At 40.6% G+C, this 144,179-nt stretch overlaps 2 protein-coding genes and 2 non-coding genes across 4 annotated transcripts; 1 reads left to right on the top strand and 3 right to left on the bottom strand.

Annotated features, from left to right (window-relative positions):
• Positions 1-39,701: 39,701 nt before the first annotated feature.
• LOC124545424 (40S ribosomal protein S4) lies at positions 39,702-72,640 on the bottom strand. Its single transcript, XM_047124339.1, has 6 exons — positions 72,502-72,640; positions 71,835-72,093; positions 51,850-51,947; positions 50,386-50,557; positions 45,559-45,688; positions 39,702-39,874 (listed from the first exon to the last, which is right to left on the bottom strand). The coding sequence occupies exons 1-6, from the start codon at positions 72,502-72,504 to the stop codon at positions 39,745-39,747; spliced, it is 792 nt and encodes a 263-aa protein (XP_046980295.1). The 5' UTR covers positions 72,505-72,640; the 3' UTR covers positions 39,702-39,744.
• LOC124546278 lies at positions 56,425-56,560 on the bottom strand. The gene has a single exon (XR_006967683.1). It is a non-coding gene; the product is annotated as a small nucleolar RNA SNORA16B/SNORA16A family (small nucleolar RNA).
• On the bottom strand, positions 65,068-65,202 carry LOC124546279. Its single transcript, XR_006967684.1, has one exon. It is a non-coding gene; the product is annotated as a small nucleolar RNA SNORA16B/SNORA16A family (small nucleolar RNA).
• Positions 72,641-72,793: 153 nt separating the features above from the next.
• LOC124545267 lies at positions 72,794-134,029 on the top strand. Its single transcript, XM_047124148.1, has 10 exons — positions 72,794-73,032; positions 73,346-73,569; positions 73,652-73,802; positions 73,883-74,014; positions 78,877-79,102; positions 80,259-80,361; positions 92,453-93,880; positions 97,920-98,063; positions 113,681-113,850; positions 133,541-134,029. The coding sequence occupies exons 1-10, from the start codon at positions 72,794-72,796 to the stop codon at positions 133,682-133,684; spliced, it is 2,961 nt and encodes a 986-aa protein (XP_046980104.1). The 3' UTR covers positions 133,685-134,029.
• The last annotated feature ends 10,150 nt before the right edge of the window (positions 134,030-144,179 follow it).

The following is a 144,179-nucleotide window of genomic DNA, read 5'->3' as shown; positions in this document are numbered from 1 at the left end:
TGCAGGAATACTGTGTATTACTATCTGTATATATTGTCTCCAGACCTACTGGTCAATTCTGAGACAAAAAATCTCCACATCTCACCGTCTTAAAGTTGAAAATACATACCTTGTAATCTTGAACACAGCATTCAATAGCACTGTGTCCAAGAAACGTTTGCTTGGACGACACATACAGCCGAGGTTACCATATGACTGCCATATTCATAACGAGGTTTAATTCAACATGATAAATTCAAAGTATTGTTTCCTACGACAAAGGTATTGTGGCTAGATGCTACTTATATTTCAGGTTCTCATAATTAATAGCAGGCTAATTTCATACCTATTACATTTGGTAATGGTGACTGAGCACCAGAACCAGTCATGTAAACTTTCTGTAATTTACTGCGACTATTGCTTGACTACTGTACTGAAGTCAAATAAATTTGAAAATAGAATAAGTTACAATTACATTATTACTCTGTAATCAGCCACCAGAGACCACGGGTTCCTTATACCAGAATACTCAGAATGTATACTCGAGCAAAGCAAAGCAATTGATGGCATTTCCAGCAGGATAATAAAAGCTTGTTCCCAAGAAATAAGTGGGATTCTCAGCCACATATGTAACAGCTCTCTGAAGCAGGGCATTTTCCCAGATAGACTGAAGTATGCCATTGTTAAACCACTGCATAAAAAAGGGGATACGACTGATGTCAACAACTACCGCCCAATCTCTCTTCTGACTGCCTCATCCAAAATCCTTGAAAAAGTAATGTATTGTAGAGTAGCTTCACACCTTCGTAAAAATAAAGTATTAACAAAATGTCAGTTTGGTTTCCAGAAGGGTTTATCAACGAAAAATGCTATATATACTTTCACTAATGAAATATTAAATGCTCTGAGTAACCGGAAGTCACCCGTTGGGTTTTTTTGTGATCTACCAAAGGCTTTTGATTGTGTAAATCATGGAATACTTCTAGATAAGCTCAAGTACTGTGGTATGAATGGGACAGTGCTTAAATGGTTTAAATCATACCTAACTGGAAGAGTGCAGAAAGTTGAAATAAACAGTTTACATAATATGCAAAAAACTGGTGATTTCTCAAACTGGGGAACAATCAAGAATGGGGTGCCGCAAGGTTCGCTCTTGGGTCCTCTGCTGTTCTTAATATATATTAATGACTTGCCATTCTATATTCATGAAGATGCAAAGCTGGTACTTTTTGCTGATGATACAAGTATAGCTATCACACCCGACAGACAAGAATTAACTGGTGAAATTGTAAATGATGTTTTTCACCAAATCGTTAGGTGGTTCTCTACAAATGGGCTCTCACTAAACTTTGACAAAACACAGTATATACAGTTCCACACAGTAAATGGAATGACCCCATTAATAAATATAGACTTCGATCAGAAATCGGTAGCTAAGGTAGAATATTCAAAATTTCTAGGTGTTGCATTGATGAAGGGTTGAACTGGAAAAAACACACTGAGGATCTGCTGAAACGTTTGAGTTCACCTACTTATGCTATTAGGGTCATTGCAAATTTTGGCGATATACATCTGAGTAAATTAGCTCACCACGCCTATTTTCATTCTCTACTTTCGTATGGCATCATATTCTGGGGTAACTCATCATTGAGTAAAAGAGTGTTCATTTTGCACAAAAGCGTGTAATCAGAATAATTGCTGGAGCTCATCCAAGATCATCCTGCAGACATTTATTTAAAGAGCTAGAAATCTTCACTGTAGCCTCACAATATATATATATTCAATTATGAAATTTGTTATTAACAATCCGAACGAATTCAAAAGCAATAGCAGTGTACATGGCTACAACACTAGGAGAAAGGATGATCTTCACTACTCAAGGTTAAATCTAACTTTGGCTCAGAAGGGGGTAAATTATGCTGCCACAAAAGTCTTTGGTCACTTACCCAATAGCATCAAAAGTCTGACAGATAGCCATATAGCATTTAAAAGTAAATTAAAAGAATTTCTTAATGGCAAACTCCTTCTACTCATTAGATGCATTTTTGGATATAGTAAGTGGGTAATTTCCCAAACCCACCAAAAAAAATTAAAATATTGAGTATCATGTAATATTTTGTCTTATGTAATACCTTGTGTAGACACCTTTTATTAACCTGACACGTTCCACATCATTACGAAGTGCCATATTCATGATCTATGGAACAAGCACTAATCTAATCTAATGTTTTTAACATCATATTCCAGCAACGTTGTTCCAAAACGCCTCTATCCGTCTCATATTCCAGCACGCCACTCCTCTTGCTTCACTTGCCTGCTCGCCACATCAGGTACATAACTTGACTTTCCACAGCGAACGCGCGCTACCAGTGCGTGGAATGCGGTCTCCACTTCGAGAGCCCCAACCCCCTCAAGCTGCACCTGGCGCTGTCTTGCGGCAGCCTGCCCGCGCATGCGCTCTGGGACAGGCTGGTGGCATCTCCAGAGAAGCACATGGGTGGGGGTAAGTCGTCACATAGTCTTACGTTAAGGCACAGTCCATTGTAGGACACAACGCAAAGTTAATGAAGGAAAGCGGGTTGGTTCATAATACTGTTATATTTTCATGAAATAGTGGAATAATCCTGTAAAACAGCGTCGAATGTTGGCAAGAGTGATTCGGTTTAGTTCCAACTATCAAAGAAGATGCAACATGTAGTTGTTTCTCGTCAAGTATTGTAATATACTGGTGTCACACTTTTGCTAAAGAAACGTACTGTACAATGATAAACCATATCTATCATAAAAAAGATAGTCTGAGTTAAAGGAAGATCAAACTGTACTTTTCAGCTCTGTTCAACACCGAACTTTTCCGCTGCTATGGCCAGTTAGAGAATACGTTGTAGTTTCAATTCCTTCTCACCTGTTTTCACCTTTTCCCCTTTTCCCATCTTTTCTCTTAGTGCTCCTACCTTGGAATCAGCCTGATTTCAATACTTTCCTTCAGAAAACAGTTCTTTCTGGTAGTTTTCTCGTGTATGTTGTGTATTTCAAATTATTTTTCAACTTCTAAGATCCGGTTGGATGTTAACTTCTTGTTCCAGAGAAACCTGAAGATAGGTTCTGTTACTTATTTACACTATTTCTCTGTGAATGCCCAAAAAATATAATTATTTTCTTTATCGTTTCACAAGGGGAGGACGCCAATTGTGAAATTCAAATTCGATTCATACTGCGCATAATAAAAGCTCATGCCCAGAGGTGTAATGTGGCAAAGCACCAAGATGCTCTTCTCAGCCGTTGTCGAGAAAATCGACAGTTAAAAGAAACCGTTGCGGTGAAATACTCTCTACGGTTAATAATTTTCCACAGCGTCGTGGCGCAGCGATAAGCGCTCGGGTTCGTAATCCGAAGCTCGGCGGATCGAATCTCGCGCCATGCAACTTTTTCTTTTTTTTAGTATTTGTTTTTTGTAATTTATATATATATATATATATATATATATATATATAATTGCCGGCAATCAATTGCAACAATTATGCATATAATAAGTCGTTTGTCGTGGAAAAACTGACGACTTCGAACATCATTATGTTTTCCGCAAACAAAGTTGTATTTCACAAATGTTATTAATGTCTTCATAATGTTAACCACGTATAGTTAACGGAAGACGTAGAAACGGTATCCCGAAACGAATACGTATAGCTTAAGTCAAACGTTCGAATTAGAATAGAGACCCCACGAACACAAATTTGCTGCGGCAGGTATGAAATACACTCCTGGAAATTGAAATAAGAACACCGTGAATTCATTGTCCCAGGAAGGGGAAACTTTATTGACACATTCCTGGGGTCAGATACATCACATGATCACACTGACAGAACCACAGGCACATAGACACAGGCAACAGAGCATGCACAATGTCGGCACTAGTACAGTGTATATCCACCTTTCGCAGCAATGCAGGCTGCTATTCTCCCATGGAGACGATCGTAGAGATGCAGGATGTAGTCCTGTGGAACGGCTTGCCATGCCATTTCCACCTGGCGCCTCAGTTGGACCAGCGTTCGTGCTGGACGTGCAGACCGCGTGAGACGACGCTTCATCCAGTCCCAAACATGCTCAATGGGGGACAGATCCGGAGATCTTGCTGCCCAGGGTAGTTGATTTACACCTTCTAGAGCACGTTGGGTGGCACGGGATACATGCGGACGTGCATTGTCCTGTTGGAACAGCAAGTTCGCTTGCCGGTCTAGGAATGGTAGAACGATGGGTTCGATGACGGTTTGGAAGTACCGTGCACTATTCAGTGTCCCCTCGACGATCACCAGTGGTGTACGGCCAGTGTAGGAGATCGCTCCCCACACCATGATGCCGGGTGTTGGCCCTGTGTGCCTCGGTCGTATGCAGTCCTGATTGTGGCGCTCACCTGCACGGCGCCAAACACGCATACGACCATCATTGGCACCAAGGCAGAAGCGACTCTCATCGCTGAAGACGACACGTCTCCATTCGTCCCTCCATTCACGCCTGTCGCGACACCACTGGAGGCGGGCTGCACGATGTTGGGGCGTGAGCGGAAGACGGACTAACGGTGTGCGGGACCGTAGCCCAGCTTCATGGAGACGGTTGCGAATGGTCCTCGCCGATACCCCAGGAGCAACAGTGTCCCTAATTTGCTGGGAAGTGGCGGTGCGGTCCCCTACGGCACTGCGTAGGATCCTACGGTCTTGGCGTGCATCCGTGCGTCGCTGCGGTCCGGTCCCAGGTCGATGGGCACGTGCACCTTCCGCCGACCACTGGCGACAACATCGATGTACTGTGGAGACCTCACGCCCCACGTGTTGAGCAATTCGGCGGTACGTCCACCCGGCCTCCCGCATGCCCACTATACGCCCTCGCTCAAAGTCCGTCAACTGCACATACGGTTCACGTCCACGCTGTCGCGGCATGCTACCAGTGTTAAAGACTGCGATGGAGCTCCGTATGCCACGGCAAACTGGCTGACACTGACGGCGGCGGTGCACAAATGCTGCGCAGCTAGCGCCATTCGACGGCCAACACCGCGGTTCCTGGTGTGTCCGCTGTGCCGTGCGTGTGATCATTGCTTGTACAGCCCTCTCGCAGTGTCAGGAGCAAGTATGGTGGGTCTGACACACCGGTGTCAATGTGTTCTTTTTTCCATTTCCAGGAGTGTATAAACTCCGTTACTCGCTCGTTACACTTGAAGGACAGATGTTGAATGGGCCGAAACGAGCCGCCGCATAACAGCGTAGTTGCCTGCTAACTCCGAAAGAAGGTAGATGCGGTCCCTAGCGCAACTTATAACATCGTCGAAAATCAGTGCGGGCGGGAGAGCTTTGGTACACCCTGTTAAACAAAGGGAAAAATGGAGGCGGTACAATTGGAGAGCGATCCGCCTTCACCAACATGCATAAACAATTCATTAATAGTTTATATATATCCCGTTTCTACGTCTTCCGTTGAGTGAAAATAACTTACAGAAATGTTTGATAAATCACTGAAAGCAGTAACAGTCATCTTGGAATCGTATAACGGTGCGGAGCGTGCATAGTGTTGTTCATGGTCTCATGAATCGAAATCCGATACTACAGTTCACAGACAATTCAGGACTAAATATCGCAAGCCACCACATCAAAGACAAACTGTTTTTAATTGGTACTACCATCTCACCGAATCTGGCTGTGTGTATCACATAGGACGGTGGGTTAGGGTCAGCCAGCAGTAAGTGATGCAGCAATTGAACCAGTTCGTCAATCTCACATTAGCAGTCCAGTTAATCAACGAGACGTGCCAGCTTAGAACTGAATGTGCCTAGTGTTAAAAGTGCGGGAGGTATTACGGAAATACCTGCCACTCAAAACCTACAAATTGGAGCGGTTGTAAACTTTGAGAAAAAGTGACAATGAAAACTCGCTGATTTTTGTGTAGAAATGTTTAACAAAATGCAGACTGAAGACGAATTTCTTAATAAAACGTGTCCAGTGACGAAGTTACCATCCGCACATGTGGTCAAGTGAATCGGCATAATGTTCTGATATGGTGCGATCAGAAACTATGTCACTTAATCCAACATGTTCGGGACTTGCTTAAGGTAAATGTGTTTTGCACTGCAAACTTTAACAAGATTTGCGGAACTTTCTTTGCTTTCCGAGGCAACTGTTACTAGCATATCGTACTGGGTTATGCTTGAATATTATCTAATGTCTCAGTTACAACAGGATATGAGCACGGAATTTATTTTGCAGCAAGATGAGTAGCCACCACATCATCGTCGTGAAGTTGCCACGTGCCTCTGTAGCAATGTTCCGCCTTGGATTGGGCGTGGTGGAACAATATCCTGGCGACCACGATGCCGGCCGCGGTGGTCTCGCGGTTCTAGGCGCGCAGTCCGGAACCGCGCGGCTGCTACGGTCGCAGATTCGAATCCTACCTCGGGCATGGATGTGTGTGATCTCCTTAGGTTAGTTAGGTTTAAGTAGTTCTAAGTTCTAGGGGACTGATGACCACAGCTGTTAAGTCCCATAGTGCTCAGAGCCATTTGAACCATTTGAGCGACCACGATCAGCTGATTCCCCAATGAACTTCCTTGTTAGGGGTTACATTAAAAATATGTTTGTTCCTCCACATCCAGGAAGTGTCGACGATCTGTGACAATGGATAACACAAGCAGTTGCCACCATACATCAAGACTTGCTACATAGGATTTGGCACGAAACTGATTACAAATGGGACGTTTATAGTGTTAAAAAATGGTAGTCACAGTGAACATTTGTAGATAAAACTTGAAGATACACTGCATTCAGTGCTTGATCAAACATTTCTGTAACCTATGTATCCTTACATAATTAAGGGTTACTTTTGTATAATTAATTTATAAACACTCTGTAATTTCCAGATGATAATTACAACTTTACGATACCCCTCCCCCCCCCCCCCCCATAAGTGCCGGGTGATCAAAAAGTCAGTATAAATTTGAAACCTTAATAAACCACTGAATAATGTGGATAGAGAGATAAAAATTGACACACATGCTTGGAATGACATGGGGTTTTATTAGAACAAAAAAAAGTTCACAAAATGTCCGACAGATGGCGCTGGACAGCAAAACGTCAGTTACTCCGCATGACAATCGTGTATAAAAGGAGCTGTAATGAGAGAGAGAATCTCCTCTTCAAGCTCCAAACCTTTGCCCTTCCCATTAACTACGTCCGTCTGATCGGTTCCTTTCTCTCCCGCCGTCCTTCCTATGTCACCATCCATAACACCGATTCCTACACCTTTTTCCCCTCCGCCGGTGTGCCCCAAGGCTCCGTCCTCTCCCCCCTTCTGTACCTTTTGTACACGGCGGACATGCCGCCGCCGTCGCCCCCCAGCCACCTCCTCCAGTTTGCCGATGACACCGCGTTCCTCGCCCTTGCCCCCACCCTGCAACGCTCCCAACGCCTTCTCCAATCCCATCTTGACCGGTTCACCGCTTGATGCAACCAGTGGTTGCTCAAGGTCAATCCCTCCAAAACCCAGGCGATCATTGTAGGCAAAACCACCCCTTCCTTCCGCCTCCTTGATTTCTATCTCACCATCTATGGCCGTCCTATCGCCCTCACTCCCACCCTTAAGTACCTTGGCGTCACCCTCGACCGTCGCCTCTCCTGGACTCCCCATCTCCAGACGATCCAAGCCAAGGCACGTTCCCGACTCCGTCTCCTCAAGCTCCTTACCGGCCGCACGTGGGGGTCTGGACCCCTCCACAATCCTCCACACCTATAAATCCCTCATCCGCCCTATCCTTTGTTACGCCCATCCAGCCTGGATCTCCGCCCCCCCTACCTTCTATAAATCCCTCCAAATCCTTGAACGCCATGCTCTCCGCCTAGCCTATCGCATCCGTCTCCCCTCCCCCACGCGGATCCTGTATGATCTCATCCCCTTCCCCCACCTCCTCCTTTTCCTTGAAAGGATACGGATCCTGTACACCTCCCGTAAACTTGATCCTCCTCACCCGCTCGTGTCCCCGATCCTCTCCCACCCCCGCCCGCTGCCGCGCCTGTATTCCCACGTCCCACCCGGTCTCCATCTCTCCACCCTCCTTACCCTCTCCCAAGGTGGCTTCCGCCAGCTCCCCCTCCCTGATGATGTCCTCGTCCCCTCCATCTACCCCTCTTATCAACTTTGATCCTCCCCCCACCTCCTGTGTCCTCTCCTTTAGGCACCCTCCCTCCCTCCCTTCCCTTCCCTCCTCTTTCCTTTCCCCCCTCCCTCCTCCCCTCTCCACCGGGCTTCCCCTCCCCCTTCCTCCCTCCCCCTCTCTCCTTTGCCCATGGCATCTCTGCTCCCCCCTCTCCCATTCCCCTTCCCATTCCTCCTCCTCCACCTCCTCTCTTGGCAGGTCCCCGGACTCGTACACGCTCAGTGAACATTCGCGCGCCGGAGATCATCGCCGTCAGTGTTTCGTGTGTGTGCCTTCGTTTGTGTGTAGTGTTGTTCGCCGTCACGCCCCCACCGTTCACGTGCCGTCGCCATCATCCATGTTCTGTGCATCGTGTCGTCCAGTGCTAGTGATGTTTCTCGTCCAGCGTGAACGGCTCCATGTTTTTTTCGGTTTTTAGTGTCTACATTTTTTTTGCCCACCGTTTTTACTGTCTACTCTGTGCCACCTTTATGTACTCCTTGTTGTCACACTCAAGGCTGAAGAGCGGCGTATTGTGCTGCTGCCAGCCCGCCTTTGTATAAGGTGTTAAAATCACAATAAAGAAAAAAAAAAGAGAGAGAGAATCAGATGCGCCAGCAGTCGCAGCATGTTGACGTTACCTGAAAAGGCGTGTTTAGTGAAGCTGTATTATCAGAATGGGGAATGTGCTAGCTCAGCGTTGCGATCCTATCGCCATAGGAAGGGGATTCGAACGGGCAAAGGTCCGTAGACAAATGCAGCTGTGGCAACAATGATTTCGAAGTTCGAAGCCACGGGCCGACCGAGCACAAGGCGTAATGCTGCTGAGACAGTTCAGGAAGAAATGGAGACTGTAGCGGGTTCGTCTATCCACGGGGAAGTCAGTGCTCGTGCAGTCGCTCGTCGCACCGGCATTCCATACACTACTGTTTGGTTGGCACTTAAGCGTACTCTCCGATGGTATCCGTACAAAATCCATCGGCATCATGAACTGTTACCCGGTGATTTAGTGAAGCGGAAGGCATTTGCGATGTGGCGTGTCAAAAGATGGCGGCAGATGACGATTGGTTGAGTAACGTATTGTGGACCGGCGAAGCTCATTTCACACTCCGAGGGTCTGTCAACGCCCACAACTGCAGAATTTGGGCTACCAAAATCCTAGAACTGACGTGCAATCTCCATTGCACGACGAGAAAGTCACGGTATGGGTTGGATTTACCACACCTACCGTTATCGGGCCTTTTTTCTTCGAGGAAATGCGTGATTCTGGTTTTGTAACTGCTACCGTGACGGGTGAGAGGTACGCCGATATGTTGCAGAATCGCATCATCCCCAGCCTGGCTGATAAACACCTGCTGGAACGTACGATGTTTATGCAGGATGGAGTTCCACCACATACTGCTAGACGCGTGAAAGTTCTCTTGCGCGCGTCGTTTGGTGATGATCGTGTGCTCAGCCGCCACTTTCATGCTTGGCCTCCCAGGTCCCCAGACCTCAGTCCCTGCGATTATTGGCTTTGGGGTTACCTGAAGTCGCAAGTGTATCGTGATCGACCGACATCTCTAGGGATGCTGAAAGACAACATCCGACGCCAATGGCTCACCATAACTCCGGACATGCTTTACAGTGCTGTTCACAACATTATTCCTCGACTACAGCTATTGTTGAGAAATGATGGTGGACATATTGAGCATTTCCTGTAAAGAACATCATCTTTTCTTTGTCTTACTTTGCTATGCTAATTATTACTATTCTGATCAGATGAAGCGCCATCTGTCGGACATTTTTTGTTTTGTATTTTTTGGTTCTAATAAAACTCCATGTCATTACAAGCATGTGTGTCAATTTGTACCTCTCTATCTACATTATTCCGTGATTTATTCAGTTTTCAAATTTATACTGACTTTTTGATCACCCGGTATTATTGCCTCTTTATCACACATCTAGCCCTATTGTGACGAAACAAATATTCGTACCTCGCAAAGACTGTCTTGTAAAACTGAATGAATGTTCTCGAAACACCCTGTACTAAAGCCAAAGGATGCTACCAAAGAACTTGGCCCCGTAAATACGGTACGCTTGCAGGAAGTCTATTGGTAGCTTCAGAGGCAGCAGCCTCTGCTGGCGGCCGGACCTCGGCGTTCCGGCCGTACGAAAGGAGACCGTCGGCGTCTGAGTGCGGAGGCAGCGGCTCGTCGCCCGGCGGCGGTGGCGGCGAAGTCGCGGAGCTGCCGGTGATCGGCGGGTTGCTCTCCTCGCAGGGGCGCCCGTCCCTGGCCGACGCAGCGGAGGAGCGACTGCAGCAACACGTGGAGGCGGTCGCCACCAGCCTGGGACGCGCGACGGCCGCGCCGGGACACCTCTGCGTCTACTGCGGGAAGCTCTACTCGCGCAAGTACGGCCTCAAGATACACATCAGGTGAGGCGGGCGTCCCAAATGGTATCTGTAGCTTCCTGAAGTCGTCGACACACGGGGAAAGTTAGCTAGCGCTGACGTGGCGCTCTACGAATTTTCTGGCGTCACTTCTTGCTACTTCTCGTTAAGGAGCCATTTCGTCACGTGAAACACAACGTAGGTTCTGCGATATTTCGGCGACTTGCCACGTAAGATAGAAACTATAGGAAGCAAGAGTGCTCTATGTTGTTGTAACTGCGACCGGAACGGTCGCGGGGTGGCCAAGAGAGTTCGGCGGGAGCAAACGGAGAGCGGCCCGCGAACAAACAAACGAACGGAGAAGACGGACGCGAAACAACGACAACGATCGAGAGAGACCTTACGACGACAACGGGGTGACAGAGACAACCAAACGAATCCAAGCCGTCCACTGGTAATGAAAACAATGAACGGTAAACAAGCTGTCTGTTGTCGAGGCGATATGTCAAGACGCACGCAACGATTAGACTCACTGGCTGAGCTTCCTTTTCTTTCCCCCCCCCCCCCCCCCCGAAAGGGTCGGGCTGGCAGCAGCGTAGTATGCCGGTCTTCAGCCTACAGACTTTGTTTTAAAAAGGCGAAGATAATATACAATAAAAAACAGGCGATAAAATCGAATACTTAAAGGGTAACATGGCGAAAAAAATCGTGGAACTTAAAACATAGAACAAAGGGATGATGATGCTAACAAAAATACATACGAAGCAGACAGGTAAAATAATAGACAGACAATTAAAAAAACACGGCGACAGTCTGTTCGCAAATGACATAAAATTCACACCCAGCAACAGCATGGTTTCTGTTCACAACACAGGAAAAGATGAAACAACACTGAACATTCACAGGACATACCACAGCCGAGAGCACGTGGGGGGAAACTGGACAGATGAGGGGAAGATAAAAAAGGGGGGACAGTGAGGAAAAGCGAAAGGGGGAGGGGGGAAAGGAGCCAATGGAGGATGAGGACCCATAAGAGGGGTGGGGGGTGCTGGGCAGACGCGACAGGGAGTGGGGAAGGCAGAGGACGGGAATACAAAGGGACTCGGGGGGGGGGGGGGGAGGGGGAGAAGGAAGGTAGGGAGAGGTTAGGCAGGGAGAAATACAGGATGGAAGGGGGGAAGAGGGAGCCCAGGAAAAGGATGGAGGAAAGGAGAGGGGGTGAGGATCAGAGTTGATAGGAGGGATAAATAGAAGGAGAGAGAGCATCATCTGGGAGGGGAGTTGATGGAAGCCACCTTGGGAAAGGAGATGAAGGGTGTAGAGATGGAGGGTAGGGGGGACACAACAGTGAAGACGTGTCAGGGGGTGGGGATGGGAGAGGAGAGGAGCAACCAGGGGGTGAGGGGGATCATGACGGCGGGAGGTGTAGAGTATGCGGATATGTTCAAGGAACAGGAGCAGATGGGGGAAACGAATGAGATCATAGAGGACTCGCGTGAGGGACCGGAGGCGTATATGGAAGGTGAGGCGGAGTGCATGACGCTCAAGGATCTGGAGGGACTTATAGAATTTGGGGGGGGGGAGGGGCAGATATCCAGGCGGGACTGGCATAACAGAGGATGGGATGGATTAAGGATTTGTAGGTGTGGAGGATGGTAGAGGGGTGCAACCCCCACTGGCTGAGCGAGAAACAGGGGCTTAAATACATGATCGGGGGTGCCGCTATTGGTCGCTGGGACCACGTGTTCCACTGTGGCGCCCTCACACTTAATGTGGGCCAGGAGGCACGCGCCGCCACGGCTTACGGCGCGATGGTGCAGAGACCTCTTGGGGTCTTCCGACGTCCATGCCGTCTGGCGCGTATTCCAAATCCGCGTCGCGCGGTACCAAATATGTCACAAACAGAAACTTAAGGCCAGCAGCAAGCAAGATCCATTTCGTATTTTTCGTGCAGTAACAGACGATATGTGGTAGTTTTAATGTCATACCTTACACTCCATGGATATGTGCTCTTTCTAAGCACCATTACATTGAATGTCTCGAGAAAGAAACATTAATGGTACGATTTGCCGCAATCGAACGACGGGAAACGTCATATTTGGTGGTTACAGAATTTTCTTATTAGTTATTATAGTGTTATAACTTCTTGTTATGAGATTCACGAAAAACGCCTCGTTTTGGTTAGGATTTGTTATAATTAGATACACTGAAGAGCCAAACAAACGAGCCAAACAAGCTGGTACACCTGCCTAATATCGGTAGGACCCGAGCGAGCACGCAGCAGTGCCGCAACACGACGTGGCATAGCCTCGACTAATGTCTGAAGTAGTGCTGGAGGGAACTGACACCATGAATTCTGCTGTTCTGTCCATAAATCCGTAAGATTACGAGGGGGTGGAGATCTCATCTGAACAGCTCGTTGCAAGGCATCACAGATATGGTCAATAATGTTCATGTCTGGCGAGTTTGGTGGCCAGCAGAAGTGTCTAACTTCAGAAGACTGTTTAAATTCAAAGTAGTGTTCCTGGAGCCACTCTGTAGCAATTCTGGACATGTGGGATGTCGCATTGTCCTGCTGGAATTGTCCAAGTCAATCGCAATGCACAATGGACACGAATGAATGCAGGTGATCAGACAGGATGCTTACGTACGTGTCACCTGTCAGAGTTGTATCTAGACGTATCAGGGGTCCCATATCACTCCAACTTCACCTGCCCCACACCATTACAGATCCTCCACTAGCTTGAACAGTCCCCTGCTGACATGCAGGATCATTGGAATCATGAAGTTGTCTCCATACCCGTACACGTCCATCCGCTCGATGGAATTTGAAACGAGACTCGTCCAACCAGGCAACATGTTTCCAGTCATCAACCGCCCAATGTCGTTGTTAACGGGCCCAGCCGAGGAGTAAAGCTTTGTGTCGTACAGTCATCAAGGGTAAACGAGTGGACCTTCCACTCTGAAAGCCCATATCGATTATGTTTCGTTGAATGGTTCACACGCTGTTACTTGTTGATGGCCCAGCATTGAACTCTGCAGCAGTTGCGGAAGGGATGCACTTCTGTCATGTTGAACGTTTATCTGCAGTCTTCGTTGGTCTCGTTCTTACAGGATCTTTTCCCGGCCGCAGCGATGCCGGAGATTTGATGTTTTACCCGATTCCTGATATTCATGGTACACTCGTGAAATGGAAAATCCCCACGTCATCCCTTCCTCGGAGGTGCTGTGTCGCATCGCTCGCGCGCCGACTGTAGCACCACGTCCGAACTCACTTAAATCTTGATAACCTGCCATTATAGCAGCAGTTACCGATCTAATAACTGCGCCGGACACTTTTTGTCTTAATTAGGCCATGCCGACCGCAGCGCCTTATTCTGCCTGTTTACATACACTCCTGGAAATTGAAATAAGAACACCGTGAATTCATTGTCCCAGGAAGGGGAAACTTTATTGACACATTCCTGGGGTCAGATACATCACATGATCACACTGACAGAACCACAGGCACATAGACACAGGCAACAGAGCATGCACAATGTCGGCACTAGTACAGTGTATATCCACCTTTCACAGCAATGCAGGCTGCTATTCTCCCATGGAGACGATCGTAGAGATGCTGGATGTAGTCCTGTGGAACGGCTTGCCATGCCATTTCCACCTGGCGCCTCAGTTGGACCAGCGTTCGTGCTGGACGTGCAGACCGCGTGAGACGACGCTTCATCCAGTCCCAAACATGCTCAATGGGGGACAGATCCGGAGATCTTGCTGGCCAGGGTAGTTGACTTACACCTTCTAGAGCACGTTGGGTGGCACGGGATACATGCGGACGTGCATTGTCCTGTTGGAACAGCAAGTTCGCTTGCCGGTCTAGGAATGGTAGAACGATGGGTTCGATGACGGTTTGGATGTACCGTGCACTATTCAGTGTCCCCTCGACGATCACCAGTGGTGTACGGCCAGTGTAGGAGATCGCTCCCCACACCATGATGCCGGGTGTTGGCCCTGTGTGCCTCGGTCGTATGCAGTCCTGATTGTGGCGCTCACCTGCACGGCGCCAAACACGCATACGACCATCATTGGCACCAAGGCAGAAGCGACTCTCATCGCTGAAGACGACACGTCTCCATTCGTCCCTCCATTCACGCCTGTCGCGACACCACTGGAGGCGGGCTGCACGATGTTGGGGCGTGAGCGGAAGACGGCCTAACGGTGTGCGGGACCGTAGCCCAGCTTCATGGAGACGGTTGCGAATGGTCCTCGCCGATACCCCAGGAGCAACAGTGTCCCTAATTTGCTGGGAAGTGGCGGTACGGTCCCCTACGGCACTGCGTAGGATCCTACGGTCTTGGCGTGCATCCGTGCGTCGCTGCGGTCCGGTCCCAGGTCGACGGGCACGTGCACCTTCCGCCGACCACTGGCGACAACATCGATGTACTGTGGAGACCTCACGCCCCACGTGTTGAGCAATTCGGCGGTACGTCCACCCGGCCTCCCGCATGCCCACTATACGCCCTCGCTCAAAGTCCGTCAACTGCACATACGGTTCACGTCCACGCTGTCGCGGCATGCTACCAGTGTTAAAGACTGCGATGGAGCTCCGTATGCCACGGCAAACTGGCTGACACTGACGGCGGCGGTGCACAAATGCTGCGCAGCTAGCGCCATTCGACGGCCAACACCGCGGTTCCTGGTGTATCCGCTGTGCCGTGCGTGTGATCATTGCTTGTACAGCCCTCTCGCAGTGTGCGGAGCAAGTATGGTGGGTCTGACACACCGGTGTCAATGTGTTCTTTTTTCCATTTCCAGGAGTGTATCTCTGTATCTGAATCCGTATACCTATACCAGTTTCTTTCGCGCTTCAGTGTATAAACTTATAACATTTCGGGGATTAAGCCTTTTAGAAGACTATAGCATAAAACATACAGTCGCTCATGGGGAATGTTTTGTAAACCCTCGTCGCCAGTTTTGTAAAGGCCTCGTAGCTACTGCTGTGGAGGCCGAGTCTGTGCGTGAAACTGCTTCTGGTGCAGTACACCGCTAAGACAATTTCTCCCACCCACTATTACACAGCTATGCTCAAGGGTCAGGATAGGAGAAGGAAGGTTCTACAACACTCCAACAAATTAGTAACAAAGTCACATGAGTGAGTTAAGAGGTTTACTCATCTTTGTGACTTGTTGAATAATGAAGTGTGCAAGATGGCCCTGAATGGCAAAGTGCTAATAGTCGTAGGTAAACTTCACATACACAGCAGATGAAATTTACAACAACTGTCTTTTTCACTTGTAAGAGTTTATGAAACGACGTTCCCTGTCTAAGTCAGCCCTGGACGATGATCTATAACCAAGAGGGCTGGAGGTGCTGTTGTAACTTCCGAGTAGGCTTCTATCCGTTTTCGTCCGGTCATTGACGCTTTGTACTCGGCCGGCAATTGGCCGAGGCGAAGTCGATATCTTCATCCTCAGCGTCGCCCGTGGGGCTGGTGGAACTCGCGCAATTGGCGATTCTCTATGGCACTAGCACCTGCTCGCATTTTTACGCCTTAGTGCTTTTGCACTGGCTGTGTCTTGTTCGGACGACAAAGCAGAAGTTACGGCGAAAAATCAATAAATGAATAAGACGAAGTGAGCAGAGGCACCATGTTACAGAACAGAGCGTAAGACCGTAGCAGGATTTAGCCCTGCTGCGGATGATTTTTTTTTCACCTTCACATTTTATAAAAGTTTTTGTGACTTTCTTACGAAATTAATAGGAATAATTTAGGTAATTCTTGATGTAATGTAAATAAAAGTGTATTCTGTGTCAGAAGTGTGTTTATTCAAATTGGTGAATTTGTTTAAGCTCATGTCCTTACTGACTGGAGATGTATGTTTCCTTTTTGTTTTATTACATGCTCACAGATATTGAAGTTTTTATGTATGTATCCCACAGATACAACATTATAAGTAGCGCATGAACAAGGAAGGAAATGCGCGTCTTAACGGAGCTAACACAGGAATTTTTCGTGTGCCCATTTCCATGAACAATCTGTATTGTCTGCAATCCATATAAAGCCGACAACTCCCGCTGATGAGCACGAAATCACTTTAACCCTCTGCTGAAAGCGCTCTCTCTCGTAAGGTCAGATGTCCTATTCGTGTGCACCTCAAATATAGCTGCCTCGTCCCGTGTGACGACTGCTTTACGCCCTGTAACTCACAACCAAAAGAAATTCAGATCGTCTGTTACAACTGCCAACAGCACCCAAGGAATTTTTAACCTGAAATTCAACTTAACTGCAACAGGTATGGATGTATTACCTAAAGCGACATACGAAAATTTGTTCCTAACTGGGACTCGAACCCCCATTTCCCGCTAAATCGTGAGCGGTCGGCTTGCCACTTAGGCTACCCAAGCACGCTCGTCGGACCGACCCAAGTTTCGTATGTCACACACTTATCAATTTTTTCTCCTATATTATTAATTCAGTTACCTACACTCGCACATCTCATGATTCCTGCGCAGGTTTTAGAAACAGGACAACGAGAAGACATAGACTATCGTTATCACTTTCGTCACAGGCCTGTCTTCGCCTTATACAGGGTGGTCCATTGATAGTGACCGGGCCAAATGTCTCACGAAATAAGCATCAAACGAAAAAACTACAAATAACGAAACTCGTCTAGCTTGAAGTGGGAAACCAGATGGCGCTATGGCTGGCCCGCTAGATGGCGCTGCCATAGGTCAAACGGATATCAACTGCGTTTTTTAAAATAGGAACCCCCATTTTTTATTACATATTCGTGTATTACGTAAAGAAACATAAATGTTTTAGTTGGACCACTTTTTTCGCTTTGTCATAGATTGCGCTGTAATAGTCACAAACATATGACTCACAATTTTAGACGAACAGTTGGTAACAGGTAGCTTTTTTAAATTAAAATACAGAACGTAGGTACGTTTGAACATTTTATTTCGGTTGTTCCAATGTGATACATGTACCTTTGTGAACTTACCATTTCTGAGAACGCATGCTGTTACAGCGTGATTACCTGTAAATACCACATTAATGCAATAAATGCTCAAAATGATGTCCGTCAACCTCAATGCATTTGGCAATACGTGTAACGACATTCCTCTCAACAGCGAGGAGTTCGCCTTCCGTAATGTTCGCACATGCATTAACAATGCACTGACGCATGTTGTCAGGCATTGTCGGTGGATCACGGTAGCAAATATCATTCAACATTCCCCACAGAAAGAAATCCGGGGACGTCAGATCCGGTGAACGTGCGGGCCACTGTATAGTGCTTCGACGACCAATCCACCTGTCATGAAACATGCTATTCAATACCGCTTCAACCGCACGCAAGCTATGTGCCGGACATCCATCATGTTGGAAGTACATCGACATTCTGTCATGCAGTGAAACATCTTGTAGTAACATCGGTAGAACATTACGTAGGAAATCTGCATACATTGCACCATTTAGATTAACATCGATAAAATGGGGGCCAATTATCATTCCTCCCATAATGCCGCACCATACATTAACCCGCCAAGGTCGCTGATGTTCCACTTGTCGCAGCCATTGTGGATTTTCCGTTGCCCAATTGTGCATATTATGCCAGTTTACGTTACCACTATTGGTGAATGACGCTTCGTCGCTAAACAGAACACGTGCAAAAAATGTCATCGTCCAGTAATTTCTCTTGTGCCCAGTGGCAGAACTGTACACGACGTTCAAAGTCGTCGCCATGCAATTCGTGGTGCGTAGAAATATGGTACGGTGCAATCGATGTTGATGTAGCATTCTCAACACCGACGTTTTTGGGATTCCCGATTCTCACGCAATTTGTCTGTTACTGATGTACGGATTAGCCACCACAGCAGCTAAAACACCTACCTGGGCATCCTCATTTGTTGCAGGTCGTGGTTGACGTTTCACATGTGGCTGAACACTCCCTGTTTCCTTAAATAACGTAGCTATCCGGCGAACGGTTCGGACACTTGGATAATGTCGTCCAGGATACCGAGCAGCATACATAGCACACGCCCGTTGGACATTTTGATCACAATAGCCATACATCAACTCGATATAGACCTTTTCCGCAATTGGTAAACGGTCCATTTTAATACGGGTAATGTATCACGAAGCAAATACCGTCCGCACTGGCGGAATGTTACGTGATACCACGCACTTGTACGTTTGTGACTATTACAGCGCCATCTATCACAAAGCGAAAAAAGTAGCAGCATGTACACAACGACAAATTTCATCATTGACACGCCATACTCACTCATCTGAAATGATGCTAATCATGAGGTGCACGCCAGTGAACGCTTGCCTCAAAATGGCAGAGGTGGATAAGCATACAGTCTGCCTCGGGCATGGATGTGTGTGGTGTCCTTAGCTTAGTTAGGTTTAATTAGTTCTAAGTCTAGGGGACTCATGACCTTAGATGTTACGTCCCATAGTGCTTAGAGCCATTTGCACCATTTTGAACGCATACAGTAAACAGACAAGTAACCTCAGTGAATTTGTCAGCATGGTTTCTGTAAGAACACAAAGTATTTCCTGCCCCATCCCCATCGTCTCCTAACCTACAGTCTTTCTATTGTTCCAGGACTCACACAGGGTACAAGCCACTCAAATGCAAGGTATGCCTGCGAGCATTCGGTGATCCGAGCAACCTCAATAAGCATGTCAGACTCCACGCCGAAGGCCAGACACCATACAGGTGAGTTGTATTTGTAACTACTTTAGTACACTTATTTCGCTTAATCACTCAGACAATCTCTTAATTACATATGAAAGCGATTTCATCAACATAATCATCGTTCCTTTTCCGGTAAATATTAGGCAAAAGATATATGCATGCGCCGAAGTGTCTTTTTTCATGGAGCATAACAATTGTGTTTTGTGTTTTGATTGGTTGGTTGCTGGGAAGGGACCAAACAGCGACATCATTGATCCCATCTTATTAGGGGAGGTTGGTGAAGGAAGTCGGCCGTGCCCTTTCAAAGGAACCATCTCAGCATTTGGCTGAAGCGATTTAGGGAAACCACAGAAAACCTAAATCAGGATGGCCGGACGCGGGTTTGAACCGTTGACCTCGCGAATGCGAGTCCAGTGTGCTAACCACTGCGCCACCCCGCTCGGTGTGTTGATTGTTTTTAGCGTTTGCTCAAAATGGATCAAAAGCACTATGGGACTCCTGAGGTCATTAGTCCCCTAGAACTTACAACTAGTTAAACATAACTAACCTAAGGACATCACACACATCCATGCCCGAGGCAGGATTCGAACCTGCGACCGTAGCGGTCTCGTGGTTCCAGACTGCAGCGCCTAGAACCGCACGGCCACTTCGGCCGGCTTAGCGTTTGTCACCCAATGCTTTGTCATAACAAAGTTCAAGAAGAGACTGCCTGAATAGTAATAAAACAAACAATGATTTACCACTATTTAATATTATAAAAAAAACTAAGATCTGGTGACCTGGACAAAATTACAAAAGTTAGTTTTGACTGGTCCCCAGTCACTGTATTAAAGTTTCTTGTAGCCGCGCGGCTTGACGCGTCTTGTCACGGTCCGCGTGGCCCCCATCGCCCCCCCCCCCCCCCCCCGCCCCCCTCCCCCCGGTGGTTTGAGTCCTGCCTCGGGCATGGGAGTGTGTGTCGTCCTTAGCGTAAGTTAGGTTAAACCAAAAAAAATGGCTCTGAGAACTATGGGACTTAACATCTTAGGTCATCAGTCCCCTAGAACTTTGAACTACTTAAACCTACGGACACCACACACATCCATGCCCGAGGCAGGATTCGAACCTGCGACCGTGGCAGTCGCGCGGTTCCGGACTGAAGCGCCTAGAACCGCTCGTCCACCGCGGCCTGCTAGGTTAAATAGTGTGTAAGCTTAGGGACCGATGACCTCAGCAGTTTGATCCCATAAGACCTTACCACAAATTTCCAAAAAGTGCCTTGTACGAGGGGCGTTGAGCAAGTAATGCAACACATTTTTTTCCTTAGCCAATTACGATTGAAAAATGCGGAATTTTTTGCGGGACATCGTGCAATATTCCTACTCAGCCCCTACAATTTCATTAAGTTCCAAAAGGGGCAGCGCAACGGAGGTGCGTTCCAAGCAGAGACATGCAATTAAGTTTCTTCTGGTGGAAAACCAGAGCATCGCAAATATTCATAGGCGCTTGCAGAATGTCTACGAAGACATGGCAGTAAACAAAAGCACGGTGAGGCGAGGCGTCTGTTATCCTCGCAACAAGGTCGCGCAAACCCGTCTGATCTCACGCCTACCGGCTGGCCGCACACAGCTGTCACTCCTGCAATGCTGGAGCGGGAGGACACACTCATTCGAGGTTTATTTTATTTTAATCGTATCGTGATTTTATACAATATACATATGATATAAGACAAGATTAATCCTTAAAGTCAGTGTTTTTCAACCAATTAATTAATTAAGCTGGGTGTGAGAGTCAACAAGCCGTCGGGAATTCCAGGGTATGAAGGAAGTGGACAGCGTTGGACAAGATGTTCAATTGTCTGCTCTTCTTGATTACATTCACACATAGGTGAACTGATCCATCCCCATTTGTACCTGAAGTAGCTACAACAACCAGGTCCAGTCCTTAAACTGTTGAGGCGGCACCAGAGGTTCCTCGGTAGGTTAAAACCTTTTGGCTTCTTTGTGGGTCAAGGTGATGGGCTCTTATTCTCATTGTTATTGTTGACCATTCATGCTTCCAGCTTTCATTTAGGTCAAAACCATCCGCCAGGAGTTGCCCTGCAGTAACACCTGCTGGTCTTCTTGATCGCAATCGTTGCTGTGGCGGATAACAGAATTCCTGGTGCGATGGTAGAGAGGGTGATGCAGAGATTTTCTTGGCCTCCCTCAGTAGAGCTTGTTTCCGCCTTAAGTGAGGTGGAGGGATGTGACTCAATACAGGTAACCAGTGGCACTGTGTTGTTTTGATGCAACTAGTAATGCAGCGCATTGTGTCGTTCAGTTTTGTGTCTACCTTCTTCACATGTACACTTTCCAACCAGACAGGTGCACAAGACGGATGCCAGTTAAACGCAGACAGTCAACAGAGGTTCCCCAGGTGGTACCACTGAGCTTATGTAGTATGTTGTTCCTTGCAGCAACTTTATGAGAAAGCTTGGTGATGTGCTCTTTGTAGCTCAGGGTTCTATCTAGAGTGATTCCGAGATATTTTGGGAAAGGATTGTACCCCAACATTTGTCCATTGAGCAGAACTCTTGGTCTGTAGTTCGCAGCACGATTCGCTAGATGGAAACAAGATACTTCAGTTTTTGATGTGCTTGGGACCAATCTACAGGTCTTAAAGAAAGTTGACATCTTCTCCAGATCTTCCGTAAGAATTCGTTCACCATCTTCGAAATTGCTACTTGTGCTGCCAGTGTGATGTCATCAGCATACATGAATTTAGTTGATGTTGGGGTTGGTAAATCATTAAAGTATAAATTGAATAGTGATGGGGCTAAAACAGATCCCTGTGGTAGTCCATAATTTAGTTTCCGTTTGTGGCTTTTAGAGCTGCCTAGAAACACTTCGAATTGTCTTTCACTAAGCAATCTGGATATTAGATCCACCATTTCTCGACTTGGTACAACTTGCAGTAGCTTGTAGATCAGTCCCTGTCGCCAGACAGTGTCATACGCAGCTATCAGGTCAATGAAGACAGCTGTTGATTTCAGGTGGCCTTGAAAACCTGTTTCGATATGGGTAGTTAGGGCAAGAACTTGATTGGTGCAGCTGCATCCTTGTCTGTAGCCAGCTTGTTCAGGAGGGGTAGCAGCCTCGACAAACGGCATTTTCTGGTTAGGATGATTCGTTCCAGAAGTTTGAATGTACAACTTAGCAGTGCTATAGGGCAGTAGCTTTCAGGGCTGTCTTCAGGCTTGCCAGGTTTGAGAGTGGCTATAACCTTCGATAGTTTGAATTGTCTGGTAAGTTTATTCTCTTTGAGTGTGTAAGTGAAGAGCGAAGTGAGCCAGCTTAAGCACTGTGGGCCCATTTTCTTAATAAATTTATTATAGATGTTGTTATGGCCAGTAGCCGTACCGACTTTCAGTTGCTTGACAGCACTTTCTACTTCTGCTATGGAGAAGGGCCTGGAAAGGTGATCAAGGTGATCACAGATGACAATCAAACAACTCGCTGCTCAACTGGACATTCTGTTGGTAGTGCTGACACACTCGTCCACCATTTGTGGTACTCAAGAGTGTGAGCCCGTTGGGTTTCTCGCCGCCTACCAGAAGACCATAAAGAGCAGGACTGCTTTTGTGTTACGAGACTGATCTTGAGAATTTTTGGTCAAACTTCGTAACAGGTGATTAAACGTGGATTCATCACTTCAAACTGGAAACAAAACGGCAGTCCATGGAGTGGCGCCAAGTTCAAAGCTGCACCCTCAGCCAGCAAAGTCATGGGGACAATCTTCTGGGACTCTTCCTCCCTCATGTTGCAACGATCAACTCAAGTGTGTTGTGCTACCCTTAGGAAATTGACGAAATGGCTTCAGTGTGTTTGTCACCAGAAAAATGCAAACAAACTTCCCCTTCTCCATGGCCATGGCCATGAAAGGCTTCAAGAATGTCTTTGCACCCAAAGGAGCTCACAAAACTTCGTTGGACTGTTCTTGCTCATCCACCCTACAGCCCAGATCTCGCACCTTTTGACTTCCATCTGTTTGTCCCAAAGAAGGATGCACTCCACAGGTAGCAGTACGTGGAGGTTATTTATGCAGCCAGATGTTGGCCCTGATGTCGACCAGTAAAGTGGTACCATGTTAGCATACAGGCCCTCCCAGTATGGCAGCACAAGGCTGTGGCATTTAACAGGGAGTGTGTTGAAAAATAGGGTTTTGTAGCCAAAAGTGTGGGGAATAATATGGTAAATTGCAATCCTGAACAAAACCAACTTGCTTTCAGACAAAAGTGTGTTGCATTACTTGCTGAACACATCTTGTAATAGTTCTGTACATCATTGGAATAGAGGGAAAATTTCATTGTAATATGTCTCCTATGGCAAGTAAGAAAAAGAAACTGTTGCAAATTAGCACTGAATCGATCCTCTGCCCCGTTACATAGAAAGCATGCAGGCTGAATATTTAAGTAGAATGATAACCAAGAAAATTTCTAATAACAGCAATTTTATTTTCTGAAAGGACTCATCTCCTCTTTGAATAGATCTAAAATACAGACAGAACTCAACATAATTTGTAAAAATGGCATGTTGGATTTCAGCCACATCAGTGCTGTACTTCCACTTTTTTGAGCTGACAAGTGTACATGGCATCCAACATTCAATGATTTTATTGATGGTATTGGTATCACTCCCTCCCACTTGTGGCTGCTTTCATCCCTAGACACTATGCTGTGAGCTATTGCTGTGTCTTGCAAACTCTACATGTACCTATGCACAGCTAGGCAAAACTAAGTATGTCCATTGTATTTTCAGATACTATCTGTCACATCCCACTGAGATTACTGTTTAAAGATTATGATACTGAAGCTCTTGTAGAGTTAATTTATTTAATTAGTAACACATCTTCTGGCATTCACACCATTTGTATTATTGTGATAATGTAATAACCATAGTGAAATTTTATTTCAGATGCGACTTGTGTGGGAAAGTCCTAGTTAGACGCAGAGACTTGGAAAGGCATCTTAAATCTAGGCACTGTACCTGGGGCAGACATGACACCTCATGTGATGAAGTAACACAAAGAACACAGTTCAGAGTAGCAGAATTATGCTGACACCACTGCAGCCTATAAATATAGTTAATTATTAGCATTGAACAGAAAGTAATGAAAAAGTAACATCAGCTATAGAGTGACTGTACAATCTCCTGTCTGTATTTCTGAAGCACAATTAAAAACATTTATTGCCGTGTGTTGAGAAAAACATCCTTCAAAATAAACCTTTGTATATATTGTAAAAGAACATTAAATTGTTTCATATTTATTTATTGTAATTTTTGTGTTGCACCCTAAAAATAAAACTGACCATCAGCTATCAATAATATAAATTAATGATCTCTGTCCCATATTTAGCCATAGTTACTAAATTTAGTTTCATTTCCCAGAATGGAAACATGAAACCTATCCTTAACATACAGCATTAGTTTCTTTAATCAGCACATATGAAACTTAAACCACTTAAAAGATAAAGTAAAACGTGTTTACTAAAAGTTAATTTGTTAAAATTCCAGCTTAAATTTTCAGAAATAGATGTAAAGTTACAGGAGCTTGCATACTTTCAATACACAATGTCACATGTAGGGACCTGAAAAAACACACATTTGCAATAAATACAAATATAGATGGTAATTCCAATTCAGAAGACTTTGTAGCAAATTGTTCCCAAATGAAATATTTCACCATTAAATGTTTCAAATGCCTTTTCTCCTGCACATAAATATCAACTAAGTAACCAACTTTTGGTTGGGTGTTTGCATGAGAGACAGATACTGGCACAACTTCAATGAGCTCCAGGTTATGCTCCAGTGTAAAGTCAACTGTTGGATGGGGTTAAAAGTCTCGTACAAGATATACAACACAGGACTTGGCAGTGGCGTCTGGCATTGTACAACAGAGAAATGTGCAAAATTCACTTTGGTTCTTATCTTACAATTCCCTGATGTGTCTAAATAGGTCCTATTAACCCAAACAATCTTTTACCCAAGTTGCACCACAAACTTGTTTTCTCACCGATTCTATTCAGTTCCTTGTCATTGGCTACCCATCTAATTTTCAGCATTCTTCTGCAGCACCGTATTCCAATTGTTTTTATTCTTTTATTGTCAGAACTGCTTATCAACAATATTTCACTTCTGTACTGACCCACTCTCCAGAGAAATGCCCTCAGAAAAGATTTCCCAACTTTTAAATTTATATTCAATGTCACTAAATTTCTCTTCTTCAGAAACTCTTTCCTTACTATTTATATATTTACTATTTATTGCCAGTCTATACTTTATATCCCCCTCCCCCTCCCCCCCACTATGGCCATCATGTTATATTGCTATCCAAATAGCAAAACTCATCTACTATATTTGTGTCTCATTTTCTAATCTAATTCCCCCAGCATTACCTTATTTAATTCGATTGCATTCCACTGCGCTTGTTCTGCTTTTGTTAATGTACACATCACATTATTTCAAGACAATGTTCATTCTGTTCAACTGCACTCCCAATTCCTTTGCTGTCTCTAGCAGAATTACAATATCATTGGCAAACCTTGCACTTCTTTTCTTCTCCCCAAACTTTAAATTCCTTTCCAAATTTCTCCTTGGCTTCCTTCACTGCTTGCTCGATTAACAGACTGAATAACACCGGTGACAGGATACAACCCTGTGTCGCTCCCTTCTCAACCACAGTTTCCCTTTAATGACCTTCAATTCATAATTGCAGTCTGGTTTTTGCACAAGTTGTATATGACCTTTTGCTCCCTATATTTTAGCCCCTATACCTCCAGAATTTCAAATAGAGTATTCCCAGTCAATGCTGTCAAAAGCTTTCTGTAAGTACACAGAAGCTATACATGTAGGTTTAACCTTTCAACCATCCAAGTTAAATCACAGGGTCAATATTGCCTCGAATGATCCAACATTTCTCCAAAACCCAAACCACCTTTCCCGAGATTGGTGTCTATTAGTTTTTCTATCCTTCTGAAAATAATTTGTCTCAGTGTTTTGCAACCACAACTTATTAAATTGACAGTTCCATACTATTCACACTTGTCAGCACTGCTTCCTTTCTTTGAAATTTGTATGTACTTTGAGTCTGAGGGTATTTCCCCATTTCATATCTTGCACACTACATGGAATAGTTCTGTCATTGGCCGCTCTCCAAAAGATATCAATAGTTCTGGGGAAATATCACCTACTCCAGGAACCTTGTTTCAGCTTAGGTCATTCAGTATCTAGCAAATTCTTCCCATAGTATCTTATCTCCCATCTCATCTTCCTCTTCCACTTCTACTTCTTTCTTGCCTTCATTTCCCTTGTCCAGCTCCTCTGTATATTCCTCCTAGCTTTTCCTTCTTCGCTAGATAGTGGTTTTCCATCTAACACTATTCACTGATGAGAAAATGATGCTGGTTCTTAACAGAAACAATCATCTTCCATGATTAAATAGTATTACAGGAAAGCAAGACCAAGATGGATTTCAGAGAGTGTTAGCTTTTCCAAGAACTTCAAAACCTGAGAAACAACATTATGCCTGTTGATTCCTGAATTATTGAACACAGATATCCATGTGTTAGAACTCAGCATTGGAAATATTTGCAAGCTTGGAAATTTGGGTCTGTCAGCAATAAGAAAAATAGGCCTCAGGTCCAGTTTGGTTACTTGTAGAACCCAAGTTTATTGGAAACAAACAATATCACATTTGCAGACCTTCAGTAGCGAATGAAATTGCTGACTTACTTTGCAGTGATTCTTTAATTCCACAAAAGGAATTATCCAAATAAATACATCAAACTTGCAGGTTTCTACACTTGTGAATACATTAATTTTAGGACAGGTATATCACAGTGATTCTTCTAGTGCCCCATTTTTTAAATTAGTTTCCATAAAAATGAGGACACTTATCAGTACAACAAAGTTTTTGTATATCCTGCCTGGCTAGTATACTAACTTTCAAATTATTTGATGGAAACTTTTTCGGCTGAACCACATTTCACCATGCATTATCTATGAAGTAACACATTGTGCAAAAAAGCCATTTTCCAGAAATACAATTGGTGCCCCCAACATGTCTATTAGAAGGGCTTCTTTTTTTTTTAACAATTTCAGTCTGGAAACATCCCCAAGGCTGTGCCTAACCCATGTCTCCAAAATATCCTTTCTTCCAGGAGTGCTAGTTCTGGAAGGTCTGCAGGAGAGCTTCTGTGGAGTTTGGAAGGTAGTTGACAAGATACTGGCAGAATTATAGCTGTGAGGACGGGTCGTGAGCTGTGCTTGGGTACCTCAGATGATAGAGCACTTGCCTGCGAAAGGCAAAGGTCCAGAGTTAGAGTCTTGGTCCAGCACACAGTTTTAATCTGCCAGGAAGTTTCATATCAGTGCACACGCCACTGCAGAGTGAAAATTTCATTCTAGGTAACAATATTTTGTCCCAGCCAATGCACTATGACCATCATACATAGTGTGAGACACTGGATAGTTGTGACTAATGAAAATATACAAAATTTTACCATTACTATTTGATCTTGCTATACAGATTCTTGCAAATATGAAGGCTATTATACTTACAGAATTTTTAGATGTCTTGTGCAGAACTCATTCTCACACCACCAGCTCTGAAATTCTGTAACTAGAATTATTTGACATATTTGTCATAATCTATGGACACCGGGCATGGTGGTGTAGCAGTTAAGCACACATCTTGAAACCAAGGGGTAACTAGATTGGAAAATTTCAGTTGCTAGAATGAAAATAAATCTGCCTTTAACCTTGCCTTCAACCCTCTAAATCTGAAGACTTAGCACCAGTGATGTGTTTGGATAACACAAACTGCAGGTTTTCATTCTCTGGTAGGATTACTGGAGTGGAAGCCACTGAGCCACACAGAATCACTACAGGACAATGACAGTCAGGAAAATTTTGCATTTTTACTTTATAGTGAAATTACCGGACTTAATACCTCATACACTGCAAGCAGCAAACTTAAGATCTAAAAATACAACACACTTGAAAGTACCAAATGCTAACCAAAATACCCGAGAATTTCATTCTAAAAACCAGAAAATTATACTTAGTTCAAATGTCCTTCGACGCCTTCAAAGTAGTCACCTTGGCCATGTATGCAACGTTTTTCTAATCTTTGGAAGCACTCAAGCCAGGGTGAAGGGTATTTGGCACCTGCTGTGATTTCCCTTGCATGTCTTTGATCAAGTCAAAACATCGCCCTTTCAACACGATTTTCATCTTCTGGAACAGGTAATAAGTAACACAGGACGAGATCTGGCGAGTAGAGAGGGTAGAGGACCTTTGCCATGGATCTGGTCAGGAATTCTTTCATAATGAGCAAGGTGTCCACAGGCGCATTGTCATGGTGCACCAACCAGTCTTTTTTCCACAACGCTGAACATTTTCCCCAAATTGCCTCAGAATGTTGCATTAAAACTGCCCATCGACAGTCTGACCAGGTGTAACAAACTCTTTCTGCACTATTCCACAAAAGTTAAAAAATAAAATCAACACTGACTTCACATTGTTGTGAACCTGTAATGCATTTTTCAGCCTCTGAGAAGATGGCGTTTTCCATCATGATTATTGCTGCTTTGTTTCAAGTTCATAGCTGTAGACCCACGATTCATCACCTGTTATGACTCTAGACAAGAATTTGGGACACACTCTTTGTTGCACCTCAGTGCATATCTGAAACTTGAGGTTTCGTTGATCGATGCTGAGAAAGCGAAAGACATACTTCGCTGCATTTCATATCGTGTTCAGTACATTAGCTACAATTTGTTGACATGTTCAGTACGACAGCCCAAGTCTGTTACAAAAATCATGATTTATATGCCTTCAGTCTTCATTAATAATGCCAAGCATTTTAATGATACTACTAGTGTTGTGTATACTGACAGTCAAAAAGAATATAATGTTCCATAGTCTCAACCTGCCTTGAAACGCTTAACCACTCAAATGTTCTTGCTGGACTGTCACTCGCATCAAATACCTCCGTCAGCAAGTACTGCACTTCAGCTGCAGTTTTACTCAACTTGAAATAGAATTTGATGCAAATCCATTTCTCCTTCACATTATTCATTTCACAGTTCACAAGCACTGAAACACTTCCTGACAAGCACCACCACAATTTTCAACTTCATGTGTCCCAGATGACGCAACTTTGTACAGCAATACCTGAGACATGTACCTTGAAACATATAGTGACAGAATGTCGTACCAACCAGTACAATGAAATTCTCCGATGCTTTGTGTAGCACTTTTATATAAAAATAATCACAGATTTTACAATTGCAGGCATTCAATTAAATTGTAAAATTTATATCTAAATAATCTACCACTCAAACTAATTTCTAATTGAATCCACTGTTGTAAGTCTGACTTATGACAATTATGAATATTTGATTTAGTATCCTGTTGTCTTTGAATGCAAAAAATTCACAAGGTAAGCTATAGCTGGAAGGGAGATAAAGAGTCTTGTACGATGAACACACACACACACACACACACACACACACACACACACACACACAGAGAGAGAGAGAGAGAGAGAGAGAGAGAGAGAGAGAACACAATGATTATGTTAAGCCTTTTCATGTGCCAGATTCAGGAGAGTGACAGTTATTTCCAGTTGTTGCGAAATTCTTAATATTAAATATATGTCAACAAAAAGGTGTCATATGATTCTGTAATGTGCAAGTAACACTGATCCGTACATTGTACGTCATTACAAAAATTCAGAAGTCATCATTTGGAATCATGTGATCCATATCCTGTGTTCGTTACACATTGTCATTGGAATATGATTGACAACTATTGTCAGATTTAAATGAAGGAATAATTGTAAAGTCAATCTTCTCCAACAGTGGAACTAAATGTAAGCACCAAATGGCTATTATTAAAATGCAGCTATCACATGTCCAATGTGGACTGTGATTATATGGCTGTGAAACTTCATAGATATTCTAATGCATTAATGTGAAATCTAGTCAAGCTAGGAAAAAATTTGTTCCAATTTTGGCCACCAGATGCAAATCTTGCACTGAATGCAAGAAAGTTCTATTGAAATTTTTCCGCATATAATGGATTACGAATGGGACATGGGCAGAGTAGGTTAAACAAGTGAGACAGACAATGTTGATTTTATTATTAACTGCCACACACAATTTGCTCATTGTGAGCACCAGAGACATCAACGAGATGCTGTACAACACCAGATTTGCACCTGGTGGCTAACACTGGAATGAATTCTTTTCCGGCGCAAATATGTTCCCCATTAATGCATTGGCATATCTGCCACATTTCACTGCTGTATGATAATTACAGCCCACACTGGACCTCTGCAAGTAGCTCCAGTTTAATATAAGCACCCAATATACGAGGGTTATTCCAAAAGTAAGGTCCGATCGGTCGCGAAATGGAAACGACCATGAAAATCCGATAAAGCTTTGCACAGATGTGTTGGGTAGTGTCTCTAGTATAACCCCAGTTAGCATCACGTCGCTCTTCTCATTTCTGAGCTCGCAGTGAGTGCGTAAAGATGTCTAGAAAATAGTGTCTGCCGCCAAGTACGAGGGCCTGGTGAGAAATTTCGCCTGAAGCTATGCAGCCAACATTACATAACTGTCGTGCTGTTTCGTCTTCACGACAATTCTCAGCCGCATTCTGCAGGGGCAATGAAGATGCTCCTGCATCGTTTTCAAATGGAAATGTTAGATTACCCACAATACAGTCCGCAATTGTCTCCCCCTGAGTTTCATCTCTGGTCACATGAACCGCTGTCTTTGAAGACAACATTTTGACACAGACAACGAGGTGTAGGCCAGCGTGGAGAATTGGCGGAAAGCACTGGCGGCTGCCTTCTATGATGAGGCTATTGAAAAGTTGGTACAACGCTATGACAAAAGTCTAAGTCAGAACGGCGACTACGTAGAGAAGTAGCTGAAAGGTGTAGCTAATTGTTACAAGTAAAACATTTCTGATGTTCACTGTGGTTTCAATTTGGCAATCAATCGGACCTTACTTTTGGAATAACCCTCGTATTTTATAACTGAACAGAAAGATTTAAAGGACAATTTTTTTTTACCATTGCCTAGAATTAGTTGGTGAAACAGTTGGTTTGAAACTGTTCTATTTGGAGAGTTACTTCCACAATAAATCAAGTTTTAAGTTGCCAAACAGACTAATTACTGTTCTGTTAGTTTGCAACTTCAAGACGTGTGAACAGGATTTAAACCCATACAGGTTTTGTGAACGATCCTACCAACCAGCTATCTATCTAATTCTGCAAAGAGCTTGCTATACTGAAAAGGTAGGCTCCCATCTGTAAAGGAATTGTGGCATCAGCTAAGACATTTTATCCAAGGTATGTCATTGTAATGACAAAAAAACAGCACACATTGAGGAACTTGCACGTTTTCTACATGTAACACTGTATGTAGTGTCTACTTATTACTCAATTCAATAATCAAGTTTAAGCACAGCTGAAAGTAAACAAAGTTACTGTGGTAACTGTCTTGCCTCCCTTTCTCACTGAACATTGAGTATTTGACAAACCTTACTTGGGTTTATTGTGCACACCAACAATGTTGAGTCTGCAAATTTTTATCTCACTGCAATACTGTAAAGATTGGATGAGTACCTTCAAAAATGTAATGCTGAGATGTGCACAATACTATTTATTAACACACTGACTGCCTTGTGGCTAGAGCAGATCCTCTCACCTAGCGCTGTAACAGCCATCACTAAGACTACAGCAAGCAGAATGTTAATGTGAAAGTATATTCCAAAAGTTGGTCCTAAATGATATTTTTGTTTCTTTCATCAAAGAAACACATGAAACTAGTTGTTAATGAAGCAATTGCCAACCACAAGATGTACCATTCACCAGTAACAGGGAGAATTCATGTCATTTTAAATTTATATGCAAGATGCGCCAGCACACCTACGCAGGGTGTGTACATGAACAAGAAAAAAGAATTCCCAGATTTTTCCCACATTTCCCGGATAAAAATTCACTTTTTCCCATGTGAACACACACTTCTTCCAAGGTGGAAAACACACTTTTTCCATGATAAGTGACAGTATACTTTCCCCTGGAGGTGTAAAAATATCAATACTTTGAATGGTAAAGGTTTTATACACCAGTGTGGAACTTCAGAGAACAGAAAACTCGCCAAAAAGTTTTGGAAACCTCTGATGTGCAGCAACATTTACACTGCATATTTTCATATTACAATACACTGCATATTTTGGTATTCGTATTACGATAGTACAGGATCGAAACAGCACTTTAGTTACCTAAGCATTGAAATCGAGATTGAAATGCGCTTTTGTAAGCCAGTCGTAGCTCGTGTCAGGTGACCTCGCCAGCCAATGACAGCAGATGTTCAGAGCATAGGACACATGACAGTCAGGTAATAGCAACATCACTGTTAAGTAGAGTGAACACACACATAGGAAAAGTTAATGGTTTAAATTAATGCACATAGTGTATCTACAAGGAAAGTTAAGCTTTCACATACAATATTGGTCTTGAGGATTAACAAGCTACAAGAAAAACTAAGATTTCACACATAATATTGGCCTTGTTTGCATGTGTTATTTTGATACATCACACAAATGTGCCAGCGAAATTTTAAATGATGACAATGTATGGTCTTTTGGGTTCAAAAGTTTTAAATGAAAATCAAACGCTCTTTGATTTCAGAAATTCATTGCACATTCGCAGAAGTAACATAATACATCTTGCGTAACAGGAAATTTACTTCACAATGAAGCAGGCCCCAACCAGATATTAATATTTCAGTGCGGTTCTCAGGATGCAAATTTTCTTGGAGTACTAGTACTGTATTATCTCATGCTTGGTTCTTTCTTTGGTGCAATTGAAATCCAGTGAACAGTTGAAATTAGCCAATAGAGCGGAATGAAACAATTTGTTTCTAATAAATTGATGGCCTCTGGGGAAAGACTAATAAAAGCCACATTTATTTAGCAAACCGACAAAAATAACTTCATTGTTCTGCAAGGCAACTGACTGTCAAAAACATGGAAATAAAATCAGAAAACAAACTAATAACACATTAGCCTTCCGTAATTATGTGAATGTATCTTAATTCACATGATAGCTTCCTACCACATATACCTGTTTTGTTTTCATTTGACGTGAGACGTGTAAACAGAAACAGCAAAAATCACTATATGTAAACACAGCTTACATGGAGACTAACCCCCTCCCCACTACAACCCAGAGTACTACACGCATACGGCTATCTGACAGTCTGGGCACACCAGAAAAAATTTTCCAGATAGCATATGGATGCTTGTTGCTACTGCTGATACAGCTTACAGCCACATGTAAAGTACCCAGAACCTGGAGGAGGTAACTACCCATATGCAAATCCACCGCGCATGCGCGGGAGCCCACGGGCAACAGCTAAAACGAACTTAAACGTAAACAGTTATGACAGCACACTCGTCAGCAGCAGTTAATTGCTATTAAGTATTAAATAGTCTTTGTCCTAAAGCCTTTGACATTTTGCTGTGTATCAGTTCTTACCAGTCAAAATTACAAAAATTTAAAGTAAGTCAATAACAATGAAAAATTCCCAGAATTCTAAAAAATTCTAAGGTTTTTCTCCTGGATGAAAAAAATCCCTGGGTTTTTCCTGGATTTCCCGTAGCATATACATCCTGCTAAGGCACTCTGACCAAAGTGGAACAGAAGCAGTGTTGACTTGTGTACTCTCCGTTACTGGTCTGCACAACCAAGGAAAGAAGCACATGGTCTACAAGGGTGCCTTACACAGCAGAAAGCTTGTGTACTGAAGTTGTGACTGCTGAGCACAGAGGACAGGCCTAAGCTGAGCACACTGAATGCAAGCTGTTTGCCACTTCTTGGTGTCGCACAAGGACAGCATCTACATGGATGTGTGAAGCAAAATGCTTTGGCTGTTGGCCCCTCATTACCTTGATTCTGTTTACTGAATAAGGGCACTGGGGTCACCAGCAAGAAGTGTTAACAGGGTTTATACACAGACAAGGAAAAAAAATTCCCAGATTTCTCCTGGATTTCCTGGTTAAAAATACACTTTCTCCCGTGTGGGAAAAATAGTTTTTCCCTGTTAATTGACAGTATATTTTCTCTTGGAACTGTGTTAACTTTTCAATCCTTTGAATGGTTATGGTTTTATACATGGGCGTAGAATTTCCCGGCACTTTAGAAAATGAAACTCGGGGGAAAAAACACCTTTTGGAAAGATGTTTGATGTGCAGTAACATGTACACTGCAGATTTTCGTATTACGAATTCCGCCAAACACCGCATGTTACTTTCCGAAGCATTGAAATCGAGATTGCGATGCGTATTTGTAAGCCAGTCATAGCTCATGTCACGTGATCTCACCAGCCGATGACAGCGGATATTCAGAGCTCCAGACATGTGGTGTAGTCAGCCAATTGCAACTTCTCTTAAGTACCGTGAACACACAAACAGGAAAAGTTAATGGTTTAAATTAATATATATAATGTTGCTACAAGGCAAACAAAGCTTTCACACATAACATTGGTCTCTAAGGCCAATACGCTGCAAGAGAAGCTAAGCTTTCACATATAATGTTGGTCTTTTATGCACGTATTACATTTTAAGATATATCACACAAATGTGCCAGTAAATATTTTAACAACATAAAAGTGTGATCTTCTGGACTATAAATTCTTCTACATGGCTCGTCATGAAAGAGCTGATTTTTAAATGAGTCCCAGATTCCCAGTGAAGTAGGCATCAAACTGATATTAAGCTTTCCAATGTGGTTACGGGATGTAAATTTCCTTGGGTACCAGTACTTTGTCATTTCATGTCTGGTTCTTTGTTATGGCACAATGCCATACGTGCTAGAAGATGAAAACGTACACTGGAAATGCACTGGACAGTTGAAACTAGCCAATAGTTTGAAATTAAACTCTTTGTTTCAAATATATTGACTGCCTCAGCAGAAAAGATTAATAAAAGAAAATTTCTTCAGCAAACCGATAAAAATTATTTCATTGTTCTGCATGGCAATTAATGTTCAACTGTCAGAAAGGTGGAAAGAAAATAAAATCTGAAACTAATAAACATATTTTAGCCTTCCGTAATTATGTGAATGTATTTTAATTCACATGACAGCTCCCAGCCAAAGAAATCAATTTTGTTTTCATTTGACGTGAGTGCAGTAGACAAAGAGGAAACTGCAAAATCACTAAATGTAAACACAGATCACGTGTAGACTACCCACTTCCCTATTATAACGCAGACTGCTCTGGGCATCAGACCTGTTTCCGAGGAATTAAAAGACATGTTATTTGATCTTAACCCTAGGATGCCTAAGAGGGGGTTTGTTGAACCCACAATTTTATTTATGTCTCCTGCTTTTGCCCAAGTAGCTTTCATACTACATATTCCCTTTGAGTTATTGTTTGTTCGCTATTTTATGAAACATTAGTGTCAATACATTTTATAGAAAATTCCTGCTTTGAAAGAAAAATAAACAAACTTATTATGGATCCAACAACCCCCCCCCCCCCCTCCTAGGCTTCCATGGTATAGAAAATTGCCCTTAGTAGGATTTCATATTTCTCACCTCTACAACAGTGCAAGTTAGTTTCTCGTTTGCTGGTATTCTTGATATTCACAAAAATCGGTTTACTTTCAGAGGAAGTGATTGTTGATGTCAGCTGTTATTTATCTTGTAAACTTGCAGTGAGTTAGTGCAGTTCCCTACTGTTCACACCCAGACTTAGAAATGACTAAACGAAAACGTGACTTGTCTATAGAAAGAGTTCTGAATGAAATTTTAGATGAAGATTCTGACTCAGGGCGTGAAAGTGAATATGAGGATGGAAAGTGATGTGGATGTTAGAGAAGATGAAGATAGCACAGCTTCAGGCAGTGACCATAAGGATGTTATTGTGGCCCAGTCTGGATGAAGGCACGTAGCCACACAGCCTAGAATTCCTCGGAGGTCTGTTGCTAATATAGTAAGAGAGCAGGCAGGAGTAACTCCAGCTGGTGTTTGCCATTCACCTGGAGAAGCCTTGAAGTTACTTCTTAGCCTGACATCATGGAAGTTATAGTAAAACATTCAAATGAAGAGGCAGTTAGGTGAAATGTTACTTTGACTAATGAGAAAGAATTGTATGCTTTTGTAGGAATCCTGATACTTATGGAGGCAAATAAGGACAATTGTACATGATCTTTGGTCAGACCTAGTGGGTCAGCCAATTTGCAAGGGTATTATGGCAAGAGAATGTTTCAAGGAACTTATTGCAATCATAAGGTTTGATGACAAAAGTAGCCGCCAGCTAAGAAGGGAAGCAGACAAGTTCACAGCAATCCGTGATGTTTTCAACAAAGTGAATGATAGGTTTACACTACTGTATAAACCGGGGGTCCACCTCACCATTGATGAGATGCTCAGCTTGTTTAGAGGGCGATACCCCTTCAAAGTATTTGTGATGGATAAACTGGGCAAGTATGGCATCCTTATACGCATGATGTCCAATGCAGTTGACAGATACGTCTAGAATATGGAACCCTATGCAGGTAATGTTCAGAATTTGTCGAAAGAAGAACACATTTTGCTGCTGGCAGACGCTTGTATGAGCACTATGTTTTGTTGCTGTATATGGCGCATTTCCTTTGCAATTAAAGTTTTATTTCAGTTTTTTCTGTCGTTCATGTTTTATTGCTGCAGTATTATTCTGCAGTAGCAGGATACAGTAATATCCTTTGTTAGGGTATTTGTTCTCATGAGTTAAAATTTTGTAATTTTAACTGAGAACAAAAACGATGAAAAATTCCTGGAATTCAAATAAATTCCCAGTTTTCTCCCAGACGAAAAAATTACTGAGTTTTTCCCAGATCACCCGGTTGTCCCGGGTCGTAGACACCCTGGTTAAGCTGTCGTGTGGAGAGGGCAAGAGCGGGACAGCATGGTGATCAGCTGAGGCTGCAAGAGGTCTATGTCAGTCATTAAGGGTCATATGGCACAGTTTTTTCCTGTATCTTATGTCATGCTGATATTGTTCTGGGTTGTGTTAAGTGTTTCCTGCCATGCAAGAGTCATTGTTCTTGTTAAAAGTTGAGAGTTTGCTGGTCTCTTGTATAAGAGAGGGGGCCTGCCGAGCCACGCTTCCTTCTCGTTCCTTCCCATTTGTTAAAATTAGTGTCATTTGTTTTGTATGCATTTGTTAACCATGCACTTTAAGTGCTACAGAAAAGTCACACTTTACTGAGATATTTGGTTGTGAAGCTTCCGAGTGTTCCAGTACCTTTATTACGCTGACAGTGCTGAGGTTATGTACCATAGTTTGGTACCTGCTGTTGATTCCAGGATGTCACCATTTGATTCTGTGAAGTTTAGTTCATCAGTTGTGCCAATGTATGTAAAGATTGGGATGTGTCTTCAAATTGACTGATATAACTGCAATTTATGTTCTTTCATATAAAATTTTGCATGAATATGATAAAAGAATTTGTTTATCAGCTGTAAAGATCTTTCATGATTCACAGGGAAAAGGTACCACTGATTCCAAAGATGCTGTTATTGAGAATTTAAATATTCATCGTAATATTTTGGGTTTAATATTTGTCATCAGCACTGTTGTCAACTTTTGTGAATTACTGTGCGTTAATGTTTGTATGTGTGCAAGTTTGTTCGCTTTCTAATACAATGTGCATGAAAGGCTCCCATCATGTATTATGCTGCCAGGTCAAAGACTTGTTATATCACAGCCAAATACAGGCTGGGCTGTTATCGGCCAGGGTGAATCACAATACCGTATTTACTCAAATCTTAGCTGCACTCGAATCTAAGCCGCACCTGAATAATGAGACTCGAAAACAAGGGGAAAAAAATTTCCCGAATCTAAGCCGCACCTGAAATTTGAGACTCGAAATTCAAGGGAAGAGAAAAGTTTTAGCCCGCACCTCCAAATACAAACAAAGTTGGTCGATTGTAATATGAGACACAATTAGGTCGAATGAATGACGATACAGCTACAGTAGTTTGGTTCGAATCGTAAGCTTAGCAGTTAAGCTTTACCAGGTAACCATTGCTATGAGTCAGGCATTCCGTCCATATTTATACCCTTTATACCCTTCCATTTTCACGTGCTTCATCTGGTTTGAATTGATTGCTTCTTTTTCTTTGATCTGGTAAGTGCAGTTCTCTTTATTATAGGTGTTTACGTCACTCTAAGCTGAAAATGCAGTACTGTACTGTCATGCATTGTTTGTCGCATTCTGGTAATGAGTGTTTACGGCCTGTCGACGCTCACGGCATGGCTTGCTTTTGTGCACGCTACCGCCACTTACAATTTAAAAAGAAAGAGTAATCGTCTCATTAGCGAAACAATGGCAAGAGACTGCTATTTGTTGTTACTTACACTGATGCTTTCTTTGATAGTGATCAACAAGAACCAAACAATAGACTGCATATGATAGATGATGTTCTGAATGAGAGTTAAGCGAAAATTTTTCTCCATTTGAAAATCTTTGCAGACACCTCTTTAGTACATTACATTCTGCACAGAAATTACAGTCATCTTAGATTTAAAAATCTAGTCAATTGCTGTGCTTCATTTCTGACTGTATCACTATCAGGCATAAGAATAATACAAATATAAGCAAGACATGATACGTATATTCTTCAGCGTTTGTTGTCGTCGTCTCACTCTAGTTTGGTAGTTTATTAGGCAGACAGGATTTAAATGAGATAGCAGCAAACACGAAAGAATACATGGCAAAATGTTTATATTCATATTATTCATATGGTGAAGAGAATACTGCATGTGGTTCACAATTCATAAAAATTCCTATTAGCAACCATCTCTTCTCACGGGTAGGAAAGAATTCAGAAAGTAGAGTTGGCCATATTGACAAACATCCCAGTCTTGCCAGTCGGATTTTCGTAGTACATTGAAATGCTGCTACATTCGAAGATGAACAATATGGTATTTGCATTTACTTCGTTGGATAATGTATGAGAATGCACTGGTCAAAACTCGGGGCGGAGAAAAAAGCTCGTCTTCCACCTTTTTTTTAAATTTATTCACTGACGAAGAGGTTTTGGCGCCAGTATTTATCTTTGTGCCTGCAAAGCATGCTTGTGTAGCGCTACACATATTCGACGGCAGAAGTTAGTTCTGGCGGCATCTACCAACATTATTCAGAACATCCGCTTACTTTGCACTCCATTCTAAGCCACAGGCGGTTTTTTGGATCAGCAAAACCGGAAAAAAGTGCAGCTTAGATTCGAGTAAATATGGTAAGTGAAATTCGAATTTTGGTTTCTATTAACAGATGATGAAATGGAATTTGTCGCAAAAACAATTCTCTTAGAACTCATTTCACTGGAATACCTGAGGAAGTGAAATATGTGATTAATTACAAGCTACAAAAAACAACTTTTTTCTGATGGATTTTTATTAATTAAACAGCATTTTCCACAGAACTATTACATTATCCAGATGCTGCCTTTGCAGCTAGTCTCTTATCACGTTCTTCTGCAATACTCAGTTTCACTCCCTTGCCTCTAGGCAATGAGACATATGGCTTGGTTGCCTTTCCAATGATGAATACATTATTCAACCTGAAACAATTAAGTTGGCTGTTACTGTGACATATTTGAAAAAATAATTATATTTACACATCACTGTTTTTCACATTTATTCACAAAGATGCAACAGTTTTAGTTTGTTTACGAAAAAATTATATTACATATGTGTGACTATGACATTAGAACATTAAAAGATATCTTCCCGTTTAATAATTTTACAAATGACTGATACACCCAGCAGAATTACTAAACTCGGAAGGCAGTACCTTTTCTCAGTGATTAACACTTCCTCCTGAAATAAAAGCTGAAGTGCAACTGAATTAATAAATCTAGCTTCAATGGAACAACGTATTCAAGAAAGAGCTTTGGAGCAACACCACCACAAAAAACAAGGCATAGCAGAGAATTTTGGATTAATAGACCACCAGCTGATAGAATACCCTGATTCTCAGAATGAGTTGAAAACTGACCATGTGGGATACTCAACATCACGAGCCACAATTGAATACATGAGAAAAATGGTTTGATGAAGTCAGACTGTCTGCTTGTGTCTGCGTACATGTGGATGTGTGTGTGTGTGTGTGTGTGTGTGTGTGTGTGTGTGTGTGTGTGTGTGTGTGTGTACCTGTCCTTTTTTTCCCCCCTAAGATAAGTCTTTCTGCTCCCGGAATTGGAATGACTCCTTACCCTCCCCCTTAAAACCCACATCCTTTCGTCTTTTCCTCTCCTTCCCTCTTTCCTGATGAAGCAACCGTTGGTTGCGAAAGCTTGAATTTTGTGTGTATGTTTGTGTGTCTATCAACATGCCAACGCTTTCGTTTGGTAAGTCACATATCCAAAAACGAAGATGATGTGACTTACCAAATGAAAGTGCTGGCAGGTCGATAAACACACAAACACAAACATACACACAAAATTCAAGCTTCGTCAGGAAAGAGGGAAGGAGAGGGAAAGACGAAAGGATGTGGGTTTTAAGGGAGAGGGTAAGGAGTCATTCCAATCCCGGGAGCGGAAAGACTTACCTTAGGGGGAAAAAAGGACAGGTACACACACACACACACACACACACACACACACACACACACACACAGACAGACAGACAGACAGACAGACAGAGACAAGCAGACATTTGTAAAGGCAAAGAGTTTGGGCAGAGATGTCAGTCGAGGCGGAAGTACAGAGGCAAAGATGTTGAAAGACAGGTGAGGTATGAGCGGCGGCAAATTGAAATTAGCGGAGATTGAGGCCTGGCGGATAACGAGAAGAGAGGATATACTGAAGGGCAAGTTCCCATCTCTGGAGTTCTGACTGGTTGGTGTTAGTGGGAAGTATCCAGATAACCCGGACGGTGTAACACTGTGCCAAGATGTGCTGGCCGTGCACCAAGGCATGTTTAGCCACAGGGTGATCCTCGTTACCAACAAACACTGTCTGCCTGTGTCCGTTCACGTGGATGGACAGTTTGTTGCTGGTCATTCCCACATAGAAAGCTTCACAGTGAAGGCAGGTCAGTTGGTTAATCACGTGGGTGCTTTCACACGTGGCTCTGCCTTTGATCGTGTACACCTTCCGGGTTACAGGACTGGAGTAGGTGGTGGTGGGAGGGTGTATGGGACAGGTTTTACACTGGGGGCGGTTACAAGGATAGGAGCCAGAGGGTAGGGAAGGTGGTTTGGGGATTTCATAGGGATGAACTAAGAGTTTACGAAGGTTAGGTGGACGGCGGAAAGACACTCTTGGTGGAGTGGAGAGGATTTCATGAAGGATGGATCTCATTTCAGGGCAGAATTTGAGGAAGTCGTATCCCTGCTGGAGAGCCACATTCAGAGTCTGATCCAGTCCCGGAAAGTATCCTGTCACAAGTGGGGCACTTTTGGGGTTCTTCTGTGGGAGGTTCTGGGTTTGAGGAGATGAGGAAGTGGCTCTGGTTATTTGCTTCTGTACCAGTCGGGAGGGTAGTTGCAGGATGCACACTAAAGAAATATCATCAATACTTTCAGTAACTGCCTCTTGCCACTCAAGCGATCGCACCTTTAAAACAAGGCATTTCAGAGGTACTATAAAATGCCTGGAAAATTGCAGCAGGTGACAGGAGTGTTATCGGGCACCAAATCTGTAGCCTGAACTACTAGTACTGGTTCATTAGCACAGTAATAAGTAGACAGCTGCTGGAAGGACTTTATTATAGTAGAGTCCTCAAAAAAAGATGCCCAATAGCTGTAGCAGATTTCATGCGGCTGCTTCATACACCTACCTCACGCGGCTGCTTCATGCAATTTTGTATGTGCCTCTACACAACATGTGTAATGGTGTTACAGTTCTAACTCTTTTTCCACCTGCTGCTGTCTGCACTTCATAGGTGGTAGTTGCAGCACTGTTAGCAGTTATCAGAGGTCTTTTGCACACTACTATAGTTGTGTGCATGCATACAGGGCAATTCCTCTTACCGTTCCCTCATTCCTCTCAGCGGGCATCAATGCAACCATAGTAAATATTGGTCATTTATATGCTGCACACAACTCAATACTTCAAATGCAACTCTCAGTAGCATTGCAAAATTTTGGAAGTTTCACTGTATCTAACTGTCAGTTATTCTGACAGTTCAGGTACGGAGGTTTTTCTGATCATTAGCTGTAACTCTACCAGGAAATAATTTAGCCCTGCCCTTTTAAAGGATTCACTTACACTATTCTGTTCCACTACATTCCCTCCACATTAAATAACATGAATGAAATTCTTATTACTGGTCTTACTTTGTTTCTGATACAAACTTAATGCAGTGTCCCAACAAATAACTTGTGTAAAATACTTTGCGTTGCTTGTTAGCAATCTTAAACCTTGTCTGAACTAAGTATCATATAAGGTGTGGTCCCATACAATGGATGTTTTCTTTTTGATTCACCTCAGTCCAATTATAAACAGAACTAGTTATGTTTCAAGTCCAAACTTACTGCTAATTGAGTTTTCAGACATACTATTTTCAAACATGAAAACACAGCTAACCCTTTCACTGCTATGCCCACACACACACACACACACACACACACACACACACACACACACACACACACACACACACACGGGTTCACTTTTTAATTTCGTATGTCACGCTCGTTTTAAATCTGTTTCTTATATTGCTTTATCTTGTTAAGTACTGTTCTGCTAGGTCTGTTTACTTCACTTTAAGCTTAAAAATTGTACTGCGTCATTCATGTTGCTTTTTCCAACAGGGCATAAATAGTTTAGTCTACACTTCAGCCACAACATCTGTAATACTACGATTGTGATTGGGCAGGTGTGCCTCTTGCCTGATATTTCCATCTCGGCCTTTCCCACCTGCGGAAATTCTAATTCTGAATCAGCAGATAAACTTCTTCAGGTCTCTATATTATAATCCTTTTTATAATACATTCATTTAAAAACTTTTCCACCAAAGAATACATGTCACAGAAGTTACTCTTACCTGTTCTACATTTAAATAGTCAGATTTGCCTGCCTTCTGTTTATACTGTAGCACTGTTATGAGCCTCGCAGCCTTCAAAATTCAGCAACAAGGCACTTTACAGTGCATTTACCCACTCAGTAATCCCACCAACTATACAAACTACCATTGTAACTTATCATCCTTATATCAATCAAGAAATTTAAATAGCAACCTCCTGCAAAAAAAACTTCAACAAGAACAATTTAGCCAAATAGAAATAGCGAACAGGTTGAGTATTGAGTATAGTAAGTTCAACTGATGACAACATCCTTTAGAGAAAAGAAAAGCTTACGCAATAAATTGCCTACAAACAAGGTAAGTAGAGTGAGACTGATGCTTAGATCACTACATGAAAGAAAAAGACTTATTGTCATTTAGTCGTAGTTGGATAGATGTAACTAAAAAAGTGCAAGCGCACTGTGTGTGTGTGTGTGTGTGTGTGTGTGTGTGTGTGTGGAGCATTTTTAGAACAATGGGCATCACAAAACTGGAGGCAGCAAATTCTATCAAGCTGTGTAGTTAATTCCCATCTGGAAATACAGTACAACTTGCTCAAATTGTCATGTGTATGATTCGGAAATCTGCCCAAACCGTACGAGTATTTCAGTCACGACACATTCAGTGCACTTTTATATGCTGATGTTTTGTATGAAGTGGGACGTGCCTAATGTGGAAAATACTTAATAATTCACTGTATAATGTGGAAAAGAGCCTACGCGGTTCTACTGCATTAGAGTTCGTGAGTTATTCATTACTCTACAAGGACGTTATTTCTAACCTCTTAAGCAGCACAAAACCACGGAAAGAGGTCCAGTGCAGCACAGAGCTGCTAGTGGGGACCTAAAACCATGCCACTCTGTACAACAATGGATAAGTTGCCCTCAGTGTCAGTACAGTACAGCACAGGAATCTGTTCGTTCATCACGCTCTATCGGCTTTTTCGTTTTCCTCATGACTGACGCACACCGGCACATACAGGAACATTGCTGCAATGTGCGCAGTGAAAGAGGTGGGTATTGTTCCATCAAACAATGGATTTACCTGGCAAGGTCATTATTTTCTGCCAGTTCCAGTTGACTAGTAGCACTTCAAGAGATACAGTAACATGATGTTGAACAAACGGTGTATGTCGTTAAATGTTAACGAAAAGATTAATGCATTCAAGGCAACTAAGAAAGAAACTCCACACGAAATTAAGTTACGTTTCAACTGCAGTAAAACAAATTTATGAGACTTTAAGAAACAAGGATAAGATTTGGGATGAATGGACAAAATGGGCAGACGGAAAGAAAGGCGTGGAAGACCGGAAATGAAGAAATTAACAAAATACTGTGGGAGCATACTATCTGAAAGAGTGCAGACCAGCTAGTACTTAAGAGGTCATAGTGGTGATTATCAGTACCAAGTGGTCACACACAGCAGACAGGATCTGGAATGACTAGACAATGCATGCCTGTTCTGCCAGTTACTACTGGGGTCCTTTTCATTTATGTTAAAAATTTGTGCACACAATAATATACATACTTAAGTGTAGGGAACAAGTATTTACATTATTACACAGATACACCATCTCTGTGTCTATTTACATGCCTTTTGCGGTCCTACAGAGAAACTGTAGATCTTTACTAAATTTATGTAGGTTACAAGAGTATTTTACAGTACACTATTTATTAGTCCTGTAGTGTGATGTCTCACACCTCTACCAGAGTCCTCAGGAAACATAATGACAATGTTATTGCTGCAATTTACAGCATTGCATTTAACTTTTTGTAGGAACCATGTTATACACCAATATAAAGAATATTATTTACATTCATTGTACACTGCATTTGACATTGTAATACACTAATATAAACAATAAACAATGCTATCCACATTCATTGGTCGCTGTATTTGGCAGTGTAACTTACTGGCTGCTATTGCAGTGTATAACAAAAATGAGTAGGCCGTACTGTGTATTAGGCTGTGGTACTAAAGATTAATGCTCCCCATCCCCAAGCATTCACTTAACATACAATTTGAAAACAGAGGTGTAATAAAACTGAAATGACATGTCAATGGTATTCAGTCAACAAACCGTAACCCAATTCTTAAAATGACCTACTGTGCAACTACTCTAACAAGCAATATTACAATCCCCAGCATACCACTTCTTTTGCAGCTACATCAAATAAAGTGACAGTCCTAACCACATAAAATAACTATTTAACAGCAGAAGTCTGTACATACTAACCTTGTAGCGAAAGTGTGACCATTGGCGTCCTTTATATGCACAATGTCAAAGGATCCTGGATGTCGTTCCCTGTTCACAACAGTCCCAACTCGACCCAAGTTACGGCCTCCAGTGATCATGCACAGATTTCCTGTGTGGCAGGAAATACTTATCTTAAAATAACTGCCACAAGGGTTATTTGAACATTAACTGAGCTTCACAAAGATATTATAAAGGTGTGACACACACACACACACACACACACACACACACACACACACACACACACACACCTTTCTAAGCATAAGTAAGTTTACATGAACATCAGAAGAAAAGTATTCATTTTAAGAACATGAAATAATTAATCAGAAAAAATGTGAACATAAATATAACGGGCATGACATTTCTTCTCACTGAAGGATATAAGACATTGGGCTAGAAATGCATGCTGAATAACGAAGTGTTGGCCAATAAAGTGTTTCAAAAGGAACATAGATATTACAAAGCACCATGGCTTGGTTATAGTAGAAACAAATACATTGTCTATTTTATATTCATGGCCACTAGATTCTGTTTTCTTGTTTGCTCTGTTACTGCCATGTTGAAAAATGACAACTCCACAGGAGAAATAATTGTTTTCACAAGATTGCAAAGTATAATTGCCTCACTGATGTGCAAAGATGTTCTGGGCTGAGGTAGCAAACCAATCCTCCAAATAGATGGAACATTGACAATTTGTAGACACAGGAAGTGTATGTAAGGAAAAGCATACTGGACACCCTCGTGTTTCCAACAAGTGTTATGTGAATTCAAACCATATTTCAACAAAGTCCTACAAAATCAATATGTGCCAGTTGGGAGTTAAAACCCTCAGCAATAAGAATTTAACTTGTTTTAAGATGTCAGCTGGTTACATGGCCATGAAAGTTTTAGCCGTCACAGGCCTTACATCATGACAACAAATGTAAACATGCAGCATTTTCTAGAATACTATTGGGGTTGGGGTTGGGTTGTTTGGGGAAGACCGGACAGTGAGGCCATTGGTCTCATCAGATTAGGGAAGGACGGGGAAGAAAGTCTGCTGTGCCCTTTCAAAGGAACCATCCCAGCATTTGCCTGGAGCAATTTAGGGAAATCACGGAAAACCTAAATCAGGATGGCCAGACGTGGGAGTGAACTAGAATGCTACTGACATTATTTTTGCACAACACATGTTCAGTGCTGAGGCGACTTTCCACCTTAAGTAGAAAGTGGGAAGTAGGCAATGTTCGAATTTGGGACCAACAAAACACACATGCACACTGAACACGTCCAAGATTCCCCCAAGTTGTGTGTTCTCTGAAATATCCCACTCATCTGTTTATGGACCATTCATCTTTTATGGAAACAGCAGTATCTTTCTATGTCACACAACTGGTTTTTCCGAGGTTGAACGAAGACGACATTTAACAAAATTGAGCACCAACAACCCCTCACTGCAGTCACTAAGTGCATAAATATCTGAATGAAACTAACAAGCCGCTGCAATTGTTGTCAAATAGCCTGCAGCTTAGCACTAATCAGCTGGCCTCCACAGTCACCGGATATGTCATCCTGTGACTTCTTCTGCAGGATTTCATTAAGGACAATGTTTATGCAGCAATACCACCATGGTAGCTAGAAGAGTTGAACTTTATCCATACTGCCATAACATCAGTGACGATGGACATGCTTACCAGAGTATGGGGAGGAATTCTAGTGCCTGTGCGATATTAATTGTGGCACAGGTGGAAAACATAATTAACATCTTTAGGCTTCAGAGATTCGCAAAGGCATGCCCTATGTTTCATAGGTTTATGTCTTACAGGTTAATAAATATATGCCTTTGAAATACATGTATTTTGGAAATCCGCTGTATATTGGTAAATGTGACCACAGACTACCAGTTTTACCCCCCCCCCACACACACCCACACACACACACACACACACACACACACACACACACACACACACACACACACACACACACCACGAAGTTACTAATTTACTTTGTCGTTTTCTGATGAAGCAAATTATTAATAACCAGACAGATTGTGTAACTTCATTGCTACCAAATCCTGGTCTAGTATCTAAGTTGCACTAGCAGGTCATGCCATCACAATGTTCAAAAATCTGAACTTCAGTCTTGCCAATGTGAACAATAAATACCTCTTTCACCCACCAACTGACTGATATTAGTGGTCTACACATGAACCATGGACTTTGCCATTGGTGGGGAAGATTGCGTGCCTCAGCGACACAGATGGCCATATTGTAGGTGCAACCACAACGGAGGGGTATTTGTTGAGAGGCCAGATAAACGTGTGGTTCCTGAAGAGGGGCAGCAGCCTTTTCAGTAGTTGCAGGGGCAACAGTCTGGATGATTGACTGATCTGGCCTTTTAACACTAACCAAAATGGCCTTGCTGTGCTGGTACTGTGAACAGCTGAAAGCAATGGGAAACTACAGCCGTAATTTTTCCTGAGGGCATGCAGCTTTACTGTATGGTTAAATGATGAGCATGGAGAGCTGCAACAAACCAGTCTCAGGACTGAAGACCACAACATCCACAACAACAACAACAACAACAACAACACCACACAGAAATATTAAAAGGTTTACAGTGCCACTGTGGAGGCTTATGACAAAAAGTTGGCAACTGTCGCATTAAAACGGCATCTTCCAAACATGTAATAGAGAATGTGTGTAATCTTTGCACATGTTATTAGTTTTATGCCACACTGGTGCTGCTACTACATGGTTAAGGTTCTATACAAGTATCCGATTATATCATGGGGTTCACTTTGGTACACATCCTATCCAACTGTCTTTCCTTTGCATTAGTCATAACTATGTCTTCAACTCCATTTTTCTGATCCATTTCAGGTCTTTCCTAGAAATTACTAATATTTATCCAATTCACTAATTTTCTGTTTTCTAATAAATCATTTTATGCTTAGTTTCAAACCTGCTCTATTGAATTACACCAACTGAAGTTCAGTGTACAAATAAAAGCAAACGGTAAATTGTTAACATACAAGGAGGGTTCTGGTACATTCCATTGACCAGTATTCCTTTCAGTTTAGGAGCTATGAACACTCCTCTAGCAATCAGAAAAATTGTGGTTCTCGAGGTTTGTTAGCACAGGCTGTTTAAACTGCACAACAGTTCTCAACATGTACAAAACCCAGTCAATGTGAAATTAATAGCCGGCCGATGTGGCCGAGCGGTTCTAGGCGCTACAGTCTGGAACCGCACGACTGCTACGGTCGCAGGTTCGAATCCTGCCTCGGGCATGGATGTGTGTGATGTCCTTAGGTTAGTTAGGTTTAAGTAGTTCTAAGTTCTAGGGGACTGATGACCACAGATGTTAAGTCCCACAGTGCTCACAAGGGAACCGCCCCATCGCACCCCCCTCAGATTTAGTTATACGTTGGCACAGTGGATAGGCCTTGAGAAACTGAACACAGATCAATCGAGAAAACAGGAAGAAGTTGTGTGGAACTATGAAAAAAATTAGCAAAATATACAAATTGAGTAGTCCATGTGCAAGATAGGCAACATCAAGGACAATATTATTCCACGTGCACAGTGGTCCCGTGGTTAGCGTGAGCAACTGTGGAACGAGAGGTCCTTGGTTCAAGTCTTCCCTCAAGTGAAAACTTTCATTTTTTATTTTCAGTTTATGTGACAAACTCTTATGTTTTCATCACTTTTTTGGGAATGATTATCACATCCACAAGAAAACCTAAATCAGGCAAGGCAGAAGAATCTTTATACCCATTCGCCAAGTGTACAAGTTAGGTGGGTCGAAAACATATTCCTGTCATGTGACGCACATGCCGCCACCAGTGTCGTATAGAATATATCAGACGTGTTTTCCCGTGGAGGAATCGGTTGACCTATGACCTTGCGATCAAATGTTTTAGGTTCCCATTGGAGAGGCACGTCCTTTCGTCTACTAATCGCACGGTTTTGCGGTGCGGTCGCAAAACAGACACTAAACTTATTGCAGTGGACAGAGATGTCAATGAACGAACCGACAGATCTTAACTTTGCGAAAATAAAGAAAGTAAAATTTTCAGTTAAGGGAAGACTTGAACCAAGGACCTCTCGTTCTGTAGCTACTCACGCTAACCACGGCGCTCCTGAGCTCACTTTTACCTTTATGTTGCCTTTCTTGCACATGGACTACTCAGTTTGTATATTTTACTAATTTTTTTCACGGTTCCACACAACTTCTTCCTGTTTTCTCGATTGATCTGTGTTCAGTTTTTCAAGGCCTATCCACTGAGCCAACTTATAACTAAATCGGATGGGGGTGCGATGGGGAGGTTCCCTTGTCAGAGCCATTTGAACCATTTGGAATTCATACTTTTCAATCTTTTCTTTAGTTTTGTTTGTGACCTGAAAATGGGCCACTGTGCTACTTGTGAACCCAGACTGTTTGTTTGCTATATTAAAATCCAATGTTTTGTTTCTTAGTGGGTGGTGATATCTTTTGTGAATACTTTTACATTAAAAAGGAAGCAGACATTTTTCTTGCGAAGTAGGAAAATTTCAGAATTTTTGCAGAATGAGAGGTCAATTGCACCGACGAATCTGAGGACTGAAGCTTTTGCCATATTTACTTGCACTTATTTCTTCACATACAGAAAAATTATCCGTGTACTGAATCTGAGCCAGGCACTTTCATCATGGTGTATATTGAAAAACTCTGAAGATTAAACTCTGTAACAAGTCATTACCTGTCACTATTCCGACGAATATTGCTAATCACTGAAGTTACCAAACAATACTGAGTTATATTACTACGATTAATTCTCACCTGAGTCAAATTTTATGAAGTCCATTATTTTTCCTGAAGCAATATCCAGCTGAACTGTGTCATTAACTTTTATAACAGGGTCTGGGTACCTGATGGTACGTCCATCATGGGTCACCAAGAATGGGATACCTTTAGGACCAGTCTGCACCCTCTTCACTTTGCACAATTTATACTGAAAATGAAAATGACATTTAGCAAAAATAATTACTGAAATATTACAAATTTAAGTTCTACTTTTTCTCAGATGAGTAAGTGCACTTTCACAAAAGTTCAAAGCGGTGCCTGTAGTATCCTCATTGATATAACAGGATGGATTAAATGAGCTCATTTTGAGTAGCAGAATCTAAACTGCATACCCATAAGCTCTTGAAATTTTTTTTTTGCACTGCAGGTAGTAAGTTTTACAACAGAAAATTACACTCATTTACTTTTCCTAATTTATTGAACAGTTTATGGCATGTTCTGAAGCAACTAATCACTGAGTGAACTATGTTTCATGCAATAAGGATATTAAATGGCACCCACTCAACCTCAGAACAGCTCTTTAAATGGTTGAACAGCCTCATGATAGATTTACTCCCTTATTAACTTTATTCACAACATCTAATGGAATACTGTCCATCACCAAGTCCGTATGTGACACAAAAAATAGTAAGGTATTTAGCCATAAAAAACTGACCACTTGCCTAGTGATGAGTTCATTATCTGGAGTTCAGTTCCTAGAGATTCTGTGAAATTTCAAGAATTTTAATCCTGAAGATCTCTGTACCAATAATCCGCCATTTACAATGCCAACAAAGCACACTGAGCACATTTGGTAAGCAGTGAACATGTGTACCTCTTCCCCTGTCAAATTTTTATATGACTGGATTAGAGTCACATGCATAACTTGTTGAAATGATTGGATAGTTAAGGACAATAACTTTCTTCAAAACACATCTAATACAATGTGTACTCCTGACATGCTATATACTACTGCACAGAACATTTAAAACTGGTTTCTTCCTTTCTCTTCTCATACCAGCATTTTTAATCAGGCAATGAACCTGTCATCTTTTCTTGTACAAATATATTTTTTGAACTATGTGCCTAGAATGAATGGCCAGTCTTAATGGTGCCCACCTATCACCCATCCCTCAAATGAGAGGTTAAACGAAGAAAAGAGGTGTATATCATTTCAGTGATGTCATTAGAGATACAAAATTAGTCTTAAGAATCACATTTAAAATTCTGATTGAGTATTTCTTTCAACCTCTTACTTCAATGCACCACTGCACTTCAAACCTGCACACAATGCATTAAATATTCTTTTATCCTGGGATAATATTTTTAATGTGCTGGAGGATAAAGTGACACTGTTACACTACTTGGTACCTTTCAATGGTAGTTCATTAGGGTAACAAAATCTTAAAATATACTTAGAAACTGGCCAAACAACTGAACTCAATTCTGTTAATAACGTACCTTTGCCTCCTCAGGTGTTATTCTGTGAATTGTGAAACGGCCCTTTACATCATAAATTAGACGGAAAAACTCTCCAGTCTTTTCAATTGTCACCACATCTGAAAACGTTTGAAATCAATGTAAATATAAGTTTATTCAACAATTATTAGCAGTTAAGGCATTATCTCCAGTTAATAACACTGTCGAAGTTGCTACATTATAACTGTCTTTTTAAAGCACTGGTGATAAAGCTAATCAACAATGTGAAGGTAATTCTTAAATACAGGGTGAGCACAAAGTCTTGCCCTGATTATAACAATTTATTACAGAATAACCATTTGACATAATATTTTACATTTGATGCTGCTTTATACGTAGTGTTACTAATTTTTTTTATTTATTTATTTATTTTTTTTTTTTTTAAGACCACTTACATTAGTAACCCTCAATGAGTGCTCCCTTGGTAGCTCAGAGGATGTATTCCAGTTCACGCCAGGTGTTTTGTAACGTGTTCTGTCAAAGTACCCACAGCAGCTTGTATCCTAGCCCTCAGTTTGTCAACATCAGCAACTGGTGTGACAAAGACTTTGTCCCTGATATAGCCCCAGAAGGGGCATAATGTCTGGAGACCGGGCTACCCAGGGTGTTGGAGCATTTCTTCCAATCCACCGATGCAGAAATGTTTCAACCAGGAAATCACGCACTATCAAAGCCCAGTGTGTGTGTGTGTGTGTGTGTGTGTGTAGGGGGGGGGGGGGGGGGGGGGGGGGGGGAGAGGAGAGATAAAGTGACACTGTTACACTACTTGGTAATTTTCAATGGTAGTTCATTAGGGTAACAGAATCTTAAAATATACTGTAGAAACTGGCCAAACAACTGAACTCAATTCTGTTAATAACGTACCTTTGCCTCCTCAGGTGTCGCAATTGATGGAAAATTATCCATGGTCGATATTCTTCTAACTGTGGGCCAATGAACTGTCGCAAAATGTCTAAGTAAATGTTAGCGGTAATGAATTTTTCCGCAAAGAAAAACGGACCAAAAACCTTGCTGTGCATGTGGCTGCACCAAACATTCACTTTTTCGCTGTCTCGCTGTAAGTGTACAGTAGACGTGGAGACTGAACCCTATATATGGACATTACACCTATTTACCATTCCACTGACACAAAAGGTGGACTCATCGGTAAAGCATATGCAATTTAAATAATCGTTCATGCTATCAATCCTGTTGAGAATCTCAGTCGCAAATTCAGCATGTGACGGCAAATCATTCAGTTGCAAGCCCTGCACGATTTGCACTTTGTAAGCACGCAACCTAAGACTTTCATGAAGAATCTTCACCACACTTGCTTGCGGTATTTGAAGTTCACAAGTTTATTTAGACTGACTCCATTGAAATGATTACAGAACAAGATTAACAGTTGCATCACTCACACGAGGCCTGCCACTTCGAGGGCAACAAATCCACGCCATCGTCTTCGCTGTCTAACGTAGACTAATCTGACTACGCAAGATTTATGACAAATGGTTCCATAATCAAGTCCCTGCCAATTTCCCTGTTGTAACCTACATATTGCAGCTTTTCTGTGTGTCTTAAGCAAGCTGCCCATGCAGATGTTGAGATGTTGTCTATTGCATCATGCGCAAGTCTCTCACATCTGCAATTTTGTATTTATTATTCTTTTCCGCAATATATGCTTTGAACCGAGCCCATACCAACTTAACTGGGTTGTAATAGCAATGGTCTGGGAGTAATCTAATGATACAGTGTCCATACCACTTTGCAATTTTATCTACCTCAAACTATGTCTGCAGGCTTGCGTTGTTAAGAACCAGAAATTCTGCTCAGGCATGTGACAAGTTACAAAGTATTCCATTAGATGATAACCATGCAACAATGTCTGTCTTTTTGGAGTGCATATTTGGAGGTTTGTTCACTTTCACCAAGTGGTTGCTCGCATTGTCCACAACTATAACTGGAGACACAGGAATATGCGGCAACAACTGTTGAGTAAACCACCTTTTGAAGACGCTGTACGGCATTTCAGAGCGGTAATCTTCAGAAGTCTTAGCCTTTAAGACCTTAACAATCAGATTATCCTGGGGAATAAAGCCAGTATCTGCTGATCCGACATGAAGAACTATAATTCTATTACCCTTACCAACAGGAACTTTTACTCCACCATAGCCATCACTCATTTTCCAGCACATAGCCCTGGTGTGGTTCTGATTAACGAAAGTTTTATCTAAGTAATAAATTTGTGATTTGCCACCTTCTCTGATCTCCTGCATTGTTCTCAAAAACACAGTCCCTGCAGCAACAATATCATTTCGTTTCATTAATGATTTCCTACCATCATTGTTTTCTGATACCTGAACCCCCATGTCTTTCAGAATCCTCAACATGGTCCTTTTCCTTTTGTTAAAATTTTCAGCTTCTTTCGTATGCGGAACTAGTTTCTCTGCTGTTGGATACTCGTCTTAGCATACATGCAGAACACTATGTGCCACGAAACATTTTTCGCAAAATCGTCTAGCTCACCCACTTCTTTTCTGCAGTTGTGTTGCTTCCCTGGTGATTTGAAAACAGCTGAGCCGCAGGCATGCACAGACGTCTCAGCTTCGCTGGACATTCCCTGGACATTCCTCAAACCAACACCACAGGTCTCAGCTGTCTGCTCCTGGAATTTGGCAACGGCACGACCCATGCCCTGCGCCAGTGTGGATTCAGTGGAAGACTGTCTCAAAGTATCGCTACATAGGGAACACTATTTTTCTTGCTTGTTTGTGCAGCACTTGGCATGATTGCTTACCATCACTCATAATGAACAATATGAAGGCAGTCACCACTCAGCACGCAACACTGACTGCAATGAACAGAACTTCCGAGCAAAGCATGACCCACATGCAACGAAGACAAGAATGTCATTGGTGCATGATTGGCCGAGTGTCACATGGTACAACGGTTTTTGCGCATCTGACCCTGACCTGCCTCTAGGTGCTCTCCGCTCAATCTCATGGAACGTGCTTCGCATCGTGATTTGCATAATTAACTATATAAAACAAATGTCTCCACTCAGCTTAAAGTTATTTTAGGTGAAGGCATTTTGTGCTTCACCCCATAAATGTAAAAGAACACACTTTAAAGAGCTTTTTAAGAACAATATAAAATTAAAATATTAATCCAGGGAAGCAGAAAATACTCCCATCCGATTGCACCTACAAGATCTTTTTCCACAGTGAAATTTGGAATGGGATCATATTTACACTTTTTGTCAATGGCAGGCAGGAGGCAGTTTTTAATTTAAAGAACTCTGCTACATACTACATAATTGTAGTCTTTCTGGGATTCTCAGTGAAATTTATGATTTACAAGTTTCTGCATTTGCAGTGAGATCACTTCAATAACTTCCCAAGCTGTCTTGTCAGGCACACTCATTTCTTGCTGTTACAACTAACCAAACACTGATCACCGTGACTTCTCCCTCAATATTTTTCTTGGTGTTGCCCAACAATAAAAGTTTGCAGAAATTCAAATGCATTATTGTTCAACAGCATTGGAAAACTTTGGTGACAATTTACAGTTCTCTATTTGATTGGAGACTGAATAGTGAGTAAGGATATTTGCACTTGACACTTGATCAGCATAACTAGGGAAGTTGTTGAAATTATGTACAGAGAAAGTGACAACTTGTGATATACCTAAAAACCACAACCATATCACAATGAGCACAATTACAACATATACAATGAATCTCCTCAGTCACAGTTTTGTTGCCAAGTGATTTTGGAACAGGAAAGATTATCACATACACTCCTTCCAACATAGGGAAATACGGAAGCGTCCGATCCCACCCGTCTGCTTTGACCCATGACGTCACAAATATGGCGGAAACAAAAACACACACACACACTTTCCACAAGACGCCTAATGACACTAACGGGACAAGCGCGGGAAATGGGGTGTTTTGGGTGGGGGGCAAACTAAATATAAACAAATTTAGACGCCTTGCGTAGCTACAACGTGTAAGTGAAGACAGCCATGCATGAATACCCACCCACCTCCCCAGGGGTCCCCCTGCAACCCATAGAAGATAAAGATGCTTCAGTAGCTGATTAGTGTTTTTTGTCTTTTTTAAAAAAAAAAAAATCTCACGGGACAGAATGAACAGATCAGAAAGATAAATATAATAAACTAAAACAGAAATTCGAGGAAACAGATAATTAAAATAAGTAATAAGTGTTTTTAAATTTAAAAATCTCACGAGATAGAACGAACAGATCAGAAAAGTAAATAAAATAAGATAAAACAGAACTGGAGACAGCCACACTCAAACCAAACTCCGCGCCGTCATGACGTCACACACGACAACACCCTTACGTCACGGGTCAAAGCCGACGCATGGGATCGGACGCTTCTGTCTACCCCAACATAGCATGTTACATATGAAGAACTATCAAACTGACAGTCACAGGAAACCAATAAATCTTTACAACCTTTGTATTCATAAATGATTAAAAATCACTGAAAATTCAACTGCAGAAGACACTGAAGTTTCCTTAAACTATGAAGAAAACTGCTTGACAAATTAATTTTTGTTTTCATCCCTGGGTAATACTGACATGATACAATCACCAAATCAGTGACCAATGGGAGAAATTTTTATATTGGCCATGTTTTGACTGCCATCTGACATTAAAATTCAAATGCAGCTTCGACCAGGCCTATTGCAACACTTTTTTGCTAACTTGTAACAAGACTTATTTCAACACAGCATACCACACTAAGGCCAGGGGATCTCAAATTGCCAACCAATGGAGTCCATTTTTGACTTCAAAGAAGGCCCAATTTTTGCCCATTTCTGAGAAAACATCAGCTGATGTTCATCATACCCAATTAAATAGGAACTTTTACTCCTAAAATCAAGCCCCGTTCGAGGAAAGTACTAACAGCCAATGGCTGGGAAGCCGAAAACCTATGCAATTACTACATGCATTCTGTAGGTTTCTTCATATGCTGGCAGAAATAAATTTAGTAATCTATGGCTAAACATTTATGAAAGTGCAAGTTTGTTCTATTTTCAGTACTTACAGTGCACTGCCTTGTGGTATATGCATCAAACCTGTTCCTACAATGTAAATTATCAAGCTATCAAGCAGATAAATTGCTAAAGAAGACTTTCCAAAATAAACACACACACACACACACACACACACACACACACAATCCTCAATACGATTAAACTGAGGACTGCTGATTTGATTTTATCAAAGTACAACAGACAGCTGTTATTGAAGGCTTTGTAACAGCAACTTGCTTTTGGAAACCAACAGGAATTGTGTAACCAAGTTGACAATTATAGTCCACAGCATCAGTCAAACTTTTAGCACCCATTTTTTCAGCAGCTTATGGAGGGTAGGCATCAAAATTAATTCCCAAAACGAAATTTTAAAATTTAAAGAACTAGTTGCTTAAGAACTGCATTCATTGCATCTTCTTGGTGCTGTACATTTATTTTCTCCTGACATTTACACGCTAAGTACTATTAATCCAGATGTTCGAAGGAATGTGAAGGTATGTTAAGAGCGAGACTGAGAAGCAACCAGGATTAAAATAGTCAATAACTACTGGTGTTTAGAACTTTATCTACCTCCTTGTTATTCTTATAAATAATTTACAAGTCATGGAGACACGTCATCAAATACCAGGTGCAAAAGAAAGAATGAAAACTTTGCTATCTCTCAAAAACAATCCGTGTACCATTGGCAGTGCGTGCGCACATGCATGCACTCTAACACTGATATCTTCAGAAATCTAGCAAAGCTTTCATTCTTTTTTGTATGCCCGTCAAAAACTACTGTTCATTGTGTGGCCTCATTTACTCCTAAATTATTCACATTCAGCCAGAACTTTCATTACTGTACTTGTTATTCTTCCATATTGAAATCTCTCCTCCTCCTGGTCCCTACAGTGGAAACACTTTTTCACCATCAAACCTACCAATCAGACTCAACCAAAGACCAATGTAGCACCCTGCCTAACACCGTTCACTTCTCCACCCAACTGTGATCTACCCCCACTGCCTCCAAACCACCCCTGTTAACTTTCCAGAATTTCTTAACGACGAACCTTGCCTCACCATCATTCCCCAAGTCCATCAACATGCAAACCAACAAGAATCACAGTCCATCTAAAAACTGATCCCAACCTTATAATCCTACCTGAAGACAAAGGCTCCACCACTTGTTTTGAACCACAAGGATTACCTGGAAGAAGGACTGCCAGTTGTCAGATACATCCACCTACAAACTTTGCCACAGTGACCCCATTCCAGAAGTTCAACAGAATCTCCAGTCACTGCTCAAATCCTTGGGCCCATACCAAAACCTCTCCCCAGAGTCCACCTCTCTACTCATCCCCATCGGCATGCAAGTCGCTGAAGTGGCGTCAAATCTAAAGACTTTCACCAGGCAAGCGGTCTACCCGACGGGGGGCCCTCGTCACACGACATTATTGTTATTATACCGCTATTGAACACAACTTATCCCAATGCCCGATGGATTCCAAACCAACAACCTCCTTTCTAGTCGCCATGACCAAATATATCCTCAACCACAATTTCTTCTCCTTTGAAGGCATTACCTACTAACAAACCTGGGGTACAGCTATAGGCACCATCCTATGCTGACCTATTCATGAGCCATCGAGAGGAATCCTTCCCATACACATCGAATCTAAACCACTCACCTGGTTCAGATTCATTGACGACATCTTTGCAATCTGGATTAAGAGTTAGAACACCCATTTACTTCACCTGGTCCTTCTCAACCCAACAAGCCACCTTCCTGGATGTTTACCACCTCAAAGATAGCTACATTAGTACCACCATCCATATCAAATCTAGCCACCAGCAATACCTTCACTTTGATGGCTGCCACCTGCTCCATACAGAGAAGTTCCGTCCATACAGCCTAGCCACCCGTGGTCGTCACATCTGCAGTGACGAGCGGTCTCTCTCGAAATATACCAAGGGTCTTACTGAGGTCTTCACAGACTAATTATCCTCCTATAGTGAGTTTAAAATAAGTTGCAACCTTTGACAGTTCAGCACAAAGCAAGTGGAGAGAAGCGTAGTTGCTAGTGTGTCCTGGACATATCAGCAAGTGACCACAGTATAATGCCAGGCCTTGCTAGGTGTGGGACCTGTCAGGCTCCCAAGACAGAGTGAACAGAAAGCCGCGCAAGCTGATAAATCTGCAATCTTTCTCAAACTTTTTACAGAAACTATTCGGTAATAAACTGATTCTCGCACATCTTACAGTTTAATTCGCCAGCTTCAGGATGAACTGGCTATCATTTCGTTAATTGTCAAAACTACTGCGAGAACTTCTTAGTTAGCAGCGAAAAATAGGTATTGCTATGAATTGGTGTTTGGTGTGTGATGGGTTACATGTTGCTTCATATTAAGTGTGGATGATATATTGAATTATTCTTTAAACTTTTAAGTAATCACTGCATTTTCAATTTCAAGAAAAATTAATGTATTCAAAGCACCCTGTGACAAACTCCAGAGTCAGGGAAAAAACTATAATAAAATATTCATTACTCCCTCATATCTCATAAATAGTCTGAGATATCCAAACAAGATTTTGTCAAATGATAGCACGCAAAGATGAGAGTGTTTCGCCATATCATTGATATGATAGACTTCCATATCTACCGCAATAAACGACTACAGATCTTTTGAATGAAGTAATGTAATTATTGAGAGCCATTGCTAGCTGGTGAAATGAGAAATGCTATTGGTTTTGTGACAATATAAGTTAAGAAATTAAAATTTTATTTCTATACTAAGAATGGGCTGTTTCATAAGCTACTGACCAGACTAGCACTCACTTGTTAGTGTAATAATACACCATTTCAGGATTATGTTGCAATTTCAAATGCAATGGAGTGTTGACCAGACTAGCACTCACTTGTTAGTGTAATAATACACCATTTCAGGATTATGTTGCAATTTCAAATGCAATGGAGTGTTAATGAGATGAATATTTCTGAACTCTGTTGCATTTGGACAAAAGAAGCAGATTTTAACATGGCAAGAAGAGAAGTTACGTATTCGTCAAAACTCATCAGTCCTCCATGAATCAATGTCTCCTGAACTGTAGACTCGGTATGACTGACATATCAAGACCAGTCCTGTTGTGCAAGATTTACAGTGGCTTCTTTGGTCAGCATTTCAACCTCACTGAGCGTAAACTACTGTTTGTTTTCTGCCACATTACTTTTCACCTAGGCCCATATACTCTGTGGGATTTTAATGAACATGATACAGAGGAAGCCTGATTCAACTATTCCGTTTACTGTTAGCCAGTTCATCTACCCTATAGTGTGATGTTTTGGCTACAGCACTACAAGTTTCATTACCTTCGCCTTATACATGCTAGGTTCACCTTTATCTGCTGGAACATTTCTTTGTACTCACTAATTCTACTGTCCTTCAATGCATTGTAGGAGCTTTATGCATCACAACAGAGCGGTAATGCGTTTTATCCATTACTACCGTAGAATTCCAAGGAATATTTTGCAGCAGAACTTTATCTTCCCAGCCCACGAACCTGTTCTCGGACAATACTCTTATTGAAAACCTCTTATTCAGATGTACTGCACTGTTATTAATGTAATGCCAACACACATTACAACGGGAGCTGACGAACATCGATGCATCTAACGCATGCCGTTTATTCATGGTCTGGCAAAAGGGGCTCGTTACCAGCCGATCCGCTGGCGGCGTGGCAGGGAGATCTGGCTCGCCACTGGTGTTATCTGGGCAACAGGGTCATGTCCCTATCCAGTCAGCAAAACATCAGAAGTCGCAACTAATTTTAAATGCACTATAACCATGTAGAAAAACGAATATCTCGTACCTTGTCTTTCCTATCTCCCACCACCTCCCCAAGCCCCACCGTCCAGCCACAGAGGAGCATTTCTCTTTTAACTCTGTACTCAGTACCATCCAGGATTGGAGCAGCTGAATTACATTCTCCGCCAGGGTTTCAACTACCTCTCATTGTACCCTGAAATGAGAGACGTCCTGCCCTCCCACAATGGTATTCCGCTGTCCCCCAAACCTACACAATATATTTGTCCATCTCTACACAATGCCTGCTCCCAACACTGACCTCATGGTTCATACCCTGTAATAGACCTAAATGCAAGACCTGTCTCATACATCCTCCCACCACCACCTACTCCAGTCTGGTCAGGAACATCACCTGTCCCATCAAAGGCAGGGCTACCTGCGAAACCAGTCATGTGATCTACAAGTTAAGCTGCAACGACTGTGGTGCATTCTATGTGGGCGTGACAACCAACAAGCTGTCTGCATGAATGGCCACCAACAAACAGGCCAAGAAACTAGTGGACCACCCGGTTGCTGAGCATGCTGCCAACATGACATTTTACCGACTGTTTCAGAGCCTGAACCATATGGATCTTTCCCACCAACACCAGCTTTCTGAATTGCACAGGTGGGAACTTTCCCTGTACCATATCCTACATTCCTGTAACCCTCCTGGTCTCAATCTTCATTGGTCATCGTCCTCACCCATCCAACCTCCCTGCTCCCATTCCAGCTGTATATAGCCCTCATTCAACTATCACACCCAGTCTATTTCTCTCCTTTTTCCACTGCCCCTCTCCCCTCCCCTCCCCTATGTCTAACCTCCCAACTGGACATAACTGCACTATCCTCTCCACCTCATCCCTGCACACTCCCTAGCAGCACTACACTGTCTGCCACCCCTACACCCTACTATCCCTCCCCCTCCACACCCCAGTCAGTTCCTTACCCCCACTCCAATCACGCACTTGTGCTGCTGCTAGTAGTGTGGCTGGTTGGTTGGTTGGTTTAAAGGCGGGAGAAGGGACCAAACTATACGAGGTCATCGGTCCCTTGTTCCTAATGAAACAATGCCACAAGTGTGAGAATAAAACTGACGAAACATATAACACAAAACGAAAAGAAGGGAAAAACCACAACAACGAACGGAAGGCAACGAACGCTAAAAGGGACAAAAGAGGACAAGAAAACAACAGAGACACTAGAAACATAAAAGAGTAAAACATGAAAGCAGATTATGGTGGTTGGCCAATCACGAGAATAAAAACGGAAAGCCAGCCACTCTGCAACATATTAAAACCTCCACCCCATAAGCACTAGGGTGGAGGACACGGACAAAGGACATGTGCTAAAACCTACAGAGAAGTATAAAACCATCTCTCACGGATAAAAAGTAAAACTAAAGCTGCTGTGGAGGCATTGTCGCCAAACACTGAAGGCAGGGTGCTGGGAAAGTTAAAAAATCTGCCGCAGAGCGGCTAAAAGTGGGCAGTCCAGCAAGAGGTGGACGACTGTCATTTGGGAGCCACAGCAACACCGAGGTGGGTTCTCGCAACTGAGGAGGTAACCATTGTGAGCCACAGATGGCCAAAGCGGAGCAGACAAAGGACAACTGATTCCCTGTGGGAAGCCCACAGGGAAGACTTGCACACATTCGCAGTCTCCTTAATGACATGCAGTTTAGTGTGCATACTGTTATGCCATTCCTTGCTGCGTAAGAAAGAACGCAGGTCAGTTTCAGAGATGCTTATCTCCAGGAGCAGTTTCCATGTATCCTGTTTGGCCAGCCTGCCAGCAAGTTCATTGCCTTGGATTCCAACATGTGGGGTCCAAACAAACACCATTGTATGACAGGACTATTCCAGGGCAGAGATGGATTCCTGGATGTTCGCTACCAAAGGACGGCGATGGTAGCACTGGTCGATAGCTTGTAAGCTGCTCAGGGAGTCAGAACAGAGAAGAAACGACTCACCAGAACAGGAACTGATGTACTGAAGTGCACGAGATATGGCCACAAACTCTGCAGTGAATACACTGCAGGAATGCTGTTCAATATGGCCTCTGTGGACATGGGCGATACCAACATTACCATCAACCATCGAGCCATCAGTCTAAACAACTTCAGAGCCACGGAAAACGTCACGAATCGAGAGAAAGTGACAGCGAAGAGCAGCAGGGTTAACTGAGTCCTTAGGGCCATGTGAAAGGTCAAGGCGAAGCTTTGACCGAGGTGTACGTGAATGGACCTCAAGTAGAGGCAGTAAAGGGAAGGACTTCAGTTCGGAAAGAAGGGATCGCACGCAAACCGCAATCGTGAGCCCTGACCTGGGCTGCCGATGCGGGAGATGAACTGCCATGAGTTGAAAAATGAGACGGTAATTCGGATGCTTCTGAGAACTAGGACTGTGTGCAACGTAACTGGCGAGCAGTAGTGCAAGTCGGATCTGCAATGAAGGGACTCTGGCCTCCACCAGGACTCTGGTAACCAGAGTCATTCTAAAAACTCCAGTCGCTAGGCGAATGTCACAGTCGTGCACGGAGTCGAGCAAACACAATGCTGACAGTGCCGCTGAACCATAAAGCAGACTCCCATAGTCAAGGCAGGATTAAACAAGGGCTCTGTAGAGCTGCAGCAGTGTAGAGCAATCTGCAGCCCAGTTTGTGTTGCTCAACCAGCAGAGAGCATTGAGGTGCTGCCAGTACATCCGCTTAAGCTGACGAAGGTGAGGTAGCGAACTTAACTGGGCGTCGAAAACCAGTCCTAAGAATCAATATGTCTACATTACAGTGAGTTGATCATCATTAGAGTAAAGTTCAGGTTCCAGATGAACTGTGCGACACCGACAGAAGTGCATGAGAGACAACTTCGCAGCTGAAAACTGGAAACTGTGGGCTAGAGCCTTGTGAATGGCTCCCTGTAGGCACTGCTCCCAACACCAGTACTGGAGGAGCAGTACGAATGGCAGAAGTCATCCGCATACAGAGAAGGGGAGACTGACGGCCCTACAGCTGCTGCTAGGCCGTCAATGGCCACTAAAATTAGAGATGCACTCAATACAGAGCTCTGCAGAATGCCATTCTCCTGAATACAGGAACTATGGGAGGCACCAACTTGGACACAGAAAGTACACAGTGACAGGAAGTTTTGGATAAAAATCGGGAGCAGGCCCTGGAGACCCCACTCATAAGATGTGGCAAGGATATGTCACCAGGGCATGCCGTATGCTTTACACAAGTAAAGAAAGACTGCAATCAGGTGTTGGTGTCTGGAAAAGGCTGTTCGGATGGCAGACTCCAGGGACACAAGATTATCAACGGTAGGGCAATCCTGGCTGAGGCCGCCCTGACATGGAGCCAGTAGGCCGTGTGACTCCAGGACCCAACCCATCCAACGCACCAGAAGTTCCAGCAGCTTACAGAGAACGTTGGTGAGGTTAATGGGCCGATAGCTATCCGCATCCAGTGGATCTTTATCAGGTTTTGGCACCAGAATGATGGTGCTCTCCCACCACCGCAATGGAAAGACTCCATCGCACCAGATCCGGTTGAAGATGACAGAGGTATCACTTGTAGTCAGACGAAAGATGTTTAATCATCAGACCGTGGATCGGAACCTTATTTGGAACAGTCTTTTTATTGTGCCTATCTGCGACTCAGCATCTCCACTATTGGTGAGTAGCAACTTTCCTTTTTATAATATTGTTACATTCCATCCTCGATTTTCCATTGTTTGATTTGATTATTTATTCACCACATTAATCCTCCTATTGGAAAAATCATATAAAAATACCAAAACACATGCATAAATGCAGCAGTTCTACCTTCTCTGGCAAGTTAACTGTTGCTCAGCCAGCACAGTTTTCTGCAATGGCTTTAAGCTGATACGTACACGAGTGGCAGTCTTACTTTTTTCTATTTCTCAGGAAAATTAGCATATATGGACCCCATGACTATCAGCCCCATCAAACATGAACTTTAGGGACGGTTTTCACATAAATTAGATAGGGTGTACAGAGGTTAGTTATCTTATTATTAGATTTTAGGTGGTGTGCCAAATTTGAACATAACTGGTTGGCCATGTTTGAGATGCTCCCCTTGTAGGAGTGTTCAAATGTTAGTGCAGAAAACTACTTAACCTACAAGTTCATAAAAGCTATTGCTTAGAACTATGTTTTTCCTAATAATCTAAACAATAATTTCACAGGAAACCAACATTAGTTTTTCAGTAATTTTGACATTTGTGCACAAACTCACAAGCACTCAAAAACTTGTCAGAAGCAACTATGGAAGTCACTATCATGAAAGAAATATTGTATTCTGTAACGAAATCAACATTTTGTCTTCATCCCTGGGTAATACTGATATGGTACAATCACCAAATCAGTGACCAATGAGAGAACTTTAATATTGGCCATGTTTTGACTGCAGTTAAACATTAACAGTGGAACGCAGCTTCGACCAGGCCTTTTTTTGAAACCTGCGCAGTAATAATTTCTACTGATCTGCAATACAGAAGTAACTTGCACAATTTGTAGTGGAACTACGTACTAAGGTTATAACATTAGAAGCCAGCAAGTTTCTGGATATAAATGTCCTTCCAGCAAAAGGAGCCTAACTACACATTTAGTAAATATTAGTTGCATTAGGTATCTTTATAGCCAATTCTGGAAGAAAAATTTAGCACCTTCTGTCTCCAGACTGCAGTCAACAGTACATCACAGCCAACTTACACATCCACACGTAAATGGTGGAATATAGGCTAAATAATGGAAGGTGGCAGGGGTAAAATACAAGGAGCGAAAGGCTATTTACAATTTGTACAGAAACCAGATGGCAGTTATAAGAGTCGAGGGGCACGAAAGGGAAGCAGTGGTTGGGAAAGGAGTGAGACAGGGTTGTAGCCTCTCCCTGATGTTATTCAACCTGTATATTGAGCAAGCAGTAAAGGAAACAAAAGAAAAATTCGGAGTAGGTATTAAAATGAATGGAGAAGAAATAAAAACTTTGAGGTTCGCCGATGACATTGTAATTCTGTCAGAGACAGCAAAGGACTAGGAAGAGCAGTTGAACGGAATGGACAGTGTCTTGAAAGGAGGATATTAGATGAACATCAACAAAAGCAAAATAAGGACAATGGAATGTGGTCAAATTAAATCGGGTGATGATGAGGGGATTAGATTAGGAAATGAGACACTTAAAGTAGTAAAGGAGTTTTGCTATTTAGGGAGTAAAATAACTGATGATGGTCGAAGTAGAGAGGATATAGAATGTAGACTGGCAATGGCAAGGAAAGCGTTTCTGAAGAAGAGAAATTTGTTAACTTCGAGTATAGATTTAAGTGTCAGGAAGTCATTTCTGAAAGTATTGGTATGGAGTGTAGCCATGTATGGAAGTGAAACATGGACAATAACTGGTTTGGAAAGAAGAGAATAGAAGCTTTCGAAATGTGGTGCTACAGAAGAATGCTGAAGATAAGGTGGGTAGATCACGTAACTAATGAGGAGGTACTGAATAGGATTGGGGAGAAGAGAAGTTTGTGGCACAACTTGACTAGAAGAAGGGATCGGTTGGTAGGACATGTTTTGAGGCATCAAGGGATCACAAGTTTAGCATTGGAGGGCAGCATGGAGGGTAAAAATCGTAGAGGGAGACCAAGAGATCAATACACTAAGCAGATTCAGAAGGATGTAGGTTGCAGTAGGTACTGGGAGATGATGAAGCTTGCACAGGATAGAGTAGCATGGAGAGCTGCATCAAACCAGTCTCAGGACTGAAGACCACAACAACAACAACAACAACAATGGAAGGAGTAAAGTTTGTAACTCTGTATAACTGGGGTGTTTGATCCCTGATAGACACATGAATAAGACTAAACATTCCTAAGCTACCGGACAACCTCAAGTTTTCGTATGATTGCCCTTCAAATCTGAACAGCTGATATCTGGACTGAGCCACTTGCTGTTTAAAAGCAAGTGGAACTGCTCAAGATTTGAAGTTAGTACATTTCTTTAAAATTATTAAAAGAATGCAAACAAACAAGAATGCCACAGCCAAAGTCCACTTATGGTGTCAGTGGCTCTTGCACTGCATGCTGATGTTAGGAATTTGTTTGGTCATCGCCAACTGTGTAAGTATACAGTAGCCAATTAGGATCACTGAATAATGATTCCTTTTGAGATAAGATACAAGTTGGAGAAAGCTGTTTCCAGTATGACCTGGTTATGATTTTTTAAAGTTTGTTACTAATTTTCATATTTATTCGGCAAATGGAAAAGATTAGATGCACTGACAGACCTGTAATATGGCATGAAGCCTAGATTAGATTGCATTTCAACAATCAGTTTGCAAGTTGGCGATTCCAATGAATCTATGCAAAAATATGATTGCACAAATAGACTAACGCATAGTATAGCCTAAGAAATACATTCATCACTGCACTAAGCCACTTTTATACCTTATTTTTTTCCAATTTTGCCAAAATGTGACAATGTGATTGCATTTTAATCTATTAAAACAGCAAAACTCTAAGAACCATAAAAAATTATGGATCATCATTCTGATTAACTACCAACAACCCATTGCAGATCACATTTCTGAGCTCCATTCGTTAATCGTATGAATTGTTACCAATGATGGCACATTATGCTATAGCCACTAAGTGTTACTTAACCAAATATCACAGAGCATTTCTGAGATACATTAAGGGCCAAATGAACATGGAATCTGACCTTATATTAACAAAAATGACCTCATATCAAGGTTAACTTTGAAATCTTGTCTAAACAGCAATACCAGAGTACATCACCATGAAGTAGGATATTATTTGACAGGCAAAAATTTGAAGATCAAAGACAAGTTCAACTGTGATTGTCAGTTTACGAAGTGATGAGATTCTTCAACAATGCTTTTGTTTTAAGCAAGTACAAATTAGAATACTAAAGAACATGTCTTATGAATAAAAAATTACTAAAATTTGTGAATACACCACTCCCACATTGCTGAAGCTATTTTTTCGATCTATACGATAACTTCTTGTTGGCAACTCAATTTATGTAATTCGTTTAAAGGCTTTTTACAGACACTTAGCAGAAGAGTAAGATAGTAAAATCAGCATCAGAATACACTCACCAACATATGAGTGGCACACAGCTGTTCCTCAGTTTGCACTTGAGACAACCAATACGACTGTCTCTACGAAGGATCACACGCTGCTGGTGAAGCTCTTTTACAATAACAGTGACTGTCAGTAGCTCTGAAGAAGTTCCAGACATGTTATGAAAAAGAGCATGGGCCTGATATCACAAAATTCAAAAAGAAAGGTTCTTTTTGAGAGCAATGTGGCAGAGGGAGGAAAGCAGTCTATTCCATATCGGTCAAAGGTGTGGCCACAGCATTACAGGAGGGGTGGAGTGGCAGTTAGCAAACGTGCACTGTGCAGCGAATTGCAAGAATGCTAGTCATTTCTGCAAGAATGGTGCATAAAAATCTACAAAAGTCCTGCAGTGCTGTCTATACATAATCACCTGTGGTCAGGTGTTTCTTACTGCTGACTCGCCAATGAGACAAATGTTCGTTCTGCAATTTCTTGCTCGCATGGAAGTGGACAATGAATGGCCAAGGAAAATTCTCTGGACAATTCCCATTTCTATATCTTAGGACACGTAATTTCAGAATATGGGCAACCGAAAATCCACATGTACATCAAGCAGTACTACATTCTGCAAAGGTGACCGTGTGGTGCAGGTTAATGCCACTGTTTGTTGTATGACCAGAAGATTTTGAAAGGATGAGTCCTGCAGTTCCTGTTGCCTATACAGTCAATGTTAAGAACTATGAGAGTCTTTTGCACACCCAAGTCTTTCCAACCTTTCCACAGGCGGATGTGTAGGTACGACCATTTTTATGCAAGGCTGCATTACTTCACACATTGCACAGCCAATGAAATAGCTACAGCAGTCATTTTGGAAATGCCAGCATTATTTACGATCATTTCCCTACAGCCTGGCTGTCCATATCACATCTTAATCCACTTGACTTATGGCTGTTGGGTGATCTGAAAGGTGTGTTCAACCCTTGAATTACCAACATAGCTGAAATGAAGTCGCACACTGTGCAACATTCTAAACATGACCCTCAAGACACTTCAATCTGTCTTGTGACATGCTGTTTCTCGATTTCAACTTGCAAAAAGTATGAACTGCATACTACACAGGTCTTGCACCAGTCTCTCGATAATTAGAAACCGATGTTTTGCTTTTTATGTGATTTCTGGCCCATGACAAGTAGAAACCAATGTCATTCTTTTTACACAGTTTTTGGCCTCAGGACAATTAAAAACCACTTCTTCCCATCCAACATTGTACAACCTTGGTGGAAAGGCTTACGTAACAGTACCACTACTGTTGATGATCGAACTTTTACACACACACACACACACACACACACACACACACACACACACACTCTAGTAGGAAGGTGTAAAGTGCAATTCAAACCATAGTCATCATATTGCGAATCACCTGTCATTTGTAACTGATCCCCATATACATTAAAGACACTTACAGCATCATCAATTGGTAAAATTTTTATTGAATTTATTTTAGTTCCATGAAGTTTCCCCAGCATCAGTAATATGTCATTCAAATTTGACTTTCTGATCAGCGGTTCAATTTCTAGTGTTTTGAAACTTAACTATGGACACATTGCATATGGATTTTAACAGCATCCAATAATGATTGTACATCCCTCAAATGTTCTCTTGGCTCAACTATAAAATCCGTATCAAATTTTTAACCACCAAACACATGCTTTAGAGATCTAGATATGTGTTTATCAATAAAACATATGCAAGCATTAATGTATCATTTAGCAAAGTGATATTCATCAGAGTGATTATACAATGGTACCGGTTGGTAGGTTCAGGGAGGGGAACAGAGAGGTCATCGGTCTATCAGATCAGAGAAGGATGGGGAAGGAAGTCAGCCATGCTCTTTACAGAAACTGTCCCAGGAAACAATTGAGGGAATTCATGGAAAACCTAAGTCAGGATAGCTGGAAGCGGGTTTGAACCGTTGTCCTCCTGAATGCTCCCCTGTGCTAACCACTGCACCGCATCGCTCGATAATGGTACCAGTAGCTCAGTTGCATGAAAAACAGGGGACCTCAGATTTGAAAAAAGATCAGTTCTCAGGATTTTTCCATTTGATACTACTTTATGGTATCAGTCATGAAAATACTTACAACAGTACATACTTTCCATTTTCCAAATCATCTGGGTCACTGCAGTGACCAACATTTGTGAGCAAACACCTACATGATGTGACGTACTGTTTCCTTTCTTTTTGAGTAAATCTATGTAAACTGAGGACAACAATTCTAAAGAACTCACCACACATTCCGTGAAAGGGTGAACCAATTCTTCAAATAAAATGATAAATCATTCAAGCTAAGGTTTCACTTGGATACAAATACTGTGCAGCAGTTGAGGTTGAGAATGAATCTGCTGAAATCAACCAGCCACTAAATCCAATGTGCATGTTACTTTTAGCATGCAAATTTTGTGCTACACGACATTTTTCAAGTGGTGGTTGTTTAACGCAGATATAGCAACAGCTTGCACAGATTTGTCCATAAGATATCAGCATGCTTTGCGTCATTGAAGAAAGATTGATCAAAATGTCTATGGAAGAAAATGAAGTAAGAAACAGCACAACTTTTTATCAAGTAGTGCATTTACCTGGTGGTTCAGGCACTACAGACTGTACCCATATACCCACCAAATCATCTTGTGCGAAAAGTGCAACGATTTAGGAGTCATCACTGGTGGTTTTCGTTAAACAAAACATCTCAGATGCTGAGCGGGGACATTTAAATATGGCATAGGTAGGATCTGCCCACCACAGCAACATTTTCAGAAATTCATGTACAAGCCAAGTTGGAAATGGAGAGATTCTAAAAGGTGTCTGTCTAGAAGACAGTGGCTATCAGTATTGGAGGTATCATGGCACTGCTATTTGCATGAGAAACAGCAGCTTAGCAAACCTACAATAGGGTCTGTAAGCCAGATCAGCAGTCTTAAGAATGTTGAGTTCGCAAAAATAATTTCCCTGTTTGAAGTTAAAGGCCAAACTGTGTGGTACTTAGTTGCAAAATTTGTCTTTCACAAATTAGCTGCCAATCCATCTGTGTGGAGGAGAGTATGAAGAAATTCCAGTAGCTGTAGTATTTCCAGCAACAAATTATCATATAGAGAGAAGTTTGAAGGTCACTACTTTTTCCTCCCTTATGACATGACACCTATGATAAATACTGTGTATCCAAGATGTACAGCAGAACCCCATCCAGTTGATTCAAGTCTTGATATGCTTGAGTGTGTCAAATTTGACATCCAGTCCATGTTTATAAACAATCTGCCTTCAACAAGTACTACATGAGGTATGAAGGATGTCACTATTGTCAAACAATATAATCAATGTAAATAACCAAAATCATTTACATCACCTATGTACAGTTCATTTACTAAACTAATTCAATGTTTTTCAGACACAATACCCCCGTCTATATACATTGTTTCAATTCAAGATACGCTGCATAGCTAGAAATAAGTAATCACACGCAGACTAATTGCAATTGTATGCGTGCCTGAACATTTCTGCACACTACCTGGTGTTCTACATATGGGCTCAACCTAGTCAAAAACCAATCAAAATTTAAAACAATTCTAACCATTACCATTACTTCGCTCTCACCCAGTGACAAGTACCTAGCGATATGTAACAATATCCAGAAACTTTTTGTTAACCGACTGGCTGCAGAAGGAATTATAGTTGACATTAACAGCAAACTCTCAACTACAACGAAAATCAAGCCATTTTATAAAGGATACAATTAAGATTTTCAAGATCTGTGTTTACTAAAGAAGTGTCTAACCATCTCTCAGAATTTGGCCACCCCACTAACACACTGAAGATACAAGTTGGAACAGGAAATATACAGTTGCAGTTAGAGTGCGATAATGGACACCACATGAAGATTCAGCTGTTCTAACAGATCCGATACCGATTGTACATAGTAATGAAGAATTACACTTTAAGGGACTCACCCATGAATCCTGCTGGGTAGTTCGGATCTGTACGGACTTTTCCATCGACTTTTATTAGCCGCTGCATAACTATCTTTGTCACTTCACTGTTTGTCAGCGCATACTTGAGTCTGTTTCGAAGGAAGATGACCAAAGGCAGTGACTCTCTAAGCTTGTGAGGGCCAGTGCTGGGTCTTGGCGCATAAACACCACCAAGTTTGTCCAACATCCATGCCTTCGGTGCATTTAGACGCTTCAAATGTTTCTTGGGCCCGCGAGCCTGAAAATAAAGAGTGCATTATTCTCCATTCACAAATATTTCTACTATGAAATAACATACCATCTGTGCCTCCATCCATAACCTCAAGTGTTTTTCAGCGTCCTCTTATAGGAATAAGCAGTAACGGTACCAAATTGCTACAATAGTCAGGTAATTATATTTCTTCACAATTCTGAACTCTTTAGAGTTTTCTAGCTTCGCAGTGAGGCGGAAAAAGAAAAATCACAAAACGAGTCCTAAACCAACTCACATGTTAAATAAACTACGATACACAAATTTCGTAAGATTTCGAATCGCAATAATTTCCAAACACTCGAGGAGTTGAAAAACTAAAAATATCAAAATGCAAGCAAATCTTATAACTTCGATGATTATTGATATGTTGCAGTTTAGTTATTACACACTCACCATTGCTGCTACTGTACCGGAAAAGGATGGCCACTACCAAGGATTGTATAATTGGCTGGGTTACAAAGATTCTTATATCGTCGTGCTGCTGATGTTAACAATCTCTGACTTGATCAAACAAAACCTAATACCAAAATGCTCTAACTTTAGACATATGATTCAGTTCATAAGTTTTACCAACACTTATTTATCATTTTTACCCCAATATGTACTTGTTCGTAATTCGCGAGTTGCAATATTCATCTGAAGTTAGTTACATTATCGATAGCAAAGGGGGGAGTGTCAGTTAAACATGGCTACATGGGCAGACGACAGGTTTGGAATGGATGATGCAGACAAATCCGATACATCGCTGGATAACATATTATTGTCCGATGACATACAGGAGTGTATTAATGATTTTGACATCCCAGTCATGGGCAAAGTATTTGAACAACTGCCAGTATATACGACTTCCAAACTGTCAGATGAAAATACTCCGGAGTCCTCTACTTACCTCGGCCAGTTACACTCAAACGATGAAAACGCTGGGTATGAAGGGTTGTTTGTTTTTGTTCACGTGTTCCTGCGTGGTGTTTACAGTGATATGGTTCATCTGAATTTACACGTATCATTTTATTCTTTAGTTACATTTGCTGCTGGGACTTGACAATAATTATTCGTGCGAGAATTAACAATTCAAATGAGAGATAATCTGTCTAATTCCTTCTGGATGTACGACACAATCTGTTCATAGACAATGACTAACAACACTGCGTAGTACTAACAACGATTATGTTCGTTAATGTTTGACCAACAACAAAAATCAGGAAACATTGTTAATAGTTTGAAACAATTTATGCAGGTATATTCATCATACCATCAGCTCTGATCAAATATACATGCATATCAACCCAGGAAATTCCGGAAAAATGCCAGAGCATCCATCTCATGCTACTATAACAATAGAATCCACAGATCCTGCCACAAACAGGAGAGAAATTAAAAGGTATCATTGCGAATATGACGGTTGTAGCCGTACATATAGTACTGTTGGGAACCTCCGTACTCATATGAAAACTCACAAAGGTAACCTGTGCAGTTTGACTTGTTAATACGTTAGAACCATAGTGTTGTGTATTGGCACAGATTGACAATGTCTCATTTTTAGGGGAGTACAGATTCAAATGTTCAGAGCCTAGTTGTGGAAAGGCTTTCCTTACATCCTATAGTTTGAAGATACATATTCGTGTACACACAAAGATAAAACCATTTGAATGTAATCATGATGGCTGTGAAAAAGCTTTCAATACTCTATACAGGTAAGCAGACTTGAAGAAGAATACGTTTTATTTATCCATAGCTTGCCATATTTTGAATGTTTGTTTCATATTGTATGTAGACTGAAAGCACACCAAAGACTCCACAGTGGAAATACCTTTAATTGTGGCAGTGAAGGTTGCCTAAAATTCTTCACCACCTTAAGCGACCTTAAGAAACATGTACGGACTCATACACAGGAACGGCCATACAAGTAAGTAGTACATAATTCAGGCAATAGCAGTGTGAGTATTTGATGTGAGAGTCAGCTGTCTGAAGTCTCATGATGTCAAGAATTGAATGATAAAATATGGATGTGGTTGACAGTAATGATTATCTGAGATTCGAAATTCTTTCTATGCACTAGGTCGTTTGACTTTTGTTTTTCCTATTGTATGGCTGTTTGAATGTGTGCTGCAGAAAAAACTGTTGTTGGGTTTTCAGTGGCTTCTGTTCTCAAAATCTAAAAGTGGAAAAAACAAAGAAAACATTGTATGGTTTTCTCTGTGAACTCTATGGTAGACACTTTTATGATGTTTGAAAACTATGAACCTAAAGCAGCTTAGGTCACCAACTTTTACTCATTTTTGTTTTTTCTCCCGAAAGCAAGTCAATAAATCATATATTTCAGTCATTTTTGTTTACTAATGCCATATAGAATAATAAAACAATGGTAACCTGCCTCACAGAAATATCGTAAAATTTCATGACAGCAATTATTAGCAGCCTTAATTAATGTAATGAAATCATTCTGAAAAAAATGCTTTAACACACAATCTCTTAATTCCATTGATGAGCCAATAAAAAAATTGAGTTTTTTTTGCTACAGTTTTTCATTAACTTTCAGAGATAATTTTCAGTGCACAAAGCAAGTGTGATAAGAATATTGTGTAATGTTCATTCGGGATTGTTTTCTTGGAACTTCTTCATGTGGCAGTTGACAAAAAAAACTTTTCACTGAAAATGACTGTACATTTTGTACAACTGCATGAGATGCAAGCGGATTCTTGGTGATACAGTCCACTGATGTACAGCTGATTTTCGGTGTCTAACACCAACATCAAATGTTCTGACAAAGTGACCAACACAACTTAATTACCTCCCACCTTCCGTCTGTCCTACATCTCTAGAATAAAATTCGGTATGCTATAATGTCTACATGCATATCTGCCAAATCACTGATAGTGTTTGTTGCAGAGGTAGTTTCACTGGCATAGCTGTTGACAATCCGCCTGTCTTCTGAAAGAAGCTGTCCAAATATGAACCAAGGATCTACTGTTAAATCACGAGTGCACCTAGTCAGTTAGTTAGCTAGCTAGCTAGTTAGTACATTCTAAACAAGGTCGGGGAACGTGTCCTCAGTATGATTTAAGAGAAGAATGTGGTATTCAGCAACCACAATGAGATGAATTCCAATGCTATACAGCTATAGTCTGTAAACTCAAGAGCAAGCAGCGCTCGTGGTGGGGAAAGTGGCCCTCCCTTTAAAAATGCAGCCACTGTCCTACAGGAGCACCCAAAATCAGTTGTCCATTTCCTGTCTAGCGGTTAGATCGGCATGTAGTGATAGACATTGTTTCTGTTCGTGGGATCTTAGTTGCCCGTGTCAGTCAGTTAACTTTGTATACTCACTGATATACTTTGGTATCCAGAAGTGATGGATAATCACCCTGCATTGTAAGAAAATGTGCGGAATACGAAGAAGAGGAGGTATTTGTGGAGTAACAAACGTTTGATCGTCTCTAATGTTAAGGAGGCCACACAAAAGAACTGTCTGCTAATATTACCAGTCCCAATCAAAGGGCTGCGATTTATGCAAATGTCAGCCTCGCCACAATAGGACACGTAAGGAAGGATGCAAAAATAAGCTGCATGGTTTATTGGAGTCGCCATGAAGGGAAACTGATAATTTTGGGAGGAAACCCATCATTATAGACAGTTCACAAAATCGGTCATTCGACAAACAATGGAGAACTGTTACATAAACCAAAAAAATAGTGTCAATATTATGGAAATTATTTACTGCCGTGAAACAAAAAATACATTTTCCTTGGCAGTATGTCACCACAGATTTAAAGTGCATTCCGCGGCGGGGATGGCACTACCTTCTGAAACAGCTTATAGTAGTGCCTTGTGACGTAGATGTGTAGGTAGAGTGGAGACTCGCTCGCTCTTCAGTTTACTGACAGACTATATGCTCCCGTTACTGCCTGTACAGCCACTGTGCCAAACATGAACACTGACTTGGCCAGTGCTCTCCTTCAGGCGTGGAAGGTGTACAGAATGCTGACCGAGAAACAAGGAGGGTATATAAGCCACTTGCATCCACTGTCGCCCCCCCATCATCCCTTTAGGATGTCGTTTTATCAGCTTGATGAAGGCGACAGGTTTGCTCACTTAAATATCTTGCCCATTGAACATGGAGAACTGACTGTACACAAGTGGACTCCCCTCTCAACAATTAGGCTTCAAAAAGTTAAAGTTGGATTTACAATGGTTCCTTCTGTACCACAAAAACATTTCAATATATATACTTTTTTATATTATACATATATATTATTTTATGTTTGTAGCATACACAAACACAAAAAAAATTCTGCTGTTATTGAAATAAAACATTTTTCGCTGTTGTGTGTTTGTAGGTGTAAACCATGTGCCCATTTCTAGAAATGAATTGTGTTAAACTTCATTCCATATAAGTTGAGATCTGTCATGTGATCAATCTGTGGAATATTCAACTCTCAAACTATCAAGAAGTAGTAATTCGCACCCCACCTCATCCCACACTTTATTGCCAGTCAAGTTTCAAAAGACCATTCATGATTGAAGCTGTGAAATGCCTACACCCTGTATTAAAATAGTGATATTATTTGGAGAATTATTAAACAGGGAGTCATCAGTCAAACCTAACACAAATTAAATTCACCAGTTTGACACTATGTGTAAGACATGCGAATATTGAATGAAATCATTGAACAACATATTCAGTAGCTGCTTCATAATTGCAGAAGTCATTGGTCTAAAAATTAAATATGCTTAAGCTTACTCTGATAGTATGCCTATGGCAAAATAGGTTATAGTTGCCAGGGACATGTTCATTCATTCACACATAAGGTTCCAGAAAATCCTATCTTGAAGATCCTTCATGCATGTCAAATGAGTCAAGTTATACTAACAGGTAGAAGCAGCCACTGCTGGCTACTCCTGTAAAATATGCCAACAACAAATTATGACTAGTGTCAGTGCATTGGCACTGATAATTATGAGTTTCTTCAGATCACACAGACACCTTACAAGTCACAGACATCATTAGGTTACCGGTATTTAGTAGTTCTTGTTTCTAAGACAATGGGCCCGCTTTCAAGATGGCTCTTAAACCCCAGTAAGCCTTATTGACACAATCTTTTCTGTTAGTCCACCACACCTGATCCATTTTCTGTATCTAGTCTCACCTGATCCACTACTTTGATTAACTTTCCTATCTGTTCAGGAATTGAGTGCCATGCCCTTTCAAATCCTGTTTGCTGGGCGCTGATGACCACGCAGTTGAGCGCCCCACAAACCAATTGTCATCATCAAATCCTGTTTGCTGTAGTGCTACTGATTGCATTTTTAAAATGTGTGTACACAAGCAGAGGTTGAACTGCAGTCAAGACGAATACTCAGTATGCATTGTCGGCTTTGACCGGTGACATAATGTTTGCCTGCTGTCACGTCGTGTGTGTGTGTGTGTGTGTGTGTGTGTGTGTGTGTGTGTGTGTTACAGTCATCATGTTGTTTAAAGCATTTAATAGTTTCTCACGTTTCCTATGCCACTGGTGAAAATCAATGATTCATCATGTAGAATATACATTTTTTCTGTTGAACTGTATATTTAAATGTATGTATTTGTCAGTCCCATTACATTGTTTGTATTCTGGTAGCTGGTAATTGGGTGTGCCTTTTCTGCTATGAATGTTGTTAATAGTCTTTTTATCTACTTTAATTTTGAATGAAAGAAGTTGCTTGTAGATTAATACAGCATGACAGTCCACCTTTTGGAAAAGAAATTGATACCTTTTCTTTATTAATTTCTTATAATGAGCCCTGCACAAACATGAAATAGTGGAATTTGGACATTCCGTTATTTCAATTATAAGTGGTTTAGACTCATGTAGCATGAGTCCTGATTTAGAAGTAGCTCATTTTTTCTTAATTTTTTGTTGATTTGCATGTTTTACATTCAAAACTGTGGAAATTGTTTCTTGCAACTCTGCAAAGTTATTCAGTATTTTTTCTTAGATACCACAGTACAGATGAATAGCTCTCAAAAAGACCTTCATTAGTCACTGTCCTCTCTATCCAGCCTCTTCCCTGTTCCCATTCCAGCACTACACAGCCATCATTCCACCACCACAGCCAGTCTTTTTATTTTTCTCCTTTTCCGCTATTCCCCCCCCCCCCCCCCTCTCCCCACCTCTCCCCTGTCCTCAGTCTAACCTGCAGCACTTCGCTGTCTGCCATTCCCACCATACTATCCCTTCGCCCGCCCGTTCAGCTTCTTCCTTACCCCCACCCAGTCGCCACTTCCATCTACTCGCAGTGTGGTTTCAGTTGCCTGAGACTGCAGGTGTGTGTGTGTGTGTGTGTGTGTGTGTGTGTGTGTGTGTGTGTGTGTGTGTGTTGTTGACAAAGGCCTTAATGGCTGAAAGCTATAATTGTGAGAGTCCTTTTGTTGTGCCTCCCTGCGACTCGGCATCTCCGCTATATGGTGGGTAGCCACTTTCCTTCTCATAATATTGTAACTAAAGAGGTGTGGAGCTCCACAGATTTGAACCACAGCTTTAGATTGTTACAAAATATATTTTGTGTTCTCACGTGAATAACTCAGTTTATTTATAGACCTGCATTTTCTTCCATGTAAGATGATACAAATATAACGTGTTTTAAAATTATGTACATTTCTTAGAGTGCCTCTAAATTGATGAGATGAATGGAGATTGCTTATTCATTGCTTGTAAGAGTGGATACCTTGACATTTTGATTGCAGACGTGTAAATTTTATTTATGTACGGGTAAATCATTCCATTGTTACAGGTGCCCTGAGGATGGATGCGGAAAGGCATTCACAGCAAGTCATCACCTTAAAACTCACAGTCGCACCCACAGTGGGGAACGTCCATATGCATGTGAACAGTGGGATTGTGGTCGTGCATTCTCCACTCCGCATAGCCTGAAGTCACATTCTAGGACTCATGTGCAGCAACGATGGGAAATTGACACTGGTGAAGGGAATAGGAACAAAGACTGTAACAACAACCAGGTCAGTGTATGCAGGTGTAGTATTTTGGTGTGAGACAAGGAATAGTTGCGCACATGCTTATGAGTTGAATTGACAAATATCAGTTGTGCCCCCTAACATAATGTTATTGTATGTAACACCACACGTGGGCAAACAGAGGGAGAACAGAGCACCTTTGATAATTGTTTTGTTTCATTTCTGTATTATTTTCTTAAATGTTGATTTGATGATAGACTTACCTGTAGCTTAGCTCAACATATAGGCTAGGTTGGAAAGTGACAGTTTTATTGTGAGATGACTTTTATTTACTTACATATTTATTTCACGTTCCATGGATCTTGTTCGCAAGCCAATTGAAAGGATATAGAATGTGTCAGATTGTACATAGTTTAGATATAACGCGCATAAATAAAATAAGACACAATGTAAATAAAATATACCCAGTTAACAGAAAGTTTTGGTACACTGAGTAAGGATCAATAATACAGACAGTAAGCAAAGTTAAGCTATGCATTACAATCAGTAAATAAATATGTGAATATTGAATACCAAAATTTTGAATGCCTAAAACAGTGCTAAAAATAAGTATTTGTAAAACAGTAGTGGTGGTATTCATTTTCTCTCAAAAATTCATCAGCTACATTAAAAGATTTCTATATTAGGTACTCTTTCAGAATTTGAATGTTGGCAGTTCTTTACGAAGGGATTTGATATGTGGTGGGAATGCTTAATGCTGCAGTAATCAACTCCTTTTCGAACCAGATGTAGACTTTGCATGTCAGTGTGCAAACGGTTTTTGGTACTAGTCTTGTAGCCATATTATTTGCTGTTGTCTTTGTAGAGAGAAAAGTTATTACAGACAAAGGTCAACAGGGAAAAAAAATTACTGTTAGGGGGTGGTAAGGATACCCATCTTTCAAAACAAGTATCTAGAAGAGTGTCTGTGATGGACACAATTCTATATTCTGATAGCTTTTTCAGGCAGTGAATGTATTTATTTGTTTTGCAATAGGTTGTTTCCTCCAGAATATAACAGTATATAATAGCCAACGAATGTGATGTGAAGCGAATATGCATAATTCTTGTTATGACGCATATCTTGCCTATAATCTAATTGCATCAAATATTTCTTTTGTTTGTTAATTTGGTAGCTGAATAACTTGTGTAAATATTGCAGGCTACAAACAATGAAAGAAGTAGTGATCTGATGGGAGAAATGTCTACCACAGACGAGAGTAATCAGAATGCAATCTCTGTGGCCAATGAGGCAGAAAGTGATAGTAAGTAAAAAATAAAAAAACTCTGTTATGGTTCTTAGCACTATTTGTATTTCCTTAAAGGTCCTGTAAATTCTGATTTTGTACATAGTTTGCACATACGGTGTAGTAACAAGTCAGTGTTAAGATAGTAAATACAATTCATACATGCACTGAATTTGAAATAATTAGTCAAGTGTATACATGTTGCATATTGGTAACATACATTTGAAAAGTCCGTGCAAAAATGAAACCTACTTACGTGTTTGGAGTAAATCTTTTTTATTTTTCGACATAGTCTCCTTTTAGACTTATACACTTTGTCCAATGCTGTTCTAATTTGTTGATCCCTTCCAAATAATAGGAATTGTCCAAGTCTGCAAAATAGCTATTAGTTGCTGCAATCACCTTGAATAAAATCTTTGTCCCGCCAGCCATTTCTTCAAATTGGGGAACCAAGTCTGGAGAATAGGGGGGATGTGAAAAGCCGATTTGCTACGAAATAATTTCTCCAAAAACATTCGTACTGGTAACATAGGAAAATATAGTTTTGTAAGCGTCCAAAAATTGTCTTAAATAACCTGGTTCTCAGGTAATTATACAGTGTAATTAGAGAATGACTGTTCTGAACAACGATGGGCCTACTTTTCTCAAAAATTTTAAAAGAGCACAACTACGTTTAAGCTAGGGAATGGGATCAGTAATCAGGATATAGAAAATTTAATTCCTGTATATGTCATAGTTCGTATATACTTAACCTGACACTGTGTCCGTACAGAATGAAGTATAACAAGGAAATGACTAAAATAAAGTTAAGATGGAGGCTCGGCAGAGCACTTAGAGTTCACAGATATTAAGTTTCATGGTCGATACAAACTATCAACGCCACAAAGTGCCCCCCCCCCCCCTTTTCCCTGCAGTACGGAGTACTACAGATGTCCAAGGGTGAGGGCATGCGGGCATCGACGTCTGTGAAAATCGTGCGCGTAGGCAGTGTACCACAGATACTTCCATCTCGAACAAGGTGGGTTGTGCAGGCGGAGCGGCGAGAGGCGGGTCCACTTAGTACCCAATCAGCCATCATGGGCGGATGAGACATCAGCCGGCCTGGGTGTAAGGGGGCGGGGCAGTCGACGGTGTGGTGGAGGTGTGTGTGGCCCTTAAGTGGATTGAGCCGTCCGTAGTAATGAAACCACATAGAGATGCTCGATCACACTCATGCGAGAGTGTGAGGTTGTGTGCAGTGTTGACGTGTATGGGACCGTCTGATGGTGGGACCTCGGTATCTGACAAAAGAATGAGCACTCGGTCGTCGAACGTCACTATAGAAACGTCGTTCACTCGGTGTGGCGGCACGCTGCAGGACAAACTGATAGTAGGTGTGTGTGTCTCCGACGTTGGAGGTGAGGGCGCGAAATCTATGCAAGGTGAAGCGGGGTGAGGTCGGGAAACCATTGAACAGTCTTCGGTGGAGGAGTTGTGCGGTGAGGTTGATGGTAGCAAGTCTTCATTCTCGATCAAGGATGGATCGTCTGCAGAGTCCTACTGCAGCGGTGTGAGACCATCAGGGTCAATGAGAGCCAGTTTCAGGTGATGCAGAGAAACTGTCTGTGTGCAGTCTTTAATCATGATATTAAAAGTCATGTCCCAGTGCCGCAGGACCTTGTGAGGTCCAAGATAAGGAGGTTGAAGAAGCTGCCTAACCGCATCATTACGTAGCATGACGTGGGAGCAGTCAGAGAGTGCAGTGGGAACATAAGCCTCAGGCGGTGAGTGACTGATGGATGAGCGCAAACGCTTTTGTTGAAAATGCTTGTGCATCCGGCTAATTGAATCTGGCAAGGGGGGGAAGATCCTTGCTAACCTGGGGAAGAATAAGTTCCATCAGTAGGAACAGTTTCTCGCCGAAAACAAATTCGGATATAGTCCCTTGTAGGTCAGGTTTATGGGTCGAGCGTAGACTGAGTAGCACCCACGGAAGAGCCTCCAACCAGAGACGAAAGGCGAAAACGGAGGATTCGAACTGTCGAACCTTATCAGTGGTGATAGTGGTCAGGCACCCGAAACGAGCGATCCACGAGCCAATGAAAGCCTTGGCTACCATCTCGGCAGTAATGTTAGGGAGAGGGACAGCCTCGACTCAGCGAGACAAACGGTGAATAGTTGATAAGATATATCTATGCCCGTCCGAAGGAGGCAGATGCCCGATCAGATCAATATGTACGTGGCGGAATCGTCCTGCGGGACTGTCGAACTTGCCCAGAGGCAAGAGACGCAGCTGCATGCCCAGGTTTGACAGTCCCGTTTGATATTCTTCCAAACAAAACGTTCTGATATGAGATGTTTGGTGGCTCGAACGCCTGGGTTATGCAGGGCGTCGAAAACCTTTCAGCGCAACCCGGGTGGGAGTAAAGGGCATAGGGTGCCGGTCGAAGAATCACACCACACCTCAATGGAAATGCCAGGAAATTTAGCCTTTTTGAAAACAAGTGATGTTTGTGGGTCTCTTAGGAGAGACCAAAACTTCGTCAGAAGCTTGGAGGGAGGCCAGATCAGAAAGCTCAACAATGCGGGAAACAGCACTGATCTGCGAGAAGAAATCCGCAGCAACTTTATCTGCACTCTTGATGTAACGGATATCCGTTGTGAATTGAGAAACCAGGTCAAAGTGGTGGTAACGTCGAAGGGGCGGGTCCTCAGGTGGTTTGCAGAATGCTTCTGCCAGTGGTTTGTGATTGGTGAGGATGAAAAATGAACGTCCCTCGACGTTGGAGTGGAAATGTTTGATTGCCTCGTAAACAGCAAGGAGCTCTCTATCGAATGCAGAATATTTTCTCTGAGCCATAGATAGTTTCTTGGAGAAGAAATGAAGGGAAGAAAACGTGTCACCCTTGCATTGTTGCAACACTGTCCCACCGCGATGTTGCTGGCGTCCATAGTGATAAATAACTCGGCCAAGGGGTCGGGGTGAGCGAGGGTCACAGCATGAGCTAAAGAAGTCTTCAGAGCCTTGAAGGCCACTAGCATCAGAGCAGTCCAAGAGACGGGTTTGATACCGGACGTTTGTTTGCCTGATAGCGCATCCGTCAGGGTGCCTGAACAGCGGCGGCAGAAGGCAGTTGGTGACGATAGTAATTGATGGTGCCAAGGAAGTGGCATAGCTCTTTGTAAGTAGCTGGGGGCGGCAGAGTCGTGATAGCCTGCACACAAGATTTGGGAGGCTTATATTCCATCAGCGGAGATGGTGTAACCTAGGAAGGAGACTGACACTTGGCGCAACTAAAACTTGTCTTTGTTGACCTCGACACCATTGGAGTTCAAGGTATGGAGGACCATAGACAGATGATTTTCATGTTGTTCTGCTAAACTGCTGAAAACGAGAATGTCATCCAGATAAGCAAAGCAAAACTTGAACTGTTGCAAGATAAAGTCAATGAAACGCTGCCACATTTGCACCGCGTTCTTTAGGCCGAACGGCATGAAGTGGTATTGGAATAAACCGAGCGGTGTGATAATAGCCGTTTTAGGAATGTATTCCGGTGCCATGGGAATCTGGTGGTAAGTGCGTTTACAGTCAATAGCACTGAAAACTGTGGCGCCAGAAAACATATGAGTGAAGTCATTGATGTTAGGCACTGGGTAATCATCCATGACGGTACGAGCGTTTAAGTGTCTGTAATCGCCGCACATTGGAAAAGATCCGTCATGTTTGGGGACGAGGTAGATTGGTAAAGACCAGTTGCTATCTGAAGGTTGCAGAATACCTACTGCCAAAAGTTGATTAATCTGCTGCCAAGCCGCGCGCAACTTGGTAAGTTGAGGCGTCGGACCTTATGCCTAATAGTAGGGCCGGCAGTGGTAACTATCTTGAGTGTCGTTCCATCAGTGACGGAAGAAACTGAGAACTGCACATGAGATTGGTTAACATCCTGGCGCTGAGTCCTCAGACGAGTAGGGCGCAATACGGCAAAGCCGTTAGTGCAAGTGGGGAAAGATAGCACGAAAGTCGCATGTCTCTTATGGGAGAGCGGCAGGCACTTGTGTGGAAGGAGTGGGTGTGCGCGCAGCGCCAAGTAAAGGGGAACGGGTGGCGACTGTCCGCTATTCACCTTGCACATGTGGGGCCTCAATGGCTGCTGTGTCATGTGGTTGGTGAGAGAGAGAGGGGGAATGTTTATTAACACGCGTGGTAGCTGTCAGAGAGGTGGGCATGGTCGCAACACGTGCGTGACTGTCACTAGCAGCACTGTTTAAAACACGTGGCCCTAGATGAGGCGCGCGCGACGTGGGGGGGGGGGGGGGGGGGTTGGAATTTCACACGCAAGTAAAGTTTGTGGACTAACCTGATGAGAGTTCGAGCTAGGCTCGGTCGAGCAATCTTGTTTAGGTGGCGGCGCCGTGAACTGCAGTTGCAGAAGATAGGTACAAGCCATGACGAGCATGCTGTAAGTGGATGCAATGTGTTGTTTCAGCTTGTCGTTGTCCTGGCAGAGTTGCGTCACCAAGTCGTATTCTGGCAGTAGGTTGGTAATGCAGGTCACAATGTTGCCCTCGAGGGCAGAACACTCGTGTATATCATCATATGTTGCGGTGGAAACAGAGCGTTGGACATATGTGCGGGTGCACGGTATGTGAGTATTCGTAGGATGGTGGAGCACTGAACCCTGTACGACATTCAGAGATAGTTCGTAATGAGCGAAAAAATCCGTACCGAGGATCGGTTCATCGATGTTGGAAATGTAGAACATCCACGGAAAACGTAGAGGAGGAGATGGGGTCACCGTAACCTTTACTGAGCCTGAGGTAGGTAACATCGACACATTGACAGCTCGTAGAAGTGGCATCGTCAGAAGAAGCGGGTGGAGCCATCGAAGTAGGTATGATCAATACGTCAGCACCAGTGTCGACCAGAAAAGCTAGACTTGATGTAATGTCAGTCACATAGACACGACCACTCGGCCGGGCAGATAAGTGAACAGAGTGTAATGTAAGAGGACGCCTGTTACGTTCCTCGCAGGACTCGGCGTCTCTTAGTTCCTGCGATCAGTGTTTGGGAGGAGTGGAGACTGCGACAGTGGGGGGGCTTGTCCTCGCTGATTTGTTCTGGTAAATAGACCAGTACATAAGGTGCATGGGCGATCCTGGAGTGCTCAGACAGCAGAGAGAGTAAGCAGATGCTGCCAGGAGAAGTAGACGAGGTGATGGCGAAGCGAGCCCTGCCTCTACCGGCCAAAGGTCGGTATGCATTGGCTGCTGTTCCGACGAACGGAGTGGAATGAACCGGCTGATGATGCCGCAGCAGCGAATGCAACTGGTCACCGATGTGTAAGCAGGAGCCAATGGATTCGAACGAATGTGGTAACAAATGGATTTGTAGATCGGTAGGTAGTTAGGCAGATCACACAGCCCATAGCGTGGCGTCGTGCATGGTATGCTCGTTCACGAGCAATCGGAGGCGGCGCCAGAGTTGTGAGGGGGTGTGTTCCCCCGGGTGCTCCTCGTAGAGAATCTTGATTATTAACTCTTGTGGCAAGCAGGCAAGTCGTTCCATTATAGTCTTCTTTACAAACTGGTATTTTGGTGCACGCGGTGGTGAAAGGAGCAGGTCCCAAATCAAATCCGAATGGTTGTGGAGGTGTGTGACGAGGCAGAGAAACTTTGACTTGTCATCAGACACATGATGTAACTCGAACAGATGCTCGACGAGCGCAAACCACCATGCCGGGTTGTCCTCCTATAAGGGAGGTAGTTTCGGCAGGTGGCCAGGAGGGGGGTGATGACAGCGGCTTCGACATCTCCTGGGGTAGAAGCAGAACTGAGGTTATGTCATAGGCTGGCGCCGTAGGCCTGGATGTAAACCAGACGAGTGAATCCGTAGTAGCGGCAGCTGGCATAGTAGACTGCGTGTCACAAAAACACGGCGCGGCAGGCACGGTCGGTACTGTGGAAACAGGCGGATGAACTGCACATGAAGGGCCCCCAAAAACTGGACCATGAGTGATGAGTGCTGGACGGAAGCAACCCACTTCCGGAACAGGGCTTGAGACCAGCGCGGCAGACACAGGTGGTGCTGTGGGAGTGGCAGGCGGTTGAGCGACAGGAAACAGGGGCCCTCCACAAGTGACGGGGGGGTGGGGGGATTGAGAATGCCACCCGCGTGGAAACTATCTGATGCACAACATGCCTGTAATGCATGTGGCAGGCCGCTGAGGCGAGGTAAGGGGTCCATGTTACGCGAAACACTGAATTGTGCATGTAAATTGGACACAACTGGAACACCACGTGCACGGAACGGATCCGCCGCAGTTTGTAGTAATGGCGGCATTGCACATGGCCTGACAGTAACTGATGTAGCATGCCGATGGGTGGCTAAACACATGGTCGGATGGGGATCACTTTGTTCTTGAAACACTCAATTTGAGGAGAAAGAATTCAAAATATTATTCAGTTCACATTTCACTATCAGACGAGCATAATCCGGTGATGTGAAGTTTGAGTCCATTGTTAGTTCTAACAGCATAGTTGTTGACCGTTGAAAACTAATGAGGTTAGCACACAGCGTTGGTTGAGAACGCGAATCACTGCGCGTAAATGATGAATACGCCGTTAGCGAAGAAACGACGAACCTCGGTGAGCGGAGTTGTGCATCCACATCTTCGAACAAGGCATTGTTTGGCGTGGTCATTGCATAGTGCATATAATCTATTGCATAAACACCAGCGCAGAAGACACAAAACACAAACGAACTGCCTATGAAGTTTCATGGTCGATACAAACTATCAACGCCACAAAGCCAACAATAAACAATAACAATAGGAGTTTATCATGCCACTTGTGGATGTTCGAAATTTCACAATATATTGCAATACAGATGGGTATTCATACAGTCAATGAAATATTATGCACAACTGTCGTGAACAGTAATATACACTAATCTAGACTCTCAAATCAGCACATGAATTTTGCACAAGTGGTCTCCCTCAAAGGAAAAGTCTGAAGTCGATTTTTACATATAAACAAACTTGTGAATTGCTTGGATTTTTCATTTAGCTGTTGTTGTGCTAGCTTCTACACTAGTGTGCTGAAGGAGAACACTGCAGCATGAGTTTATCTCTCTCAAAATATATAAAAATTACAGCAACAACAAAGCATGTATTCTGTCTGTTGCAGCTACGAATGTCACGCCTGTCAGCCATTCAACCTGTCAACTATGAGGCCAGTTGTTACCATTACTTCCATTATTTATATTCTACTGAGTACTTCCCCTTACTGTAAGAGTCTGATGAAAATAAGACAGGAATTTGTATCAGATACATGCCACTCATGATGATTGTAAGATGGCAGGTTGCATAGTACCTAACAAGAAAGAGAAGATTATAGATGTATTTGACGATTTCTTTAAATTTTTACATTTTTCAGAGATGAATCAGAAATGTAGTTCATTAAAAATTAAAATAGCATGAAAGTTGTACCAGGTGAGGCATGAAAAAAGTTAATGCACCTAAAGGTATTTTAGTGGAACTGGTTATACCTGATGAAAATTTATCCAAAAGGAACTTTAAAAATTGGTTACATGATGTCTGCCAAAGTAGAAAATGTCCGAGGACTGGAACAGTGCTGTTAACATTCAGTTTCACAAGAAAGGAGGCAAATTGATTAATTCCAAGTGAAATAAAAATAAAAATGGTCTAGATTGGTTTATGGTAAACTGTAAATGATCCTCAAAATTAAATTTCCGTATTATCTAAACAGGAATGTTTGCAATCAAAGTGTGTGTGTTTTTGACTTACTACAGTGCGGTGTGAACTTTCAGTACACAAAGCATTGAAAAACAGTGGTTTTCAGTGAGCTATGGATAGATAGATGTTGGGGATAGCTAGGAGAAATGGGAAAACAACAAAATGATCAAGGCACACACAGCTGTGCCCATATCAAAAATTAAAATTGGGTAAGAATAGCTTATAGCCAGGGAGATAGTCGTAAGATACACCAATGAAGTTCTTTGCTGGTTTCAGACTAAGGTGATGAAATAATGGAAGGTTTGTAAATGATATTAGAGAAAATGCAGGAGCATTAAAGAGGCATACACATTTTTTGAGCCAAAACATAATCATGCCCACTGTGAAATGGAATGGCACCTGGTGGTATTGCAGGCATGTGATGCGGTAAGAAAAGTATATAAAGAGAGCAGAGATGAATGAATAATCATTCTAGCAGTAATAGGGCTGGATATGGGGACATCCACTGACAAATATGGCTTTGACAAAGGGCAGATTGTTGTAGTCCTGCACATGGAAACGAGTATCTCAAAAATGGCAAAAGTGGTTGATTGTTAGCTTGCTAGTTTCATCAAGATTGGACCCTGGAAATGTGTCATGTGGTTGGATGAATTACATTTCTTGTTACTAGATCACTGATCGTGTTCGGATACGCAGTTCTTCAGGCAAATGACTGGTCAAAATATACTACGCACTGCAGATGCAAGGCAGTGAGGGCAGGATCATGCTATGGGAGGCAGTCACCTCAGCTTCCATGGGGCCTGTGGTAATAATCAAAGGCACCATGACAGCTGTGGAGTACGCAAACATTATTGCAGACCATTTACATCTCTTCACACTTGATCTACATGTACGTGATTACTCTGCTATTCACAATAAAGTGCCTGGCAGAGGGTTCAAAGAACCACCTTCAAGCTGTCTCTCTACTATTCCACTCTCGAATGGCACGCGGGAAAAACGAGCATTTAAATTTTTCTGTGCGAGCCCTAATTTCTCTTATTTTATCAAGATGATCATTGCCCCCTGTGTAGGTGGGTGTCAACAGAATGTTTTTGCAATCGGAGAAGAAACTGGTGATTGAGATTTCATGAAAAGATCCTGTCGCAAGGAAAAAAGCCTTTGTTTTAATGATTGCCACTCCAATTCACATATCATGTCTGTGGCATTATCTCCCATATTTCGTGATAATACAAAACGAGCCACCCTTCTTTGTACTTTTTCGATGTCATCCATCAGTCCCACCCGATGAGGATCCCACACCGCATAGCAATACTCCAGAATAGGCCGGACAAGCGTGGTGTAAGCAGTCTCTTTAGCAAACCTGTTGCACCTTCTAAGTGTTTTGCCAGTGAATCGTAGTCTTTGGTTTGCTCTACCCACAATATTATCTATGTGATCATTCCAGTTTAGTATAATTGTAATTGTAATCCCTAAGTATTTAGTTGAATTTACAGCCCTCAGATTTGTGTGACTTATCGCGTAATCGAAATTTAGCTGATTTCTTATAGTACTCATGTGAATAACTTCACACTTTTCTTCATTCAGGGTCAATTGCCACTTTTTGCACCATACAGATATCATATGTAAATCATTTTGCAAGTTGTTTTGATCATCTGATGACTTTACATGACGGTAAATGACAGCATCATCTGCAAACAATCTAAGACGCCTACTCAGATTGTCTCCTATGTCGTTAATATAGATCATGAACAATAGAAGGCCCATAACACTTCCTTGGGGAACGCCGGATATTACTTCTGTTTTACTTTCCGTCTATTACTACGAGCTGTGACCTTTCTGACAGGAAATCACGAATCCAGTCGCACAACTGAGGCGATACTCTGTAGGCACGCAGTTTGATTAGAAGATGCTTGTGAGGAACGGTGTTGAAAGCCTTCTGGAAATCTAAAAATATGGAATCAATTTGACATCCCCTGTTGATAGCACTTATTACTTCATGAGTATAAAGAACTAGTTGTGTTTCACAAGAGCAATATTTTCTGAAACCGTGCTGACTATGTCTCACTAAATCGTTTTCTTTGAGGTTCTTCATAATGTTTGAACACAATATATGTTCCAAAACCCTATTGCAAATCGACGTTAGTAATATAGGCCTGTAATTCAGTGGATTACTCCTACTTCCCTTTTTGGGTATTGGTGTGACTTAGCACTTTTCCAGTCTTTAGGTATGTATCTTTCTGTGAGGGAGTGGTCATATATAATTGCTAAATATGGAGATATTTTATCAGCATACTCTGAGAGGAACTGGTATACAATCTGGACCGGAGGCCTTGCCTTTATTAAGTGATGTAAGCTGCTTTGTCACACCGAGGATATCTACTTCCATGTTTCTCAACTTGGCTGTTGTTCTTAATTGGAATTCAGGAATATTTACTTCGTCTTCTTTGGTGAAGGAGTTTCGGAAAACCGTGTTTAATAACTCTGCTTTAGTGGTGCTGTCATCAGTTACTTCACCGTTGTTATCACACAGTGAAGGCATTGATTGTGTCTTGGCACTGGTGTGCTTTATGTATGACCAGAATCTCTTTGGGTTTTCTGCCAGATTTTGAGACAGAATTTCATTGTGGAAATTATTAAAAGCATCTCGCATTGAAGTACGCGCTATATTTGAACTTCTGTAAAACTTGGCCAATCTTGGAGATTTTGCGTTCTTTTAAATTTGGCATGCTTTTTTTGTTGCTTCTGCAACAACGATGTGACCCCTTTTGTGTACTGTGGGGGATCAGTACCATCACTTATTAATTTATGTGGTATATATCTCTCAATTGCTGTTGATACTATCTTTGAAAACATTCCACAACTTTTCTACACTTACATGATCAGATCAGAAGGAGTGAAGACTGTCTCTTAAAAAGATGTTAAGAGCATTTTTATCAGCTTTTTTAAATAGATATACTTTGCGTTTCTTTTTGATGGTTGTAGGTGTTACGGTATTCACCCTAGCAGCAATTGCCTTGTTGTTGCTAATCCCTGTATTCATCTCAACACTCAGTATTTGTCCAGGATTATTTGTTGCTAAAAGGTCAAGTACGCTTTCACAACCATTTATGCTTCGAGTGGGCTCATCAACTAATTATTCAAAATAATTTTCTGAGAAAGCATTCAGTACAATTTCGGATGATGTTTTATGCCTGACACTGGCTTTAAACGTATAATTTTTCCAGCATATCGAGGGTAGATTGAAGTCACCAATGACTATAATTGTATGAGTGCAGTACTTATTTAAAATGAGACTCAAGTTTTCTTTGAACTGTTCAGCAACTATGTCTTCTGAGTTGGGGGCCGGTAAAATGATCCAATTAATAGTTTAGTCCGATTGTCAGGTATAATCTGTACCCATACTATTTCACATGACTTATTTACTTCAATTTTGCTACAAGGCAAACTACCTCTGACAGCAGTAAATACTCCACCACCAAATGTATTTAATCTATCCTTTCTGAACACTGTTAGATCGTTTGATAAAATTTTGGCTGAACTTATTTCCGGCTTTAGCCAGCTCCCTGTACCTAAAACTAATGTGGCATCTTTCAGCATGATAATTGTCCAAGTCACCAGGCAAGAATCATGTTACAGTGGTTTGGGGGACATGACAGTGAACTTGCACTGATGTCTTGGTAACCTGTCTGAATCCAAATTAACACATCTAGGACACTGTCAGGCACTAGCTCCCCAGCCACAACCAGCCAGCCCGCAATTTGCCAGTCCATTAATACTTGTTTCTGTGCACCTTATTTTCGCTTCTTTGTAACTATGACTACATTGACATGTTTCTTGGTTAAGCAATTTTGTAACACAAAAGATAGTATCTTTGCCTATTATTATGATCATCATCATCATCATCATCATCATCATCATCATCATCTTTTCATCTCTCATTTTTTCCTATGGATAGGAAACACAGAAACTGTGTAAAATATGTTGAAAATTTTGAATTGGTAATGTTACATACTGCCAAGTATTGTCAATTTGACTGAAGTTATTCATAACTACTAGAGCTTAGAATACCACCATGATTTTAACTGTTGTATTGCAATGTAGTTACATGAACTTAAAAAACTGTTCCATACCCTCTTAAAAAGGAGGAGGAGGAAGTGTTAAAACCTTTGCTGCCATCTGCACTGTTCACTGACATTTATTCACAACCTTCTTTGTTCTGTTCATTCTGCTTTTTTAGTGCTTACAATTCAAGTTGCAGTAGAAAACCCCTAACTTCCTCCTATCTTTCTCGATACCACAAATTGTGCCTTATATTCACTAGCTGTTTTACATTTTCATCACACATTGTTTGAAAACTTAATGACATTTCTGTACAGGACTACTCAAGTTCCACCATACTGGCAGTGAGCGAATGGAAATTCAACCTTCTCAGGAATGCAGTAGTAGTACCAGTTCACTAAAAGTACCAGGTGTAATTCACAGTGAAGATCAGACCATACCTGCAATCATCAGTGTGTCGTCTACTGGTCATCTAGAAGGAATACAGCTTACTGGTTGGAGCACAAGTTCTGAACATTTGCGCCAAATGGAGCGTACACAGCAACTGACTGTGTTTCCATTTACCGCATCACAAAATGAAGTGACAGTACTTGATAGTGAAAATGGTGTACCACTAGCAACATTTGAGCCCTGTCCTACAGTTGACAACATTGGCAAACCAGATTCTGCAATAGTCCCTGCAGACACTCTTGAATGCACAGACAACACACCAGCAGTTTCAACATCTTCTCAAAATGACACACAGTGTCAGAATGTTTCTGACTTAAACTCCTCTAAGGATAAAGACAATCCCCAAACTTGGATAGATATTATGGAGTGCTCATCTCTCGTTTCGTCTGTAACAAATAATCCTACAGAAACTGAACAATTTTCAGAAAATTTATCAGGGCCTGTCTGGTCCACAAATGTTGTAACAGAAGCAGACTCATCTGTTAACATGATTGATGTGAATCATAGTACAAATTTTTCTTCAGATGTTGAGAAAACAACAGGTGGTTCAGCCAGAAATATACTGAAAGACATTGCTGCGGGGGCTGATATTTGCAAATGTAACCCCTGTAGGTGTGACCCATCTGTACAGGAATGTCAGAACTGTGCATCTGAAGCTGACAGTTCCAGTTTGAATCCTTGTTGTGATACTGATAAGGAAAATTGGCTTACTGGCGACCTAGAAAACAGCCATTCTGCTGACATTAATCTCACCCCATTTGTCAATAGAACTTCAGATGACAATGGAGTTACATCCGATCTGCCAAATGAGCAAATTACTACTGATGGGAACGAAATATTCCAAGACCCATCCCGAGGTGATTTTGCAAACTTTTTGGAAGGAGCTTCAGAGAATTGTGAAAATGACACAGAAGACAACTGCACACACACGGACGATCATATTGAAAATTCTGAAATTGAGCAATCAGTGTCTGTCAGTGCAGCAGCAACAGACACTTCAGTCCTAAATAGCAACAGTGTTTCTTCAAACTTTGACATAGAGAACATCATCTCTGAAGCCACATCAACAGGAGTTGAAGACTGGCAGACTACGGTGATGCCAGAAAGTCATCCAGCAGTCCTCAGTATTGATGACCTTGTGCCAGACAGTGGGGTCACACATACTGTAGAAAATCAGTGGCAGCATGGACCTGAACAAACAGCCACTTCTAGTGCTGAAGCCAGCAGATTGTTGCCAACCACCAGTAATGAGAAAGATAAAACTCAGCTTGAGAATGACCCTGCTCACTATAATGGTAAGTGTGCTTTACTTGAAATGTTATTTAAGTGTTTACCAGTAATGAAATTTGATTTTAATACTAATAAATGTATTTATATTCATCTCCTGCTCCTACCTTAACTTTATGTTTCAGCTGTTTCTGCTCAGTGTCCATAGTTGATAAGTAGATACTTTAAATAATGTGTCTTGTTCATGTACAACAAATTACTAGTGATCTGAATGACGAAAATTTTTTTGTTAAATAAAACCAGTCTTCACTTCGAAAGTAAAATGTGCTTAAATGTCATTCTAATGACATTGATTTAGAAAACAAGGCGTATCATCTGTTTAAAATAACTTAGTGACTGAGAACTATAGACATAGAGGGAGAAGAATTGTCAGTCATTGTGTAGTATGCTACCATCTACATATTCTCATTGTTGTGTATAGGTATATGAAAAAACAAGTACATGGAAAAACAATTGACAAGCATTTGAACTGGATTGAAGATCCCCCAGTAGATGATGACTAGTCTTCATTACTTGACTCATTGAACTATCACAGGATCATTATAACTGAACTATAAGATGCTAGACTAGTATCTCAGAAAAAATATGTATGAATCACTGTTGTTTCAACCTGATCTAAGATTTCTGTAACTCACTTTCTGAAAGTGTCGGAATGGTTTTATTACTGGCTTTAACCATATGTAATTGAATTAATGCTCCAATTCTAATTAGCTGAATATCAGTGAGAGAGTAAACACTAACAAATATTATGGATGTGGCATATCAAATAATATCATATCATGAAAATTATTTTGAAGTATTGTCATACACATTTCGGCTGTACGAGTTCTTGCATTGCTTTGCATTCAATAACTCAATGTTTTTTGTTAATTGCTGGTGCTCTGAAAGAAAAGTTGCAGCATATTATTAAACTACCTACCAGAAGTTATGGTTTTGTGGAAAAAGATCAGTCCAGTTATTCATGTCGCACTGATTATACTCTACACTCCTGTTTTCACATCATGCATAGGTGCTTGATGTAACTAATGAGGATTTTCAGAACTCCAGCATTTGTTGTTTTAATAGTCCATGTTCCCTGAGAAATGCAACCACACCTCACCATAAAATAAGGGCATTTCAGTATCAGGCTCACCATCATGAACAGATTCCAACAACCAGTTGCAGTATTGATGAGGAACAACAGTATCTGAATTGGTCAGTGTACTGCCATTACTTTGCAAAGTTTCAGAATGAGTGTGTGCAAAGCTCTGTCAGCAGATGCTGCTGACACTCCAGTCAGAAGTGCAAAATTTTCTCAGCCTTCTTTCCAATGCTGTTCCCAGCTCATGTAATTTATTGTTGGATAAAACTGATACAGTGTCTGCCATACTGCAGGAACACAGTCTGAACTGCCGTATGGTAAATGGGAGCTTTCTGCTGGGGTACTAGTTCCCAATCAATGACAGCACTTCAATAATATGTGAAACACTGTATAATTAATATATTAAAAATAACATAGTACACAATTTAAATTTCTAGGAGAAATCATCCAGTTCTCTGGATTAAATTGTGAGGCAAACAAAGAGAGACTCATTAAATTATATAAAAAGCTTTGTCAGGCAAACAAAAAGAGAATCATTAAATTATAAAAAGCTTATAGAATAACTCGAAGTAGGTACAGTGAAAATTAATATCTCATAACATTGCATCAGAGCAGTCAGACCTAAAGCATTGTATGTGGCACAGACTGTAATGTTTATCAGTAGATCATTAACTAAAGACTTAGCAAAAGAAGAAGAAAATATTAGGTTGATGAAGTTCATAGTGTTTTTCCATAAGTTTAATAAACACAACTGAAACTTCAATCATCAATAATATATTCTTCTTCACTATTTACAACAGTCTGCCAGTGCTTGGGTAACATTTTGATTCCATGACTGTACAAATAATGTGGTTTTGAGTTGATGAACTCGTCCAGCCATGTTTAGAGCACATTTCGATCTGGAAAGGCAGTCCCATGGAGGTTGTTCGATAGAGTGTGGAAAAGGTGAAAACTGAGGGCACGAGATCACGTGAATAAGGTGAATATGGTATGACTCCCCAACCCAACTCCTGTATAATGTTTTTGTCAATCTAGTAGAATGCAGGCAGGTGTTATCGTGGAGTAGCATCACTTCACACAGTCTTTCTGATCATTGTTCATGGATTATGTCTGCTAGACGTTTCAGCTGTTGACAGTAAATGTTCACAATGATAGTTACACCTCAGAGGAGCAATTTGTAGTACACCACACCATCACCATTTCACTAGATGCATAGCATTATCGTTCGTGGATGTGCACAGTTCTGTATATGGGGAGTTGTGGCTTTGTTTAGGCTCAACCATTCCTTTCTTTTCCCTATGTCAGCATAAAGATATCATTTCTCATCACCAGTAAGGACGCCGGATAAGAATGTCGTTGTTGTTCGCAAGATGACAAGCAAGCAGAGATAGCCACCTGCAAATTTGTATTTTGGCTTAGAGCAAGTGGTACTCATACACCTGATTTTTGAGCTGTCCCTATTGCACAAAAATGTCTCACAATGATGGAATGATCACAGTTCATCACGTTTGCCAGTTTGCAAGTACACTGAGGTGGATCATTGTGGGTTAATGCATTTAAACAATCTTCATCATACCTCAAATGTCTTCCGGAATGTGGAGAGTCACTAATGTCAAAACAATTATCTTCAAAATAAGAAAACAATTTTCTTGCAGTGGTCTGCCCATTGGAATTATCCCCATACATGGTGCAAATGTTTCTGACTGCCTCCACTACTGTCACTTCTCAATTGAACTCGAACAGAAGAATATGTCAGAAATGTTCTGATTTCTCCACTTTGCTCTCCATTTTCTAGCATCCACAGCTCCGCTCACTATTTCCAAATGACAAAATGCAAATGTGTAAATTCAGATAGTAATAGCAAATACAGATAAAAAATGATAAATGTTAAATAAACCAATTCTGGTTGCTATACCAAAATACCAACATGCGAAATGAAAATGCTATGAACTTGTGCACCAACCTAACACCTAGGAACGTTTTTGGTCAGGTCTGTGTTGAGGGAATCTGTCCACATTCCCAGAGTGAACAATGATAGACCAACCAAAAGGATTTCCTACTGTGCTCTCTCAAGAAAAATTTAAAACAATTGGATACTTGATATTGAAATGGATCTTCAGGAAATAAGAGTTACAAATAAAATTCTGCAGGACAGAGTTGTATTCAGAACTTTAACTGACAAGCATCAGTTTAAAGCTAAACCAAGTTTTAAAGTGTTACATATAAAAGAACATGGACAGAATAACGTAAGAAAAGTCACAGTGAGGAAATGAAGAGATTTTTGGGTAAAGCGGAAGAATCAGTGAAATAAGTTCAATGGTGCTCCACTGCTGAGTGTAATGATTTTAAAAAATGTACAGATTATCAATGAAGATGTAGAAACCATTGATGAGCTTATGGATGTAGGGCAGTTGAAGACAACTGGCTGGGCAGGAAAAGAAGTAAGCAGAAGAATAAAAATGGCATGGACTGCTTTTGGCAAAGTAAGCAGAGTTTTCTATACTTCTGAAACAGGAATTTTATAATCAGTTTATGTTGGCAGTTGTGACTCATGAAAATGACACATGGACTTTAATGGAAAAATGTTTCAAAAACTGGTTAACTGTAAGAGGTTCAAGAAGAACAAACAGTTGCATTAGGTAATGGCCTGAAGTGGAAGATGTGATTATGATTGCAATAAATGGAGAGGCCATGCAACCGGGCAAATGGATGTTATGTAGACAAAGAAAGTTGCAAGTTAGATTTTGCGAGATAATAAAAAGCTAAGATGATGCTCTAAGGGAAGGTGAGTAAATAATATGTAAGAAAAGTTCAGGTGCGTGTAACTGACTGACTGTGTGTGTGTGTGTGTGTGTGTTTGTGTTTGTGTGTGTGTGTGTGTGTGTGTGTGTGTGTGTGTGTGTGTGTGTGTGTGTGTTTTGTCATGTCAATAAATATTCTAATTTGTTCTTTCCTTCTTCTCAAAGACAATGCAATATTGGTCAGCAGTGACGGGCTGGAAGAATTGAACTTTCTCTTGGAGCATGCTGGTCATAATTTGGGTCTTGATGATGCACATCATCACGTATCATCAACAGCTGAACAATGCAATGCAGAAGCAGTTCAAACAGGTACAAAAAACCTTGAGAATTTTACAGTAAGTTAAAATTTTGAGTTGATGTATACAGTGGCTCTGAAGTTGTTTCTATCAGTCCAGTTCTGGATTAAGATGATGAGTTGGTGAAAGGAAATGTGAATATTGTTCTGTTGTTGTTGTTTTATTGGTTTTGTGTAGTTAAGACTACATGAAGGAGCTTACGTCCTCTTTCTTTTCTTCTTTCATTATTTCCAGCAGTTTTTCATTCTTTCCTTATGTTTTCTCTTCTTCCTTTTGTCCATATTGCACCTTTCTTTTTCTTTGTTTTCAGTTTCTCTCAAAAAAAGTTCTTTTTGTTATTCTATTTTCACCTAACTCTTTTAGATGTGTACAGAATACAAATCTTCTGTTCCTAATTGTCTGATATTGGTTCATTTTTTCATAAACTTCTTTATTGCATCTTAATTTCCATTTCGGGTTCTCATATTTTGATCGCAATACTTTCCTGACTGTTTTTCTTCCCTTCTTTTCTCTTTCACCTTATTGTTTAGCTGTATTTAATTAAAGGCATTCTGAAGTTTAAAGGTATTCTGGTTTAGTACACTGTTGTGCTTGAGCTTTCCATTTATGGAAATAGGTTTCCTGTTATACAGGGTTTTTGTTAGTTGTTAGAAGCTACCTCCATTTTCCTTGTCCCTGCTAAGTTAGCTTCTTTGTCAGAATCATTTGGTTGTATTATTTCACCTGCATATTTAAATTCTGTAGTCTTTTTTATTCATCAGTAATCAATTTCCGTATATTTTGGTGCATCCTGCACATCTCTCATACACTCTTGTTTTTTTCAAAAGGTATACATAGGCCTGCTTTTTAAACTGTCTCTTGTAGGACATTTATTTGCACTACTGCATCGTCTATAGATTCAGCTAAGATGGCAGGATTGTCTGCAAAAGCCACAGTGAAAACTTAGATAATTTTCTTTCTCCTAGTTGTGATTCTTTAAATTCCTTCTCATGTCCTTTTCCTCGATTTCTCTTATTACCTTTTCTAGCACATAATTGAACAGCAGTGGGGACAATTCATCTTCTTATCTTACCCAAATTTTGATCTCAAAAACCTTGGAGGTTTCACCTAAAAACTTTAATTTTGGATCCTGTATGTGTTACTGTGTCATATACAATAGCCAATGGTGTATCGTCAGCTCCAAACTCTCTTAAGGTTTTGAATAATATTTTCTTGTCAGTTGGATCACATGCTTTTTTGAAATCTACAAATGCTTTCTTCAGTACCTGATTGTAAATTGTAGATTTAAAATTTATTCCACACAGTATCATCCTTTTCCAAACTCTCATTCATACTGTCCTAACTAGTGATCTAGTTGTCTTTCCAGTCTGTTTTGTAGCACTTTTGAAAGAATTTTGTAAGTTATTGGGGCCAATTTTATCTCCTCCTTTGTGGACTGTATGAATTAATGTTGTTGTTGTTATTATTATTATTGCCAATATTATGAAGAGGATAGTTGCTACTCACCATATAGAGGAGGTGCTGAGTCGCAGATACACACAACAAAAAGACTGTCAAACAAAATTAGACAAAAACCACACACACACACACACACACACACACACACTCCACTCAACTCACACACAACCACAGTCTCTGGCCTCGGCAGCCAGAGACTGTGGTCATTGTGTGTGTGTGTGTGTGTGTGTGTGTGTGTGTGTGTGTGTGTCTGTCAGTCTTTTTCTTGTGCCTATCTGTGACTCAGCACCTTCACTTAAGGATGAGTAGCAACTGCCCTTTTTATAATATTGCCATGATTCCATCCTGGACTTTCGATTGTTTTATTATTATTATTCTTATTATTATTATTATTAGTAGTAGTAGTAGTAGTAGTAGTAGTAGTATTATTTAAAGTAATGTAGAAAAATAGACTATCCACAGAAACATTACTGGAGTCGTAGAAGTCAGATATAGACACATCTGAGAGTACAGCAAAGGTACTACGTGAAAATAATATATAAAAATAGAATGTTGGAAGTACTTTTAAGAAATTGCAACCAACCTTGAAAAGTGAAGATGAGTACAGACTTTTTATGAATGTTGTGATTGTTATTTTTCTTCTCTACAATCCCTTTTTGAAATATTATAGTAGTGATTTGTGGATAATTGATTAATAAAAAAGATAATTAGGAAGTGATTAATGTGAGAGATGTTCCACTGCTCCTTTGTCTACAGTGCTATATTTGTTTCCCTACCCAATCTGTTTATAGAAGTTGTGGTTCAATAAGCATGCGTGTTAGGAATGAAGAATTGTTTTAGAGAAAAAAAATTGAAACATAATTTCCTTTTAGGGATATATGTTTTATATGTCTTTGCCCAATGATGACATGATTTGAGCAGAAATGTTTAATTATGAACTATGACTTCATCTTTGGGAACAAGAAAAAGTAGCTGAGTTAGGGGCTAGAGGTTGGGGGGGGGGGGGGTGGGGGGGTGGAGGTAGCAAATCATAATACAAGCCATGCAGTTTACGCTTTTGTGGATACATTTCCAAATGAATGTGTTGACACATTGCTCTTTAGAAACAGCACAGATGGCATCTCGGGATACATATGTATGTAAGCAACTGGTACCGCCATTTAATAAAATATAAAACTCACTTAAATTTCTCTAAAAACAGCTTTAAAGTTGAAAGCTACACCCAGCTGCTGTATACCATCAGCAACTGTGGCACTCAGTAGACTATCAGTTATCTTATCAACAACTTATCATTTAAAATATTAATTGCCTTTCCCGTTGATGCACCTATGGGCTCTATTACTTCACACACTTTTGGGCAGCAATCAGTGATATCCATTTTATGGACTCATTCATTAATTTCTACAGTAACGTCATCTGCCAGGCGTCCTGAGCAGTCCCCATCATAATTAGATGTTGCCCATGTTTAAATTCATCAAAATTATTGCTGTTGTCATTGGGAATTGCGTAACATAACTTACTGAAATGGCTACAAAGTTATGAATCGGAGTCATTTTTATTTCAGCATTGTCTAACAAATTGTGGCAAATTATGGTTAACACTAGCTTGTGTTAGTAATGAAATTTGTCTTCAGACTTGAGTTCTCATTGGACTGATAGATTTTGTGCACAAAGAGTGACTGTGTTTATACCCACATCTAATCTACATCTGTACTGCGCAAGCCACCTTATGGTACAGGGCTGAGGATACCTTTTGTACCACTATCAATTCCTCCTTTCCCTGTTCCAGTCGCAGGTGGTTAGCAGGAAGAATGATTACCTGTAAGCCTCCATGTGAGCTTGAATCTCTCTAATTTTATCTTTATGGTCATTTGCAAGATGTACATTGGAGGAAGCAATATATTTGTTGACTCTTCTAGGAATGTACCTTCTCAGAACTTCAACAGTAAACAATGCTGTGATGCAGAATGCCTCTCTTGCAGCATGTGCCACTGGGGTTGGTTGATCATTTCTGTGATGCTTTCATACTTACTAAATGAACTTGCAACAAAATGCACTGCTCTTCATTGGATCTTCTTTCTTTTCTGTATAAATCCTGTGTGGAATGGATCCCATGCTGATGAACAATACTTAAGTATCGGTCAAGTGAAGGTTTTGCAAGCTACCTCCTTCGTTGACAGGCTACATTTCCAGGGCATCTTCCAATTAATCTCTCTGGCTTCTGCCTTTCCTGTGATTAGTTTTATGTGGTCATTCCACTTAAAATTGCTCCTTACTCATACTTCCAGACATTTTATGGAAGTAGCTGCATCTAGTGATTGCTCTGCAGTTGTGTAATCCTCCAGTATGAGTCATTTTGTATATGTGTGTGCAATGCATTACATTTGTTTATGTGGAGGGTCAATTGCCACTCCCTGCACTAAGTGGTGATCCCCTATAGGTCTTCCTGCATTTTGTTGCAATTTTCTTACATTGTGACTTATCTGTATACAGCAATGTAATCTGCAAAAAGCCTTATAGAAATTCCATTGTTGTCCACTATGTCATTTACATATGTTGCGATAGGTAATATAGGAGATACAATCCCTTGCAATATTCTCCAAATTATTTTTACATTTGGACGCTTTTTTCTGTTGAGAATGACATGCTGTGTTCTGTTTGCTAGAAATTCTTGTGTTTTATTCATTAGGCAGCAGTGCAGAACTGTATAGAATGCCTTACAGAAGTCAAGGAACACCGCATCTACTTTGCCACCCATATCCTACCAACTTCTGGGTCTCATGGACAAACAGAGCAATCTGTAATTCACATGATAGTTGCTTTCGGAACCCATCTTGATTCCTAAAGAGGAGATTTTTCAGACTCCAAAAATGTCGTACTATGCAAGCATAAAACATGTTCCAAAAATGCACGACAGATTTCTATCAGAGATAGAGGCCTGTAGTTTTGTGTGTCTGTTGGAGGGCATTTTTGAAAATGGGAATGACCTCTTCTTTTTTCCAATCAACAGCAAAAGTTTGCTCCACGAGAAACATACGGTTTACTGCTTCTAGAAGAGGGGCAAGTTCTTTTGTATACTCTATGTAGAATCATATTGGTATCCTGTCAGGTCTAGTGGCTCTCCCTTTGTTGAACTATTTCAGATGGAACAGTCAGCAGTCATTTATTTCAATGTCAGCCATTTTGTCATTCATGCGATTATTTAAAGGTTGTGTTTCCTTGGTCTTTATTTCCCTAATGATGGTATTAGGGCTAGGCTGTTGAAACAGTCCAGTAGTCAATCCCTAGCTTCCGTATCTTTCTAGGTTTCTTGCTTTTCTTACTTTTTCTCCTGCCTGCCATTCAATACTAATGTTGCAAGGATACTGCTATTCAGCACCCTTGAACCATGACACAGCTTCTCCCCTTGTGGACTTCGACCCATTGTGAAAGATGCTGAGAGAGACGTTTCTAGTTTCAGTGGAATAACACACTCATCGAAGTTGAACTTAATGTATTTTCTATAATAAATAACTCTAATTTTTCTTAATGATCAACTACAGATGCATTACATTCCAGCTAGATGTTGTTAAATGTCTGTATCGCAAGAAACTCAGAACAATAGTACAATAAAATCTGAACATTCCATGATGGTTTCTTCGGCATTATGAAGGTCACCTGTGCTCATTGTCTTTTCCTCATGGCCCCATGGAGGAAACAACTCCACCCAACTGGTAGAAACACCAGTCTGCGGCCCGCATCGCAGATAGCAAAGGATTGGTACATTTCAGATCTGCACAAGCCATCAAAAACCTCCTGAAAGAGGGGTGCTTTCTACTTGTTAACCACCTTAACACATGAACATCTTTCATCAGCCAGTGGATATCAGGGATGTGGAACATCTCATTCTATCAATGACATGTTACACCTCACTGCACGACAACCTACCTCTGTGAAACAGTTCAGTAAAAAGCTGTTTATGTGTGGTATCCTCCATTTCAGTGCTGTTACATCCACAGAGTGCTTTCAGCATAAGACCGTAAATTCTTAGGATTTTCCGTCAAATTTGTGGACAGAATTTTATTTTCGACTTCTTGAATTCTTCACACAAAGCTCTCCTTATGCTAATTTTGGCTTCGTTTAGTTTTTGTCTGTGAGGCTTTGGGTATGTTTAAATTTGCAGCGAAGCTCCCTTTACTTTTGTAATACCTTTCTAACATGGATATCAAACCATTGCGGGTCTTAATGTTCCTTGTCATTCTTGTGAAGCAGAAGGATCTTCGTACCTTTCTTTGTATTCCTATTTACAATCTTTTGATCACTGATTTCCTGTTCTACACGAACAGGGCCAAAAAGTTCAGGTCTGTTTTGTCACCAGCAGCTCAAAGGTACTACCATCACAAATCAGTCCTCTGATTAACTGCTCAAGGTCATTTTCAGATAATGACTTTAAAACAATTTTCACATGATTCCCTGTCCCAAATATCCACCCGAATCACTTGAGTCTCCCAGTCTGTTGTTGATAAGCTCAAATCTCCATGTTTGCCCCATCTTTAACGCATGTCACCACCCAAGTTATTTCGCATTTGGAATCTGTATTGAGATGAAATGAATTCATTTCAGTATTAATCTAATCTGTACTAATCTCACTAGATGATGTCATATTTTTATGGCTATAAACACACCTCCACCACTAACCTTCAACCCATCTTTGTGATATACACTCCAGTTGGAATTTCATTGCTATTGACACCTGGTTCCAGACAGTATTCTGATCCTAGTACTGTATGGGAACTGTTAACTGCTTATAAGCAAGCATAGTTCCGGAGCATTTCCATAGATGCCCCTGCACTTAACTAATACTGAATCAACATCTTATTTCTCTGAACTGTTATGACAAATGATTACCCTGTCTGGAATCAGAGCACATCTTATTAATCCTATTGAGGGATTTCTCTATCCTAAAAAACTCACAGGTGCATACCACAGGTACTTCACTGTCACAGTAGCCACTCCTCTGTATAGTGTACACTTGACCTATTAAGGAGGCCCCACAATTATACACCAGATAGCAAAGATTGAGAAATCTACATTCAAGATCTTCGTGGAATCATCTGAGCCTCTGGCTTAAGCCTTCCCAATAGGCCCCAAACCAGGGGAACACGATCAGTTCTGGGAATGATGCAGCAAAGTAATAGCTCTCCTTCCACCCCAAAAGTGAGGGTAACTGTCTTCACCAAATATGAATTGATAATGGCTCTGAACCCGGGCAGCAGGTGTCATTTGTATCTGTGAGAGCTGTTATTTGCACCTAGTGCACTCAACTGCTGCCAGGAAAGCCTTCTCTGCAACTCAGATGAGATCTCCTGGCACTTAAACAGAAAGGACACTGGCCTTGTTTCCCAACCTGCCCACTCTTTCCCTGAGGTGTTCCATCACTCACTTACCATTGAAGCTCCCAGTGACAAACCATCCCACCCTCTGCTCTTGTCCAGACCTCTCAGGAAGATCAGCGACAGTTCCATCAGGCAAAGCGTCCCCTGCTAGCTCATGTGTACTTCCAGCTGTAGGCAATACTCAAGCCTGTTTTAACACATAATGGGACAGCTGTGTAGCCAGTACCAACTTTCGCCATCTGCCCAGAGATTCACAACCCCACCACCATTCGCCAGTCACAGAAGAAGGTGCAGCGCTATCAGGGGACTACCGTATTTACTCGAATCTAAGCCGCACCTGAAAAATGAGACTCGAAATCGAGGAAAAAACTTTTCCCGAATCTAAGCCGCACCTGAAATTTGAGACTCGAAATTCAAGGGGAGAGAAAAGTTTAGGCCGCACCTCCAAATTGAAACAAAGTTGGTCCATTGTAATATGAGACACAATTTAGGTCAAATGAATGATGATATAGCTACAGTAGTTTGGTTCGAGTCATAAACTTAGCAGTTAAGCTTTACCAGGTAGCCATTGCTATGTGTCAGGCGCTCCATCCTTATTTATACGGGTATCCTTCCTTTTTCACGTGCTTCATCTGGTTTGAATTGATTGCTTATTTTTCTTTGATCTGATAAGTGCTGTTCTCTTTGTTATAGGTGTTTACGTCACTCTAAGCTGAAAATTGTACTGTGTCATGCATTGTTTGTCGCATTCTGATAATGAGTGTTTACGGCCTGTCGCCACTCGTGGCATGGCTTGCTTTTGTGCACGCTACCGCCGCTTACAACTTGAGAGAGAGAGAGAGAGAGAGAGAGAGAGAGAGGCATCGTCTCATTAGCTACAATGGCAAGAGACTGCTATTTGTTGTTACTTACACTGCTGCTTTCTTTGATAATGATCAACAAGAATCAAATAATAGACTGTGTATGATAGATGATGTTCTGAATGAGAGTTTAGCGAAAAATTTTCTCCGTTTGAAAATCTTTGCAGACGCCTCTTTAGTACATTACATTCTGCACAGAAATTAGTCATCTTAGATTTAAAAATCTAGTCAATTGCCGTGCTTAATTTCCTGTGTTTACTGTTGTCTCACTCTAGTTTCGTAGTTTATTAGGCAGACAGGATTTAAATGAGATAGCAGCAAACACGAAAGAATACATGGCAAAATGTTTATATTCGTATTATTCTTATGGTGAAGAGAATACTGCATGTGATTCACAATTCGTAAAAGTTCCTATTAGCAACCATCTCTTCTCACAGGTAGGAAAAATTCAGAATATAGAGTTGGCCATATTGACAAACATCCCAAACAGTCTTGCCATTCAGATTTTCGTAATACATTGAAATGCTGCTACATTCGAAGATGAACAATATGGAATTAGTATTTACTTCATTGAATAATGTATGAAAATGCAGTGATCGAACCTCGGGGCGGAGAAAAAAGCTCATCTTCCACTTTTTTTTTTACCGCGGATGGTGTAACACCATCCCAAGAAGTGGAACTCACTCAATACAGATGATCAAAAAGTACACAAGCTGCCTCTTATAATAAAATCTCTACTGTCTCTCATTTCATATGTAGAATATGTTGGTGTAAGAGGTATAGGGAGAGTTCATATTTTAAGAGCAGTATTTCAAATGCTGGATGACTACTTTTTAGTAAGGATTTGAATTTGTGTGCTTAGTTTTATGCACTGATATCACCCAAACACCCCTTTTGCGTAGCAGTTTCTTTGAAATTTATTTTTTCTGCTGACTGGACGCAATACATATCCCAAACTATCAAATGGGGTACCTTCCTTCATGGTGATCTTTTTCCATTTTCCAATCTGTATTTGTGCTGTGAAAGAGGTGATTGAGAGTACCCGTGTTGAAAACCACATACCTTACAAATACAGCTTCAGAAATCTAGAAATTTTTACACTCAGTTCCTAGCACATTTACTTCTCAGTTGAATATGGTATCAGCTATAAAAATCAATTTCAGATGAACTAGAATATACAATACCAAAAAAATAAGAGTGTACTTTCTTGTCTGGAGTCTGAGTGACACTCTGTATCCTGTTGCAGAGTTTTTTAACAAACTGTCCAAAATAGTAAGGAAATAATGTGGAATCCTTCACAGATTAGCAAAAAATTTAAAATGTACCTTAGTTGTATGAGGGTTGACTGAAAAGTAATGCCTCCACCTTCATAACTCTTCAGCAGTTGGCAGCATTGGTATGCGACAGGTACTGGCTTGTCCTGTAGTCCCTTCTCTACAGCTCCAGTGGCGCAAAGCTTTAGCATTGAACGGTTGTGTTGTTACAGTGTAATGTATGGAACCCTGCATAGACGGTCGGTCAATGCGATTTAAGCAATGTGCAGTCGTTGAAATCTTGACAGCAGAAGGTGTCACCCCAAAGGAGATTCATCACAGAATGAAAGCAGCTTATGGTGATTGTATTGATGTGAGTACTGTGTGTCGGTAGGTGAGTAAGTTTAAAGATGTTGATGCGGGAACATCTGTCCTGCTTGACAAGCAAAGAGTTGGACAGCCTGTGACAGCAACCACTGAGTTTCACAAGCAAAATGTTGACAGATTAATTCAAGACTATCGTCGTATCACTCAGAGAGAAATTGCAAGCACAATCGGCATTTCACAAGAATGTGTGGGTCACACTATTGCTTTGCTCGGCAAATCACATACTTCACGTACCACCACAGCAAAACTTCAGAGACTGGATCTCACCACCATATGGCATCCTCCATACAGTCCAGATTTAGCACCATCTGACTTCCATCTGTTCCCAGTAATGAAAGACTATCTGTGGGTACATCATTATGCTTCTGATGAAGTCATTGAGAGAACTATGAGACTGGTTGCGGAAACAGTGTTGACTTCTTCCGTGACGGCTTCATAAAACTTGTTCATCGTTGGCAGAAATGTATCCAATTGGTTGGTGATTATGTGGGCAAGTGAATATTGGTAATTAAAGATCACATTCTAAGTATTATTTCTGCATTTGATTTATTAAAATATTCTCATCCAAACCCCATTAATAAAGGTGGAGGCATTACTTTTCATTCAACCCTCATACATTAATAGCTAACCATGATATACGGCTAACATCTCGACCATAAAACATTCTGGATCCTCTGACAACCCTACCACAACAAAGGTCAAAAATTAATTGATTGTAGTGTTGCTCACACTGCTAAATATTGCATTTTCGGGCAACAACAAATTTATATTATGTGGCAGGTGTCATTATAGCACAGTTAATAAAGTCATTTCTTGAAATAATGGATAAACTAGGCACTCATCTTTTCGTGTTTCTCACGCTGGTCTCGTTGTGAACTCGTGGCTCAATTGTCGAAAATGTAGGTAGTGATGATTCCAAGCACGGATGCAAAGAGGCCTGGGTGTTGTTCTGCGATATTCAAAAGTTTTATAGGTGTGTTTCATAAACCATTCTTGAAGATTAAACTTTTGCAAGTTAGCACAATGGTGGTGTAAAAAAGTAATCAGCACTCCGAATTTAAGTTACACTTCCTTTTTATTACTTTTGTTGCAACATCACTTCACAATATAAAACATAATTGAAAATATCTTCCTCACTGATAAAGTTCACATTTCATAAACTGACTACAATTTGAGTCTTTTCAACATGATGACCGAGACTTGATTCTCTAATAACCGCTTACGCGCCCATAAATCAGAGTTACAAGTACGTCGAAGATCATAGTGACAAAGAATAATATCACTGCAAAAAAAAGAATAATATCATTGCAATATAAACATATCAATGTATCAAAGTACCTTTACATTAATGAAATCAAATCTGAATGTTGTCACAGAAATATGTTAACTATTTTACAGAAACACAGTAGAATAATGCTGGTATCGAGATGTTGAGGTGAGGTTCCGTAATGGTTACGTAATTCAAGTACCATTACAATCCCAAGATTGATCTGCTGCTTGAACTTTGAATACAAGTAATCAGCAAGGATGGCCCAAGACTTATTTTCTGACAATAATCTTGCCTGCGACTGTGGAGGAGCAGACACAGGTCCAAGGCAATGTCATAAAATAGGAAACCTGTCCTTAAAGGCAAAAGAATCAGCAATGAACATGGCATGAGGACGCAGAAAGTACACAGAACTCCCATGATAAATAATTAAAAATTATTTCCATTTATTAGTGAGCCCACCATTATTTATAGGGATAAACGGTGGCCATATCCCTTGGCCCAATATTATGCAGTCAACTTCTCTCACATACGTGTCATTCACTCAGCCAACAATGCACCGGACTGTTCAGGCTCTGTAAGGGGCACACAAATACTCGCTTCATACATTTATCTACAGCCCACCTGTACATCTGTAGTCTGCAAACCATTTTAGTGCATGGCAGAGAGTAATCCCATTGTATGACTTATTTGGGTGTCTTCCCATCCCATTCACTTAGAGTGTGGCAAAAATTATTGTTCAAATGCCTCTGTGTTTGTGCAATTATTAGTCTAATCTTGTCCTCACAAACCCTAGCAATAATTAGGGGGTTGTAGTGTATTCCTAGAACCATCATTGTTCTTGAAACTTTGAAACTAGACTTTCTCTGAATAGTTTACTTCTATCTTCAAGAGCCTTCCAGTTCTATGACGCTCTCCCACAGGCCACACAAACCTGTGACAATTCATGCTACCCTTCTCTGTATAGGTGGATGTGTTCAATGTCCACTGTTTAGTCCTATTTGGTACAGGTCCCACTCGCCTGAGCAGTATTCCAGAATGGGTCACACAAGTGATTGTTAGCTGTCGCCTTTGTAGACTGATTGCATTTTCCCAGTATTCTAGCAATAAATAAAAGTCTGCCACCTGCTTTATCCATGACTGAGCCTACCCAGGTATTTGTAGTAGTTGGCCAATTCCAATGAGAACTCATTTTACATTTCTGTACACATTTATACCAAGTTGCCAATCTTTGCACCACTTTGAAATCTTATCGAGAATGACTGAATATTTATGTAGCTTCTTTCAGACAGTACTTCACTACAGGTGAATACATCATCTGCAGAAGTCTGATATTACTATTAACATTGTCTACAATGTCATTAATGTACATCATGAACAGCCAATGTCCCAATACACTCCTGGGACATACTTAAAGCCACTTCTACATGTAACAATGATCCCCCATCTGAGATAACATGCTATGTTCCCTCTATTAAAAAACCTCAATCCAGTCACAAATTTTGCTTGTAACTCACATAATCATCCTGTTGACAATAAGTATAGATGTGGTACTTTGCCAAATCCTTTTTGGAATTAAAGAAATACTGCATCTACCTGACTGCCTTGATCCAAAGCTTTCAGTATGTCATGCGAGAAAAGTGCAAGTTGGGTTTCTCGTGACCAGTGATTTCAGAATCCTTGCTGGTTGGCATGGAGGAGGTGTTTCTGTTTGAAATACCTCATTACGTGTGAGCACTGAATATGTTGTAAGATTCTGCAACAAATGCTAGTCAAGGGTTTGAACAGTAGTGTTGTGAATTACTTCTACCTCTCTTCTAATGAATGGGTGTCATCTGTGCTTTCTTTCAGATCTATGATAGATTATAGTTAGGAGAGGGGCTAAGTCAACTGCAAATTCAGTGTAGAATCTGATAGGGATTCCATCAGGTGCTGAAGCTTTGTTCAGATTTAACAATTTCAGCTGTTTCTCAACACCATTGACAGTAAAACTTATTTCACTCATCTCTTCAGTCATACAAAGATTAAATTGTGGCAGTTCTAATGGGATTTCTATCTTAAAACTACATATGGAAACAGTGTTAAGAATTTCATCTTTCACTTTGGCGCCCTCACTTTCAGTTCCTGTCTCATTTGCAAGCCACTGGAAACTAGCTTAGGGGCCACTAACAGCCATTACATATGACCACATTTTGTTTGGGTTTTTGAAAGATCATGTGACAGTATTCTGCTACGGTAGTCATTGAAGACTTAACACTTTGCTATCTTTACAGCCACATGTATTTCATTCAGCACCCCCCCCCCCCCCCCCCCTTCCCCACACACACCTGTCTTGCACTGAAAGTTTCAAGTTTCTCATTGAAATATGTACGCCACTGCCTTTTTTTTTATCTGGTTTACTGAATATGTTTATCTTTCTACTTGTGTTGTTTGTACTTTGGTAATAATTGTAGGCACAACCATGTCATGGTCACTGACACTAGTTTCAGTGTGAAAATTGTCAAAGAAGCTGGGTCTATTTGTTATACATATCAAAAGTAGCTGCTGATGAATACATCTGTTAGTCACACTAGTGCACAGAGGAAGAACATTCTGTACTGTAAAAACAAAGTTAGATTTCAGCTTGCATATTACTATAACAACATTCCTACAACACTAGTAACTCCTAGAAATTCTTAGCTTCATGTGAATATTTCAGAGTGTCCACTCTTAGCTTTTCAGAGTCTCTAGATCTGAATCTGCATGAAGTATTCGTTGTCTTTGTACCAGAGCTGCACTCGGGTGGAAAATATCTGTCATCTTATGTCATTTCAGAGTTCAAAGATCTTGCTGCATCTCACATTAGAAACAATTAACGGAAAAAAACCTTAGAACTCTTATTTCGTTTCCAAGCATACATTCTACACTCACTTCTGGGTAAAAATGAAACAGAATGAAAAACTTTAACAGTAGTTGTTACACACGTCATGGCAAAGTATGACCTAACAAAGGTAATGGAAATCACAGTATTAAAGACACATAATGTGTGTCCATAGGAAAATGGTCTGTATTGAAAAATTGTTATCACGATCTATCCCTTGGCAAAAAATTCAAGATTAGTCCCCCATTCAGATCTCAGGAAGAGACTGGCAGGGGGAAGCTGTGTATGAGAAAAATCTGTGAGAAATCTGAATGTGGTAGGGAAGCTAGAAAATCTGAAAAGATAAATGCAAAGCCTCAGTCTAGATATAGTAGGAGTCAGTGAAGTAAAATGGAAAGAAGATAAAGATTTGTGAGCAAACACACATAAGTTAATCCCAACAGCAGCAGAAAATGGTGTAATGTGAGCAAAATGATTTAATTTATTGATAAATTAAGGCTTACTATCATGTATAGATATGGGTGTAGAGGCAGCTATAAGCTAATGGGGTACAACACTGCTATATTTTTTTACCATGTAATATTTTGTTATATGAAACATAATGTACAAATAGCTATAATTCTTCTGACGACATCGATTGCATGTTAATGCTGATAAATTAAGGCTTACTGTTATGTGTAGATATGGGTGTAGAGGCAGTTATAAGCTAATAGGGTACAACATTGCTATGTTTTTACCATGTAATATTTTGTTATGTAAAACATAATGTACAAACAGCTGTAATTCTTCTGACGATATCGATTGCATGTTAATGATGAAAGATGGATTTAAAAAAATAAAAAAAGTAAAGGTCCATTATGAAAAGTAGGATTATAAGGTGTACTCAGCAACAGATATGTACTCAGATCATGTTTTAGTAAAGATGAAGAGTTGACTGAAGTTTAAGAGAATTGCCAAGAAGAATAAATATGGAAAAAAGTGGAATACTGAAATTTTGAGAAATGGTGACTGCTTGAAGTTCCCTGGAGTTGTAGATACTGCAGTGATGAATGTCACCATGGGAAGTGCTGTTGAAGAGGAATGGACATCTCGAAGAAAAAAAAAAAGGCAATCACCGAAGTTGGACAGACAAATAGAGGTGTAAGGTAGGTAACTTACAGAACTTTGGATAATAGAAGAAATACTTCAATTGAAGTTAGACAAAAGAAGAAAGTACAAAAATGCTCTTGAAAATCAGGAATACAGCAATACAACTTACCGAAGAATGAAATAAATATGAAGTAAAGGGAAGCTAAGTTGAAATGGCTGCAGGAAACGTGCGAAGAAATAAAAAAAGAAATGGTTGCCAGGAGGACTGTTTCAGCATATAGAAAAGTCAAAACAGTCTTCAATGGAACTAAAAGTAAAGGTAACAACATTAAGAGTGCGAGAGGAATTTCACTGTTAAACATAGAGGATAGAATGGATAGGTGGAAAGGGTACATTGGGTTTTCGCATGAGGGAGAGGCACTGTCTGCTGATATGAATGTAGAAGAAAAGGGTATCAGATTGGAAGACAATGGGGATTCACTATTAGTCAGAGTTTAACAGACCTTTGGAAGAATTACTGGTGAATAAGGCAGAAGGCATAGACAACATTCCTTTGGAATTTCTGAAATTACTGCATGTAGTGGAAAACAAATGATTTTTCAGTTTAGTGTGTAGAATCCGTGAGACTGGAACATATAATCAAGCTTTCTGAAGATTATGATCCGCAGAATCCTGAAGATACCATAGATAAATAAATGCGAGAAGTATTGTGCAAGCTTAACAGCTCATTCATCAAAGCTATTGGCAAGAATAATGTATATTACAGTGGAGAAGAAGATTTAGAATATCATGCTAGATGATGGCCAGAGTGGCTTTAGGATAGGTAAAGACATCAGAATGGCAGTGCTGATGTATTTAATAATTGAGACAAGACTTAAGAAGAATCAAGATACTGTCATAAGGTTTGTCAACCCAGACTCATTATAAGATTATAGTGTAGTTTCATAATTGAAGTAGGGGAAAAAAACCATCCTTCCAGAAAGTGCTAAGCATGAACATAAATGCTAACCAGTTTTTGCAGTCATTGTCCAGTTTGTGTTCCATAATTCCATGGTTCTTTATTGTTTTTGTTCTCATTTCAGGTATGAATGTCATTGCTGGTGCAATTAGTGACAACACTGTTAGTTGTACCTGCTGCAGATCTAGTAAGGATAACTCAAATGAAAATGAAAATCATTCAACACCAGACGTCAGTCACAAAGGATCCTGTTGTGTAATGTTATGTTTAAAAACATTTCATGAGTTTCAAAAGGTAAATATACAGTTACTCAAAATAAAAGCTATCACCTCTGTTTTATTTAAATTCACAATATGAAGGAGAATCACAAGAGATATTAAACTGCTTTTGTAGACAACAATAACTTTTGTGTATCAATAGTGCTAGTCTTCTTGTGTGATGTTAAACACGGGAATTGCTTTACTCAATTTAACAATGAAAAAAGCTCAGAATGAAAATCTACATCAATAAGAGCATTTTGCCATGAATTTTGATATAATAATTACATTTCCAAACACTTACTCATGCCTTATCGTGAAATGTTGCCCTTCAGCATGCAATGTGTGTGTTTCCTGTGTTAACTAAAGTCCTTCACATTGGTCAGTTGCAAGAGTTTGATTGTAGAGTTGTGATGTAGTGGTTAATGAATCACACTATTTCGTCACTTTATTTATAAAACTGATATTTATGACCCATGACACTGAACTAGAAGTGTACATACGTACTCACACACTAAGCAAAACAAGAAACCACATTTATTGTCAGGACACTGACTGGTCTGTTCATGTTGACATACACACTGCATCTCTTAGTTTCTAGTCCTTTACAAAGCTTTTGTGCAGAAATATGCTGTGTCATGGAGACTCCATGATCAGTCTTCAGCATGACAGATTATGTGTTCACTATCAGTATCACAGAAGTGTCACAATACCATGCCGTACAAGATGATCAGTGAATAGACATACCACTGTTCTAGTGGAAGGAATGATGTGAATTGTCGATTTTTCATTAAAACTTTGGCAGAGAGTTATCGATGGAGAGATGTCACAAACATTTATGGTTCAAGGAGAGCTGCCTTTTCACTTTGTTACATTAGACATTGCTTTATCCCATATTGGTACTGCAAGCAGCCGTAATCAGGAGGAAACTATGACCATTATATTTCTCAAGAATAAGCAGCTTTACACTATTGTTTAATGACGATAGCACTCTGGGTGAAGTATTCCAAAGATGAAAATAGTCCCCCATTCAGATCTCCAGACAGGACTACATATGGAGATTTCATCAGAAAAACAAACATGGCACTCTGCATGTTGGAGGGTGAAATGTGAGAACCCTTAAGGGAACAGGTAGGTTAGACAATTTAAAAGGGAACTGGGTAATTTGAAGTTAGATATAGTCAGAATTAGTGGAATGAGTTGATGAGAAAAATAGAGTTTTTAGTTAAGTGAGTACATCTACATACATACTACACGGCTACTGCATGGTATGTGGTGAGGGTACCTCATACTGCTACTCATCATTTCCTTTCCACTTGCAGTTGCGGGCCTTACGTGAAATATACATTGGCAGCAGTTCTCCAAATTTTCTGAGTTGTGTTCCTTGGAAAGAGTGTAGTCTTCCCTCCAGGGATTCCCATTTGAATTGTTGAAGCATCTCCACAATACTTGTGTGTTGTTCAAACTTACCAGTAACAAATCTAGCATCCTGCTTCTGAGTTGCTCCGATGCCTTCTTTCAATCCCAGATGGTGGAGATTACACGCAATCTAGCAGTATTCAAGAATGCAGCACAATAGTGCTCAGTAGAAGGTCAACTTTTGTAGATGAGTTACACTTTCCTGACATTCTTCCACCAAATGAAAGTCAACTATTCACCTTCCCTATGCAGCCCTTACATGCTCATTCCATTTCATATCAGTTTGCAGTGTTATGCCTAGATATTGAAACAATGTGACCATGCCAAGCAGTACACTCCTGATGTTGAATCTGAACATTCCGGGATTGTTTTTCCTGCTCATCTGCATTAACTGACATTTTTCTACGTTTAGAGCTAGCTGTTATTAATCACACCAACTAGAAATTTTGGCTAAGGCATCTTGTATCCTTCTACAGTCACTTGACGCCTTCCTGTACACCACGGCATCATCAGCAAACAGCAACAGATTGCTGCTTACCCTGTTCATTAGGTCATTTCTGTATATAGACAACAATAGTGGGCCTGTCACACTTCGCTAGGGTACTCTTTACGATAACCTTGTCTCAGATTAATACTTGCCATTGAGGACAACATACCGGGTTTCATTATGTAAGTAGTCTTCTTCGAGACTCTGGCATATCTGAGAACCCATTTCTTATGCTCGTACCTTTGATAACTGCCTGCAGTGGGGCAGGATATTGTGTGAGAAAAGGGCAAGCTGTGTTTCACACGAGCGATGCTTTCTAAAACTGTGCTGACTTGTGGACAAAAGCTTTCCCACCTTAGGGGAATTTATTATATTGGAACTCAGATTATTTCAAGAATTCTACAGCAAACTGATATTAAGGATAGTGATCTGTAATTTTATTATGGGTCTGTTCTTTTGCCCTTTTTATACACAGGAGTCACGTGCACTTTTTTCCAGTTTCTTGGTCCGTCGAGTGGGGCTAGAGATGCAAGATAAATGCAAGCTAAGAAGGGGCCAGTGCCGTAGAGTACTCTCATGAAACCTAACTTGGATTCTGCCCAGACCTGGTGACTTATTTGTTTTCAACTCTTTCAGTTGTTTCTCTACACCTATTACTATGCACTCCTTACAGAAGTCTGTGCAGTAGTCAAACAAAGGTATGTTTGTATGACTCTTATGTGTGAACGATTTCTTAAATGCAAAATTTAAAACTTCAGCTTTCCATTTGCTATCTACTCTTGCCACATCAGACAGGTCAACTACACCAGCTTAGTGATTTAACATAGGACCAGAATTATCTCAGATTCTTGCCAAGATATTTTGCTAAGGTATGACGGTAATGTTGTTGTATGCTTTGCGCATCGATACTTTTTACAGACTCGTGAGCCTCTATTAACTATTGCTAGTCATCATTCACACCTTCTCTTTTGAACCAAGATTGCAACAGCCTTTGCTTCCACATTGTTTTTCTGAATGTACTTCTTAAATCACAGTGGGTTTTTCCGTTCTTAATCCATGTAGTCAACTCATAGTTCCGTAGAACAAACACATTTACAGTTCATTTAAACTTTGCCCATAATTTTTCTATGTCCATCACACTGGAACTAAATGATGCTAATTCATTGTCCAAGTAAGATTCTTACAACATTGTATATGCTCTTTCCAGCAGAAATACTTTCCTACCCTTCTTGATTGGTTTATTAACTTTAGTAATCATCGTTTCTATGAAATCCTCGTGAAGGTTTACCCCTCTCTCTTTACTTACACCATCAGTAAGGTCAGGCCCATTTGTATTTACAAGCTCTAAAATATTTTCATTGCATGTGTGCTGTCAAACTAGCTGCTCAAGACAGTTCTTGAAAAATATTTTTGAAAGGACTTCACAAGGCATTCTGTCCCTACCCCATGCAATGAATCTACACATGTTTCAGTCTATTCTTGTTAGGTCAAAATCACCTGTAAATAACATTGCATGATCTGGGTATTTCCACATGACTGACCATAGACTTTCTTTGAATAACTTCAAAACTGTCACAGTGGAATCGGATGGCTGGTAAAAACATCTAACAATTAACCTGATTTCACCTAGACCTGTTGTACACACCCAGATAACTTCACTGTCTTACTTAAATCCAGCCTCAACAGAGACAATATTTTTGTCAACTGCAGTGAACATTCCCCCTTGTATGGCATGTAACTTTTCGATATATGTTCCATGAGGCACTAAATATCTCAGAGTTTTCTATTTCAGGTTAGGTTTCACCCAGCTGTCGGTCCCAAGAATAGTTTGAGCTTGAGAAATTTCCCAGAAGGCTGTAAATTTGGAAACTTTGTTACAAATAAGAGAGGGGGGGGGGGTTGAAAAGTTTCTAACCTAACAAATAAAGAATGACAGAAATTTCATAATACCAATTTATTTCAAGTAAAAAGTCTACAATTTCAAGTCCAACCAAGCATCCACATCATCAATCACTGTATCATCATTGTCAAATCACCATCCTTTGAAGTCTCTTTTTAGGTTTGGGAAAAGAAAAAAGTCTGGTGGAGCCAAATCTGGAGAATATGGTGGATGATGTAACAGTTCAAACCTGCAGTAACACAGGGTTTCCAGTATTGTGAGGGCTTTGTGCGCCAGTGAGTTGCCCTGATGCAAAAGAACTCTGCGCGCCAACTTTCCACGCCTTTTTTTCTTTATCTCTTTTCTCAGATAGCACAGGAGGATGTAATAGTATGATGCATTGATAGTTACACCCTTTTGCAAGTAATCTGCCATAATTACCCCTTCTGCATCCCAGAAGACTGACACCATCACCTTATTGGCTGATTTCTGCACCCAGAGTTTTTTGGGATAGGGGATGAAGTGGGTTTCCATTGTTGTGAATGTTGTTTGGTCTCAGGATCAAAAAGGGGAACCCACATTTCGTCCATTGTCATATACCTTGCAAGAAAGCCTTCTTCATCCACTTCAAATTGGCATAGGATTTCTTCACAACACTGCACACACTCCCGTCTTTGATCTGCACTCAAGTCTTTTGGGACCCACTGAGATGAAACTTTCCGCATTCCCACAATATCCACAATGTCATGAGCATGTCCATGAGAGATTCCAAATGTGGTTTTACTGTGCTGCAACATTGTTCGACGATCCTGCAAACTCGTATCATGAATTGCAGTCACTGTTTCATCAGTGGCAATGGTTACAGGCCTTCCGCTCCTTGGCACGTCTTCCACACTCATTCTTCCATGTTTGAAGTTGGACACCCAGTTTTCCACTGTTGCACAAGATGGAGTACTGTCCTTAAGTGTATTCCACATGTCCTCCACAATTTCCTTGGACGTCATTCCCTTCAAATGAAGATATTCAATCACAGCACGGTTCTTAATTCTTTCGATATTGGCCATTTTGCTCACACTATGGTATATAAAGCATCCTAGTGGTAAAACTAAATAAGCTGGAGCCACAAAATTTGACTTGCATGTCCACAAAGGGTCACCATAAAAGTAAATGGTGGTGTTTGTGTGAGACATCCCTGACCTATCAAGGGGAGTCCTACAACTTTCCACCCCATAATGCCATGCCCAGAAATCTGCAGCCAAGACTGTCATAGAGTTTACAGAGGCTTTGGGTGAGACCCTCCACTCGGCTCCAAACCAGAGGACCTTATCAACTCTAGGAACAATGCTCCAATTGCAAATTCTGCTTGAACCATACACATGAGGCCAACAGCCTTCTCCATTTCCACCAGCTACCCATAAGAACTGAAGATAGCCTCAGAATCCAGGCAACAGGCATCATAGGTACCAACATGAGTCTCAACTTTCAGACAACTGCACCCTGCATGCTCGATAGCTACAGGCAAGGCCTCATCCACACAGGATTATGCACACAAAATCAGTATGGGTAACACAATAGTAGGAAAATACTAGATAAGAAACTAAGAATATGGGGGAACAATTAAAAACAGTGCAGTGAAGATACATTAAAGCCAATATTTACACACAAGAACAAAACTCACCAAATAGTATAAATATATGTATGTGCCTGTATGCTCTGTAGATGGCAGAGAGATTGCAGAAATATATGACAATATAAAGGAAATTATCTAATATATTACTGGAGATAGAAATTTGTGATGAACTGCAATTTAATAGTAGGAAACGGAAGAGAATGAAAAATAGTAGCAGAATGTGAACTGAGAGGAAGAAATGAAAGAGGAAGCCTTCTGGTAAAATTTTACACAGAGCTTAATTTAATCTTTGCTAATACTTGGTTCAAGAATCATGGACAAAAGTTGTATACGTGGAAGAGGCCTGGTGGTACTGTACAGTTTCAGGTAGATTACAAACTGATAAGGGAGTGATTTTAAAACCATATTTTAAACTGCAAAACACATCCAAGAGCAGATGCGGACTCTGTGCATAATTTATTGTTTATGAGCTGGAAAAATTGCAGAAAGGCAGAAATTTGAGACCAGGATAAGAAAGGGGGGAAAAGTGTTGAAAGGTTCAGATCAACTGAAATGGGGAAAGGTAACACTGTAGAAGACAACTGGGTGAGTTTGACAGATGGAATAGTGAAATTAGCAAAGGAATGAAAGACAAGGCCCAATTCAAAACCCACGAATAACACTTGATAGTTTGAATTTAAAACAGAAGTTATATCTGGCATTCTCCGTGGAAGCATTATAGACCCTCTACTGTTTCTAATCTAGATAAATGATTTAGGAGTCAATCTGAGCAGCCTTCTTATATTATTTGTCGATGACAATGTCATAGAGGAGGTATTGAATAGAACTGGGGAGAAGAGGAGCTTGTGGCACAACTTGACTAGAAGAAGGGATCGGTTTGTGGGACATGTTCTGAGGCATCAAGGGATCACCAATTTAGTACTGGAGGGCAGCGTGGAGGGTAAAAATCGTAGAGGTAGACCAAGAGATGAATACACTAAGCAGATTCAGAAGGACTTAGGCTGCAGTAGGTACTGGGAGATGAAGAGGCTTGCACAGGATAGACTAGCATGGAGAGCTGCATCAAACCAGTCTCAGGACTGAAGACAACAACAACAACAACAACAACATGATGTCATTTATCATCCAGTAAAATCACTGGAAGATCAAAACCAATTGCAAGTTGATTTAGACATGATATCTGCATGGTGTGAAAAGTGGCGATTGTGCCAAAAAAATGAAAAGTGTGGTGTGCTAAAAGGAATCCGTTGAATTTCTGTTAAACAATAAATCACAGGTATTTAAGGGCTGTCAATTCAACTAAATACCTAGAAATTATGAATAACTTAAATTTAAACAATTACATAGATAATGCTGTGAGAAAGACAAACCAAAGACTGCATTTTATTGGCAGAACACTTAGAAGATGTAACAGATCTGCTAAAGAGACTATCTACACTACACTTGTCTGTCCTTTGCTAGAGTACTACTGTTCAGTACTGGAGCCTCACCAGATAGGACTGACAAGGACACTGAAAAAGTTCAATGAAGGGCAGCTCATTTTGTATTATTGCAAAATAGGGGTGAGAGTGTCACAGATATGACATGCAAGTTAGGGTACAAGTCGTTAAAAATAATGTGTTTTTCTTTGCAGCAAGATCCTTTCACAGGATTTCAATCTTCAACGTTCTCCTCTGAATGTAAAAACTTTCTTTTGGTAGCCACCTACATAAGGAGAAATGATCATTCTAATAAAATAAGAGAAATTAGAGCTTGCATGGAAATATTTAAGTATTTGTTTTACCTGCACGCTGTTTGAGAGTCGAATGGTGGAGAAATAGAGTGACAGTTGTGTAGATGAATTAAGGGAAGGAGAAAATTTAAAAATATGCAGAAGGGAACACAGACATGACATGAAATTGATAGTAAGTGTAAAATAGCAGAGTGGTAATGCAAAACTATAAAAGTATGAATGGTTATGGGTAAGATACAAACTATATACAGGAAAATGAAAGAAACCTAAGGGGGGAAAACAGGAAGCTGTTTGAATATCAAGAGCCCAGACAGCAAACCAGTACTACGCAGAGAAGGAAAGGCTGAAACGTGTAAGGTATATGCAGAACAGCTGTATAAAAGAAACAATCATTAAGACTATATTATGGTATGGGAAGGGGGATCAGATAAAGAGGAGAAGGGAGTTGTGATATCTTGAGAAAAATTTGACAGAACACTGAAAGACCTAAGTCAAAACAAGGCAACTGGGGTAGTTAACATTTCTTGAGAATTATTAATATCGTTGGTAGAAGCAACCATGACAGTACTATTCCACTTGGTATGGAAAAGGTGAAGTACACCCCAAGAAAAATGAATACTCCTAACTGAAAGTAGCAGGTGGTCTCACATGTGTATTTACTGAACAATGAGTTTAATAATACATGGTTGCAAATTATTAACACAAATTATTTACAAACCAATTGAAAGACTGGTAGAAACTAACGTTGAGCAAGATCAGTTTGGATTCTGGAGAAATGTAGGGATACTTCAAACAATATTGACCCTATGACTAACCTTAGAATATAGGTTGAAGGAATGCAAACCTGCATTCATACCATTTGTAGATGTAGGAAAAGCTTGTAACAATTTTCACACTCTTTGAAATTCTGAAGGTAATAGGGATAAAATACTGGGAGCAAAACATTATGTGCAACTTGTGCCAAAACCACACTGCAGTTATATGACTTCAAGAACATGAAAGAGAAGCAAAATGGCATTTCTTTGGATTCAAATGTTGGCATGCAGTCTGAACACACTTCAGCATGGTGTCAGATGGTTTAACATTGAACTCATAGAGGCCATCAGGAGTTTTGGAGACAATCTTTTTCCAGCCAGCTTTGTCATCCTCAATTTGCCAATAGCCTGTCTGCAGTTACCTACTTGAGAAACATTTTGCTATTCTCAAGCAGTCTGGGGTGTCATCAATGCGCAGCAGTGGGTAGATAGCTGTTTTCATGACTCCTTTCAGATTGTCAGTAGTGAACACAAAAATTTCATGTGCCATCTTCCTTCACAAAGATTATAGGAGAGGACATAGGACTCTCTGAGTGTCCAGTGATGTCATCATGCAGCATCTTTTCTGCTTCCTCTCAGATTATCCATCATTCAGCCAGCAACACCCTATATGAACACTGGCTAATTGATGGGTGATCCTCAGTTTTGATACAATGTTTTACCATGGGCTGCTTGGTCTGCCTCTTCTTACCTCTGGATTTCAAACAATCCAAAGATAAGTGCAGAAAGGCAACACACGCCACCATTGTTCCTTGGTCAGGCTGGATCCTATTGGCATTTAGATAATAGCATAGTTCAATTGATCATCTAGATTGATGACTGGAACTTGTCTCATTGTTGAAAGCAGGATAACAACATCTTTAATGGCAAATAACTGCTCAGAGCAATCTTTGTTATGTGTGCTTATTGGCGTAGCTTAGTCAAACTGGAGCTCTGATGTGCCATAGTCTGGTGTCTACAAGAAGTCCCATCCGAGAATAACATTATGACTACATTCTCCTAAAACGACAAATTCAGAGGGCTGTGTTCTCTCATTGATAGCTGTTCTTCCAATACATAGTCCTGTCAGCTGGATGTCTTTCCCATCTGCAACTGTCAGCACAATCACTTCTAGTTCATGGAACATAGTCTTCTTTTTCTGGCAATGATACACATTCTACATTACAGAAAAGGAAACCTCTCAGGTTGACTGGTGTCCAGACAGGTTGGCCATTGATGGTGATGTCAGTGAGATTTCCTGACATGTTGGCAACTGTTGTGCATGGAGGAATTTCTTCTTTTGTGGTCTCACCTTCATAGATGATTGCCTCGCTTAGTTTTCCTGAACTGGGCAGCTAGGTGAGTAGCTGGTACCTCTCTACAGAGACAGAAACAGCTACAGTATGTTGGAAAGTGGCCTTGACCAGCGCACAGTGATAGGCTTCATCTCAGAGGTCAAATTTGTGCAGTTGACTGGCATGAGTAGAACTGTTGTGATAGTTGATGTCTGGCAGTGTAGTAGTCGTCAAGAATTCCTCTTCTTTTTCTACAGTACCATATAATGTGTCCATAGCATCCACAGTGGAAACCACCAGTATGTTGTCCACTGCCCCTCCAAATGTCTGTTCTGTGGCACGTTATACTTGGTGGAGGGATTGGTTGTATCTGCATTGGTAGGCAGCTGGGTTGTCATTTGATGGTTGCATCATAAGTCAGTCGGCCATGCCCATCCTTCCTGGTGTGTTACTGGAGCTTGAGATTTGTGCTCAAGATTGATACACTTCTCCTTTAACATTCTCTGTCTTTCCTGGTGTGTGAACTCCACATTCATAGTTGCTATCTCTTGCGTATTTAGTTCAACAGTTCTGGCTACCATAAAATACTGTATCTCTTCTCCTAAAAACTGTTGTATGAGAGGGGCAAGATCATGGTAGTCTTCCACAACTGCCATAGGGACCATATTCAGAAGCTGGTCATACCTCTTTTGTCTGACTCTTTACTGTTGCATTTTGTCAGTGTGTTGTTACCATGGGATGAATTCTGCTGTTGTTGGGATGACATTTACCAGAAGAACTTGATACATGTCTTCTGTTTCTCCTTAGGTGTGAGATTTTGTCATCTTCTGACTTATTTGAATCACTAAGTGGCATAGGGCCAAAACATTCCGTATGCGTGACTGTGTTGTTTCCCTGTGATGTTGGGCCCTGTTCTTCAGTTGTTCTTCCATTAAGATGACCTGCTCTGCTGATTTCCACCAAACAATTCTCTCTTTCTCTCTCTCTCTCTCTCTCTCTCTCTCTCTCTCTCTCTCGAATATGTGGCAGTTATTGAGCATCTTTACATTGTTCTCATACCATTGCTGGACTGTGCCATCCATGTAAGAGTTCACTCATGTCAGGCACATCATGTCTCCCATTTGTTGTATCTGACTACTCGGTTGAATACTTTCAGCCATTTTGCCATTCCCGGCCAGCGTCTCCTGAAAACACTGATGGATGCCCGATGTGCAGCTGGTTTATTGCTGGTTTGTTCTCTCTTGAATATACCAAAAGGCAAAGGTCCCAGGTTCAAGTCCCAGTCTAGCATGTAATTTTAATCTGCCTGGAAGTTTCAAATGAGTTCACACTCTGCTGCAGAATGAAAATTCATTCTGGATGTACTGCTTGTGTTCAGATTGCTAACCATATATGTGACGGCTTCTACATTGCCTAATTGGAGCCACAGTGATGTTGATTTTCAAGTACCTGGGATCTCCACCAAACAGAGCCATGGTGTAACCAGAATCAAATCCAAAGTGCTTACCTTATTCGAACACTACTTTCCCCCAAAACTTACCAAGGTTAGAGCAAAGTCTACAAAGAAGCCGTGGATTACTCGAGGAATAGGGGTATCTTGTAAAACAAAAAGAAAACTGTATCTGTCATTCCGAAACATTTCCAATGTTGATGCTATAGCACATTATAAGAAATACTGAAAAATATTAAAGACTGTAATATGGATGTCAAAGCAAATATATTACAAGGAAAAGATAGTCATATAAGATAACAAAATAAAGACAATATGGGATATAGTGAAGGAGGAGGCTGGTAGAACCAGACATGAAGAGGAACAAATAGCATTAAGAATAAATGATACATTGGTGACAGATGTGTATAGTGTTGCAGAACTTTTTAACAAACATTTTATAACTGTTACTGAAAAGATGGGGTTGTCAGGTTCGGTAGATGCCACTATGGATTACCTTAGACCAGACATTTCAAGTAATTTCCATAATATGAATTTGACCCTCACTACCCCAACAGAAATAATGTCCATCATAAAATCTTTAAAATCAAAAACATCTAGTGGGTATGATGAAATATCAACAAAGTTAATTAAAGAATGTGATTCTGAGCTAAGTAACATATTAAGCTATCTGTGTAACCAGTCGTTTATCAGTGGAATATTTCCTGAATGGCTGAAATATGCTGAAGTTAAGCCACTGTTTAGGAAGGGAGACAAAGAAATAGCATCAAATTTCCGTCCAATTTCACTGTTGCCAGCATTCTCAAAAAATTTCAAAAAAGTAATGTACAGTCGTCTTTATAACCATCTTATCTCAAATAACATACTGTCAAAGTCACAGTTTGGATTTCTAAAAGGTTCTGATATTGAGAAGGCTATCTACACTTACAGTGAAAATGTGCTTAATTCATTAGACAAAAAATTGCAGGCAACTGGTATATTTTGTGATCTGTCAAAGGCATTTGACTGTGTAAATCACAATATCCTTTTAAGTAAACTAGAATATTATAGTGTAACAGGAAATGCTGCAAAATGGTTCAAATCTTATATCTCTGACAGGAAACAAAGGGTGTTATTAGGAAAGAGACATGTATCAAGCTATCATGCATCATACAACTGGGAACTAATTACATGTGGGGGTCCCACAAGGTTCCATTTTGGGGCCCTTACTTTTTCTTGTGTATATCAATGATCTTTCATCAGTAACATTACCAGATGACAAGTTTGTTTTGTTTGCCGATGATACAAACATTGTAATAAATAGCCAATCAAGTGTAGTCTTAGAAAGATCAGCCAATAAAATATTTGTGGACATTAATCACTGGTTCCTAGCCAATTCTTTGTCACTAAACTTTGAAAAAACACACTACATGCAGTTCAGAACTTGTAAGGGGTGTCCCAAGAGTATATGTCTAACATACGATGACAAGAAGATAGAAGAAGTGGACAGTGTTAAATTCTTGGGATTACAGCTTGATAATAAATTCAACTGGGAGGAGCACACCACAGAACTGCTGAAGCGTCTTAACAAATCTCTGTTTGCAATGCGAATTTTGTCAGACATAGGGGATATAAAAATGAAAAAGCTGGCATACTATGCTTACTTTCATTCCATAATGTCATATGGGATTATTTTTTGGGGTAATTCATCAAGCCAAGCTAAAGTTTTCCAGGCACAAAAACGTGCAGTAAGAGTTATATGTGGTGTGAACTCAAGAACATCCTGCAGAAGCCTGTTTAGGGAACTAGGGATACTAACTACTGCTTCCCAATATATTTATTCCTTAGTGAAATTTGTCATTAAAAATATATCACTTTTTCAAACCAACAGCTCAATTCATGGAATCAATACTAGAAATAAGAATAATCTTCACAAGGATTTAAAGTCACTTAATCTTGTACAAAAAGGTGTGCATTATTCAGGAACACACATTTTCTATAACTTGCCAGCAGCCATAAAAAGCTTAACAACCAATGAAATTCAGTTTAAGAGAAGCCTAAAGGATTTTGTGGGGGCCAACTCCATCTACTCCATTGATGAATTTCTTAGTAAAACGAACTGATTTGTATATAAGTACAACATAACTTCTGCACAATTTCAGTGCAGTAATGTGTTCATTGTAAATAAGTATTACAGTAGTTGTATTACATGTTTATTACCTTATAAATAAATAAAAAACTTTTTTTGTTTTAAATTCAGTGCATTAGTATTTGTAAAATGACTCTTAGTGTTCATTAAAAAATGACGATCATTCCACTTGGGTCCTGTGCAATGGTACATTAGCTTATTTGTTTTAGTTGGAAATATTTGTCATGTATTGTTGTTTTTCTGAGATGTTCCACATCCTGGATGACCTCCTCACTACAGATCAATTGGAATGAAAGTAAATCTAATCTAATCTAATCTAAAACACAAGAATGTGAAGAACAAGACAAGCTACCACTGCCTAACAAGAGTAGTCACATGTGGCTAAGTATAAATGACAGCAGGCATTCTATAGTATATGTGATTTTTTTCCAAACATGTATGTAAAAAGCACATCAAAGTTATCTGCATGTCCTGTAAAGAGGACAACAAAGAATGAACATTTTATGCCATGTGATGTGTAAAATATTATGCCTCTGTCTTTAGAAGGTTACCTAAACTTCAAGTTCAAAAATCAGGCACTTGGGAATAAAAGACGATCAAAATAACACTGAAATCATTTTTATCCTTTAGAAGGGAAGAAAAAGTATGTTTTAAAAAATTATCTTATGGAGTGATGAATTACGTATTGTGTTCTTTGTGTTTTATGTTTGGGTCAGATAGACCCAAAGTGAGAGTTCGTGTATTAAAATATGTGAATACTTGATGCTTAAGGGAGGTTTAAGACAGTGTGTCACAATAAATAAATGAATCTGATATAATCTAAACAAACCAATTTATTTTATGGCATATAATATACAAATATAACCACAATAAAATTTAACAAATTTGCACATGTATATGTCTACTGTACAAGGACTCAATTACAGAAGCTGCAGAATTCTGCAATTTTTTATTAACCTATGCAAATTTTAAAAAATTATTTGCAGTTTGAATCAAAATTTATTTCAATCATAACCTCTGACTCAGTCAGCTCTACCCTGATGCTGTTTCTCTGTTTAGTCCATTTATTGTCCATAAGAGAAAAAGCTCTTTCTGTGAGAGCATGTGATCCTGCGGCTATTGGTACAAAGCCTCTCATTTTACTGTGCTGTAGCACATCAATTTCTTTGTGTTTTAAAATTTTAATCCTACTTTCTTCTGTACCTGTTTTCTCCATATTCACAGCTGCTGATCGGTATGAGGAGAGCACTTCCAAAGTTTGCCAATGCTGGACAAGAAACAAATGACATTCCCATTCTCATGACCCCTCAAAACGCGTAGAGATGTCATTCTTTCGCCACTTCTCACATTCCATTGAGCCAGACAACTTCTTTCTCCAAAAACACAAACAGAAAAAAGACTGTATGTAGACGATAATATCGATTATTATTCTAAAACTTTTCGAGATCTGTCAATCGGGGAAATTGAACTATCGATAGTACTTCATGGGATTAATCTTTATAACAGTGATCACTGACAAAATATATGGGAGAAACAGTCAGTCAGTAAGCGAGTCTGCAGGTTTATTTTTAAAAAAAAGAGAGAGAGAGAGAGAGAGAGAGAGAGAGAGAGAGAGAGAGAGAGAGAGAGAGAGAGAGAGAGAGAGGCTATAATGCAGGAGATCCTGGGAAATACAGGAGAGTTGATCACCCTACTAAAATCAGACTAAATGTATATAGTACATCTGTAATGTTTATTTCTCATATAAGATGACAGATGTGACTTAAAAAGCTAAAAAGAGAATATGAACTGAAAATTTTAATTTGAGCTCTGCAAAGGCTCGTGGCAGAAAATTACCTTTATTATGCAATATTGTAGTTGGACATGTTAAAAACATGGCAAGTTTAGCTGTTTTATGGCAATTATCGTATCTGTCCTTATGGGCATGTTGATGAATACAAAGACAGTCATTAACTGATCTGCCTCATGCTAAATATCAGACGGACATTTTAAAAAAGTAAAATATAGGGACGTCACTGTGAGAATAAAGTTGGAAAATAATTCAGGGTTGCCACAAGTTCTGGAAATCAGGGAACTTCAAATGTGTCAGAGAAATTTAAAAAAAAAAAAAATCTCGTTTTTGTCTCAGTAGATGAAATATTTCGTTTACTGAGATGTCATGCATTCTTGATGGCTGGGTGCAGGTGAGTGTGTGTGCTGCTTTCCTACTCCCTCATTCTTACTGCTTTTCCCCTTTCTACCACTCACCTCAGCTTGCAGTCAGTGCTGCCACCACTGTTGCCACCTAGCTGAGCAGCTGCTGATCAGAGGCAGGGAGGCATGAGCAGTGGGTTGTTTCAATCTGATTCTCAGAGACAGTTGATGCAGTGGCTGGAGATGGCAGTCATGTGTGCATGAGATGTGTGTGAGTGATTGTGTAAATATGTGTGTGCTCTCATTTTCTGGCAACCTCTTTGCCTTTACATATGTTTACCTGTGTCTGTATATGTATGGATGTGTGTGTGTGTGTGTGTGTGTGTGTGTGTGTGTGTGTGTGTGTGTGTGTGTACCTGTCATTTTTTCCCCCTAAGGTAAGTCTTTCCGCTCCCAGGATTGGAATGACTCTTTACACTCTCCCTTAAAACCCACATCCTTTCGTCTTTCCCTCTCCTTCCCTCTTTCTTGATGAAGCAACCTTGGGTTGCGAAAGCTTGAAATTTGTGTGTGTGTTTGTGTGTTTTTTATTGTGTCTATCTACCAGTGCTTTCTTGTTTGGTAAGTCACAGCATCTTTGTTTTTTATATATATTTTTCCCACATGGAATGTTTCCTTCTATTATATTCATATATATACACTGTGTGATAAATAAGTGAAGCGCTCAGTAGACATGGTCAAATGTCAATGTAACTTCATACACATACACACCATCAGTGGGTATGTAAATGATTAGTCACAATTCTCTGACAGGTACAATGGCCACAAGAGTGCATGAGTGCTGTTCATGTTTAGTGTTGGTATCGGGTGTGCTAAAGCGCATGAGGAAGATGAACAATCTAATAGTCATGGTTTTTTTTTTAGATTAGGTTCCTCCCCATGGGAAACAAACTGTGGGCCTGAAAAATTACCAGTTCATGTCACTGATGTGGTTGTGCCAACTGTAAAAATTGTTAGTTCGTCTAAACAGGTCATTTCAAAGGATTTAAATATGCTTAATCTCATGTTAGTAAATTGTCAAAGTGTCTGTAGCAAGATCCCCGAGTTACTCTCCGAAATAAACAGTAGCAATGCCAATGTTGTATTAGGTACCGAAAGCTGGTTGAAACCAGGCATAAAAAGCAGTGACATTTTAAACTCTGGTTGGACAAGGTTTAGGAAGGATAGGACTGATGCTATGGGAGGTGGTGTGTTCATTGCAGTTAAAAGCTGTTTAAACACAGTTGAGGTCGATACTGGGTCAGACTGTGAAATAGTCTGGATAAAGCTGTCAATCAGACAAGGATTGACCATTGTATTAGGCTGTTTTTATAGACCGCCAGCATCCGCAACAAATGTCGCAGAACGTTTCAGGGAAAGTCTTGAGTACATAGGAAATAAATATCCAAATTATCCGTTAGTTATAGGTGAAGACTTTAACTGGCATCCATTGACTGGGAAAATTACATGTTTATCACAGGGGGCAGAAGCAAAGATTTGTGTGAGGTTATTCTAGGAGCACTCTCAACATACAACCTTGAGCAATTGGATAGAAAACCAACTCGAGATAGGAACACATTAGATATCTTTGCAACAAACAGACCCGATCTTTTTGAGGAAGTTAATCTAGAAGAAGGTATTAGCGACCATAATGTCATTGTGGCTTCTATGTCAGTGGAAGTTGCAAAATAACCAAAGAAACAGCATTAAGTGTCATTAATGAATATCTTCGTAGTCAGCTCCAAGCATCCACCGTGGGAACAAAGACATTGAGCATCTTTGGTCGGAGTTTAAAGGTATTGTCCATCATGTGCTAGAGAAGTATGTGCCTAGCAAAAGTATTGGGGGGGGGGGGGGGGGGGAGGATCCACCTTGGTACAACAAACATATTAGGAAGTTGCTGAGAAAGCAGAGAATTTTGCACAGTCATTTTAAACGTAGTCACTGCCCCGCTGACAAACAGAAATTATGCAAAATGAAAGCAGCTGTCAGAAGGAAAATGAGAGATTCTTTTAACGAATTTGAAAGCAATATTTTATATGCAGATTCTAAAAATAACCGCAAAAAATTTTGGTCGTATGTAAAATCTACGAACGCTACAAATAATTCCATACCTTCTATTGTTGACAGTACGGGTAATGTAACTGATGATGATAAACAGAAGGCCAAAATTCAAAACCTAGCTTTCAAAAACTTGTTTACGGCAGAGGACTGCAGCACCATTCCCCCTTTCAATTCTCGAGCAAACGCAAGGATGGATGTCATAGTGTTTAGTGTATCTGCAATTGTAAAACATTTAAGATCCTTAGACACCAGGAAGGCATCTGGCCCTGACAGTATCCCCATAAGATTATATGTTGACTATGCTACAAATATAGCACCATTCTTATCCATCATCTATCAGAGACCATTGGAACAGCAGAAAGTTTCACAGGACTGGAAGGAGGCCCAGGTCATAGCAATCTATAAAAAGGGTAGAAAATGGGATGCACAAAATTACTTGCCAATTTCACTGACATCAATTTGTTGTAGAATCATGGAACATATTTTGTGTTCAGACATAATGACCTTTCTAGACTCTGAGAAGCTCATCTGCAGAAACCAGCATGGCTTTAGGAAACAGCATTCATGCGAGACACAGCTGGCCCTCTTTGTACATGATATACAACAGGCTCTAGATACCGGCTCCCAGGTTTATGCCATATTTCTTGACTTTCGAAAGACTGTCGACTCAGTTCTGCACTGTCGCTTGCTCCAAAAAGTGCACGCTTACGGTCTATCCAATGACATATGCGGTTGGATAGAAAGTTTTCTAACAATCCTGAACGGGGTGACTTCAACAGAAACAAGCAGTCAGTGTGGTCCCTATATCTCTTCTCTCTCCAGTTAGTCATTCTGTCTGTCATCTGTGCCCGTCATCTCTCTCCTGCTGACACATTGCTCTGTCCTAGATTCACAACCTAGAAACCGTGCTCGTGGCACCTCTGCTGTTGCTCTGCCTGTCCTGGAAGTCAGTTCATTGTGAGGTATCTCTTGCTTCTTCTTAATCAGACTAACTGCGGGTCCTCAGGACTTACTAAGGACAAAGCTGCTATCATGATTGATCAGCGGTTACCTTAATTGAATTATGATAAAATTCTTTAATGATGTAGTTCCAGAAGTTAGTAATGCATTCTGAGTCATTCCGATAGGCATTGTTCCAGGACTGTTTCTAGGGTCTTGCAATCTGATGTGTTGTTGGTGTTCTCAGCAACAATCTTCAACAATAAGTACCATCTGACCTATATAAATCTTGCCATGTTGGCAGGGTATGCTATACACCCCAGATTTACATAGTTTGAAGTTGTCTTTGACACTACCAAGTGCTGTTTGTGTTTTAGCTGGTGGGCATAAGACCATCTTCACTTGGTGTTTCAGGATAGTACATCCTATCTTTCCAGGTATGCACTACAAAAAGAATAAATGCATTGGCCACACCCTCCTTATGAAAGAGACAAGTTGAATGATACCTCGTACATCTCAGTTTCATACACAAGAACATCAATTTTAGCATGGAAGTCAAAGTGGATGGAGTGCTCTGCTTTCCGAATGCAACCTATATGTACTTGTGGACAGCTGCCATCACCCATTGCAGAGGAATGATATGCTCAAAACATTGGTATGTAGGGCTTGCACCCTCTCTAACAGTGAAAGTCTCCACCAAGAACTTAAACATCAGAGAATGGTGTTTCAGCAGAACGGCTACAAGGAGTGGCAAATTCAGAGAGTCTATGTCCTACACCCACTATACGGCAGGCAGAAACAGAAGAGGACCCTTGGAAGGAGATGCCCAGTGCATTTATTCCTTTTTTTGGGCATTAATTGCAAATATAATGTGAGTTCTCTGAGAACATTAAGTGAAGACACTCTTCTGCCCACCAGTTAAAACACAGGCACTGCTTGGTTATGTCAAAAAAAGACCTAGGACTACAGTCGTACTCAAATTTTGACAGTCATCTAACTTATGGGATTGTGTCATTAAAGAAACTACTGGAATCTGATTAAGAGAAGTGCTGGTCAATTGTAATTGCAGCTACATCCTTAGTAAGGCCTGGAACCCCAAATTAGTGTGGTTATAAAAAGGAAGGAGATACTCCAAAATAAATTGATTTCTGGGACAGGTGGAGGAATAGCAGTGGTGCCAGCATCACATGTACATTGGCGTGGATGTAGGATACAACAGTGTATATTGGTGGGAGGAATGGTGCAGAAGATTCTCAGCAGGGACAGGAGATACAACAGCAGATCTGAGTAAAGGGGCTGGCCCCAAGTGGTCAGATAATCAGCACACCTGAAGACGGCAATGTGGTCACTTGCCAAAATATTGTACCTGTTGGACATTGACAGCTGATCTTTCAGCCGTGAACTATTTCATCATGAAGTGTGCCAGGATAAGCCGAAGAGTCAGCTGCTAGAATTTTTTTACAGTGTGGCTATAACTAAACAAGCCCACCTGTGTATCTGCATGTGCTATTGTCATACACGTGAATTTACCATGATTTTTTTATTTCGGTGTTTTTTACATATTCATAATGTAATTACAATTAGTGTCTGCAGTACAAACATGGCTGTTGCACATGCTGAGAGATTTAGTTTTCAGTTAATGAAATACACAAAGTTTTTGTAGCAGAGTGGACTGAAACTGAAAATGTAAAAGAGAGAGAGGTAGCACCATGGGTTGCATTTTGGTGTTTTGTTATAGGTTCTACAAAGTGGGTGTACAGGTGCAAGAAACTCCTTACGTGCTGCACTCTCTCTGCACTTGGATGCTGCTGGTGATGGTGATTGTAATTCCAGTGGTAATGGAAACAGCTGCTGTTCAACACAGAAATCCAAGTTTCAGTGAATGATGTTGGTACTGTTAATTAGTCATATGACTCTGTGTCCAGCACATGTAGATGACCATTTTGTAACTGTGTCAAGCTGGATTCGAAAGATTTTTTATATGTGGAGAGAGAAAAGAAATATCAGTGACATGCCATATTATTTAAGATTAAGGTATGAGAAAGAACTCGAATAAACTCGCAGCAGGATTTTTGTTATTCATGTCTCACATCCAGCATGTTCATAGCTTCAGTGCTGATATTTCTGGTATTGCAATTGTGATCTCAGTACTAGCACACAGGTGACCAAGGTGAAAACAGTGCTGCTACCGATTTAAGCCAGAAGCTAAGACAGTACCCTAATAGTATTTCACACAATGATGACCATGAGTTTAATGTCTTAATGTATATATTTCTGGCACATTTCTCATTTCACATGACCAGGTTATTGTTTCATAAATTACTTACACAGTGTATGTGCTTCACAAACTAATTTATTCTTCATTTGCAGAATATGTTTCATGACCATACTGCATAAGAGAAACCTATAATGGTGGTACAAAGGAAATAATAGAGGCTTACATCAAGAATCAAAAGTGTTAGCAATTTTTTTCATAAAGAGAAGTGTAATAGTCACAACAGTGCTGTTTGACTTCATTTCTGGTATACTTTTCGCACATTCATGTTTCTTCATATTTTTAACAGAACAGAAGGGAGACAGCATTTTAATGAATATTTTTATCAGTTGCATTTCATGAAACATATTACAGCATCATGTATATTACAACTCTATATCGTTATTTTTTCCTCTGCATTATTTGTAGTTTACCAGAACCAAGTTATTTGTGTAGTTATTATTTTATTGGCATCTTCAACATTTCTCTGGCAAAAATTATTGAATTCAGCCTCTTTGCATGTATTACATCCTATTCCTTCTCACTTTCCTACTACTTGTTCCCCTTGTTTACCTTTTTCCACATCATCTGCAAGTGAGCAGATAAAAAAAAAAGAAGTAGTGTAATGTAATCTTTAGTGCAAGAACTGTTAGTTCGTGAACACCTACCACAGCACCAAGGCTGTGATAAACTGTCTGTATTAAGCAATTTATTTTTGGGCAATTTGGGTGCATGATACACTTACAGACAGATAAAATAATTAATGCTATTGTAGGATTGTTCAAGAAGAGAATTTTTTTTTTTTGATAGATCTGTGCCTCTTAGTTACTGTACAAACTTCTGAAAGACATTTCTGTTGCCACAGATTTTAATTGAGCTTTATATAACTGATTAAGATTGAACTAGTCATTGTGCCAAATTTAAATCAGAATTCTAGTCTTGAGAATGTCTCAGTTAAATGTGGCAGTATCAATGTATCTATCATTATTTGCTTCCTTTTTCTGAACCAGTTTCTTTGTAGTATCATTTACCGCAGACTACATTTTGGAAACTAAGAGAGATTTTAAATTACTAGCAAAGGACTAATTCATTTATTCAGAGTGAAGTAAACAAATGTTAAGACATTGGAGTTTCAACCCAGAGGAAGGCAGTTCAAATCCCCATTTGCCCTTCCATATTTAGGTTTCCTGGGGATTTTCCTAAATTGCATAAGACAAATTCAAGAATGTTCCCCTCGAAAAGGGAAGGTCAGTCTCTTCTCCCATTCAAGCTTGTACTCCATCTGTGCTTGCAACAGGATACTAAGCCCTAATTTTGCTTCCTTCCTCATTGTATTACTTGGTGACTCTTTTCTTCATTGTAGATCAGATATTAAAATTCTTGTTTGTGGGTGGTTAAGCAGACTAAATTACTATAGTTCACTCACAATGTCATGAATTCAAAGGGCAATAGTGTATTATAAGATCCATGAAGAGATTATGCTGTGATAATATAGGTGTACATCTCACCACCATAGGGCAAAAGTCAGCTGATGAGCAGTGAGCAAGCATTGTCAAGAAACCCAAATGCAACCTTCTATTTGACCTATTCTATTTCTTTGTGATTCCATATATTTACATCCCAGATATTATTCCCATATTTGAAGCATTAGTAAAATATTTGCACATTTTCTGATTTTATCTTTTGGTGTTCCAGATGATCATAACTACTTAACAACCATTGTTGTTAATTACTGTAATCAGAAATAAAAAGAATGAACTTGTACTCCTGTAGAGCTACACAGTTAAAAAGAGTATAACTTTGCTATCATCACTAAAATCATACTAAGAGATAAATGTTGTATACAGTGCATTTAACATCTTACTATTTAATTAGGGAGAGAATGTAGTACTATTTCTGTGCATTTGGTACATATGTGGAGCAAAGGAGAATATTTAATTCATCTTTTTTACAGAAATGCCATAAAAAACCATGTGAGTGAGTCATCAGTTCATAATAGCTATTCAGACTTTAGAGAGAGCGTCAGAAATACAATGCATTTAGGACAGTAAGCAATGGAAAGAAGGTTGCTAATGCTGTTTACTGTCCTCCTACATGTGTGATACTTTTGACACCAGTTGTCATAGAAATGGATGCTTGTTAAAGTATCATAACTTTCGCCTTTTGATTTGCAATTAGGAAACTGACATATTTTCCATTTATTCTGCTTACTATTGGTTTTTTCCATGACATGGAGTTGATAAACTCTCTGTTTCCATCTTGTACTCCATAAAATTAACTATAATAGCTAACATTTCAGGTAATCAGTGTGATACAACTTTGTTGAAGGTTTTTTTAATGAATGTTAGACAGTGGTACCCTTCATGAAGAAGATGATTTAACTCTGTTTCCTATATTAATTGATTGGTACTACTTATAACAATTCATTTAGCGTGCAATGAATTATGTCTCCATAACTGTTCTTTATTGCTTGTTACAGCTTCAGGTTAGCTCACACTAAGGTCTCAGTGATTGTAATGGAAGAAAACTCTTCCCAATACCACATTTTTGCTTTACTCTGAAATGCTGGAAAGTTGTGTGCTACTTGTGTACAGCTTGTGAAAGTTGTGTTCCATATGTTCCAAAATTTTCACTTGTGTTTAAGTGCTTGAAGGAGAAGTGTAAACCAACATGGAATTGGTTGATGTGTGTGAAAAAGCACTCAAAATATTCTAAAAATCTTTGTATTGTGCCACAGTAGTGGCAACTAATGTAAGAAGAAATTCACAGTCGTATTCACATCTGTAATTTAAAGGAGAGTGCTTAATACATCCACTAACTGACATACTTTTCTAATTTTTTTGTTCTTGTTTAATAGTGTGTTGGCATACTTTTTTCATATTATAGTTTTAAGACTCTTATAGAACATAGTTATCAGATTTACAGGAAATGTCAGAACAATTATTTTAAAGACAGTATTATGAAAGGGACAGTGTGTTACTCACCATATAGAGGAGATATGCACAATAAAAAGGCTGAAACTTCCTAGCAGATTAAAACTGTGTGCCAAACTGACAATCGAACTCAGGACCTTTGTCTTTCGTAGGCAAGTGCTCAGTAGAAGGCAAAGCACCCGAGTTCGAGTCTCAGTCTCGCTCACAGTTTTAATCTGCCAGAAAGTTTCATATCAGTGTACACTCTGCTGCAGAGTGAAGATTTCATTCTGGAAACATCCCCCAGGCAGACGAGGTACTGGCAGAATTAAAGCTGTGGGGACAGGGTGCGCGTCGTGCTTGTGTAGCTCTGTCAGTAGATTTGAGGGGAGAGGTTGGGGTGGGGAAGGAGAGAAGTGGAGGAGGGGGAAAAGACTAGTGGGTGTGTTGGAGGAATAGAAAGAAGGTCGTTTAGTGTTGGAGTGAAAGCAAAGGAGGGGATAGGTGAGTGAAGGACAGTGACTAGTGTTGTGCAGCATGTTCAGCAGTTGGGTGGTCCAGCTGTCACATGGCCCTAGTTTGTCAGTGGCCATTAGTGCGGACAGACAGCTTGTTGGTTGTCATGCCCATGTGGAAAGCAATGCAGTGATTGCAGCTTAGTTTGTAGGTCAGATGACTGCTGTCATAGGTAACACTGCCTTTGATGGGATAGATGATGCCTGTGACCAGCCAGGAGGAGGTGATGATAGGAGGGTGTATGGGACAGATACTGCATCTAGATCTGTTGCGTATGAGCCATGAAACAAGGAGTTGGGAGCAGGGGTGGAGCAGATATCGACTAGGATATTGGGTACATTGGGTGGACAGTGGTTTTGTTCTTGTGTGGGAGGAGTGGAGATGATAGTGGGTTGGGTATTCCTCATTTCAGGGCACGATGAGAAGTAGTCAAAACATGGTGGAAAATATCATTCAGTTGCCCCAGTCATGGGTGGTACTGAGTCATGAGGGGAGCGTTTTTGTAGCTAGACAGTGGGAATGTGGTAGGTGGTAAGGGATTGGAGAGACAAGGCATGGGAGATCTGTATCTGTACAAAGTTGAGAGGGTAATTTCTGTTTGTGAAGGCCTCAGTGAGATACTTAGTGTATTTGGTGAGGGGCTGCTCATCATTACAGATGCAGTGGCCATTGGTTGCTAGGATATATGGCAGGGAGTTCTTGGTATAGAATGGATGGCAGGTGTCAAAGTGGGGGTATTGCTGATGGTTGGTAGGTTTGATATGGACGGAGATACTGACATAGCTATCTTTCGTTGTGCCTGTCTGCAACTCAGTCTCCTCTGTAAGGTCAGTAGCAGTCTGTCCATTTCATAAAATTGTTGTTATTCCATCCTGGATTGCATTGTTCACTTATGTTAAAGGGTGTATAAACAAAGCTTTTATTGTATTTACAGTTTTCAAGAAGGATGTTAGAAACTGTGAATAACTGTAGAGTCCAATTGAGACGCATAGGTTTTTAGAGTTGATTTCAAGTGTGTATTGCATTATTAGTTAGAAATATACAAATAGTGACTGCTGGAAAGGAGAACACAGCCTTATCCAAGCTTAATTGGTCGTTACTAACTAATGCCATCTGAGTGAAAATAAGACACCTGTAATCATGAAAATGTTGTTGTAAGTTGCACCATTGAAAAATATCACCATGTGTCTTTTGATATAGAGGGAATAATTCAGCAAATATGTTATACTTGAATTAGTCACAAAATTAAAAATATTCCATATCATATTTGTGGCACCATTCAGTGATCACAGTTCACAAGGTATTTAATTTTAAAATGCAATCCAAATTTCATAATTTTCAAATAAAAGTTACTGGTTTCAAATTCAAAAGTCATACACATACTTGTTACTGGTGCCATTAGGTAAGACATTGCTTTATCAAGGCACAAAGAAATTAAAGAAGTTTGCTGCCAGTGGGCATTGATTTATAGCAATGGGGTATATGGAAAGTTGGTGCTGGACCAGGATTTGAACTCAAGTCCCCCGCTACTAGGCAGATGCACTGACCATTGTGCCAACTGGGCACATGTATCACAACAACAACATGGGCTACCCTATCACACCTCCTGTCAGACCCAAATTCTCAATTTATACCACACACTACTGATGTGGTTCTCCTCCTCATTAGTCTCATTACTTGCAGCATCTTGCCAATTTCCCCAAGAGTCTGAGCCTCGTGTGCGTCTGCACTGAAGAGTTCATTGGCTTAATTATACATGTGGTGTCCATTCTTTCAGATATGACACCACAAATATAATGCATTATGTATTTACCATTGGAATGTCTCCTGTACCCAGGCACTGCTGCAACAAATGGAAGTAATACTAATGTGGGAAGTATTTATATCCAGATCAGCATGTGCAAGCTACAATAAATGGAAGCTACATTTACTGGTTCACAGGACTCAAATTTAAATTATAATCTGTACTTTCTTAGTTGTTCTGTTTTTCTTTTTTTCTATTTGTGTTTTCTCAGACTATCCTGTGCTATGCTACACACACACACACGCACACACACACACACACACACACCATGCTAATGGTTTTCACTCCCTAGATAGAAAAAATTTTTACATCATTTCATATGTCTGCATAGTGCTTTCTAGTCTTTTGCTGGTAATCAGCAACATATCAATTAGTTTGTAGCAAAACAACTTACTCCTGTTACCATTTGGTGTTTCCGGCTCCTTTTTATGCAAGATACTGCATTTTGAGAGGTGATACAGCAGAGCATTTTCTGTGTTTTTGTGTATTGTTGAACTTAACTATGTATTAATGCACAATAGTGTTGTGGATTCAGATTGTGTTTATAATCCATTATGTGTTTCAAATGATAAATTATTGATCTCGATGAAACAGGCAATTTTCAGCTACATGTGCATATGTTAGCTGTGAACTGCTGGCAACCATCACTTGGTTAGTAATAGGTCCTGTTGTTTGTGATCTGTATAAGCAGAGGACTCTCTAAACTAAAACTGCAATAAGTAAACATAGAAACAACTTCTAGTTACCAAGTGGCAGCAGAGAAAGTAGCAAGCACAGAAATGACACATATGCAAACTTTCACAACCAAAGGCTACATCATCCAAGAAAACAAAGTAATTGGTGGGAGGAAATGAGACCATTCAGGATTTTTGCTCAGATTTCTCTCATGTTCCTTTCCTTCCTCTCCCCCTGCACTTACAGCACTTGGCAATGTTCCTATCAAATTTATGAATAGTTTAGTTTCATCTAACCCATTCATCTTTTTTTGTTCGCTGTTGTAAGCTTCAGTACTGAAAGCTAGAGTTTATCAACCCATTTTGTTTATTGTTTTATGGCATGTTTATTCTATGTAAAAGACTGTTGTTTTTTTTTAGTATAAGAGTAAAATAGACAGGGTCCTCATTGTCTTTTGTGTATTTATTATGAAATGTAGTAAATACTCTGCTAATATTCATTATAAAGTCTTGAGCGGGGGGGGGGGGGGGGGGGGGGGTGTATATTTAGGACATGATAAGGCTTTCAATATTATTTATTCACGAGGTTCTCAACAAATATGCCAGTTCCTATTATTTAATTGACAAGATAAACAAATGTTTCATTTCTTTCACTGCAAACTTCACTCTAATCAAATGTACTAATTTTCATCGTATATTGTGTCTTATACTTGAAAAAACATTTGTTCTGTTCAAAGTAACAGTAAAAACTGTTAGAATTATGGGATTGTCAGCTTTTGCATGCGTCACAAATAAAGTGAAATACATTGTTGACTTCATCTGACTGTAGGTAATGACTGATTGTTAACTTGGTATTAAGTCTGAGACTGAGTAATGTAATATTAAACGATGTTTCCACTCACTAGAGATTCCAAAAAGTGATCAAAATTATTGTGATTCATGTGCTTTTGTTATGCCATCTTCAAAGAGCCTTGCCTTGTATAATGGCACATATAGTGCCAAAAAATTTTAAGCATTTGTAGAAAGTAACCTCTTTTACATGCTGCTGCTGTATCTAAGAATTTTGAGCTCGTGAAAAAGTTACCAAAACGAAAATGCAATCTGGTAGATGTTGCACGTACATAATAAATCAAACAATTGGATCTAGTCAGTCTTTGTTTCCATTCAAGTATTGTTCAAAGAAAGCATGTTACCTTCATTTGGTTGTGTTCGAGTGTTACACTCTTTTCTACACATTACATGTAACCAGCTAAACTTTCATTTGCTCTAAATGATTAGTTTTGTGAATTACCGTATGGTCCGGTAACTACCACCTCCAATTTCAAATGAGCAAGAATACAGTTCTTGCAATAATTTGGCTTCATACAGTTATGTATTCAGTCTTTTATTTGTTTTGTTTTTTTGTGTTGGTAAACATGTGATGTGTCAGTCTCACAGTCACTTGCAAAAGGATGTGTCTCCAATGTAAGTTGGACATAGAGGGCCATTGGAAATGAAACTTTTACTTCGAACAAAAATGAGGGTTGCAACCATATAATTTACAGCTGATGGATGGAATGTTCATAGACACATGACAGCTTACAACTATGCAATCAATGCGATGTATGTAAATCGTTGTTATCCCTCTTGTTTTTTGATTCCATCTTGGAATTTCCATTATTATAATAAATGTTATACTTTTATTGATGAATGGCATTATTGCTCTGTAGCCCATGGCAATTTAAGTTGTTGCAGGGTATAGCACTGTTCTCATTTACAAAAATTTTATGGAATATAGTTGTCATCAGTGCCTTTTGGAGAATCATTGTTTTGGAGTGGTGATGTTGTCTGTGTGCTTTGTCTCCATTGAAGTACTATCAATTCAAGTACTTAATTTATTTGTAAATATACATTTCCATTGTTATATTACTTAAGAGTGAGTTCCTTCACACAGATATTTCAGTGCTGTGATAATGTTAAAATGAGTAAATTCTTTAAAACTGAAGGTTCATTTCAAACTGGCATAAAATATTTGATATTAATATGCTGTACAGTCATTTTCAGGAATATGACTTGTTGTTTGAAATGTTAAAGATTTCTTGTAATTTCTGTAGTGTTTGGTATATGATTTGGTGGCTTAGTACACCATTTTTTCAAGGATAATTCCCATGTACAGCTCTCTCTTTCAGGGGTTATGTTGGATTAAAGTTTAGCCCCTTCTTTATGTATCAGAGGGCAAGTTACTGATTTTATAAACTTGAATAATGAGAGGTTATTGTTTGTTAAACACAGCAGCGTGTGTTGCAAGCAAGTGGTAGCATAAAAGATGTTTGCTAATGGCATACGATTGGAGACGACTGTATTTATAAACAAACATACAAAGCTACTTAACAGTTTTGCCAAGATCCATTCAAACTTATAAGATGGATGAAAATAGTACTATACAGCACAGTAATATTTCGAATAACATAATTATGTTGTCCATATCTACATTATACAAGGCATTTGTACATGAAGCAATGAATTATTTGCATGTACTGGGGTTAAGTACATTAATATTGTATATTAAGTTACTAAAGTTATGTAAAATGGCAAGTCATGTGCTAAGCAGTGCTCACCACCATTGTTTTGCTTTTCTTCATATTATTGAGGATTAATTCAGATGATTGATTGAACATTGGTTTCCAGTAAATTATTTCTCAGAAAAATTAAAACAACTGACTCATCAACCCATTTCTAAAAGTATTATTACAGAGAGTTGTCCCACCAGTACTGTCAGTTCAGTCAAGATAAAGTGTGGATGTCATGACTTCCAAGATTAGACATGAGTTTTATTTTTAATTTCAGAGTTCTGACAGAAATGAATCGAGTTGGAGAAAATGGGAAGGAGTATTTTGGAAGTAATCACAGGTGACTGAGGATGAAGCATATTGGATCTTGTGAGGAGAAGGGTTTAGAACTATGTTGCTTTGGGTATTACACCAGAATTGACACTTGGGCAGTAGAACGTGGAGGTGCAAAATGGACTCACCACATGCCACATCCCGCATGGAACACATACTGAATCTTACATTTCATTCGAAATTCGTTAACTATTCTTTCTGTATGCAAATATGGAACTAGCATCAGGGCGATCTGGATATGCTGCATTATGTTTTCATTTCAGTTTTATTTACAGCAAAACAATTTATTAAGAACTGTATGGACAGTTTACAAAAATTCATTAATTGATAACAGTATTGAATTTTTGAACTGGGGGAAACTTTCTTGTAGCTGGATTTAGATGAACACAGTATGGGTTTTAAATTTCAGGACTGTATTATACTTCCGTCTTTCTAAACCACTAATATGAAATAATACAAGTAAAATATGACGTGTAATTATCTGCTGACGAGTCAAAAGTTTTACAAAATTCTTTCTTGTTTCTGACTTTATGCTTGTTAATTTATGTGAGAAAACTTATTTGTTTGGAAGATGGAAAATTAGTGATAGAAAATAAACTACCTTAGTATTGCAGCAGTTATATTGCAAACAGAAATAGGGTTTTATTTTTTGTGATAGGGGTGAAGTTCCTGAGGTGGACTTCATTTGGACCTAGTTGCTGATGATAGCCTTTCTAATCACTAGTCAAAACTTAAAGAAATTTGATTTTCCTATGCCGGTGCTTAAACTGCACATTCCAAACAATCAGCTGAATCTGACTGTGATCATTTTTGCAGTGACAATGGAAAAAAACTACTGAACTCACTCTCATTGCTACCACAGATGCTTAAAGTGAAATTTAACGACATGATCATGTCCTCTACTGGTTTTTCTAAAATAGCTCCATTCTGTCAAGCTACACATCATTTGGTTGCTGGCTTTCTTCCAGTCTTTAAAAGTCACTTTCCAAAACAGTCATTGGTGAGTATTATTGTTGTTGTCGTCGTCGTCATCGTCTTCAGTCCAGAGACTGGTTTGATGCAGCTCTCCATGTTACTCTATCCTGTGCAAGCTTCTTCATCTCCCAATACCTACTGCAACCTAATTGTTGTTGTTATTTCTGACAAAATAACATTTAATTTGGGTGCATATTGGTTCCATTGGATTGAAATGTCAATGACAAGATGGCAGCCCAATGACTCTATGCCCATGTGTTTCTGCCAGTGCATTGATTTCATACCTGGGGAACTGAGATTTATGGAGAAATACTAGTCGCGCAAGCTCCATCGTTTAAAGATTGTCCCTTACGTCAGCAA

Source organism: Schistocerca americana, chromosome 8 (genome assembly GCF_021461395.2).
Source record: "Schistocerca americana isolate TAMUIC-IGC-003095 chromosome 8, iqSchAmer2.1, whole genome shotgun sequence".
In the NCBI taxonomy this organism is placed as follows: domain Eukaryota; kingdom Metazoa; phylum Arthropoda; class Insecta; order Orthoptera; family Acrididae; genus Schistocerca; species Schistocerca americana.
The sequence above is the reverse complement of the archived record's forward strand: the minus strand, read 5'-3'. Positions and strand labels throughout refer to the sequence as shown.

Excerpts from the sequence above, each read along its gene's own strand:
- LOC124545424 (XM_047124339.1), bottom strand. Across the intron at positions 50,558-51,849 it reads TAACACCTGAGGAGGCAAAG|TATAAATTGTGCAAAGTGAA; the intron begins GTACGTTATTAA and ends TTTCATTTTCAG. Across the intron at positions 39,875-45,558 it reads GGTCACACTTTCGCTACAAG|GTTGAATAATGTATTCATCA; the intron begins GTTAGTATGTAC and ends TAATTGTTTCAG.
- LOC124545267 (XM_047124148.1), top strand. The coding sequence starts at position 72,794 with ATGGCTACATGGGCAGACGACAGGTTTGGAATGGATGATGCAGACAAA. Across the intron at positions 73,803-73,882 it reads GCTTTCAATACTCTATACAG|ACTGAAAGCACACCAAAGAC; the intron begins GTAAGCAGACTT and ends TATTGTATGTAG. Across the intron at positions 79,103-80,258 it reads AAGACTGTAACAACAACCAG|GCTACAAACAATGAAAGAAG; the intron begins GTCAGTGTATGC and ends TAAATATTGCAG.